Consider the following 118,971-nt stretch of genomic DNA (forward strand, 5'->3'; position numbering starts at 1 on the left):
CTGCTCACCCAGGTGGCCACCTACGTCCATGAAATGAGTGGACGTGGCGGGGACAGGCTGCATTGCAGAGATGGACTCAATCTAGACATAGTCCTGTTGCACCGTCTGAGAAACTAAATGCCAGTAAGAGCTGTTCGCCAACCAAAGAGATAAAAGATGGCTCCCTGGCAGATTCCATGGAGTGGGGGGCCCTGAACATAGCTGGCCAGTCAGGCTAATGCCAGCAGGCCCAGGAGGCTACTACTGGATCTTGAGAGAAATAGACACTGACTCTGGACTGGGTTTTGCTTACCCAGTGATAGATACAAATATGCTTAGAGTGCTATAAAAGAATCGGAAGAACTGAGTGTGATGGCTTATGCCTGCAATCCCAGCACTTTGGGAGGCCGAGGCAGGTAGATCACCAGGTCAAGAGATCAAGACCATCCCAACATGGTGAAACCCCATCTCTACTCAAAATATAAAAATTAGCCAGGTGTGGTGGCATGAGCCTGTAGTCCCAGCGACTTGGGAGGCTAAGCCAAGATCGTGCCACTGCACTCCAGCCTGGTGACAGAGCGAGACTCTGTCTCATAAAACAAAAAAGAACCGGAAGATACTGCACCCATTCCAGACCAAGGGACACGCTTTGCAGCCCACTACATCCTCCAGTGCAAATGGGCACATTATGCTACATATTATCCTCAGATAAATGGCTTAATAGAGAATTGGAACAGGCACTTGAAATATGTACTGTCTAAAATAGGGAGAGATAAAGGCCAGAAGGGCTGGCTTCCATGCCTTCACAAGTGTGTACTTACATAAAAAAACGGGGCCTAAGGGAGTGTCCCCACTGGAGAGAGTCCTGTTTTTCTGGTGAACCTGGGGAAGAGGGGTTGGGAAAAGATGCTGGTATGATCGCCATTCTTCCTAAGGAAAAGATGCTGGTATGATCATACTTCTTTTCTCCTTCCCTACATCATCTCACACCACCAGCAAGAAAGTGGAACTGTGTTTCTAAACCTTTATGTCAGAATTCCTAAGGTCCTGATGGGGCAGGTTAGGCCTTCATCCTGTTTGGCAAAATTGGGGTTACAAGTGAGTGCAGTTCTATTGCCTAGTGGCAGAAATAGCCCACTAGCTCTATACCGACGTAATCCTACCCTATCTGAAGGGACTGGACTGAAGGGGAGGGGTTTGTTAGACTAGTATTGCTGTCTGGAACCTAGACCAGTGCAGAGGTGGAACCTAATTTCTCTTCCAAAGGTGAAGAAAGTTAGGGGGTTAATGGAGAGGAGAAATAGCAGCTGAGGGCAAAGGAATGCGTAAATGAATTACATAATAGGGGAAATCCAGTATCGTACTGCCATCTTGAAAAAGGCTCAGAACAAGAGATGATATTGTCTCTTAGCTCAATTATACCAGAGGCCTGAAAGGGTGAGGACGTTTTGCCTAGATTGCTTTCGCCTGTGGAACCTGACAAGATCAACTGGAAGCCTGCATGCCTGAGTGGCCTCAGCTAGGGAGGCATTTTCATGCAATAGGATGATAGACTGGATTAATTATCAGTGACTACATGGGAAGTTAGAAATGTGCCAGTAAACATAATCCTTTTTTAGAAGAAATCTGTGGTCAGAGACCAGAGGGTGTCCTTTACTATCACGGAAAGATATTTGGTCATTGTCCTCAGTTCCTGGCCTACAGCTCCTAAAACCTTTTCCTAAGTGATAAAGGTGACAGAAGTCTTTTTTGTTCCAATGCGGCAACTCCTGGTGGGCCTTTAGATAGCTTCAGGATGAGGAGTAACCTCCGGGAAGACCAAGCCTTGACTAGAGGTTTGTAATGTTCAGCCTCAACTTCCCAACCTGTGGGGAAGATAGAAGGGCTGGAGACTGATTTAATCATCATTGGCCAATGATTTCATTCAATGACTAATGATCCTTTATGTCATTAAAGGATTGGTGATTTAAAACCCCGACAATGGGGTCTGGAGGGCTTCCGAGTTGGTGAACACATCCATGTGCCAGGAAGGCGTCACATCCATTCCATGAGGATGGAAGCTCCTGTGCTCTGGACCCTTCCAGACCTTGCCCTATGTACCTTTCATTTGCCAGTTTGCTGGTATCCTTTATAATAAACCAGTAATAGGAAGTAAAATGTTTTCCGGACTTTGATAAGCCTTTCTAGCAAATTATCGAACATGAAGGGGAGGGGACTGTGGGAACCCCCTGACATTGTGGCCAAGTCAGATAGAAACTGGATAACCTGGGAGTCAGGCAAGGTGGTTCATGCCTGTAATTCCAGCACTTTAAAAAGCTGAGGTGGGAGGATGTCTTTAGGCCACGAGTTTGAGACCAGCCTGGGCAAGACAGCAAGACTCCATCTCTAAAAACACAGAAAATTATGCCAGTGCACTCCAGCCTGGGTGACAGAGTAAGATCCTTCCAACGGGCATCTGAAGTGAGTCTCGTGGGATGGAGTGTTTAAACCTATGAAGTCTGACGCTAACTCCAGGGCAGTATCAGAATAGAACTGAATTGTAGGACACACAGTTGGTGTCCAAAGAGTTAGAGAATAGCTGGTGTGAGATAAAACCTCAAACATTTGGTGTCAGAAAATGTGCTAAAAATGGTTCAGCCATGAATGTCAATTCACCGAAGAAATAATTCCCAAATGAAAAAGTCCAATCTCACTAATATATATGAAACAAAACATCTCAAACATCAGATTGCCAAAAACATTTTAATGATAATACAATGTTATGAGGGAGAGAAAAGCAAATACTATTATTATTATTGAGATGGAGTCTTGCTCTGTCACCAGGCCAGAGTGCAGTAGCACGATCCTGGCTTACTACAGTCTCTGCCTTCCAGGTTCAAGGGATTCTCCTGCCTCAGCCTCCCAAGTAGCTGGGATTACAGGCACGCGCCACCATGCCCAGCTAATTTTTGTATTTTTAGTAGAGACAGGGTTTCACCATGTTGGCCAGGATGGTCTCCATCTCCTGACCTCATGATCTCAGCCTCCCAAAGTGCTGGGATTACAGGAGTGAGCCACCACGGCTGGCCACAAATACTATTATATCTTCTTGATATCTGATGCAGCTTTTTTTTTACAAAAGAAAATGTGGCAATATTTATTCAAATTCTAAAAATGTTCCCACTATTGGATCTTAAAGTTACACTTCTAGTAGGAATCTATTCCCCAAAATGCTACCACATGACAGAGTTTTATGTTTTTATATTTTAGACCATTCACTGTGGCATCACTTGTAATAGCAGCAAACTGGGAAAAACCTCATGTCCGTAAATAGAAGTACTGAGTCCACGATGACATGCATCCAATGCAATATTCTGCCTCTAAATAGAATGAGGCAAATCTGTAAGTGCTGGAATGCAAAGAGATTCATTTTGTTGATTCAGAGAAGCAGGTTACAAAATCCCATGTCAGCAGTATCCTGTCTTTGTTCTTCTAGATCTAAATCTCTTTATACAGATACATCATCCAGGAATGAAAAGATCTGGAACCACATAAAGCAAACTGTTTATAGCAGGTAGTTGCATGCAGTGGGACTGGTGAGGAACAAAGTTTACTTTTTTCGTATACATTTCTATTACTTGAGTTTATTGAGAAAGGATTACTTTTGCAAATCTTACAAAACCTGTGGCAATGGTAGGCCAAGCCTATTTTAGGTTTTGTTACAGAATATACAGTAAATGAGCATTCTTAAAACACTAAGTTCCACTGATCTGGGACCATGCCTTACTCTTCTCTTTGCACCTACAGAGCTATTCAGAGCATTTTGCATAGATAGTACCAGGTGTTCAATAAATGTCTTGCTGTTCTACACAGGACAAGAGAATGCATCCTGTCTGCTAAATCCCACTGTGTGCAGTAAACTGCGTGTGAAAGAGGGGCATGTGTGTGAAGATGCGGGTGCGTGTAGATGAGGAGGGGAGGAAAATGGACCAGATTTACAGCTGTTCTGTTTTCAGACCATGACTATGAAAGGTAATTGATGTGTAAATTTCAACAGGCTTTACTTATTAACCAGTGGGGAAGTTCCTCTCTTTGGACTACAAGACACTTTTTCTAAGTAACACCCCTGCACTCAGGAATGTGTGCTGGGTCCTTCTGTGCAATGGTTGCTAACAAACAACTCCCCAGGTTGCTGCCATCGAGGCTGTGGGGCTGTGGAAAGCTGGATTCCTGTTGTCTGTGCGTGCAGAGATCCGTGTTTACTCAACAACACAGGGTTGGTTGGTAAGGGAAAAAATTTTTTTCCTTCCCAAGCATACCCTGGAGTCTTTCCAAAACAGGAGAATACTGCACAGAACAATCAACAGAATGAGAGATGGCGAATCTGCCTTCAGACAGATGGGGACATAAAAGCCAAGAAAGCAACGCACGCTCCAAGCACCTTTCCACACGGAAGGAATACCAGGCACCAGAGAACAGATTTGAATCTCTCGCCTGCCGGAGGGCACTCGGGTTACTTGACTGTTCTCCACCACAGATACTTTTCTTTCCTTCTTGTACCTTTTCTCTTTCTTCCTGTTTTCTTCCTCCACAGCCACAGTCCCGTGAAAGCAACTGCGGAATAAACAGACTGCCCAACCCCAGTCGCAGGGAGCAGACTTGAGCTTGCTGAATTGTGGATAGCAGGTGTCACTCCACTCCGAGACTGGGCTCCCACCACCACTGAGGAATCCTCCCCACAGATGGAAGAAAAAACACGCCTCGAATACTGGTATCTCTTTTATTTTCTTTCATCGTTCAAGTTTGTTCAGAACATTACAAGAGGCATGAAGGGAAAAATAATTGGATCTTCAAAACTCGGTCTGTCCAAAGGAAATGAAACCATGCCATTATCTCTTGGAAACATAAGCATTCAAAATTGATTTGATATTAACATTCAAGATTAAGCTAATCTCAAAGTATGGCATGTGCATTGTTTAAGTGCAAGAAGTATTTTCATTCCAATTATTTTACAGAAATGCTGGAGTGATGTGTGCGATTTGCAATATTCAAGTCCTTTAAGGTTTCTGAACTAAGTATTTAAATGAAAACTGAAATGCTGTATAGTTTCAGTGGCTCTCAATTTCCTGTTTGATCTCGGAAATATATGGATGATCTTTGCCGTGAGCTACTTCCATGATTGCAATGGCCTAGGAAAGAGCGAGACAAATAAACAGTGAGAGCCTGGGAGCCAATCCCCTCACACCTCCACCGGGGTAACTTTTAAGTTGGATCTCTCTGCTTTCAGTCATGGGATGCAAACTGGCTATTAGAGCCTCTGTTCTCCTCCAGGACCAGGCTTTTTATAAAAAGGAGACAAGACCATCTGGTAGCCAGCTCATCCAGCGTCTACTGCTAGGTCAAACATTCTGCGAAAATAATTCAGGTAGCAGCTGGAGAAACGATGTTGTGAACTGATTTCATGATATTCTCTTGCCCCAAGAGTCTAGATATTTCAGTAAAAAATGCTTTAAGGACTAAATTTGTTGATTATGTTCAACCCAGAAATAGGTGATGCTGGCACAGAAAGTCCATAGTGAATTTTATATCACAACTATTTTTATTTTTAGCTGACGACATTACTGATCGGCAAGACACAGTTAAACCATTTTTCCCTTTAGAGTATTCTAAAAGTTTAAAGAAAGGTAGCAGGTTTCACTGGGGGATGCTAGAGATAATGTACTTAATAAGGTTTCTTTACAGTGGGGCAATGTAAAGTGGTCAAGTTTCCAATGGTTTAATCATTTCCCAGCTGTGTGGCCTTAGGTAATTTACTTAACCACTCTGTGCCTCATTTTCCCCAACTGTAAAGCTGGAAATAATACTTACCTCTTAGGGTTGTTAATTCAGATACAGTGCCTGGCATAGAGAAAGTGTGTATCAAATGTCATCTCTAAGAACGTATTGCTCTTTTGTATTCAGCCAAATTACTCAGAGAAGAAAATATTTCCCCCAGAGAATTTCTGATGACCTGTGACTGTGACAGGCACTCCTCTCTATTACATATGCTCCTCCTAGACTCAAGCCAAGAGGAGGCAGGCCAGGTAATAGTGCAAGCCTTCAGAAATCACCTGTTTCAGGTACTGCCCCTGCCCCTGCCTTCATTTCAAGACTCACATTCCTTGATCCGATCTATTACTTAATCACCTGACACACTTTGCAACTGTGACCTAAATGGCTAATTATCCCTCCACCTCACTAAGACAATACATGTTATCTCAGAAGACAAATTCCATGGTTTAAAACAAAATATTGTTTCGCGCTCCCTTCCAGCCTGGCTGTGCCCTGACCCTTCTCTTTGGAATGTGGTCCTCACTCCATCTTCCCAAATAGTCTGTTGGGAAGCTTTGGAGAATGTGAAGGATTAGGTCTGCAGGCCTTGTCCACGGCCCCAACATTTTATAAAGTCCCTTACAGGAGTAAATGGACTATCCCCCAAATTACACTGTGTTGACTGTTAATTCCACATTACAAACAATGGGAATCAAGACTCAGGATAATGACTCTGAGCCCCTGTGATGTGAGGGCCAGGGCCTGGCCACCGGGCAGCACACGGCAGCCATCAAACCAAAGGCGAATGCTGCCCGGGGGCCTGGCACCCACCAGTTTCCTCACAGCTTGAGTGGGAGAAACTGAAGCTTTACAACTTAGAAAGACCCTCATTTGAACAGGCTATTACTCACTTAACCTGCTTGAACTTCACTTTCTTCACTAGGAAAGCCTCTCGTTTTTGTGAGAATTCAAAGAAAAAGCACACAACAGTCTGCGTATGTAACTGGTCCTCAGTGAACCAAGAAGAGGAGGAAGTGCATTTTCGAAACAGCCAATGTGCGGTCCTAACACCCTAACCCTAACTCCATATCCTACCTCCGTGATTCCACCACAGTTAAGGATCATCGTTCTGAAAACCCTGGTAATTTCTGAAAACGGAGAATTCCTCAAGGCACAGGCTGGGCCTGTGATCACAGCCAGCCCTCTGGATGTGTGCACCCCTTCCCTCCAAGGATGGCCTGGGCGCAAACACAGCAGAGGTGTACTTGCTCACTCCACCCTCACCTGCAGGACTCACCCTGGCTGCTCCAGCGGCCAGAGGGTGGGTGAGAGCTGGTCACCCTCCACTCCCTCAGCCCCTCAGCTTGGTGAGGCACGAAGGAGGTGCGCTGAGGCCGTCCGGCCACTGGGAATCCTAAGGCTGAGTTACAGACATACCTTCTTCAGGGCTTTCTCCCCGGCGGCTTTGTGTTCCAGGCCCATGTAGAGTCTCCCTAGCTTCAACCACATGGAGGCCACGTTGAGGGAGTACAAAGGATAGTGCTTACTGCAACAAGAGAAGGCAACAGGCCACCGTGTCAGAGGCTGCTGAGCTGCCCCACAGGCTAGGCGCGTTAGCCAGAGGCTGCCGTGCTCAGGGCCAACCTCTCCCCACCAGGAGCCTCTCCAGCCCCGCCAGGGTTTGGGTGGAGTGTGTGGATGCTGCAATCCTGCCCCAGTCATTGCAGACACTGTTCATTATCTGCAGTTTGCATTTTCTGAAAAGCTATATGACAACTGCAGGAGAAATCCCTATTCAAAAGCATCTGTAAATACAACCTTCAATCCCAGTCCGGAGTTTTCTCTTTCAGATAGACCCAGAGGAAGACCCTGGGAAAACAGCTTGTAAATAAATGCCCCATTTATGAAGGAGCATTTACTTAAAAGCTGTTTTTATGATAGGTCTATCACCTCACATTAGGACAGTGAACTCAGACAGACAAGACACACACACACACACACACCCTGATGTGTCTTCAGACCCCAGCTTTCTGTGACACCATGATATGGGTTGCTTTAGCAAAACTGTGAGTGCTCTGCAGTCAGCACACTTCCTATGTCTTCTGGATTTTCTTTCCCTTTTGTCCAGCAGGGGCTTTAGATACAGCAGGTGTTCTTTCTGGTTGTACCTGAAGGCTGACTGATGGGGTCTGCCTGGGAAACAGCCATTTCCCTCAGAACAGGGCCCAGAGGCAGCTGGTGGGTGAGCCTGTGTGTGTGTTTACATGTGTGTAAGAGGTGTTTATTTAAAGGCTAGCCTGTTCCACTCTCTCTCCCCTAAAAGTCAGTCCAAAAAAGACATGTTCTGGCTGCATTCCTGGGCAGGAGGCAGTTCTGGGACCGATGGCCCCACAGAAGACCAGAGCTGGGCCTCTGGAAGGGGCTCGTGTAGGTAAAGATGGGGGTAGCACAGCAAGGCCCTGCAGGGAGAGCCCCAGGGCTGGGATGCTATCTGTGTGTCTGCCTCTCTCTCCCTACAGATCTCACAGAGACAACAGTGCATGAGGCCAGTGGACCTCCTCCCCCAACTCCAGGAGAAATGGAAAGATTGAGTTTATCCCCAATTTAACAATGCGTTTCCAAGAGCAGATTTGAGGAGCTGGCTTCCTTTGGGCTCCCCCTGCTGGCTAATGAGGGCACAGTGGGGTAAGTAGAGGGTGGAGTGGGCAGTGGACATTCAAACCAGACACAACCTTCAGAGACCCCAATCTCAGAACTGGAAGGGGACTGAGGGCTCCCCAAATGCCTGAGAAACACCTACGATGCTTCCAGAACACAAATTTCTGGGTCTAAGCCCAGTGACCGTGAATCATGTGGCCCACTTGGTGTTGGATGTACCCTGTAAATGCTAACATCAATGCCTTTACAAAGAGCTTCAGTGATGCCAGCTAGGCCATCCAGCCCTGAAGTGTCTAGCACAGCTAGACGACAAGCCCACAACTTCCGCCTGCCACCCACTTTTAGGTTTAGTTACCCTCCCAGGCAGAAAATCTCTCCATGGCAAATACTCACTATTACTACAAATTAAAAAGCAATTTGCTGTTTTTTCAAACCTGGGGTGGGGAGATTAGATAACCGAGGTCAACCCACTGGTCCCAGAGCTTCCCCATTTGCAAACTGGGACTGCAATTTTAAAAAGCAAAAGAAGGGGATGGTGTGAGTAATGATGAAAAGCAGGGTTTCTAAGACTACCACTTAGCAATTAAACTTGGCCATTAAACTTGGAAGTGGCGGGTAGGAAAAGCAGCAAACCAGTGGCTTCTCAAAATTAGCCTGAGTTGACTGCTATGGATACGGCCCTGGATGGACCTGAGAAGGATCTTGCCCCAGTACCCGCCATAGAACCTTAACCTGTCTCCTCGGGATGGTGGTGAGAAGAGGCCTGACTCGGGAGCAGTGCCCTGCACCAGCACCTCCAGATGTAGATGCAGAGAAGAGGAAGCTGTGCTAGTCAAGCCTCAGCAATGGGCAGGAAGACGACACTATTGTATACATTCTAAATGACCAAATCACCTGTAGGGCTTAATGATTTTCTGTCCGTATTGCAGGGCTCCTTCCCAGTCCTGCATGTACAAGCAGACACCCATGGCCTGGTACATCATGTGCAACATGTACACGTTACTGTCCTCAAACACGGAGCTCATCTTCTCCTGGCTGAGCTCGCAGATCTCCAGCAGCTCACTAGGGGGTGCTGTGGAGTCAAGGAAACAGCCGTTTGGGCCCATGCCGCCTGGAGACTTCCCCGGGGTTCAAGGAGTTCTTTCTCCCCTCCACTCTCACCCTCACCCCATGAAAGAGTAATTTAGGAAAAGCGAAGCAAAAGTGAAAGGAATTACATTTCTCTAGAAGAAACAAAGGAAGAAAACCTGAAGATCTGAACTGTTCAACAAAAAAAGAATTTTAGCGACAGGGTCCAGACCCTTAATTCTGATGTACACAATGTCGATTAGACTCACAAGTCTAATCAAATTCAAGTCCTCACCCAAGTTGGAACCCTGAGCACGACTCCCACTATGGCCAAGTTCTTTCTTATGCTGAGAAACAACATGCCCTTCTCTAATTTCCTCTCCCTGGTTTTAAATTCTACCCTTTAGGGTACAAATCTAATCCCTTTTCAACTCCCACGAAAATGCTACAATACAATGGTTAAGAATATGGATTCTGATAGTTAGAGTTGAGTCAAAATCCTAGATCAACCACCATCAGCTGTGTCCCTTGGGTAAATTACTTAATATCTATCAGTTGGCCTGTTTCCTTATCCGCTGCATGGGAATGAGGGAAGTCTCTGCTCAGAGTGGGCCTGTGAGGAGAGCTGAAATATGCGAGCCCCTTGCCCAAAGTAAAATACCCAGCGCACAAGGCCATCGAAACTGTCCTTCACGGTCCTCCACCACATACAGTGCCCAGCCAAACTAGCCAAATAAGGGGAAATAAGACCATACTACTCTGATAGGATGGACACCACATCATAGGTGGTCAGAACGTCTGTACACATTTACCAGGAGACATTCCTCCTCTGATTTTCAGAATCTGAGGCCCATCCTTCTCTTGCTCCCGCTTGCCAGCTTCCCACCCCGTCTTGCTGGGAGGGATCGTGAACTATCAGGCCGTTGTAAAGGATATATTTGTAGTGCTTGGCCCTACGGAACTCTTCGATGACGTTGCGTGCGTATCTGACCATGTCTCGGATGGCTTCCGCCTTTGGGGGATCACTGAGCTTACGGATTTCCACCTTGGCCTTATCCTGAAAGAAATGTCCACAAGGGCAAGGCATTACCTCCCATGGAAACCACACAGATGGAGAGACCTCTCATATAATACACGTTCCCATACAGAGGTAGATACTGGCCCATTCCAAGGTTACAAAAGAATGAGAGGAAATCAGGCAGTGCATCTAAAGAAATTCAGTATTCCATTACCTTTTAACAGAAACAAAACTAATAGATTATTTTCTAGACACTTCTTATCTAGAATGTGTTGGCTATGGGTAGATATAAGTGTTCACACATCTACAAGAGATTAGACTAAGGCAGGCAGACATTGACGGAACGGGCTGGAACTTCCACCTATTCTGGTGAACGGGCTGGAAAGCCTAAAGATGATACTCATGTGCTTTTCTCTTTCCTCCCATGAGCAGTTGTTTCTTTTCAAGAAAGAGCAGTTTGGCAGATCCTTCACTTATGTATACAGCGTAATGGAAATGTTTTCTTTCACTACGAGGAGCAGGTATGAATGGAGACCCGGTCTAACTGGATTCCCTCTGGCTGGCTTTGTAAAGAGGGTTTAAAGGGTCAAAAAGATCCTAGAGGAGACCCACCAAGTCAGACAAGCTCTTCCGCAGAGAGGTCCTGAGATCAGGGTGCAGTCAGTGCTCTTGCCCCATGAACGGCCTTACCTTGTCCTTGGTGGTACACTCCTGGCACTCACAGGTAAAGAAATAAGAATCTCTTAGCCGGTCATTCCTATCTTCTGTTGGGTACAGGAGATCAATATAGCTGGTAAAAACCTATGGGGTCCAAAAAGGTAAAGCTTCAGTCTGCCACAGGTAAACTCATTCCCATGCCTTTGCAGTCACCTGTGGTGGCATCCACGCAGGGATAGAGGATAAGGCGGGCTGCGGCGGCGGAGTGTGCTGTTTACTTTAAGGCACTGAATTCCTGCACTGAGCAGCCACCGGACGCTGGCTTTCTCTGGAAGGTGTTCACTAGTCCACAGATGAACTGGGAGCTGAAGCCAAGATGCAGATTAGTGGAAAGAGTCTGTAGAATCAAGAAACCCTTAAAACAGTGCCTGGAGGGTGCAGAGGATCCCTGCTCCCTTGGCTGCCTCTGCCTGGCCTTCATGTAGTCTCATATTTCACTACCTGGGATGGTTCGAATGCTGCGTTGCCACATCACTGGGTGTGTGCAGGGGAGGGCATGAGCATGCACACACTCATGCAGCTGAGTTCCCCTTCTCCTCACATCAGCTGGCAACGGAGCAGGAGGCTCCGCTTGGTGGGCTGAGACCCACAGCCCTGGGTGACCCGGAGACCAGTGGAGGGTGAACACAACTTCTAGGTCACCAGAATGCTGCAGCCTGGCCGGGCAGGCAGCTCCTTATCCTGCAAAGCAGGGAGCTTGGAAGGTTTTTACCTTCAGTTCATGGGGCTCCACTGTCCTTGCCTTTTCCTAATGGGGTCTGTAACTAAGACTTGGAGCATATGGAGGAGACCAGCATTTAGATGTCCATTATCTACTCACTGGGACAGCACTGCCTGCTCATCCCACACAATCAGGCAAATGTCTGACTGAACAGATGGATCTCACAAAGCTGCCAGCGTGCCAGTGACCGCGGGCACCGCCAAGCAGGCAGGGGAGGACACGCATGGGGCTGGGTGCCGCAGGGGCAGCCAAGCTCTCCCCAGCCCACAGGGCAGTTCTGGACATGTTGCAGGTCTCCCTGAAACCCTGGAGAATGGAGTTTCTCCTCTTAAGGGTAAGTAACCCCCAAAGCACTGACTTCACAAAAATGAAGTCACTGTGTTTGAGATCTGGGAGAACATGAGGGCAAAAGGAAACCGCAGCCAGCCCTGCCCTGCCTCACACGGCAAGAGTGCCCCATTATCTCTGAAATAACTGACACGCAGTGCAACACACGGAAGGTTCCAGAAGATGGCGACAAAGGCCACTCCAGTACCACTGCTCACGGTCAGACTGAGCCAGCCTAGGTGACAACCTGCTCATCTCTGCAGTCAGTCCACAGGCGGGCTGGAGCCGGGTGATTACGTTCTGGCTGGTTGCAACGATCTGTTTCAAGAAAGCCTTCAGGGCAGTCTCCACAAGACATTCAGAAACTCAAGACACCCCAGCCGAAAGGGACACACCCTCATGACAATGGATTTAGCTGAGGGTGGAAGGGCCAACCTGCGCCTTGGGCCTCAGCTCCCAGTACCCCTGTGGATGAGTGAGCGCCTTCCAGAGAAAGCAAAGCACTTCTCACTCAGCACACTGACAGTCACACTTCACACTTATACCAGATGTGCACCGTAAAATAGCATTACAAATTGCTAAACTGAAATTTAACCTAAGTGTGTGATTACAAGTGCCCAAGAAATCCTGTCTTGCTGGAGACTGACTTAAGAACAGAGCATACTACAGCGATCCAGCAGGCCAGCCCTCCTCCCCCAGGTGAGATGTCCCATGAGGTAGTCAGGAATCACACATGGGAGGGGGACAGGGAATCGTTGAGCAGGTGACGGGACAGCTGGCTGGTTCTCTCCACATCCCAAAGCTGAGGAGGGAAGCCAGTGTGCCTCACAGACTGCCTTGATTTCTCCTATGACTGCATGTATACCTGGGCATTTGAATCACGTTCCTAAAAAGGGAACTACGACCCGAAGTTCACATGTGGAACTGACAGAGCACATGACTGCATATATACCTGGGCATTTGAATCACGTTCCTAAAAAGGGAACTACGACCTGAAGTTCACATGTGGAACTGACAGAGCACAAAATGCTGCTGTGTCACTTGCAGGGCCAGTTCTTTAGCTACTGCTGTGTCACTTGCTTTCTTTCACTTCGGACCTTGGGGGGATGGTGGGCAACAAGCAAGAATTCACCAAAAATTAATAAGGCTCAAACTCCATTGTTTGGCAACAGGGTTAGAGAGACTCTAAAGAAAATCAAGTTTCACTGTGGTCATTTTGATAGTCAAAGTCTTCTTTCTCTGTAACTCTCCATAAAGCTTTGTGAGGAATTTAACTCAAATTGATTATTTTTTGTTTTTCTTAACCACTGATGTAAAAGGTAAACACGAAACAGAAGCCCCAAAGTGTGGGAATCTAAGCTACAGGTCACAAATCTGATCACTGACTCAGGGGGAGCCTGAGGACGGACTTGGCTGAACTGCTGGAAGCATTCACAGCTCATACTTCAAATGCATGGATCTGTCCATATTGCCTTTTAAAAGAGCAGTCTCCAGCCCCCTGCTGCGGCCACCCATGGCCATGAACTCACCTCCTCTCCTGGGCTGATTTCCTGTACAGCTCTGACTTCTGCCAGGGTCCCTTTGTAAGTCACAATGACATTGGGGCAACAGCTATGATTCATCAATGCAACACTGTCAATCGGAAGAGAAAACCCAGTTTTTAAAATGAGACGGGGAGGCTGTTTAGTCTTTGACTACTTACTTGCTAAGTCAAAGGAACTGAATCTTTACAAGACATTGTTAAAAAATCTGCTAGTTGGCTATCCTATTCTAAGAAGTTGTTCTGCATGCATTGATAATCCTATCTACCATCTAAGACTTTCACCATATTAAAAACTGAAATTCACAATTCATGTAGTATCTAAGCCAAAACCAAAAAACACACAACAACAAAAACAACAAATGCCACAAATATTCCTTCCTAATAGAATGCGGCGCTCCGAACCCAATACCCACAGCTAATTGCTACTCCACTACACACTGTCAAAGACTGAGGCATTGTCGTTTTCAAGCAGCTTTTTGTATTAGTGGATTATTTCTCATATGTTTTTTTCAGATGTTGAGAAATGCCAGCTTCCTAAGGAGGGAAGGGTGTGTGATCCCCCGAGAGACCTGGAGACACCCATCTGAGTTTCTCTGCACCTCAATTTCCTCATCTGGAAAATTGGGACATTACTGCTCCTGCTGCTCACTGTCTGCTTTTCAGGGACAGCGAGAAGGAGAGAGAGATTCGCTATGCGAGGTGCTTTGAGCTTTCTGATTATATCAAGGTCAAAGTTCTGAGAACAGAAATTTCTAAACTACAGGGAAAAAGTGCTTGATCTCTGAAAATGCCGCCTTTGAAATCACAATGCCGATATGATTTCAGCCCAAAGGGATTTTTTTCCCCCAATTAAAACTGCCCAGAAACTGGGGCTCATGCTCCTATGGGCACTCACAGCCATGTGTGTCATTGCTCTGGTGGCCAATGTCACCTCCCTGACCCTTCAGAGACACAGCCCCCTCTCCTGCTTGCTCCGAGAATACAGAAAGGGAAAGGGGTTTCGAAGCCTGATGAGGTTGAGCTGCCCCAGGCTGGCCATGGCCAAGTGCACTCCCCCACCTCCGGTTGCTAAAGGCCTAAGCAAAGTGTGTGGTTGGCCTGGTGCCTGGGACAAACATGTAGCACCTTCCTGGTCCTGACCTTGGGGAGAGCCACCTCTGCTCTACACCAAGGCCCACCTGGCTTCCTGGAAGGTGATGCCCAAGGAATCCGGCTCTAGAAAACCTGATAAACAAATGCATCGAACGAGTAGTTGTTTTAAAATAAAAGCACATTTCTAAAACCACCTTGCAGAACTATTAAATAGTTCAAGACAGACCTGGTATCTTTTTAATGAAGGCGGGGGAAATGAATGAAGGCGGGGGAAATGTATGAAGGCAAAGACCCTGAAACAACTCATATTCCAGGTATCACAATTCTCCTGGCAACCACTGAAAGGTGTGAATCCTCAAAGTACTTCATTTTTTTTTTTTTTTTTTATGGAGAGCCCAGGTTGGAGTGCAGTGGTGTGATCTCGGTTCATTGCTCGGCTCACTGCAACCTCTGCCTCCTGGGTTCAAGCGATTCTCCTGTCTCAGCCTCCTGAGTAGCTGGGATTACAGGTGCATGCCATCATGCCCAGCTAATCTTTGTACTTTACTTAGTAGAGACAGGGTTTCACCATGTTGGTCAGGCTGGTCTTGAACTCCTGACTTCGTGATCCACCCGCCTTGGCCTGCCAAAGTGCTGAGATTAGAGGCGTGAACCACTGTGCCTGGGAGCACCTCACTCTTAATCTTTTGGTCTTTAAGATATTGAGAACAGAGATGTTCCATAGTTCATTTCAGTTTTAAAGGTGTCAATACACACCTTCTTCAGTGAGTCCAATACCCTCTTTTTCTTCTGCCTTTCCCAGGGGCCAAAGTTAGGGGAAAAAATGCTTCTTTCTTCACTACCAGAATTGCAACTACAGATGACACCATTTTGGCCCACGGACAGTAATATTAGGTGAATAAACTTTTTAGTCTGTCTGGTTCAAGTAAGCCTGTGATAGGCGCTCATGAGACACAGGCCTGTATGGATTCTTCTCTTTCTGACCTACACAATGCACAGTGTGTGGCAGTGATGTTCACAGCTAAGGGCAGGCACATCATTCATGGCAAATGCATGAGTGCTAAGGGTTTCCTACGTATGTGGCAACCTACAGCCAAAGGCCCCTGTAGTATATGTTAAGCAACCTCCCTCTAGATGGAACTCGTCAACAAGGTGGATTGATTTGGAGCAGGGAGATGCACGATGAATTCCGTGGCTCTATCTGTGAAGCAGGGTTTAATTTCAGGGACTGAGGCATTTTGGAAATACTCATTCCATGAGACAGACAAAGGCAAAATCATTCTTGGCAATCCATTAAAGTCAGATCTATAAAGATCTCCATTTGTCAACTGGCTATCCTTTGTTGAATTACTCAAGTATTCTTCAAGTCCAGAGAAAATCCTATAGTTCTTTGAAATTTTTCTCCGGCTCACACTTCAGCATATTCTCCCTCCAAATTGTGCTGTTTCTGTACTGGTATTTATCAAAAGGGACAGATGGAGAAGAAGCTCATATATTCTGTACTCAAGCCTGTGGCCAACTCTTGGCTGGCAATTAATGTTTTTCACTTTGAGCATAAGAAATTCAAAGATTTCCAGAACCACAGATAGGCAGAAAGCTAATTTCTCAGCAGGGCATGGGCTGTTCCTTCTATGCACACTATAAAATATTCTTTAATAGCAGCTCTCTGCTTAGCAGGACTTAACAAGCAACTGTTCTCTTAACTACTACCTTTGCAGCCTTAAGTGTAGGGGAAATATTTTGAAACTAGCAGATTAAAAAGCTGTTTTAATTCACATGCAGTTTCATGTCTGCCACATGCAGTTAGGTGGGTTATTTAAAAAAAAAATCAAATTAATGTTAAGTAAGTAAAAAGAAAGGGAAAGAAGTCAAACTCAGCTTACTCAGGAAATATCGCTGATCCCAAATGAGAAAGTTCTTCATCTTCAATTGTGAAGCCATTGCAGTTAACCTGCAGGAAGAAAGAAAAAAAATGGGATGAAGCTTCTCTCTGGGTAGAGATCATTCTTTAAAATTGTGACCTTTAACAAATTAGGAAGATGTTTTGGGTTAGTGGTTTTAAAAACCTTTCTTTTGGCCATGTTATCATTCAAAAAAAGTTTGCTTATCAGTTCTATGCGATAACAAATAAGCAGAACTGTGATGCCTCCCTTAGTGTAGCCTGCCTACCATCTAAATACAGTGGCCCAAGCATGCCCAAGAACCCTGAGGCTCCGAGGATGATGTCTGCACACTTGCATGGGCGTGAAGATACCTGGTGTCTAATCTCAATTACGCTACAGCTTTGTAGTATGATTGTGAGCCTGTCACTGAGTCACTGTGTCTTTAAAGAAAGGAATCAATCCAATGCCCATCTCATAAGGTGAGGTGGTAAATATGAAGCCCTTATTCATCTAATCTAATTGCCATCCCCGTCTCTGTGTGAAAGGCAGAGGGATTGAGGGCTTGAAGCTAAGGGACTGAGACATTGCTTTTCAAGTCTCGGCCAAATCAACTATGGGCCACTTTCTCATCCTTTAAAAGAAATGTTGTACAGGGCACGGTAGCTCACACCTGTAATCCCAGCACTTTGGGAGGCCAAGGCGGGCAGATCACCTGAGGTCAGGAGTTCAAGACCAGTCTGGGCAAGATGGTGAAACCCTGTCTCTACTAAAAATACAAAAATCAGCTGGGCCTGGTGGTGCGCACCTGTAATCCCAGCTACCCCACCTACTCGGGAGGCTGAAGCAGGAAGATCACTTGAACCCGGGAGGCGGAGGTTGCAGTGAGCTGAGATTACACCACTGCACTCCACCCTGGGTGACAGCATGAGACTCCATCTCGAAAAAAAAATGTTGCATAGAAAAGTACCAAGGGCAACTTTGACTATTCTGGAAGCCTAACTTAGAACAAGCAGGCTAAAAACGAGGACTACACATGGCGAATTTCTGTACTGTTCTAATTCTTTCCACGGATATGTACTGAGAGCCCTTACGTGCTGGGCACTGTACACAGAAAGACAAACAGGCTGACAATCTGTGCCCTCTAAGAACACCAGAGTATTGGAGACAATTCAGTGGGTATTCTTCATGTTTCTAAAATTTCAGTGCTGGAAGAAAACTCAGACTCTACTTTTTAGAGGACGCACCAAAGTCAGAGATGAACACTGACTTGTCCACAGTTACAAAGGTACTTGGTAACAAAGTCCTTGCTTGTCCCATGCTGCTATGAAGGCTCTGTCTGTGAGGCATGCACACTGAACGATTCCACCCCACTCTCTTCCGCGCTTAGAAACACTGCACTGCTATGACTCAGGCCACCAGATGAGCTTTGTGAAACTAGCATCTTCTGAGCACTCACACTGGGCCAGGCACTGTGCTAGGAACTGCAGATTTACCGTCTCATAAATATGCAATATCACTATAGCATTAGTACAGCAACTCATTTTACAGATGTGAAAATTGAGGCTCAGGAAGGTTCAGTGATTACATGACTTGCTCAAGGACATGTAAGTGGTAAGTGGCAGAACAAGAGTCAGAATGCAGACTAGGCATTCTGACAGTGACTCTGGTTTCTTCACACTGTACCACGTTCCTTCTAAAAATGATCCAATCTATTAAATGTTAATGTGGTTATTTTACTTAACATGAAAGGGCCAAATGCAGGGGCTTGGAATCTTGGTATACAAAGCAGTAAGAACTATGATGAGTTTGACTGGCAGTATTTACAATTCAACATAAAAAGCAGAAAAAGGGAGGGAACTGTGGATTAGTAACATAATACACAGCCTTTGAAATCCTGAGGGGTTGGGCAACTGTAAGTAAAAAACTCTATTTTGGGCCAACTCCAAGTACCCTCGCCAATTCTGTCATACAGACATTGACTAACAACCATTAACAAATGACCATCAACCAACATTAGGTTAGAGTAAATTAGGCTGGGTGCGGTGGCTCACGCCTATAATCCCAGAACTTTGGGAGGCCGAGGCGGGTGGATGACCTGAGGTCAGAATTTTGAGACCACCTTGGCCAACATGGCGAAACCCCATCTCTACTAAAAATGCAAAACTTAGCAGGGTGTGGTGGCAGGCGCCTGTAATCCCAGCTACTCGGGAGGTTGAGGTAGGATAATTGCTTGAACCCAGGAGATGGAGGTTGCAGTGAGCTGAGATCATGCCACTGCACTCCGGCCTGAGAGACAGAGCGAGACTTAGTCTTAAAAAAAAAAAAAAAAGAGGCCGGGCGCGGTGGGTCAAGCCTGTAATCCCAGCACTTTGGGAGGCCGAGGCAGATGGATCATGATGTCAAGAGATCGAGACCATCCTGGTCAACATGGTGAAACCCCGTCTCTACTAAAATACAAAAAAAAAAAGTAAAGTTTTCAGTCATTCAACAAAATTACTGGCGCATGACCTGTATCCTGTATTATACTGGGTTCTAAATGATCTATGTATCATCTCGGACTGAATACTAACAGCCTCAGCAGTGTCTAGTGCAAATGTTTTCAGAATGAAACAATGAATCAGACAAGTTTGCAACGGTTTTCAAAACTGATCTAGGGACAGATAGCTTCTGACTACTTTGGGAGATGGGATTCTTGTTTCTTTTGCTTTTTCAGTCCCTCATCTGCAGCAAGCCAAATTAGTCCAGTCTACGACTCAGATTTCTCCAGACTCGGTCACTTTATGACCATCAGTCCGTCCCTTTATTCCCTCCCCGCTCCTCTTACTGTGGAAGAATGCGTGTGTTTCTTCATGAGCTAAGGCTCCCATGAGCCTAAGTCATTACTGTTCCTTTCGTGATTGTGTTTAAGCCTACATACACAGCAATTTTCCTGCCAGCTTTCCCTTCCTTCTGAAATATCCCTAGAGAAGAAAAGTGAACTTGCATGTTAAGAAAAATGCAGGGTCCATAGTCCTTTTTCTGAACTCAAATCAGTCATAAGAACCTTGCTAACGCTATTCTCATAATTAGCATTTAGACTAGATGTAGGCTGCACACCAAAAATACACTTCCCAATCATGCATTTGTTCCCAGTGATTAGAACACACCTCGATGCTGTCAAAGATGTGCGGTCACCTTCTGCTGCCAGCCGCTGCTAGGTCTTGAGGTAACCCACAACAGCTTCCCACGGACCAGATGGTGGAAAGGGCTCAGGGGCTGGAACAGCAGACACGTAGCTGCTGGCTGAGAGGAGGGACCGGTGGCATGTGGCTGCAGCAGCACTCTGCATTTCTGCTTTAGAATTTTCTTTGGGGATAGTAAATATCCCCCTTTCAAATTTACATATGAAAAAAGTGTATGTGTGTGTATTTGTGTGAACACACATAATCTCAAAATGTATACTTACCTGATAAAGTCTATAAAGGAATTAATTCTCTATACTTACATATATATGTGTATGTATGTGTATAGATATACATTTTTTAAGGTATACGAATGTCCTGAATTTTCTGAGTCAGTCCATAATTCAAAGAGTCAGTCACTTTCACCACAAATATACTTCTACTTGTGAGATCAAGTGCATTGATCTTTGGTTATGAAAATATGGTCCTGTATCTACTGTGTCCACATTGAGAAATGTTATCAGTATCAGCATGCATCACTGCATTAGAGGAAAAGCTCTCTTTTTGCATAGCCAGAAGAGTAGATACTTCGTTTATTTCATCTCTCTGCTTTCTCATATACCCATACCTCATTTAATCCAGAAAAAAATGAGAAAGGTTTTTGATTCCTTCTACCTTAACACTCGAAACTTGAAGCCACTTTTTCACCTACAAGGAATAGCATATTTTTCTGATTATGACAGTCATATAGTTGAAATAGATCTAAATAAACAAAGCTTATAAAAGAATTCAATAAATTGTTAATAGCGGTTCACAGTGTGGAGAAGCTGAAGCAGGCAGAAGTGATGAATGACTCAGTTTTTTCTTTATAGACAGGGTCTCACTCTGTTGCCATGGCTGAAGTGCAGTGGTGCAGTCATAGCTTACTGCAGCCTCAAACCCTTGAGTTCAAGTGATCCTCCTGCCTCAGCTTCCTGAGTAGCTGGGACTACAGACACATACCATGGTGTCTGGCCACTTCTTTCTGTGTGTAATTTCTAACGTGTGTGCTTTCTGCCTTTTCTCTTTCTTAGTATGTCTTAGTGTGCTCTTTGTAAGTTATACATCCTCACTGTAGAAAATCCAGAAAGTCACCCAGTAAAAAGCCTAAATTTCTCCACAACTCAGAAGACAACTGTGACCTTCCACTTAATCTTTCTTTAAGTTATGTATGTGTGTTTTCATATTATACCCTTTGGTTATACTGTTTTGATACTTAATGTTATGTCATCAGCATTTTCCCACGTTTAGACAGCCTTTGAAACTTAATTTATAAAAGTTATGTAACCTTCCATCACATGGAGATGCCATAATTTATTTAACCAAACTCCCACTACTGGCCATTTATAATATTTTCTTTTCCTCTTTCCCTTTCTCCCTCCCTTCCTCTCCTCCTTCCTTCTTTCCTTTCTGACTTTGGCTTTTAAAAGAATCCTACAATAAACAACATGTATGTGAAATCTCTGCCCATGATTTCTGATTATATCCTTAGGACAGATCCCTGCAAACAGAGTTACTGGCCAAAGGGTACATTACATAATGCTTATTCTATTCTAAGAGAAAACATGGAAGCATCCACTTCATCTCTTTTACACATCTGGAGATTGATGTACTTCCTGCTCCCACGGAGCAGAATTCTAGCATTTCCCTATCTGGGAAGGTCACTTTCAACTAGATGCCCAGTTTGTAGAGAAAATCGCAAGGGCATACGAAAGAGAGAAATCCAATCTAGTAAGTCAGGCCAGGAAGAGCCATCCTCACGATTACAGGAAGGCTGAGCATTCCCCGAAGCATGGCTGCTGTACCCTTTCTTCTCTCGTCCTAACAATGCCCAGTGGCCTAGTTTCCAAAGCTTTAATCACTTTCAAATTGCTCTTGCTTAGAAGCCTCTCTAAGTTTTCGTTAGGTCTGAGTTTAGTAACCTAGGCTTCTCTAAACAAGCTTTCTTAGCCACCATCAGGAAAGACTTCTGGTACCTAGACCCACTTGGGCACCTCTCGGCGGTGACTGCCCTTCCTCAGGCCATCAGAAAGGGCCCCCCTCCCTGTCTATGCCTCTGCTCTATCAGTGCAGCCTCAGTTACAGTGAAAAAACATTACAGATAGAACAGAAGGTTTAAGAGAGTAAAAGTAAAATTTAATGTAGGAACTTCAAATGGTCTTTTCTTTGCAAAGAGCTTAAAGTATGCCAGAGTACCAGAGTGCTGACAACTCTTTGTTTTCATGAACTCTTTGTGAGGCAGAAGTGGAGGCGAATTTCCTACACTCCACCCATCAATGAGGGCCAGCAGAGAGGACCTTGATCTGCTCAAGGTCACCGAGCAAGGCTATGGCAACACAGGGTCCAGTTGGCTCAGAGCCTAGTTGTCAGGAAGATGCCATCGTTCTATTTGCATTTATCTTCACTGAGTGCGTGCTGGGGAGAGAGCCTTGGAGAGGGAAAGGCCAGACAGTGTTACCTGCTGCCGGCATCCTTACCTGTGCAAAGAGTACTACGAGGCTATCATTGTCGGGGAATTCAAGATGCTTGGAGTAAAAGTGATGGAGAGCAGCAATGTCACTCTGAATCAAATCCTTCTTCTCATTGTCTAACTTATCCAGATCTGTGGATAAACAATCCATTACTCACCCAGTAGAAAACTCAGGATTTCTAGCTACATCCTATTTTTTCTGTAAACAGTATAAAGGAAAGCAGGGGGAACCTCAAAACTAACATGTTGAACCTCCAGAGAACATTCTTCCCCATCACTTGGTCTAACTGACAAACCCTAGGGAAAGAGAGCAAGCCATTTCTTCCTTCTCTTCCTCTGATGACTAGAAGTTGCTCAAGACGTGGGATTTCGACTGTTAGAAATGAGGTCAGGGAGGAGTAGCAAGACTCAGAGCCAGCCTCAGCCTACTCCAGGGCCCCACAACTGGCCCGGGAGTCTGGGCTATAGTCAAACAACTAGACAAGCCCAGTTTCACGGCTTTCAGTAAGAACGTGAGCTATTTACAGGACTGCAATTCAGCAAAGATCCAAAAATATTCTGCATGCCAAGAAGGCGAGCAGGAGGTAGCTCTGGGTGCAATAATTCATCTTGGGAGCTCCTACCTCCCTTAACTATTCCCTAATAATACTGTCAACTCAGAAGAAAAAAGTAAAAAGTGTTTTTCAAAACAGCACACGAGTCAAAATGCAAACTAATAACTAAAGAAATCACTACTCCTCTGAGCACAAGTTAGCCTGTCCTCGCTTCGATCCTTCCTAACCCGTGTTAAATTTGTGGGGAAAAGAACTGCGCAGCTGATCACAGAAAGACTTACGTGATTCAAACTCCTTCACAGCTAACAATTTTTCTGAAGGTGTTCTCTCTGGGTGGATTTTCTAGCAATTGGGGAAGAAATCACACAGATACAGATTTTTTTTAAACGAGTGTAGCAAGTGGCACTTTGAGTTTTACATCAACATAAAGAAAAAGTAACAATTCTTAAGAAGTAAAACGCACTACCCAAGGAGCCCGGCACCAGGCTCTCCAACAACCAAATCCAAGCCGCCTCCAAAACGCTTTGTAAATGTCCACCGTGGACCTGACACCCTGATAATACTATGCACACAGTAGGCTCGGCAATGCCTGTGATGGGAAAGAACAGGACTGGAAAACAACTTTTTAGGCTCCTCACTTAAAAGGACTGGGTCTACAGACAAACCATCCTATTTATTATTTCTCCTTCTAAAAAGGAACAAAATCAAACCCCCATCCATTTTACACTTTCTTTAAGCATAGGCTAAAATGATCTCAAATTCTGTGTTTCAAAAAGAACACTTTCGGTTGTATCTGTGAGCCCAGATTCACTTTAAACGCGTTTCTGGCTTTATTCTAGACACCCCAAGAGGAGCTAACAATAGTAAACCCGCTAGGCTTTGAGAACATGAATAAACTTGGTGTTGACAAGAGTTCAAAGGCAGAGCTCAGGAGCTGGCCCAAGGCCGTGTCTTTGTAATCTGGCTATTCAATTTGGGGATACAGGTGGTCTAGCAGGGCACACTCACCTCCCTAGTTAACATGTTAAGCCTCCCCTTGGTAGTTTGGTAGCCTGTCTCCCCTAATCCTTTGCAAGCTACTAGAATACAAATGGTCTGTTTTTTTAATCATCAAGTCCTATAGAGATGAAAAGCTGGGCAGGTAACTTTCATTTAATACACTATTAGTAGTAGCAGTAATTATAATAAAAGTTGAATGAAGCTTGTATAAACTCATCTTTGCATTCAGACTACCCTCCTGGTGCCAGGATACTTCAATAGCTTTTTCAGAGCAGAAATCTTCCATTCGTGGGATGCATTTTTATAAGATTTACAAGTCATCTCGCTTGGGAAAGCTTTTCATTCAGGAAAGTCTACCAGCCTCTTCTGAATTCTTAACACATCACTATAAATAACATCAAGAATTCAGGGGAACAAAATAACAAACCACCAGAGTGGCCGCCCAATCCTCCCAAGATGTGCAGAGATCCCATCTGATGACTTATCGACTGACACCTCGCCCGGTCATCCTATGCCCTCTGACTCATTTGGCCCAAATACTCTGCACCAATTTAAAGACAACTGTTATTAAGGATCCGAAAGTTAACCTCCTGCAAGGAAAATAATTCCAATGTTTTGGTCTCACTCTACAGGCAACCCATGAATGGCTTTGGTTACTCTCGGCATTTCAGCAAGCACCCAACCTAAGCTGAACACAGTGGAAAGATGACCTCAGAGAAATGTTCCACTTCTGTTTACACAGCCCAGGACCCTAACTTGGCATGGGGACAGATACTTGCTAATCATTTCCATCACATTTGGCTTAGATTAAAAAATAGAAAAACTTTAAGGGTAGAGGAGGGCTGGAAGGTATATGGAAGAAGGAAATGAAATGTCAGCTTTTTTTTTTTTTTTAGTCACAGGGTCTCATTTACTCTGCTGTGCAGGCTGGAGTGCAGTGACATAATTACAGCTCACTGCAGCCTTGAGTTCCGGGTTCAAGCAATTCTCCTGCCTCAGCCTCCAGAGTAGCTGGGACCACCGGTGTGTAGCGCCACACCTGGGTAGTTTTTTTAATTTTTAAAATTTATTATAGAGACGGGGTCTCGCTTTCTTGTCAAGGCTGGTCTCCAACTGCTGGATTCAAATAATCCTTCTGCCTTGGTTTCCCAAAGTGCTAATATTATGGTTATGAGCCACTGTGCCCGGCCAAATTTCAGCTTTAAAAGATTTATAGTCCAGAGGCCCTGCCACCAACTTCTCTGACAACATTGAGGAGCAAGACCTCCACAGCCTGGACATATGACTTCCAAGTTCCATGCTGCCTATTTCACGGGGTCACAAGGAAAAGTCCTATGGCATTTTCCTGTCCTCTTAGTTTAGGCCTTCCAAGGCTGGGTGTCTAATTATCATGCAATCAGCAAGAAATGACCAGACCAGGGGAGAAGTCAGTGTGGTGGCTAAAACAATTTCATCTTGGATGTTGATGTACCATGTTGATTCCTGGTTAACTCCTGTTCTGGGAATGCCTCTAAGATTTCTACTTTATCTACAGCTACCTTAAATCCTGCCCTACTTCAAAACAATCTTGAGCACAAATCTTGCTCTCAGGCAGATTCACAAAGCATCCCTGCCTTTCCTATAAGCCCTGGGTCTGGTGGGTAACGGCACTGGGATCCACCATCTTGTCTTGCTGCCGCCCAAGACATAGGCATGGCTTCAGTTCGTAAGTCCTAGTAAATGTTTCTAAGAAACAATTTGTCAGCTTCTTTCTTCTGTATCTCAGCTTCCTTGGATTTGAGGGTAAGTTTGCATAGGCCTACCCACCACGGAATAGTCAGTGTTGGCATCATTTTTGGAGAAAACCATTGATGACTATCATCTGTTTCCGTCAAGGGCACCTCTTTCTTTCCTTCTTCACTTTGTTTTCAACTCTCGTCCCCTCCACTTTGCCTCTATTTCTACACACTCTTTCTCTTCTTTGCACATGGTCATAGTCATGGCTGTTGCATCCAATTCTTTGCCTGCTTATGCACTGGCAAGAAAGTAAGGGGCTAGGGAAGAGCAGAATATTGCACAGGATAGGGGAACAGAGTACATTCTTCAAGTCAGAAAGGAAAGAGGGGAAAATCTGAAAGCTGCTCAGACCAATCTGGTTCCCTAGGAAGCTAATTATTTGGGGTCAGGCTTTTCATGTCATGTTTTCTACGTAAACCTGTCACGAAAAAATCTCAGAACTTCAGAGCTGTGGCTATGCTCCTGGTCTAGGGTAAGCAACATCCTAATTTCACAGGCACACAACAAACCAGATTATGCCTGGGTTCCTCCCTATGGTCAGGGTGGTATTTTCCCTGCCTTGTCCACGTGGATATGATAGGAGATGGAGTCTAAGGATGTTCAACGAGAGATGGTCACCACAGATTAGTTACTCATCTTTCTGACCTTTAAACAAAAAATAAAATAAAATGCACTTGAACATTATCCCATTTCCTCACCTGTTTGGCCAGAATCCTTGCTGTGAGTCTTACAGTCTCCGAGGGATTCCAGTTTTCCCCAAAAACAACCATGGGAGAACATTCCAGCTTGTGCATGGGCCAATCTTCTTTCTGGGAAGATTGAAAAACATTATTAAAAAAAACAGCACATACACTGGAATAAAGTGTCAGAGGAGAGGATGCAATGAGTCCCCCTAGTTAAGGTCAAGTAAAATATGTTTCCTTTTGGAAAACACGAGGATGCTCACAAAAGCTAGAAATAAAAACATCCTTTAAGACAGACAGGATTGTATGACCTTGACTCAGGCCTGGTCAAGGTTGTTGGGATGAAAAGATCTACTGTGATTTTTCATCAAGCTCCTCATGGCTTTCTGCAGCCCCTCATTATTCCAAACAACACATGCACCTTTCCATCATCTGTGCAAGCTGTCAAATTGCAGGGGGAGGGGTTTGGGTGTCAGCCATTGATTTGGCTCTCCTGCCTCACAGGTCCACTCTGGCTTTGTTTTCATGTCAGGGCAAATAATGGAGAGCTGACTTACACAGCAATGAGTCCCTTTTACAGGTGATTTTTTTAAAAAGCACAAATGAGAATTTCATCAAGGGCAACTACTGGAAATATTTAGGAATATTTAGGACTTCCCAAAGATTCACTGGATAAAACAGTAGTATTCTTTCTATCATATGCCTCGAAGCTTTCCTGCCCCAGGTAGAGGGATGAAGGATACACCCTTGCTACTGAAGGGTGGGGGCATCATCCCTTGAGATTGAAAAGGCACTCAGAGAAGGACACCATGGTGCTTTGGAGGCCGAGGGAGGAAAGTTCTTTTAGGACTGGGGAGTAAATGATGATGCCAGGGCTGGAGATGGGCTTAGTGTGAGATGACGGAGAATGTGATTTGGAATCATAGAGGTTTGCTGATTTTCATAAAAACCAGGTTTGATGGGATGATGGGTAAGAAACAACTAGGAGCAGATTCAAGAGAGAATGAAAGGAGACATGGCTTAGAGTAGTGAAGAGCTGCAGGGGATTTTTTTTTTTAGATGGGAAATATCAGAGCATGTTGTATACTGATGGGAGCCCTCAGACACTGTCACTTTCACAATGGAATTGGGTACTGTCCTGCTCTGTCCTTGGCCTTCCCTAGCTCAGAAAATGGTCATAAATACTCAGGCTAGGGAGGCTGAGGTGGGCAGATCACCTGAGGTCAAGAGATCGAGACCATCCTGGCCAACATTGGTGAAACCCCATCTCTACTAAAAAATACAAAAATTATCTGGGCATGGTGGCGTGTGCCCGTAGTCCCAGCTATCTGGGAAGCTGAGGCAGGAGAATCACTTGAACCCAGGAGGCAGAGGTTGCAGTGAGCTGAGATGGCCCCACTATACTCCAGCCTGGGCAACAGTGTGAGACTCTGTCTCAAAAATAAAAATAAATGCTCAGGCCAGAAAGCTAGAGTCATCCCTAATTCTGCTCCCTCACTCACACTCCACATTCAGTCAGCTCTGGCAAATCCTGTCTCTGCCTTGAATCTGATCACTCCTCAGCTCCCCGATCTTTCTGCCCGACTGCAGCCCCAACATCTATCATGACTACTGCCCCACCACTGCCTTCTGACTGGATGCCCGCTTCTGTCCTTGACCCCATGCACTAGGCTCCGGAGAGCAGCCTGAGGGATCCTGTGGACACAACTCAGATCAGACCAGTTCTCAGCTCAGAACATAATGGCTTCTCATCCAGACAAAAGGCCAAGTGCTAAAGGTGACCTAGGAGGCCACCCGTGATGGGAGCTCCCCTGCACCACTCCTAGCCTGTCATCTCCCACTGCACTCTCCCCTGCCTCACTGTACCTGGCCACAGCACATCCTGGCCACTCCTGGAGCCATGCACTTGCCTCAAGGCCCTTTGCACTTGCTCTGTTTTGTGGCTAGTGCTCTCCTCCCCTGCACATCCATGTGGCTCCCTCCCTCCCTCCTCTCCAGCACGGCTGGAATGTCTCCTTCTCAAGATACTTGCCACAATCACCCGGAACAGCACTTCCCCATCACTCTCCCTTTCCTTGCTTTCTGCTGCTTCCTGGTATTTCTCACCACCTGAGCATATTACATATTTATTAGTTGTTTGGTTTAGTATCTGTCTCTCTCCAGTAAAATAAAGAAACTTTGTTTTGTTCATAGCTGTAACCCCAGAACTGACAACAGTGCCTGGCATTTACTAAGCACTCAATATAGTTGTTGAAGGAATAAAGATGTCTCCCTACCTGTTTCCCTTCACCCTGATCCCTGAAGAAGGAAGCACATAATGCCACTTAATGATTTAATGCAGGATGTGGTACAGCCCCTTAGCTCAAGTTCTGGGCCAAGATGTTCTGCAGAGTTAAATAACGCCGCACCGAATATAACTAAGAGCAAGGAGGGAAAGAAATGACAAGATATGCACAAGGGAGAAGAGGATCTGTTTTTAGCCAAAGCTGAAAATAAGAGCATGGTGATGAGGCGAAGAGGTAGCAACAGGTGGGGCTGGCTCACTGCAGACTAATCAGCTTCCTCCTCAGCTGCAGAGCAAAGAGCAAAGGACAGAGATGACCCTCAGGATACATGAGGGGAAATGGGGACCCACCAGCTGGGGACAGATGGATCATTAACAACTAGAGACAAATGCCCACTATGACTCCAGGAACTCCAAGAAAACATCAATTTAAGACATAACCTCTGTCCCTAATGGGCCTGTAAGCTGTTGTTTTCTGAACTGAAGGTGGTGCTTTGGTGTTTAGCAACTACAATGAATTCCTGGGAAGTTAAATAGGAACACTTGTTAGTTAATATAATTAATTATTTATTAATCAATTTATCAATGTAATTGATTTAAAATTAATGTTACTGTAAATATTATGAAATGGTGACATTTATTGATATAAATGTCCTCAAAAGAAGGGAATTAAACTACAAGGAACGCTCTGGGAGGAAAGCAGAGTGCTGTGAAGCAGGAGGGCTACCAACCTGGGACTCACGGATCCTGCATTTTTTTTATCCCCACTCTGCAGTGAAGCAGCTGTGGGACTACACAAGTCTCTTAATCCCTTTGCGCCTGTCTCCTTGGCTGTAAATAACATGATCCCTAAGTTACTTACCAAGTCCAGTATTCTGAGTCTATGAGTTTACACCTTCCAACAGTGATAATCAGTTATGAAGCTTGAAGACGACCAACAAATGGGGGCCAAATAGAGATAATCAAGCATTCATACAAACACAAAGGATCCCATCAGTGGATCCACAAGAAGCACTCAGAACAGTGCCTGGCACATGCTGCACTCTGAAACATGGGTAATTGTTCATTCATTCATTCAACAAGTTCTACAGCTGACCCTACAGACAGGGGTGGGAGATGAAGTCTTTGACTTCAAGCAGTTTATGACCATGTCAGCACCAGGGAGAAGTAAGAGCACCTACAATCAGACACGGTCCCACTCATAGCACTTACATCACGTAGCTGGATAAATCCAAGAAAATGCAGAATCAGGTTAAGTTTCATCAAGGAAAATTTACCATAGTAATGTTTCACTTTCTGTTTTGAAGGTGGATTAAGGGAGGAATGGTAGAGATGTACCACAATGGCACTGCACAGCTTTAATTCTTAAAAAAGGAAGTTTTGATAGTATCTAGTAGAAATGGCAGGTTTTAAGCATATTTTGATACATTCTCTTCTACCATAGAGATGGTCCACTTATTTTAGAGAACCTGACAGAATCAACTACCCTAATTTTCTCCATAAGAAATTATAAGCAACCAGACTGAACAAAATTGAAAAAAAATTAGGCTAACCTGATGAATAGGAATGAATGTTATAAATTACTTTGTTTTATTTTTGTATACTGGCAGTACTGATATATACAGAGTGATTTTGCAACTCTTCATGCTTTTTAAAATGTAACCAATTTTTCTAAAACCGTTCCTACTATTATTCTTCAAAATTCAAGTTAGTGCTCCTGCCCTGATCGCAATCCTTATAAAATTTTCTGTAAACTAGGATCTCATTTTCCAATAAAATAAAATAAATTAAAATACATACACAGGTACAGAAGGGATTCAGAAAGATATAGACCAAAGTACATGTTACTAGTGGTTTTCTCTCAGGGGATAAGATTGTGAATACTTGTTCTGTTCTTTTCATCTTTACTTTCTGATTTTCCCATAATGAGCACAGATTGTGTAACTTAATCAACTCTATTAAAAAGGTGAGATATGGAATTTTTCATACTGATGGTCCTCTTTTAAAACTTCTAATTCTTTTTTTTTTTTTTTTAGACAGACTCTTGCTGTCGCCAGGCTGGACTGCAGTGGCACGATCTGGGCTCACTGCAACCTCTGACTCCCTGGTTCAAGTGATTCTCCTGCCTTAGCCTCCCCAGTAGCTGGGATTACAGGCATGCACCACCATACCCAGCTAATTTTTGTGTTTTTAGTAGAGATGGAGTTTCACCATGTTGGCCAGGATGGCCTTGAAAGCCTGACCTTGTGATCCTCCTGCCTCGGCCTCCCAAAGTGCTGGGATTGTAAGTGTGAGTCACTGCACCTAGCCAATTCATTTTCAACGAAGATAATAACTACTGTGCATGACTCTCACTTTTGTGCACAGTCAAAAATGCTTAAAGATGCATAAAGAGTTACAAAATTGTCTCATGGTGCACTAGCATTTGCAGCACTGGAAGAAAAGAGTGATTATTATGGCATCCAGTTTTCTGCTGAGAAATATGTTGCCTTCCTGGATAAGGAGACTGGATTTTCATCACGAAGACCCCTTTCTGCCTCTAGTATTTGGTTTCTATTGTTCTAACAACAAACACAGTCTACTTGTACACATTCGCATGTAATTTCTCAAAATGTGGAACAGGAGAAAAGTCACAGGATTTCCGCTTTCCACTAGCATGATCCTTAAGAAGAAGAGTGGAAAAGTGATCAGGTGGAACTTGACCAGCTTATACAAAGATGGCCCATGCAGCTTCACCACCATCACTAGACATATGCTTTGTTCTTATAGTATTCCCAAAGTAAGTGATGACACATACTCATTCGCACACATTTTCTTCCTACTGGTGATGTTAAATATTTAGAAAAAAAAGATGGCCCCAATTTAAAATGCTTCCTATGGCTGACAGGAGTGAACTGAACCAAGATTGAACCTACTACTCTGGCCCCATTACACTAATCACCCATAAGAACCGCATTTATTAGACAGTTTCTATACTTTGGTTATTTTCTAGTCAATAGGCGTACTATTTTCACATGCTCCTCATACCCACTTTAAAAAAATCCCTTCCTAGTTTCAAAGCTTACACATAACCCCCTCAGCTCCAAAACACAAAGGTTTTCTTCTTTATATTCGTTACAGTTAAGAAATGTACCCTAGAATGATCTACTGCACAATAATTATTCTATACGATAACTTTCTAAAACTCTTCCCTTGAAAATATCCTAGTATATATTTCATATTTTATACTTAAAAAAATTTCATAATTTATGGGTGAATGGGTGAATAATATATTTTGCTTCTCAGACATATTTAGAAAAATAAATACAGTTCATTAAAACACACAGGTTACAAAATAACACGCCCAACTAAAAAGGAATTTCTGTTTCTTTTATACTTTTTCCCATTACCCTTTCATGCATTAGCAATTAAAATCTTTCCTCTGGCACCATCACACTGAGTCTAGTGAACTAACAGGGAAGTAGCGGGACAAGACAGAACCAAATGGTATCAAATAAAGCAAAATCCTAAAGCACTAAAGACAGAAGAGGACTTGGGGAGAACATACATCATGGCCAGGATCCCCTAAGAAGCCTTACTCCGTGTAAAGAGGAAACTCCCAGGAAGCAATGCGAGCCTTTAGCACTCTTGGGAGAGGTTTCCGGACAAGGCAACAATGGACGCAGCTCTTCCCTTTCACATCCACTGAAGGCCACTTCACTTTCTCTGACATTCCCACAGCACCTCCTTTCCTAGAGGGCCCTCACTTCTCCCGAGCACACTACTGTAAAGGGGTGAAAGCCCTCCCCAAGCAATGGGTAAAGTCTCGTCTCCGTTCTGCTGCTGTTTGATCTTGGGTCACCCAACCACTTGGGACTCTGCTTTCTTATCTACTGACATGCTGAACTCGATAACCTCCACCCCAACTCCACCACTGCTGTGTGGCACTGACCACCTGATGACTCCAGGAGGGCAGGGTCTACCTTTGAGGAAGGACCAGTTAATTACTAGCAGCTGAGGGCCATGCTTTTATAGGTGGAGAATCAATTATCTTCCTCATCGCTGCTCTTGTTTTGTGCCATGTTTTATCCTTTAAGCAGAGCCTCTACTTTGATCCCATGCAAGCACTCCCTTAAGCCGAACCCTGAACACATTTTCATCTGGAGCAAATGCCCCAGATTCCTCCCTAATGATTTCCTTTACGAAGCCCTTGCACTACCCTTTATTTCTAGGCACTTACTTTTATTAAACCTTTATGCCTGCTCTATCTCTTTATAATACACTGCCCACACTTATTTAGTTCTTCGGTACTAAAGGATGAAAAACCTTAATGGTCATTAGCCTGTTCCTTCAGCAATGGGAGACAGATGAAACAAAAAGGAAACTTACAGGTCAGATCCAGCCTGCCACCTCTAGAAACAAGAGGCTTCAGGAGCTGTGGCACTGCTCATCTCCTAGGAGGGTACTTTGGTCACCAGTTACTTAACAGAAGCATAGGAAAGGAGAATTGCAGAAGTAATCCCCAGTGCTCAGGATGCCCCTGCCTGGAAACTGAGTGAGCAGCAGGGGAAACTCCATCATGAGCCTGGACACAGCAGGCTCTCTTGGCCTGCAGCCTTGAAACAGTAGAATCCCCTAACTGTTTACTCCTGGGGTTCCTTCCCCGCCCAGGTAACTGTCTTATTACGAAGTGACCACCTGTACAGTTTTGTCTTCAAGGGCAGGATGTCAACTTCTTGTTGTAATCAACTAGCATTGTGGTACATACAGTTTGGGATACTGGTTAATGTGAGCCTCCCCCAAGGGAGGACACCCCCTTATTGTATGCTTATAAATGAGGTCTCTAGGAATCTGGGATTCTAGGTCCTGGGGCAGGGAAACCATTAAAGGGCATCTCAAATCCCAACTTGGGCCATGACGATTCATCAAAATACTGCCACCTCATAAGGCCTTACAGAAGACAGACTCGGAGCTAACTCCGCATGCCACACACTCTGATGGTACCTATTAATACACTGTTCACAGCTACTTAGTTAAGACTCATTTTGTAATAAGCATTATTTACACAATGTACACCATCAGCACCCTCAGGTTCTTAGAATCCAGCCATTCTCTCAGGCTGAAAAACCAAGCCCCTTAAATCAAAACGATGCTGTTTATTTCTTTGCATAAAGCTAAGCTTTAGTCTAGCCTGAATTACACAAATTCAATTTTCTGGTGGATGGTAATATGATTATTTACACAAACTGCTCACACCTGTAAACAGGGTTACAGCTTATATAAAACTTTAATATCTATCACATTACGTGGTCCCTACTCCCTAACTCACCAAGGTGGGCACCATTGTCCTCAGTTCAGATTTAAAGAAACTGAGCCTCAGAGATGTTTTGTAACTTGGCAATTTCATAGAGCTAGTAAGTAGCAGAGCCAGGACCTGCTCCTGGGACCATGGCCTCCTGCCACTCCATGCTATTTGATCTGAACTACATGTGACTCCCTATGCTTACTTCGCTACAGAACCAGAATGGAATGAGTTAATTTTTCTAGAAGTGTTTAACTTACATATAGAAACAGCTAACTCATCTGGGAGGCCTAGAATCAAACCGTGTATTTTGCAGGGCCTGCTGATCTCTACAATGCCATTGCACTACTCTGTCTACAATGGGTAGGAGCAAAGTATGATCTTTCCTCTTCAAAAGAAGGCACCCTCCCCGAAAACTCAACTACAAGCTCCATCTATATTCTCCCTGCCGCACAGGCCGACAGCCTCCGGGAGCCTGCTGTGGGAAACACAGGGAAGGGGACTGTGCATATGGTCTTCAGAGCCAAGGCAGAGTCTGAGCTTCCCAAGCCAAGGTCTCAGCCTGTGCTTTACTCTGGGGAGGGGCCGCTGTCCCTGGAGAGCTACAGTCAGAGCAGACACCCGGGCTTAGCCATCTCTCCCACTGCTAAATAATGCTCTTCGAGGCCTTTCAGAGACCAACAGTGGAGGGAGGTGAGAAAGACAAAAAATGAAATAGTGGGTAATCCGAAGTGGACCCGGGATGGGGCTGCAGGGTGGGAAGGGAGAAGGATGACACAAGGTATGGAAAGCACAACAGAAAGAGATGCAGATATGGAGAAAATCTTCCCTGTCCCACAGAGCCACCCTTTAATAGCATCAGCATTTCCCAAGGTGTATTAATAGGTTCCCTTTAAAAATAAATGCCAGGGGGAGGTACAGAGAGACGGAAGAAGGCAGCTTAGAAATTCACAATGCCATACTAGCAAATTCAAGACTACAACAGGTTCTTGAAGTGAAGAGACCACATTCCCCTAAGTTGTTTGAACATGAAATGCATTTTCTGTGGAACACCTACAAACATTTTGTGGAACAAGTGTTTACTACAACAGTTTGGGAAGTATCACTCTTAGGCCCTCACAGAGTCACCAAGAATTCCTTCAACATCCTCCTCATTAACCTTCCCATTTCTACATTTCAGGATTCATTTGAGACTCATTCATCCTAAAGCCCTCAGCCCTGGCTGCTCCTGAGGTACTGGCTCCAGTTACAGAATTCAGAAAAGCCCCCCTCTGGCTATGCAGAGGCTGGATCAGAGGCTCACCGGAGTCTAGCTGCAAGCAGGTTGGATTCAAACAGCCCGAGGGTAAGATGTAGCCTGCTATGGAGGGATTTATAAAAATACAACAATAAAAAATTTAAAAACTTAAAGATAGCTTTTTTTTTGAGATGGAGTCTCGCTCTGCCACCCAGGCTGGAGGCTGGAGTACAAGCTCAGCTCATTGCAACCTCCGCCTTGCAGGTTCAAGTGATTCTCTTGCCTCAACCTCCTGAGTAGCTGGGATTACAGGTGCAAGCCACCAAGCCCAGCTAACTTTATTTGTATTTTTAGTAGAGACGGGTTTCACCATGTTGGTCAGGCTGGTCTCAAACTCCTAACCTTGTGATCTGCCCACCTCAGCCTCCCAAAGTGCTGGGATTACAGGCGTGAGCCACCGCATTCAGCATTTTAACATTGTTTGTCATCTCGGCATTTTCCATCTGTTGCTGCGGTCCTTGGGACAGACTCTCAAACTTGCTGGCATACCTGCCTGTATCTAACATGGTCTCCTCCTGCAACTTGATTTTGGTCCTGCATGCAGCCTCGAACTGTTACTGCCTATCACTGGCTGCCTGTGAGGTCAGGGTCAGCACACAACCAAGGATATTCAGCCACATCCTACGCTTTCCAGCTCTGACTACAGGAGGGTGCTGAGGAATGCCATGACAAGGAAGAGGAGGACTTCAGAGGAAATTAGGCCCTCCCTGACAGCTGGCCCAGCACCTACCTGACACTCCACATTGCAGTAAAATGCCTGCTTGCATCTTCCACATTTGGACAATCCTTCTTTCCTTAAAAACAGAAAGGGCACTGTAGTGGCGAGAGGCACAGAAACGTGAAGCTGCACATTTTATCATGCAATAGCAAAAGCCACCTGGTTGGAAAGCAGAGCCAAGGTTCACCTTACCTTACTCTCCCACCGAGAAGGCACATGTTCCTTAATGAGTTTGACCAGATTCAGCCCTTGAGGAGTGAGTGAGTCAAACAGTACACTCACATTTACTGAGCCCACCAGTATGAAGAGCGCTATCCAAAGAGATGAGGGACCGTGGCTCTTACTGACCAGTGACCTGGCCAAAGACACCAAGGCCATGAATGTCATCTGTACTACTGGTCAGTAGTTCAGGGCAAGTCAAGGTTCTTATGTCCTTATTTTCCCGTCTGCTAAAGAGGCACAGACATAAACAAACCATGTTGTAGGTTTGATCCCATGAAGATGGAGCGTTGGGCTGCACCTACTCTGCTGAAAATACCATGTGAGTGACAACTCTCATTATTTACAAATTGCACGTAATGCAAAGATAGAATTTAGTATGCTAGGACTACTCAGTGTTGTCCAGAAAGCTAAGTTTAAAAGTGCAACCTAGCAAGTGGAGAGAGATTCTTTTTTTGAGACAGGGTCTCACTGTGTCACCCAGGCTGGAGGGCAGTGGCATGATCCTGGCTCACTACAGCCTCGACTTCCCAGGGTTATTCCATTCTCCCCCAGCAACTCCCAAGAAACTGGGACTACAGGCGTGTGCCACCACACCTGGATAATTTTTGTATTTTTTGTAGAGCTAGGGTTTCACCATGTTGCCCGGATTGATCCCCAACTCCTGGGCTCAAGCCATGTACCCACCTCAGCCTCCCAAAGTGCTGGTATCATAGGCATGAGCCACCGTGCCCCTGCCAAGACAGACTCTTGAATACGGTATTATGGGATCTGACTGCTCCACACACCCATTTGGTCAGTGTACTATTTAGCTGTTCTGCTTCTTCATAATGGGGTCAATTCAACTTATTCATAGTTATTTTATTTTCCTGCTTCCCACAAAGGACAGAGACATTGTTGCTTCCCAACTGTTCGGTGCTAGTATGTATTGTGTGAGATGAACCAAAGCTTTTCAAAAGCTGAAAAGCCACTGAATTAAGCCACATACTACAAAACTCTTTACATTTTTTCCGAAGTCAGGAACAATTGCATTGTTTAAGTCAGAGCGCCATCGGTCAAACGTGCTGTCTAACTCTTGCCCACCACGGTGAAGCCGTGGAGACACGACACCATGAAGCGGCCTTGTGGAGACACGACACCATGAAGCGGCTGCACTGCCACAGAGCCACCCTGTACCACCTCGCCCCACCTCCTCTGCAGCCCAGCAGAGCTGATGGGGACGGGGGCGTGCGTGGTGGGGCTGGCATCTTAGAATACAGATCTACATATTGTCACGCTGCAGAATCCTCCGCGGCTTCTCGTCAGCAAGTGGTAGTCACCACACTCCTCCTACAGAATCAAGGAAGTTTTCCAAAAATTCTCCTGTTGGAACTAAACAGACTGCCTTGCAGCTTTCCTGACAGCACTTGGATTCCAAGAAGCAGACCGAAGAATGTGGGAGAAAAACATATCTTGGGGTTGAGGCATAAATAAATATTCCAAGTTTGCACATCTCAATAGTTCAAAAAGGAACCTGCTAATTTAGCTGACGTATTCTCTAGCCTAAAATACTCCCCCTATCCCCCAGGGTATATCTGAAGGGATTCAACTCTGACTTTGCATTTTGGAATATAAAAGAAGTAAGATGCACAGACCCTTGCTCTCTCGGGAAATGCACTAAAAAGTCATGGTAAAGTGATTCGTCAGCAAGTGTTGGATGATGCGGACTGTGCAGAAATGCCCAGGGGAGGAAAAGCAAGACAGCAGAGCCAGGGAGGAAGCTTGCAAACCAGGAAATAGACAATGGGTGGGAGATGCTCCCCCTTAAAAACGTCCATCTGAAAGTCATCTTTAACGTTTGTTTTTATAGGGGGCAGGTTATCGACCTCCGAGAATCTGGTTGAAGCTTTTAACTTTCTCCAATAACCCACCTTCTCCCCCAACCTGAATGAAACAAAAGAAGTCTGTAAAATTTCAAGGGCTTTGCTGAGATGTTAAATGCTGAACCACAACAAAAAAATTAAAGGGCGACCAAGCATGGTGGCTCACGCCAGTAATCCCAGCACTTTGGCAGTGGTGGGCAGGTGGATCGCCTGAGGTCAGGAGTTCGACACCAGCCTGGCCAACATGGTAAAACCCCGTCTCTATTAAAAATACCAAAAAATTAGCCAGGTGTGGTGGCACATGCCTGTAATCCCAGCTACTTGGGAGGCTGAGGCGGGAGAATGGCTTGAACCTGGGAGGCGGAGGTTGCAGTGAGCTGAGATCGTGCTATTGCACTCCGGCCTGGGCAACAATAGTGAAACTTTGTATAAAAAAAAAAAATTAAAGGGCTCAGGGGCCACCTAAAAGTCCACATGCAGGACTATCAAAGAGCCTCTGATACCACCATTAAGACCCTATAATGTAAAAGATGAGGAAATTATCATAGTTAAAAAGATATTAGCTCCACAACATACCAAAAAAAAAAAAAAAAAAGCGAGGATTAATGCAGGTTTTTCCTGCACAGAAACCAGTAGTAAAGTTAACCTGAAACCAATACTTGTTTTGAGCCTCCACGTACCATCCCAGGAGAAAGTAGGCACTGGGCTCTAGGGAACTAAGAAAGAACTCTAAGTGAGATTGCATCAAAATAACACCTCTCCCAAAAGCCGGCCTTCATTCGAACCAGCTGGTCACCAAGTCCACAGCCACAAACAATAAAGAGCAGGAAGAAAAGGCTAACTTTTCAGTGTTGGCAATAGGATGTGTCATTTCTACTATCTATCTCAGTGCTTCTCAAAGAGGTCTGCAGACTGCTGGGGTCCTGGAGACCCTTTCAGGGAGCTAGTGAGAGACAGGATTCATTTTCTTTCTTCACTGTCTTAACATTTGTAATGCAGAAGGTGTAAGACATAAAGGTGCCTGGAGGGTAGTAAACCTTCAGATGCCTGAGCATAAATCAAAGCCCAGGAAACACTGTATTCTTTTTTTTTTTTTGAGACGAGTCTGGCTCTGTCGCCCAGGCTGAAGTGCAGTGGCGCAATCTTGGATCACTGCAACCTCTGCCTCCTGGGTTTAAGCAATTCTCCTCCCTCAGCCTCCCGAGTAGCTGGGATTACAGGCGTGTGTGAAGATGCCCAGCTAATTTTTGTATTAATAGAGACAGGGTTTCACCATGTTGATCAGGATGGTCTCGAACTCCTGACCTCAGGTGATGCACCTGCCTCAGCCACCCAAAGTGGTGTGAGCCATCGCACATGGCATAAACACTGTATTCTTTACTACCATACTGGCAGTAAGAGGGAGAAAGCCAGTCTCATGAATGTCCCTGATGATGCACTAATGAATATTAACTTTACTAAATCTTGATTCTTAAGTACGTATCTTTTTTGGCATTGTATAGTGAAGTGGGAAGAATTTCCCACTTTTGGCATTGCATAGTGAAGTGGGAAGAAAAAGTACTTTTGCTTCGTACTGAAGGGCAATGGCTATCTCATGGAAGAGCACTGGTGTGATCCCTGGTGTTGTAAACTGAACTAGCCACTTTCTTCTTGGAAAAGTTCCTGCCCCGCCCCCCTGTTTTTCCTCACTTGTAACAACAGCTTTAGATAAACTGTGGTTATTCAGACTTGAGCACTTGGCAGATATATTACTGAAATGAATGAAGTGAGCCTGTCACTTCCAAGAAAACAATACTTGTTGCCAATGATAAAATTTGAGTTTTCAAGGAAAAATTAGAATTTTGGAAAACACAGATCTGCCATCCTGAGCTTGACAGCTTCTCAATACTGAAGACTTGTCTGATGAGACTAGTGGTGATACTAGGTATTATGATTTTTTAAAATGTGGTTTGATGAAATGAGTCAACTTTCAGGAGATCTGTATAATCTACAAAACTAATATTTTCCAAATGGCCAATGACACTGTTTTAAAAATTATGCAAAAAAGTCATTCCAAGTGTACGGTAAACCAGTGGATTTTATGTCAGTGAGTACATAAAGGTTCATAATATGGCTTCTGATTGCACTTCACAACTTTTAAGACAACATGAATTATCAAAGTTCAGTGATTAATCAAATAACAACATCCACATTTAACTGAGAAGGCCATCAAAATACCATTCTCTTGCCCATTACATATCTATGTGAAGCTTTATTTTTGCTACATACTCCAACTAAAACATAACATGACAGAATGAATTCAGAAGCATATTTGAGACTCTGGTTGTTTTCTATAAATCCAGACGTTAAAGAGACTTACAAAACTTTAAAACAAAAACACGATTCTCTAATTCTTTTGTTTTGTAAGATATTTCTCACAGAAAAATGTTAGCATTAATAGTTGTCATTTTAAAATGAATAAACACTTTATAATTTTCTCCATTTAACTTGAAATATGATACATAATGATAGTTATAACTCACATGAACAAAAGCTCTCTGGGGTTCTCAATAATTTTTAAGAGTACAGAGGGACCCTGAAACCAAAAAGTTTGAAAATTGCTCATCTATTTTAGTAATCTCATCAGGTCTAAGAAGAAGCTATTAGTATCCCTATTTTTCAAATGAAGATAATAAGGACCTTAGACATGAAACAACTAATCCAACATGGTGAGAGGTCTCACTTCAGCCTGGGCAATGGAGTGAGACCCTATCTTCAGAAAAATAAAAAAATAACAAATGCTGGTGAGGCTGTGGAGAAAAAGGAACACTTATACGCTGTTGGTGGGAACATAAATTAGTTCAGCCACTGTCAAAGGCAGTTCAAAGATTTCTCAAAGAACTTAAAAGTAGGTGGCAGAATCGGAATTCACCAGAATTCACACGTTTGTTTCCATCATGCCGGGGCATCCTTCCTTGAGTACTGTGCACAGGTCCAGGAGGGTAGACTCCATGCAACAAAAATAGTCTACGTGAGTGGATAAGCCAACAGTAACAACAACACACAGGAGAGGCAAGATTTACCCTGGTCTGCATGATGTGCTGGCTCCAGTAGCATCCCATTAATGTCTTAGATTGAAAGATGCAATCGGGGAGGGGATCTAGGATCATTTTTCAAAATGAGATATGGGGCGGGAACATCCGCACAAAAGAGCCTCTCTCAACCCACTGTGCCCCAGGAACCATTTCACTTGAAACAGAGTGTAAGAAAACAAGGATTGATGTATTCATGTTGCATACAGAGGGTCCCTCCTCTCATTCAGTATGGTAGGCCTACATGTTTCTCCAACAGACCCTGGGAGAGTCCAAGCTGGATTGTGTCCTCTAGGAACCTGGTGAGAGAATACTGCACTGTTCACCAAAAACTGGAAAGCTTTGCCCGGCTCTAGGGAAGATTTTACTACATGTATGCTCATTGAACCAACTACCTGGTTATATGTGAATTTTACTTTTTAAAAATAATAATTTCAACTTGTATTTTAAATTCAGGGGTATGCGTTCAGGTTTGCTGCATAGGGATTTTGCATGGTGCTGAGGTTTGGAATATGAATGATCCCAGTGGCGAGGTAGTGAGCCTAGTAACCAATATGTAGTTTTTCAGCCCTTGGTCTCTTCCCTTCTCCTTCCTAGTCATCTCAGTGTCTAATGTTGCCATCTTTACATCCATGAATACCCAATGTTTAGCTCCCACTTGAAAGTGAAAACATGGCTGGGTGCAGTGGCTCAAGCCTGCAATTCCAGCACGTTGGGAAGTCGAGGTGGGCAGATCACAATGTCAGAAGATTGAGACCATCCTGGCTAACACGGTAAAACCCCAGCTCTACTAAAAATACACCGTCTCTACTAAAAATACAAAAAAATTAGCTGGGTGTGGTAGCACGTGCCTGTAGTCCCAGCTACTTGGGAGGCTGAGGCAGAAGAATCTCTTGAACATCGGAAGTGGAGGTTACAGTGAGCTGAGATTGTGCCACTGTACTACTGCCTGGGTGACATCACAAGACTCTGTCTCAAAAAAAAAAAAAAGAGTGAGAACATGAGGTATTTGGTTTTCCATTTCTGCATTAATTTGCTTAGGATAAGAGCCTCCAGCTGTAACCATGTTGCTGCAAATGACATATTTCATTCTTTTTTATGACTGCATAGTATTCTATGGTGTATACGTACCACATTTTCTTTATCCAATTCACTGTTGATGGGCACCTACGTTGATTCTGTGTCTTTGCTATTGTGAACACTGCTGCATTCAACATTCAAGTGCATGTGTCTTTTCAGTAGAACAATTTATTTTTGTTGGGTATAAACCGGGTAAAGGGACTGCTGCATTGAAAGGTAGTTCGGTTTTAAGTTCGAGAGATCTCCAAACTGCCTTCAACAGTGGCTGATCTAATTTACATTCCCATCAACAGTGTATAAGCATTCCTTTTCCTCCACAGCTTCACCAGCATTTGTTATTTCTTTATTTTTCTGGAGATAGGGTCTCACTCTGCTGTCCCGGCTGGAGTGCAGTGGTATGATCATAGCTCTTGATTATGGCTGCAGCCTCAAACTCCTAGGCTCAAGTGATCCTCTCACCTCAGCCTCCCGACTAGCTGAGACTACAGGGACATACTACCATGTCTGGCTAATTTGTTGTCTGTTTTGTAGAGATGGGGGCCTTGCTGTGTTGCCCAGACTGGTCTCAAACTCCTAGCCTCAAGTGATCCTCCTGCCTCAGCTTCCCAAAGTGCTAGGATTACAGATGTGGGCCATGATGCCCAGCCACATCTGTTATTTTTTGACTGTTTAACAATAGCCATTCTAACTGATGTGAGATAGTCTCTCATCGTGGTTTTGATGTGCATTTCTCTGATGATTAGTGATGATGAGTTTTTTTTTCATGTTTACTGGCTACTTGTATGTCTTCTCTTGAGATACCACTTGTATGTCTTCTTTGCCCACTTTTTAATAGGGTTGTTTTTTGCTTGTTAAATTAACTTCCTCATAGGTTCTGAATATTAGACCTTTGTCAGATGCACAGTTTGTGAATATTTTCTTTTCTACTCTGTAGGGTGTCTATTTACTCTGTTGATAGCTTCTTTTGCTGTGCAGAAGCTCTTTAGCTTAATTAGGTCCCACTTGTCAATTACTGTTTCCACTGCTTTTGAGGACTTAGCCATGAGTCCTTTGTCAAGGCCAATGTCCAGAATGATATTCCCTAGGTGTCCTAGAATTTTTATAGTTTAAGGCCTTACATTTAAATCTTCAATCCATCTTGAGTTAATTTTTGATATGATAAAATGTAGGAGTCTAGTTTCTTTATTCTGCATATGGCTAGCCAGTCATCTCAGCACCATTTATTGAATAGGAAGTCCTTTCCCCATTGCTTACTTCTGTTGACTTTGTCAAAGCTCAGATGATTTTAAGTATGCAGCTTTACTTCTGGGTTCTCTATTCTGTTGTTGGTCTATGTTTCTGTTTTGTACCCATACCATGCTGTTTTGGTCACCATAGCCTTACAGTATAATTTGAAGTTGGGTAATGTGATACCTCTCACTTTGTTCTTTTTGCCTAGGATTGCTTTGGCTATTTGGCTCTTTTTTGGTACCACATGAATTTTAGAAAAGTTTTTTCTTATTCTGTGAAAAATGACTTTGGTAGTTTGGTAGAAACAGTGTTGAATCTGTAGATTGCTTTGGGCAGTATGGACATTTTAACAATATTGATTCTTCCAATCCATGAGCATGGAATGCTTTTCCATTTGTTTGTGTCATCTCCAATTTCCTTCAGCAGTATGAATTTTCTTAACATAAGTCCTCTTGGGCCAGCTTGCCTTCAGAGTAGCGAAGAAAAGCTAACAGTTTTTGATAGCTACTGGTATTGATAGTGAACAACATAAGAAACTGGCTTTGATCTATTTTGGTTTGAGTGATTCTAGATGAGGTGGGGTGGGGGGCGGGGAGGAAGCCCTGTTTAAATTATTCAGACATGTGCTTCAGTTCTTTCCACAGCTAGCAAGAGATTTAAACTCTGTTAAGTCTCATGGCTGAAATTCGAGCTAAAACTTGCTGAGCCGGTACCTGCACTGTGTGTGTACGGTATATGTGCTCTAGAGAGGAGAGATATCCTGCAAGTGTCTGACTATTGCTGACTGAGGAGTTACAGCCAGAGAGAAACTTCATATGGGCTATCCATTTTCGCTGTAGGAATATACAAAGCATTTGGAATAAACTCTGTTCCTACAAAAGACACAGTCATAAATCTATCATTTGCAATGTAATCTGATCTAAATTATCCAGGAGGCAAAATAAAGAAAAAATTTCCCTAAAAAAAAAAAAAAAGAACTGAAATAACCCCAAAGGAATGGAGCTAAAAGGAAAGTGAAGAGTGAACCACGAATCATCTCTCACAGTGGTTCTCAACCTTTACTGTCTGGGGCAGGGCTCATCAGGTTTCATTCAACTGGTATGTGTTGAGCCCAGGCACTAGGACCTTTAGAAAGCTCCCAGGAGACTCCAATGTGCTTCCAGAATGCAGAGCCACGGGCCTAGGGTAACACATTGGGGTGGAGTGGCTTTTTTGTGAGGAAACATTCTGCAAGCAGATTCTTTAAATTTTTCTGAGATTCTTAAGAATGAATCACCGGATGAATCAGGTTGTTTAACTACCTTGATGATGAATGCTTACATTAAGAATAAAGTGGCTGACCCTGTCCGTTCTAATCTATGATAAAGTATGCTAGAAGCAGGTGCAAGTTTTAAGAAAGAAAAGCCCCAGTTTTCGTTCTGCTGCTTCTTGATTCCTGTCTCACAATTTAGCATGAATTTCCCACTTTCCTATCTCAATCCTTTTTTCTTTCTGGTACTCGATGTGCCATGTGATCCTGGGCAAGTTATTAATCCTTTCTGAACCTCAGCTTACTTCACTGTCAAATAAAGATACCATTTCCACCTTATAGGTTTGCTATGATAGTTAAATGAGAAATTACAAGCAAAACATTTAATACATTGCTTAGAACACTGTAAACCTTCAATAAATGTTGGGTACTACTACATTTTTAATTAGTCTTTGTGCTTTTTTTTTTAGGTGATGTCAACTACTGAAATACCATCAGCACAGTCTCAGACTCATAGCTAGAGGATCTATGTTTCTAAAGCCTTTGTTTTATGGGCAAATATCTACCCTGCTGTGAATAAAAAGGCTCTTTGAACTTAAGAAATAGTTCTATCCACAAAGGAAGAAAAGAAATGTTACAGGAAAATGCAAGTATTTGATTATTACTGATTGGAACGGAACTTAGAAGACACGCTCCTGTCATTTCCTAGTGGAGGAGACACAGACAGTGATTAATTTCCTTGCTTTTAAAAATTGGAAACCATGAAGATCAACAAGTTAGAAATGTAATTAACAACTCCCGCTAGTTAATGCATTGCCGCAGGTGCTGTTGGTCTAGATAAAAAGGATTTGATTCTGTAAGCTCCCTACTTTCTGCTACTGAAATGAATGCTTAGTGGGTTTCACCATGAAAGAAAATGATACTGGCATAGAGGGGGTTTGCAATAACAATTACTTTTAACTAATGGTGACAGAAGAAGTGACAAGTATGCTCTGTTGAACAGAGGCAGCCCCAGCCAAAATGAAAAAGAGAAAAGGAAAAAAGCCCAGCAGCACAATATAACTTCACCATAGGTTGAAATAAGACAATCAGAAACAAAGTTAGCCTCCCACCCAGCGAGGGTGGTTGTGCTAGCGAGGCCGCCAATCTTGTTTAAGAGAAATAAAAATTGGAGGAATTGTGGCAGAACCCTATTATAACCCTGGTCAGGGGACAAGGATAATACTCAGGCTACAGGTTTTTGTGTAATAGTGAAAGGTGCTCCAGACATCACTTTAATCCACAATGTAACAGTGAACGGGACCCACGTGCAGCGGGGGGCTTCTTCCCAGAGCTGTGCTGAACCTTCGCTCAGCACCAGGCTTTGTTCTGAGGCTTGTTAAAAGTTAGAGCCTGCATCCTCTTGGGGAGGCAGGAAATATTTAGGGCAGTAAGGTAGCAACTAATAGGTTTTCCCAACTATTGGAACTGGAGCTGTGATTTACAAGGAGGAAGCTGGGCTTGGTGGTTGGGGTAATGGCTGACCTAGTTATAAAATGATAACACGGATTTGTTTGCATGCAGGCTCTGGCCCAGACAAAATTTACCTTTGCCTTAGAAAGAAAAAAAAAAATTCACAGAGCTTATGAATATAGGAGAGAAATATTTAGCCTTATGAAACAGTGAACATTAAATTTTCTTTTCAGCCCCTGGACAACACCTATACCAGAAGCTTCTCTTATAGGCCCTGCACAATCTCTAACAGTTCAAGATCACCCAAAGAATGAACGTACACATTTTTTAAATTTCACGTTTTCTTCTGGAAATGCTCTGCCTTAACTTTTGTGCAAGGTCAGAGTGACATTTCCTTGCTACTTTTATCCTTCCTTCTCTAATGCCTTCTGATTGAGAAGTCAAAAGCAAAGAAACAATGAATGCCTTTCTTTCTAACTCAGTTCTCTCATAAAGGAACTGACAATAAAATAATATCCACTGCTTCTTCCAGTGGTATAATAAATGACAGATGTTACTATTAGTGCTTTGTAACAAATACCAATATTATTAGATTCCCCTATGCTTGCTGTTACACAAAACTCACATGACTAAATATCAAAGAAAACAATAAAACCAAAGTAATATAAACTTAACGACTTTAAAACTTAAAATACTCCTAACAGTATTCGTTGCTTCTACATTCTGTCTATAAAACAGAAATAAACCATGGTAAAAACTCCTTTACAGTCTAATGCAAAATGTGTGTTCCCAGAACATGGTCAGGTCTACTGCAGCAAAACCTGAGTGTTAACCTGCCCAGACAGACCTGTTCTGAATCTTACTTACGGGAAAATGTGTTTTTTTGTTGTTGCTTTGTTTTGTTTTCTGAGAGCGGGTCTTGCTCTGTTGCCTAGGCTAGAAAGCTAATCTTGGCTCACTGCAACCTCTGCCTCCTAGGTTCAAGAGATTCTCCTGTCTCAGCCTCCCAAGTAGCTGGAGTTAAAAACATGAACCACCACACCCAGATAATTTTTGTATTTTTAGTAGAGACAGGGTTTTACCATGTTGGCCAGGCTGGTCTCAAACTCCTGACCTCAAGCCATCCGCCCGTCTTGATATCCCAAGTGCTGGGATTACAGGTATGAGCCACTGCACTTGACCTGGAAAATGCTATCTTTTTAATTGCCTAGAGAAGAATTTTAACAGTTGACATTCTCTCATCCCCTCAGTTTTATTTTCCTGCAAACAAAATATAAAAAATGGAATTACCAATTTGTTCAGGCGAATTACCCCCAACTGTGAACTTCACCTTGAAAACTCAAACTGATCAGATACCGTTTGAACAGATTTGGCAGACATTTTTCTTTCCATCCTTATTGATTTCATTTGTATTTCTCTGAATAAAGAACATTTTTCATACTATAAAACTGCACACAAGGCAGTAAGAAGACATGTTTATCTACCACAGCTAAGTAATTTCTACTAACAAGGGTTATTTTGTAGGTACAAAAGTACTATGCTACGGCCATACTGGGAAATAATATTTTTGTTAAAAAAAAAAAAAGAGAGAGAGAGCTATTTGGGTAAATCAGCCCTGTCTACACAAGAGTGGGTAAATATAAATATCAGGCAAAATGATTCAGCATCCAAGTGGTCTACACGACCCGGAATTGAGAGCAGAAAGCTACCCCTAGGGCTGAGCTCTTTGAAGACACAGAAGTCAGGGAAATAGCACTTACTGAGCATGTTGTCTTATTCATCTCTGAAACTCCACAGTGAGAGCACCATGCTTTGAATAGTAGGATGGTCAATAAATGTAAATTATTGTAAAATAAATACAAACCAGTCGATAAATAAAATGAACAGATGTGTGGGCTGAAGCAGTTACAAGAAAAAGCTTCGGACTGGGCATGGTGGCTTGTGCCTACAATCCCAGCACTTTGAGGGGGCCAAGGTGGGTGGATCACCTAGGGTCAGAAATTTAAGACCGGTCTGGCCAACACGGTGAAACCCCGTCTCTATGAAAAAATACAAAAATCAGCCAGTCGTGGTGGCGCATGCCTGTAATCCCAGCTACTTGGGAGGCTGAGGCAGGAGAATCGCTTGGACCGGGGAGGCAAAGGTTGCAATAAGCCGAGACTGTGCTACTTGCATTCCAGGCTGGGTGAAAGAGTGAGACTGTCTCAACAAACAAACAAACAAACAAAGGGAAAACAAAACAAAAACCCAGAAAAAGAAAAATCTGTGAAAGAGATGCAATTTGAGCTGGATCTTTCTTGAATATAAACAAACTTATGCTATAAGGCCTTAACTAGATAGAGGCGGAGGATAAGGAAGGAAATATTACAGAGAAAAGCATTCTAGGTGACAAATGGACAACAGGAAGAATGATGAATGACGTTCTTCACCTTTGCAAAGACCACCCAAATTGAACTTAGGGTCTAAGTCAAAATGCGGTGAGGGACAATGCTGGATACAATGGGAGGGGCACTTAGTAGGGAATTTGTTCTGAAGAAAACAGGGAGTCAGTGAAGAGTTCTGAGAGTATTTACAAGATTCATTTCCAAGAACGAGCAGTTGCATATTAAGAGAGGTGATGAGGCCTATGCAAAGGGCCACTAGTCAGATAAGATGCAGAAATGAGACTACTACATTCCACAAACATTTACTGCAGTAAGAGGCTGGTCTTCTTGCTAAATGCTGGGGTTACGAAGATGAGTAAGAAGTTCATGCGTTCAAGGAGCAAGTGTGACAAAGGAAGTCCGTATGAGGTACTGTAGGAGCAAAGAGGAAGGGAACTAATCCAGCCTGCAGAAATCACAACAGACTTCTCAGAACCAAAGGAGTGAACCAGGCAAAGAGGGACATAGAGAGGAGAATCAGCAAGGTGTATATTTGTGTGTGCATGTGTGTATACATTTGCATTCATTACAATAAGCAATTTAGGATGACCAGAGTGAAACTAACACAGCAGAGCAAGCTAGACTAGGCTCCTGAGGCTTGGCTTGAGAAGCCCCAGCTCTGCCATGGAGTTCCATCAGGGGCATCCTCAGATTCACAGAGAGAAGGTCGAGAGAGGTGGGCTTCTTTCTCTCTCTCTCTCTCTCTCTCTCTCTATCAGGGACATTCTCAGATTCACAGAGAGGTCAAGGGAGGTGGGCTTTTCTCTCTCTCTCTCTCTCTCTGCACCTAGAAAATATTTAGTAGCTGAGTCCTTGTAAAGCTGGAACATGTGCAGAAATCAATTAAATATTGGATGAAACAAACAGATTGTTCCTAAATCCCTACTTCCTTGTTAACCTGAATGTTTTAAAGTTAAAAAAAAAAAAACCCTAAAGGTGTTTTTTTAGAGTGTTATTTAAAATATTTACTCAGGTGTATGGGTAGTCCGTATTTCATTAACTTCTAAAACATGTCTACCCACAGCTTCTGCTATTTTAACCAACACAGGGATGTTGCCATTTCATTGGACTTAAGTATTATCTGATCAAAGCTCTCCCTTAGTATGTGTAAATCATGAGACAGGGTGTCCTAATTGTAGGGGTGGAATGATGTGACGCTTTCCTCATCCATCATAAGGGTCATGGCCAACACCCCTGGAAGAAAAGAGGGATTAACAAGAGAAAAACATAAGAAATGTATTTAGTCCAAGTTTTTATGTGACACAAGAGCCTTCAGAAAGAGCCCAATAACTCACGGAAAACTATTTTTATGCTTAGGTTAAATGAAGAATGCACGAAAGGGTATGAGCTAATAATGGGAACAGACTGAGAGGCAGGGAAGGTCACAGTGTCCTTGCTCCTGAAGCCCTTCCAATCCCCTTCAGTGGAAAGTACTCTGCATGCCAAAGGGCCAAACTTTGGGGTATCATTTTCTGAGTCCCAACACAGTTAAACATTCTGGTTAACATAATGTTCTTCATGACACACGTGGATGACCAGAAGAAAAAGAACGTAACCCCCAAACCTTCCTGCCGTTTATATAGCACCTGCTGAAGCCTTACAAAGTTCAAGGAAATGGGCAATAAAATAAAAATTAATAAAAGCTGCTGGAAAATAAGTTCGGTGGTGGCAGGGATTCTTGTTCCTTTTCTTTGGAGTTGTTTTTCAGAACTACAGAACCCACTAAGTGCTCCATAAACACAAATGTTTTTGAATAAGTTAAAAAATAGAATTCCTACCCGTAAGGAGTATACTATTGGCTCATAATTAAATGTCTCTTACTGTTGAGGTTTTGAGAACATATGAGGCTATTACTGTGAACAGCAAGTGTCACTGTACCACAGATTCAAGGAATTGACACAGAAGAGATTTTTCAGTGGCAATTGAGCAGGTGTTTCCTATCCAAACATCACCAGAGTAAGAAAATTCACCATCTCATCAAAAATATGGGCCAGTACCTACATCCCTGAAGAGTCTTTCTTGGTACTCACAGATTAAAGAGAACACAGATTTCAACATAACTCTTTCCAAGTGCCAAGACCTGAAATCCTTGAGGTTTTTACTTGGCTCCAATAAAAACCTGTATCTTTTTGGACAGCCAGATTATCTTACCATGTCCCTCCCCCAAGATACGCTCAGGTCTTCAAGCCCTGTGTGAATTTCACTTCTCTAGCAAGTTGTCCTTGTTTTTCTCGTCTTCCATGGTGACTCCGTGTCCCCTGGGCACCAACACACCCTGTGCATCACAGTGCACTTGCTAAGACACAACTGTCTTTGTCATTATAGCAAGCACTCATTTTCATCTCTAGGGACTATAACCTGGCCAAAAATAAGCACTTATGAATTCTCAGATCCACTTTTTCTATAAAAGCTTAGTCCAATCCATTTTAATCATACACATGCAATATTTCTACTTAGTCATCTGAAACCTTCCACTTCATGTACAAGAGTCGCTAGATTTTATGCTAATAAATTGACACAAGGAATCCCATACTATTTTTAAATTTTTGATTGAAGAAGAATCTGAGAGACACAGCTGGATTCTCAGCCAATGTATGGACTAGAAAGATAACTTGTTTCCTGAACCTTCAAGACTTTTTTGTATTATTTTCCTGCTAAATTGCATATTTCTGTCCTTCAGAGAAGTCTTGAAGAGATCTGATTTCCTTCTGTTCTATTGTGTTGGTGTGAACGCCTTTGCAATTGAATAGGAAGCCGCAGAGGGTGGCAGGAACAAGTCAGCAGAAGTTACACAAAGTGAGGTGTGTGCTTTGTGACTGGTTAGAGCTCTAATGAGGCCAAGGTCATGGGTTCAACCCCTGAAAAGGCAGGTACTTCAGTTAATTCCCTGCCAAAGGACTGCACCCCTAAACTACTGCAGATTTCCTAGAAATCCAAAGAAGTGCAGGCTAGGGATGTGGGTGGGCTAACAATGCGAGTTCCTGAGAGGGAAAGGAGACCTCCAAATGCCCTCCCTCCCACAAGTGTCAGAACAGGCCACTCATCGGGGGAAGGGGCCAGTGCAGGGGCCCCTGCCCTGAGACAGCTATAGAAACATGCTGAGTGGGCAGGAGGATCAGAAGAGAACTCGAGGTCTGAATGTGCCATGTACAATCAGGGTGTCTTGTTCTAGGTGTATCTAGTTCCCTAGTGATAATCAGGACACATATACACATGCATTCAAGGATTCATAACCAAACCCATAGAGGAGCTGTCTGTGAGAAGAGAAGGAAAAGAGAGGGAACATTCTGAAAAATCAAACTCGCCTGGCACATATCAGATAAAAGCATACCTTGAACTCAGAGGTATGATAACCTCAACTGTACATCTGAGGTCCAAAAAAAAAAAAAGTGTGTGGATGAGGGGAGGAAGATAGAGCATACCTATAATTATTGACTGTTTCCTTAAGGACAGAAAGCAAGTGACATAAAATAGTCATTATTTCATACTTTTATACTGACAGGGAAAAGAGGAGGAATACTAACCTAAATTCAAAGCAGTAAACCTGGCCGGGCCTGGTGGCTCATGTCTGTAATCCCAGCACTTTGGGAAGCCGAGGTGGGTGAATCACGAAGTCAGGAGTTCAAGACCAGCCCGGCCAACATGGTGAAACCCTGTCTCTACCAAAAATACAAAAAATTAGCCGGATGTGGTGGTGTATGCCTGTAATCCCAGCTACTCAAGAGGCTGAGGCAGGAGAATTGTTTGAACCTGGGAGACGGAGGTTGCAGTAAGCTGCACGCCAGCCTGGGCAACAGAGCAAGATTGTCTCAAAAAACAAAAACCAAAGCAGTAAAGCCTAAAATACCCAAATACAGGTAGAAACTTTCTTTGCAATTCTCTAACTGTATCAAATCCTAAGAGACAATTTTGCTGTCCTGAGTTCTCCCAAAGACCAGGTTCCTGCCAAACTATCACATTGAGTCGTGGATCTTCTCAGAGAAATTTGACATATGTTTACAAGAACCTTCTCACAGGTGATCTGCATCGTGTCTGTCGTACAGGTACACCAACCTGGGCCTCCCCTACAGCTGCACCATAAATTCCATTTCCAGAACTCAGCGATTCAACTTCCGCTGAGAGAGATGCTGAAGAATGGATTTGGTTAAGCAAAAAAAAAAAAAAAAAAGACAATGAGCTGATGTTGCCCTATCACACAGCACAAAAACGAACTCTTTATATGCAGGTATAAAGGCTGAGATGACTAACTCTGGTTTAGTCCTAGCGTAATATTAAAAATATTCCCAGCCCACAAAAGGACCAAAGCCTCCTATTCTTTTTATGTTTTATTATATATTTCATACATATAAAAGAATATGTGTAGCTCGTATGCAAATTTCAAAGCACTATAATAAAACCAACATGTCTAAGTCCCTATCAGCGTAAGATAGAGATCTAAGACGGCTGAATCAATCATTCTTCAAAACTTTAAACAATTCTTTAAACAATGCATTTGTTTGCCAAATTACCTGTTGGGCAATTATCAATTGTTTTCAATCAAGGAGATATCAGAGACGGATGAAGTCCCCAGTCTCTAGGGAACCACACAGTAAATGAGGGTTAAGGGCCCGGGTGAAGAGCACTGTTGGTTCAGGCCACAGAGGGTACAGGAAGATCACATGGGAACAGAAGATTTGGTTCCATACCTGAAGGTCATAAACTCTGGCCCTTAAGAGGCACTCAATAAATATTTGACAAAAAAGGTGTGAAATTCAGAGAAACCGCTTAACTTCTCTAACATTTAGTTTCTTTCTATGTAAAATGGAATAAGGCCCTGTGTATATCAGCCATCCTTGGAAGGATCAAAATAAGAATGTATCTGGAAATGCTTTATGGGCTGCAAAGAGCAATATGATTTAAAGAAATGTCACTTCATACAGGATCTTCGGATTTTTTTTGATTGAGAGGATTCTGTGCAATTGCTTTAGGGAGGGAAAGGTGTTAGATGGTGGTTTTAACTCGCCAGGGTTTGAATTTCACTTCAGGATATCCTGCTGTTATTCTGTCTCTTTCATCTGAAATCGGTTCCAAACGTGCGGCCTGGTCACTGAGCCCCTATAAGCTATAACAGAAATTATGTTCCCCGCATATGAAAAATACGTGAGTTACAGCACCTGGCACATTTGAAGTCTTAAAGCATGGCTCCTTGCTGCAGCTGAAACAATTATGCTGAATGTAAAAGGCAGAAAGGAGCCCCGATATCCTTGCAGTGCAGAAAATTCTGTTTTATTCCATTTCTCTCTATAACTATTTGTTTAATCTTATTAAAAGTATATTAAAGGGTCTAAGCACTTTGGAGTGAGAAAAGGCTCTTTTCTGAAGAAGGTTTACCTGTGCAGGTATGTTATATTATTTCCATTAGGCTTTGCAAAATACTGAAAACTGATCCCAGACACCCATTATTATTCTGGCGAACCCAAGGTTGAGAACTGCTGGTTGCGACTATGGGACAATAGGCCATTTTAATGGTGACTCCACTGGTCAACAATTTCCAGTGTTTTCTTCCCAGTATCCACCCCTCCCTCCAACATCCCTAAAATTATGGCATTTCATCACACAATTTAATTAAGTTAGAAACACTAAGCCAGCGGAGTTCACCAAACAAGTATAAGTAAGAGAGCAGGCCAAGTGTGGGGATTCATGCCTGTAGTCCCAGCACGTTGGGAGGACGAGGCAGGCAGATCACCAAATCAGGAGTTCAAGACCAGCCTGGCCAACATGATGAAACACTGTCTCTACTAAAAATACAAAAATCAGTCAGGCACGAGGGTGCCTGCCTGCAATCCCAGCTACGCAGGAGACTGAGGCAGGAGAATCAATAGAACCTGGGAGGCGGAGGTTGCAGTGAGCCAAGATAGTGCCATTGCACTCTAGCCTAGGCAACAGAGTGAAACTCCATCTCAAAAAAAAAAAAAAAAAAAAAAAACTCCAAAATAAAAAAAGAGATCAGGATGATTTTGATGGCTCACTATGTGCTAGGGTTGTACTGATTACCTGACTTTCTTCACTATCTCATTTAATTCTCAAGCCTAGCTTGGTAGGGTGGGTATTAGTATGCATACTCTTTTTTTGAGATGGAGGCTAGAGTGCAGTGGCATAATCTCGGCTCACTGCAACCTCTGCCTCCTGGGCTTCTAGGTTCAAGCAATTCTCTTGCCTCAGCCTCCCAAGTAGTTGAGACTACAGGTGCATGCCACCACACAGGGCTATTTTTTGTATTTTTAGTGGACACGAGGTTTCACTGAGTTGGCCAGGCTGGTCTCAAACTTCTGACCTCAAGTGATCCACCCGCCTCGGCCTCCCAAAGTGCTGGGATTACAGGAGTGAGCCACCATGCCCAGCCTGCACTTTTTTATTTTTATTTTTTATGTGTTTAAGAGACAGGGTCTTACCTTGTCTCCCAAGCTGTAGTAAGCAATTTGGCTCACCGCAGCATCAACCTCCTGACTCAAGGGATGTTCCCACGTCAGCCTACCGAAGTGTAGCTAGGACTACATGTCTGGGCTACCACGGCTGGCTAATTAAATAAAATTTTTTTTTGTAGAGATGGGAGTCTTACTATGTTGTCCAGGCAGGTCTCAAAATCCCGGCCTCAAGCGATCCTCCCACCTCAGCCTACCAAAGTGCTGGGATTAATGGCACTGGCAGCAGTACGCACGTTTTACATATAAGGGAACCTGGGAGTTCACAGAGATTAAGTGATAACTGACCTAAAGACAAACCATCGGGAAGGAACGAACCAGAATTCAAACCCAGTCCACCTGCCACAAAGTCCCTGCTTTGCGGTTTCTACTGACTTAAGGTCATGCATCGTCTAACATTTCAGTCAACCGCAGACCATGTGAACAAAGGTGGTCCCATAAGATTATAATGCTATTCTCACTGTGCCTTTTCTATGTTTACATGTGTCTGGATACACAAATACTTGCCATTGTGTTACAACTGCTTACAGTATGCAGGTACAGTAACACGCTGTACAGGTTTGTAGCCTAGGAGCAATAGGCTCTACCATACAGCCTAGGTGTGTAGTGGGCGCTCTCGTGTAGCTTTGTTTAAGTATACTCCAGCCTGCTGGCACAAGCTACCAAACTGCTTTACTAAGGAAATTCTTTGAACATATCCCTGTCATTAAGCTATGCATTAATGTCCATGAAAACCTTGAAATACTGAAATGCAAAAAGTGAAAACAGTTATTTCCTTACCTAACATACAGATAGCTGAATTTTGTATTAGTTAATGGAACTTTTTACAGGAAACATTTTATGTATGTTTTAATCTTATTACCTGTTTTATAAAAATACATCTAAAAGGCCGGGCGCGGCGGCTCACACCTGTAATCCCAGCACTTTGGGAGGCCAGGGCGGGTGGATCACGAGGTCAGAAGATGGAGACCATCTGGCCAACATGGTAAAACCCCATCTCTACTAAAATACAAAAAAGTACCCGGGCGTGGTGGCAAACCCTGTAGTCCCAGCTATTTGAGAGGCTGAGGCAGGGGAATCGCTTGAACCCAGGAGGCAGAGGTTGCAGTGAGCCAGAATCATGCCACTGCACTCCAGCCTGGTGACAGAGCAAGACTCTGTCTCAAAAAAGAAAAAAAAATACATCTAAAATAGAAGGGGAAACTCTTTATTAGAGCATATATTCAATTTTTTATTCAGAAAACATGATGATTTAAATACATCTGAAGCCATTTCTCCCCTGAGACAATTCTTAGCACTCCGGGGATACTCAAGAGTCGTAGCAGCCCTGGGGACAAGGTCCCCTTCTCATGTATAGCTTCAGGCAGCCAGAACCATGGCTAGTTCAGAGAATTTCAAGAAAACAGCATCCCAATTTCATGGCCCTTAATACTGATGAAGATCAGCTAAAGATTATTCTGCTGGTTTGATAAAACAAGAAGAAAGCTAAGATGAATATGCTAAGAGAATAAATCTGGGGGACATTAGGAAAAACGCCTTTATAATGGAGGCTGCGGTGGGCAGATCACGAGATCAAGAGAGTGAGACCATCCTGGCCAACATGGTGAAACCCTGTCTCTACTAAAAATACAAAAATTAGCCGAGTATGGTGGTGCATCTGTGATCCCAGCTACTTGAGAGGCTGAGGCAGGAGAATCGCCTGAACTTGGGAGGTAGAGGTTGCAGTGAGCTGAGATGGCGCTACTCACTCAAGCTTGGATGACAGAGCGAGACTCCATCACCAAAAAAAAAAAAAGTCTAAAACTCAGTTTCAAATATAACACACCTGGCCAGGTGCAGTGGCTCATGCCTGCAATCTTCAGGAGGCCCAGGCTAGCAGATCAGCTGAGGTCCGGGAGTTCCAGCCTAGCCTGACCAACATGGAGAAACCCCATCTCTACTAAAAATACAAAATTAGCCGGGCGTGGTGGTGCATGCCTTTGATCCCAGCTACTCAAGATGCTGAGACAGAAGAATCACTCGAATCCAGGAGGCAGAGGCTGCAGTGAGTTGAGATTGCACCACTGCATTCTAGCCTAGGCAACAAGAGTGAAACTCCATCTCAAATATATATATATATATATAAAATCTGGAAAAAACCTTCCATATCTGGAAAAAAAACTTGTCAAAAAACAGTGATAAATGGTGAAACTGTGAATGTGTGTGTTGATGTGTGTATAAAGTACATGTGAGAGGTCTGATAGGGACATCTCCGAAGTGGAAGACATTTATATAATATTATTAGGAGCTGCCTTCCAGTAGCTCAAACAAGATACACAACTTCTCCAGTGGCACCCACCAGACTGAGAAATGTGACACAAATTAAAAATTCCCCAAAACAAACCTTTGTCTGAATTGTCCTAACTACAAGAATCCTATTTTGTTGAAACTTAAGACATTTTCCATTATATCTCAATTTATAGAATATACATATTCCTAAAGAAATCACTTTTCTTTCCTTCAAAGTAAGTTAAATCCTGATATAATTAATATGACATTGAGCTGGGAATGGTGGCTCACGCCCATAATCCCACCACTTTGGTAGGCCAAGGCGGGCGGATCAACCGAGGTCAGGAGTTCAAGACCAGCCTGACTAACATCGTGAAATCCCACCTGTACTAGAAATACAAAAATTAGCCAGGCGTAGTGGTAGGCACCTGTATGTATCTCAGCTACTTGGGAGGCTGAAGCAGGGGAATTGCTTGAACCTGGGAGGCAGAGGTTGCAGTGAACTGAAATCACGCCACTGCACTCCAGCCTGGGCAACAGAGTGAGACCCTGTATCAAAAAAAAAAAGACATGGAAATTCTTGGGTAGTTCATCTTAAGCAGTATTGTTTACATTAAACTTCTGGCACAAGAAAGGATAAGGGTTTTCTTTTGGGTGTGTGGGGCCGGGGGAGGTAGCAGATTTTGACCTATATGTACGAACATTTGCAGAATTCTACTCTTATACTTTGAGGCCTTAAGGAGGAAAATACACATACCCCTAGTACATCTGGACAGACTGATTTGTCCTAGGTCATATGCAAATTGTTGACAGAGGAACTGATGCTGAATCTATCAGATGATCTCACCACTAATTCTAAACAATTCAGATTTAACAGAAATCATAAAGTGGAGTACAAAGATATTTCTAATTGCATATGTATCATGAATATTATTTCTTTTGCATTATTTTAGTTGATTTCAAATAACTCTTTGGGGAGAGAGAGGAAATAAACTATGGGTATTGACAGAAATTCAGAGAAGTCAAAGAAGGGGTTTGCAAGTCGTAACATCACCCCATTGAAAGTTGCAGCCCTGGTGAGGGACCCAAGGCAATAGTGAGTAACACTAATAAATGTCAATCAGAAAAATGAAACAACAAAAAGTCAGCAAACTCTGTCACATATGAGTGACAAAGGCTGAATGCTTTGTGAAGTTGCATCTGACCATCCATTAATGTTCTAAGGTTGGGGGTATGTGTAGTAGAAACAATTAGGAGACTTACAGCTAAAGAGAAGCATCTCTCTGTTCTTCTCTTCCCTTCTAAACCCAGAGGGATTTGATCTTTAATTCACTGGGGGTGAGGACTGGCAACTACCCATATAAAGTAAGCACCTACTATGTGCCTGGCATTTACTGTCTTAGGCGATGGCTTCCAGGAATTGTCAGGATCCCCGATGGAGGCTCCTTCTGTGCTGCCTGACCTGCTTTGCTCCTGCCACTGCAGACACCCACGCTGCTGCAGACTCCGAGCCACAGCAAGGCTCAGAAGATCAAGGGACCAGTCACAGCAGCCTTTTTAACTTTGGGAAAACCCAATGCTCACTTCACTCAAACGTTGCAAAGTGGTGCCATGACCCTTTAGCTCTTGGCTCACCAATTCAAAGAGCCACATCACATACAGCCCTTAAGCTGCCCACGGCATGATTCCGTGTCTAGTTCCTTTCCAGGTCCCCCCAAGCGGAAGACAGTTCTGGCAGGGAGTCTGGGCAAGATTACTATAATATTTAGCCTTTGTCCCTTCTTTTGCTACGTCTTATTGTAGAATAAGGCACACAGGTCTGAGAGATTGAATATGCTGGACTTGAGACCTGTCCTCAAAAGGTCCCTGCAGGACCGCAGGTCAGCTTAATCCAGCCTAGGAATCTCCATTTCAAAGACGAAGAAACTGAGGTTCAAAGAAAGCAAAGCACGGTCTCTACTCAGTACTGGAAGGCCTGATGTAAACTTAACCCCAATGCCATGCCTCCTGCCTTAGTAAATTTACTGAGCACCTAACCAGTGAGAAATGGGTGGAAGTGAATGAGGCCAGATCTCACTCTCTTCGCCACTGGTGTGAATGGATATAGATAACGCCACTTCCTTTCTGGGCTTTAGTTTTCTCATTCATTAAATGAAAGACAGGATTGAATTGGTGATTTCTAATGTGCATTTCAACTCTGAAACTCTCACAAAAGTTGAGGATATAATTAGGTGTTCGTATGTGCAATTATGTATTTATCATATATACATACGGTATATTACAATGAAATAACATTACCAACCACACATCTTGCCCAGTCCCTCCCTGCATGTTTTCCTAATCCCAAACCAAAACTTGACACTTCTTATCCTTCCAGCCCCTCAGAATCCAGGCGGTGTGGTCAGTGCCGGCTGGCGTCCCTCCAAACACCTATGACCTCGTACTTTACACGTATACGTACTTTACAAGACAAATACTAAGTCATTAAATTCCTTGCGAGAAAAGGCCAATCTGAGGCAGAGCTTGACTGTGGGGAAGAGAACACACCGCAGGAAGCATAAGTTAAAGGTGACAGCCCGTGGCTGCCCAAATTTGGGGATGTGCTACCAATGCACAGAGAGGGCAGTGTGTGCCCAGGCTTGGAATAAGCCTGGCTCGGAGCCCACATCTGAGGGCAAGAAACTGCACTCCCGGGTTTGCGCATCCTGCGTGAGTAACTCTGAAAACGTGCAGTGCAGGGCATGCGGCGGGCAGCGGTCCAGCTTCCTCTAGCACGTGGCGCCGGGCGTGAAGCTGCAGCAAGGGGCCTCCCTCCCCCCGCCCCCTCTCACGGCCGCCGGCGCTAGGACCCCGCGAGCCGCGTGCACTTCCTGGCGCCGCGGTCCAAGAGTCCCGCGCCGCGCCCCGGGCTCCCGCCCGCCGCTACCCTACCTGGCGAAGCAGTATTCGCAGTGGTTGCCCCGCTCGTTGACTGTGAGCACGTAGGCGTAGGCCGGGCAGGAGAACAGCAAATCCCCCACCTGGAAGGGCTCCAGAGCCCGCAGCCCCCGGCCCTTGCCCGGGCTGCAGAAGCGCTCCAGGCCGCCGAGGCCCTCGGCCCACATAGTGGTGGCGGGGCGCGGGCGCCGGCTGTGCCCGAGCGGCGGCTCGCGGCGAGCTGTTCTGGGAGACGCGTCACCCAAAGCTGCGGGGGGCGGGGTGGGAGCCGCCCGGCGGACGCGGCGGCAGCTTCCCGCTCCCCGCTCCCCGGAAGGGACGGCGGCCCCGCCCGGGCCTCGCGCGCCCCCGTGGGGAGAGGGACGGGCCCGGCAGCCCCGCCCCGCGCCGGGACCCTCGGCGCCCGCCCTGCGCGCGCTCCGGGCCGTTTCCGGTGTGGCCGCTGCAAAGAGCCGCAGCCTTTGCAGCTTCGGCGAGGAGGGTTTGAGGCGTGTGCGCCTTCGTGGCGTCTCCACGGAACAAGCGGGACGCGCCCTCCTCCCCAGTGGGCGGAAGGGGGTCACCTGCGGGGGTCAGGTATCCAAGGACCACCCCTTAGACGGTCGGCCTGGCCCGAAGGATGACCCGCCCCCGGTAAATAGAAGGGGGAGAAGCCGGCTCTTAACCCTACATTCTCTTGCCCTTATAAAGACCCTAGAGGGAGTGAACGGGGAACACCAAGGAGAAAGGGGCAGAGGGAAGCCACGATAGAGAGGTTTGCTGTGCCGAGGGTTGAAGTGTGCTTTTCCAAGGTTAGAGGTTTTTAAACCTTCTGGCTTTAATGGGAACGTAGTTTGCTCTCTGCTCCTCTAGAGGAATTACTTGGACGGAAGAGGAAATGCACCGGCCAGCCCAGCTCTCCGAGTTGCCTTCAAGGAATTTAGGCTGTTGGGGGATAATGCGATGCTGTGGACAGTGTCCAGGACACTGCGCTACATTTGCAGTGGTTCTCATGTGCTTGGCCACCCACCAACTGTGATCTTAGAAGAGTCACTTGGGTTAGGAGTCACTTAGAGGTTTTAAAGCCCACAAAACCTGAAACGTAAATCCTATATCCATGCATGCTATTCCTTTTCATATGAGGAAGGAAAATAGAATTTGTATTCCACATAAAATATGCGAAGACTGGAATTGATGTACATGCAGTAAAGACTAAAATTGTGACGAGATCATTTAGCAGAAATCACTACTTCAGACTAGGACCTCAGTTACCTGTGTAAGTTCAGGACTTGTTTAGCAAAGGTAAGGGATGAATTTGATTTGGAGATGTAAGATCAGTGGAATTTTTGGTATTTCAGTAAAATGTCTTTATCAGCTGGGTGTGGTGGCTCAGCCCTGTAATCCCAACACTGGGAGGCTAATCCCAACATTGTGGGAGGATCACTTGAGCCCAGAAACTGGAGACTTGGAGACCAGCTTGGGCAACTTAGAGACACTGGCTCTTGGGGGAGGGAGTGGAAATTAACCACCTCTCAAGTGGTGCTGATGGCTTGAGCATGGGAAGTCAAGGCTGCAGTGAGCTGTGATGACTCCACTGTCCTCCAGCCTGGGTGACAGAGGAAGGACTTTGTCTCAAAAGAAACAAAAAAAGTCTTTATTAGTGGCAAACTGAATAAGACTCTAACCCCTCTTCAAGGAAAGGACCTTAAAATAGTATTTTCATTTATGCATTTTAAGAAACCGACTATGTGGCCAGGCACCGGGGTACAAAGATGGGCAAAAGGTAGTCCTAGGTCCTTGCATTTGGCACACTCAAGTTTGATAATACCGTTAGTTATTATGTACTGTGGACCAGGCATTATACTCCATCATTAAACACATTATCTCATTTAATCTTTACAACAACCTAATGAATAGGTATTATGCCCTTCATTCCCGACATTAGGAAGGAAACTACGACCCAGAAGGAATGATTTCTTAGGCCACATGATACATTGCAGAATTTGGTTTCCAAGTCCATGCTCCTAACCATAGTGTTTTGCTGCAGAAACACAGTTCACTTGGATAAGCACAGTTACAGTGGCTTGTACACAATGTTTTGTGGGAGTACAGGCAGGGAGTGACATATTTAGCCTGGGAAACAGTCAAGACAGGCATCAGATTCAAGTAACATTAGAGCTGAGCCTGGAGGATGGACAGGATTTTGCAAGTGGAGGTGGGGAGAAGAGTTTTCTGGGCAGAGAACTCCATGCAAAGAAGACCCAGAAAGAATAGAGCTTGTAGTTGGGTCCTCTTGAGCATCTGGAGGAGAGGTCAGGAAATGGGGCAGGAACAGCTGAAGAGCATCTTCTCCAGAGGTGAGTTTTGTCCCAGAGGCCATGGGAAAGCCAGTGGAAGTGTTTAAGCAGAGGGGTGCCACACTGAGTCCAGTGTTTTAGATTGATGTGCTGGCAGGATTGTGGATGGACTGGCTGGGTTGGGGAATAGAGAGAAACTGAACTTGACCACCCCTTAAGGGCATTTGCAATTTTTTAAATGAGAGGTAAAGAAAGTCAGAATCAAGGCAGTGGCATTAGGGAAGGAGTAGATATCAAGGGTAACTCCGGTTTCTTGCTTAGGCATATAGTTTTTCTTGATGAGGCGATGTAAGACAGGCAGATTGCAGATAGTGTTGATTTTCTAACTTTAGCCTGATCAATCCCGTAGGTTCAACATGGGAGCCATAAATACCGTAGAATTTCTGAATGGAAGAGACATTTTCTCACTAACGAGGAAGGTAAGGCCCCATGAAGTTAAATACCTTGCCTAGCAATGCAGGGGCAGAACGAGCATGAGATTGCATGTCATTTATTCAGCCTTTAAATATTTTTTACATTCTCCCTGTGTTCCTGGAGTAGTAGTAACAGCTGGTGATATAAGGGTAACAAAAACGGGCTCATTCTCTGCTCTCATGGTACTTGTACAGTCTGGTGGAAAAGGTAAACACTTAGCAAATCATCACACAGATAAATGCAAACTGTCAGTGGTCTGACGTGCCAAGACTGTGCTTAGGGGATTTGACCTCGTCTGGGAAAGCTTTTTGGAGAGGGTAATGCTTGACCTAAGATCTAACGGATTAATAGTATTTAACCAAGAAAAGAAGAGAAAGGACTAGCATTCAAAGCAGGGGAACAGCAAGTGCAAACTTCCATTGGTTGGAGGAGGTATGTATGAAAAGTAAAAGAAATCACTGCACAGAGCTGGAAGGAAAATGTTGCTCAGGACGACTTAGGAAGTAAATAGTTCTTGGCCAGGCTACCAGAGTTTACTCAAGCAATAGAAAACCTCTATCAGGGCTGGACGCGGTGGCTCACGCCTGTAATCCCAGTACTTTGGGAGGCCGAGGCAGGTGGATCACAAGGTCAAGGGATCGAGACCATCCTGGTCAACATGGTGAAACCCCGTCTACTAAAAATACAAAAAATTAGCTGGGCATGGTGGCGTGTGCCTGTAATCCCAGCTACTCAGGAGGCTGAGGCAGCAGAGTTGCCTGAACCCAGGAGGCGGAGGTTGCGGTGAGCCGAGATCGCGCCATTGCTCTCCAGCCTGGGTAACAAGAGCAAAACTCCGTCTCAAAAAAAAAAGAAAAAAAGCCTCTATCAGGTTCCAGACTACTGTGTTAGATAAGCTTTGCTCTAGTCACGCTTCCTAAACCGATCCCAACAATTTTATTTTATTACAAGAGGATAGTATGTATATGTAAAGGAAAGAATTTTCTCAAACCTTAGAAGTTTCTGAGTATAAACCTACATAGGCAAATCTTAGATACATTTTTAGATTTTAGGTTTTCTAAATCATTCTGATTTCTGGGGGTTCTAACCAACAAAAAGATGAAAAGACTGACATGGAAGTGAACAATTATAATACAGTTTCGAGGATTAATTGTGCAAAGTAGTCTACCTGTTTAGTTTTTTATTGCAAGTAACTTTTTCCACTTTCAGTGGGAAATATTTCCACAGCTGAGAAAAAAGCAATTACACAGAATTGTACGTCTAAAAGACTTCTGAATTGTCTTTCAGAATTGTACTTTCTGAAAAACTACTGAATTCAGACTACTGGTTTGTCTTTCCAGATGAGTACTGGCTTACTCTTGAGGGTGGAGGTGTCTGTGATTTCAGAACACTGGAAAGGAAACTGCCTCATTTCAGAAAAATCCTTGTGATCAACTTAAATGACTTGAGATGGGGAAATGGTCAGTGAGGCAGTAGCCATGAATTTAGGAGATTAAATTACGAAGAAAACCGTGTTTAAAATAAACAGCCAAAGAATGCCAATAAACCAGCCCAGGGATACTGATGACAGCACTCTTCATGAAGCCCATACTTGTCACTCTGCCACTCTGGAATCTCACATTTCATGAAATAAGTCTCTGAGCGGCCAGGACCCATCCACCTTTCTTACTACCTCTGCTCCTTAATGTAGGAGGTATGGAGTTTGAAAGGAGTTTTCGGTTACTTTGCCTCACTGAAACTCAGGAAAAGTGGTACAAGGATGAAAACCCCTTTGCTTAATTTCTCTGACGTAGAAGTTGATCTAATTTGTGAGTAAGAGATCCTTCCAAACACAGATTAGTACATGAAAGAAATAGCTCTGGCCTAGGGAAATGAAACCTTAGCAAAGAAGGTATCCCAATGACAGGAGCAAAGACCCAGATGCTGTATAACATACTTCTACATCTATGTGTCACTTATTGAGGACATATTATGTGCTTACACTATGATGGCCCCTAGTCATACCCAGTGTCAAGACCAACATGAGTGTAAACAGTTATGAGTGAGGCACTCATAGATTAGGTTTCAATCCCTAGAATCTATGAGTGAGGCACTCATAGATTAGGTTCCAATCCCTAGAATCTGTAAATGTTCACTTATATGGCTTCAAAGGGTCTTACAAATGTGTTTTCAGGATCTTGAGAGAGTGAGTGTGTCCTGGAATATCCAGGTGGGCCTTCTATGCAGTCACAAGTTTTCTTATGAGAGAGGCAGGAGGAAATTGGACACAGACAGGAGAGTAGGTAGCAGTATGACCATGAAGGCAGTGAGGATAGCGATATGGGGATGGGCCAAGGAGCGCTGGCAGCCGCTAGAAGCTGGAAGAGGCAAGGAGCACCTTTCCTCTAGAGCCTTGAGAGGGAGTGTGGCCCTGCCATACCCTCATTTCAGCCTGTTCACCTAATTTCAACTTCTGGCCTCTAGAACTATAAGAGAATAAATTTCTGTTGTTTTAAGCCACCTGGTTTATGGTAATTTGTCATAGCAGCCACAGGGGGCTAATAAAATTATAATCCAATAAAATTTTAATAGGGAACTGAACAAAGTGCAGTATGAAGGCTTCACAGGTAACCTGACATTTTAGTTTCTAGAAGGAAGAGGAAAGATTGACCAAGGGAAAGCAAGGCTCCCAAAATGGGTTTAAGACTAACAGTGCAGGCCTGGGCATGCCTGTAATCCCAGCACTTTAGGAGGCCAAGGTGAGTAGATCACTTGAGCCCAGGAGTTTGAGAGCAGCCTGGGCAACATGATGAAACCCCATCTCTACAACAACAACAGTAGCATATTAGCTGGGCATGGTGGCATGCTCCAATAGTCCCAGCGAATCAGGAGGCTGAGGCAGGAGGATCGCCTGAGCCTGGGAGATGGAGGCTTCAATGAGCTTTGATCATGCCACTGCACTCCAGCTTGGGCGATGGAGCTAAGCCTTGTCTCAAAAATAAAAAATAAAGACCAACAGACCAAATTTACTGAGGTAGGAGAGACTTTGACAGTCCAGTGGACAGCTTTTCTTTTACATAACAAATTTTTCCATAGCTCTTGCTATGTACCAGGTGCAACTTTAAAACATATTCTCATATAATCCTCCTAATGGCATTTCATAGAGGAGGACACCGAGTCACAGAAGTAACACATGTGAATAAGCTGTCTAGCACTGAGTCCAGGCTTGGAACCACTCCACCATGCTGCCTCTGTGTTCAGCCAGAGCTATAACTTTCATTGGAGTACTTGGGGTGAAAGTGGACGGGCAGGAGTGGGCCCCATGACGAAAACCATAAGCCTAGGAGCTAGATGGCACTGTGTAGGCACTGTGAGAGAAGAATTCTGGCTGACATGATCAGAGTGTTGCTGTAGAAAGGTCATTTTATAGCTAAATAGAGAATACACTAGAAGGGGCTGAGGAAACAGGCAGAACTGAGGTGCCCAATGTAATACAGGGCCCAGAGGGGAGATGTTACTGGCATGAACAAGGCCAGTGACAGGGGCAATGGGAAGGAGAGACATGGATTTGAAGAACTTTTAATAAACAGAACCCAGTAATTGGGGCAAATGAAGATAAAGTAGAAGACTGTGGAATATTAGCCATAGAAAATATGTCCAGCTGGGTGCAGCGGCTCACACCTGTGATCCCAGCACTTTGGGAGACCAAGGCAGGTGGATCATGAGGTCAGGAGTTTGAGACCAGCCTGGCTAACATGGTGAAACCCATCTCTACTAAAAATCCAAAAAAACTTAGCAGGCAAAGTGGTGGTTGCCTGTAATCCCAGCTATTCAGGAGGCTGAGGCAGGAGAATGGCTTGAACCCAGGAGGTGGAGGTTGCAGTAGGCCGAAATCACACCACTGCACTCCAACCTGGGTAACAAGGGCAAAACTCCATCTCAATTTATAAAAGAAGAAAAAAGAAAAGACGTCCAAGGCCAACTGCTGTCATGACGTCATCACCTCCATCCAGTCCCTCCAGTTCATTTCCTCCCCACTTCAGCCTCGTGTTTGTTCCCCAAGCAAGATCTTGTTATTCCTTCATTAGAATTCTTGTCTAATCTTTTATTTCCATTCTTAATGCCACTCAGCCCTTACGGCTTCATATCTGGTTTTGTGGCATAGCCTCACAACAGCAGAGTGGGTTAAAATTTTGAGATATTATCCAGGGATCATACATTTCAACTCTGTGTTTCCTTTTACCCCTTACCATTAACTTCCCAGTCAGTGGCATTGACTTAGAGAAGAAATAATATTGCAGAATAGGAGTGAAAAGGCCCCTGGGTTTATATTCAAAAGCCTAGGGTTTTGGATTGCAAAAACCTAAGGAGCTGGGGGACTCAGGGCTCCAGTCCTAGGAAATTCAGGATGATGCAGGAGCCAGGACTCCCTCTGCCAGAAAAGATTCTCCAGGCCTATGATAAGGTGGAATCGGAAGGAAAGCCAGAGGGAAGTTGGGATACTTCTCTGAGAAAGAGGCCTGCACCATAGTCTCCTTCCAGACTGAAACTTGGATGAGTGAGGCAACATAACTAACCCCTCCATGGGTTTGAAGGGATTCAGAACAAGGCTGACCTATGTCCTAGTCTTACGTTAACCCCCAGCCTCCCTGTGTAATAGAAATTCAGTGTGTAGGAGAAATGACTGAAATACTTCATGAGAAATAGGAGAGTGATTTCCCATGCACCCAAGAGGAGCACCAGAGTAGACAAGTTAGCCATCTGTGACCTGAAATGTTTGTGCCACTCCCCACGTAGCACCTCTTCCCCACCAAATTCCTGTGTTGAAATCCTAACCTCCAACATGTGCTGTTAAGAATTGGGGCCTTTGGGAGGTGATTAGACCATAAGGGCATGGCCCTCATGAATGGAATTAGTGCCCTTATATAAATGGCCCAAGGGAGCTTGTTCGGGCCTCACAATGTGAGGCAAGAAGGCACTATGTGTTAGGAAAAGGCCCTTGCCAGACACTGAAGCTGCTGGCACCTTGATCTCTCTTTTCCAAACTGAGAAATGGCTGTGGCATTTTGTTATAGCAACCAGAATGGACCAAGACACCATCCAAGAGCACCGTTGTGGATGAGAGCAAGGGATGACCCAGAGATCTGTGTGGTCTGATGACCAAGGACCAGATGTTCCCACCCCTGCCAAGCACTCACTGCCTTAGCATCACTGTGCCAGTCAAATACAGGAGGCGACTCCAGGAAACTGACCAAGATGACATTTCTACCACCCAGGGAAGATGAACGTTCATAATGAAAATTACCAGTTTCTTAAATATAGAAGTTTGCAGATGAGCTTTATCATTAAGGTCTCTCCCTATTCCGTATGCCTTTGCTACTGCTGTCAAACACATTGTCTTAAAATAACTGCTTTAATAATGACACTTGATTGAAGAACTCCCAGTTGCCCTTTATTTTGTGCCTCATCAAGGCCAAGCTGTCTTTTTGGCTTTAAAAACCCAACCCTGGCCAGGCGTGGTGGCCCACGCCTGTAATCTCAGCACTTTATGAGGCTGAGGCAGGTGGACCATGAGGTCAGGAGTTCAAGACCAGCCTGGCCAAGATGGTGAAACCTTGTGTCTACTAAAAATACAAAAATTAGCCAGGCATGGTGGTGGGTGCCTGTATTTCCAGCTACTCAAGAGGTTGAGAAAGGAGAATTGCTTGACCCGGGAGGCAGAGGTAGCAGTGAGCCAAGATCATGCCACTGCACTCCAGCCTGGGAGACAGAACAAGACTCCATCTCAAAAAAAAAAAAAAAAAAAAAAAAAAAAACTAAACTAAAAAACAAAAACCCCAAACCTTAACTATTGTACACATCTTGAGTTCTATGAATTCTGAGAAACCTTCTTCAAACGTTTCTTCCGTAACAATCTCTACTTCCTAAAATCAGTCTTATCTGTGCCTTATTGGCATATAATCATCAAGCCCTCCCACCCACATCTTTATCTATATTCCCATGTAAGTTAAAAGGTCTTCAGAGGGAAATACTGTATATTCTATTTATTTCATACTCTCCTTAGTGGATATCTTGATACTTGTTATGTTAGATTTGGAAACATGTTCTGAGTGACTGGAGGACTGAAAGAGCTGACCAGGTTTTGATGGGAGGTGACACTTGGATTTTAACAGTATGTTACACTGCTAATGATTTTGAACTAGCTCCTAGACTTTATGACACCATATCCAAAGAATGAATGCATAATTCTGCTTAGTGAATCTGTAAAGTGTTTAATGAGATCAGTAGCTTTATTGATCAGAATCTCCATTCTGAAGTAGTTAAAAAACAATTATATTAATAAAAGTGATGAAAGTTTCCTAGTCATGGAATTAGTGTTACCTTGGGGTGCCTGTGGATCCAGATGGCTGCCATCTCACTGGCAAGCAAAGGTTGTGGACTGAACAGAAAGAAAACCTTTGCTTTTCAGGCTGAAGTGCAGCAAAAGCAAAATTCCCGAGTCCTCACACCAGCATCTCAACTGCATTGCAGCATTTTTACTAGAGGCAGTTACCCCAGAAGAAGAAACTGGACGAGTAAGAAAGCCAGAGAAGTCATCTTAAATAACTATTTGAGGGTCAGATTTGATGAATTCTTAAACTACCAGCCATGTCTTCTTTTATTTGAGGGGGGTTGGTGGGAGAAAAGCTTAAGCTAACTTCGTATTCATGATTCTGGCAATGTAATAGCTCTGACCAGATACTAAAAATTGAATAGAAAGTCAAAAAAGAGCCCAGAAGGGCTACATTATAACAGATTTGGTCCTGAACCAGATATATAAGCTTTTAAGATTTTTATCTCTAGAAAGTCTTATGCTTTTTCCCCATCTCCCCGCTCCACCCCCATCCACCCCAAAAAGTCCCAAAGGTAACAAATTTCAGAAGTCTTGCATATTTCTCTCTTGGTGAGAACTGCTAATAACTTTCTTATCTGGGGGGAGGCAGTGTCATCTAAGTGGCTGAGGGAGGGGGCTGGGCACAGAACTTGACTTCACTGCTGAAGGCTCCTGAGCTTCAGCATCTCACATGAAGCCAGATTTTTCAGTGCTTCTGTGGAATTCCAACTGATTTTATGTGAGGGCAGGGAAATTCCACAAAAAAGATGAGAGATGTGATATTTAAAATCTTAAAACCTTATTCTACTGGTTTTATTGGTTTAATCTTGACATGATTTGAATATATCAGTCTAGTTTTTCTTCTACGTGAGGGAATAAAAATACAGGAGGAAAAAGTTCATAGCTTTGAGTTGAGGAAGCTGACGTGGTCAAATGTTATCTTAATTGGAAGCTATTTCAACAATGCAAAAACAAATTTGTCTCAAAAAAAGTTGGGGGGGCTTAGTTTTTTTTCCTAACAAGGGTTGAAATTGGTAACGTTAAATGTTTGTTTGGGAAATGATTAAAATTAAAGGTAGATATGACATATTTTCTTAAACCAAAAAAAAAAAAAAAAAACCCAGGATTTTTTGTTTGCTTGATAACAAATGAATTTATACAACTTTATCTTTAAATACAGCTGAATTTAATGCTCAAGTATTAATTATTTTAAATGTTTTAGAAAGTACATAGAAGTCAAGCAGATATCTTATCTGAATATATTCCAAATGCTACTTTTTATGAAATTTTAACAATTCAGGCTTTTATTTCACTGGCTTGTATTTCTGAAATATAGCACTTTGAATACAGCAGATGAAATGTTTATTTTCTTCTTACATCCATTGTTAGTTTCCCTTTACTACAGACTACATCTCTGTCTTATCTCTATAAAGTGAAATCAGAATCATTGAATACTGAGGAGAAAAAATAGATTACGTGGAAAGATGAGAAAATGATTAGCAGAAAACCAAATACTGCATGTTCTCACTTGTATGTGGGAGCTAAATGATAAGAACTTATGAACACAAAGAAGGAAACAACAGATACTGGGGTCTACTTGAGGATGGAGGAAGGGAGGAGGGATGGGAGCAGAAAAGATCACTATTGGGTACTGGGCTTAATAACTGGCCGATGAAATAGTCTGTACAACAAGCCCCCATGACACGAGTTTACCTATGTAACAAACCTTCACATATATCCCTGAACCTAAAATACAAGTTAAAAAAAAAAAGAAAATGATTAGTAAGTATAGCTTTCAGGGTCAAATGATAAACCAATAGAAGAACTTTTGCATCCTTTCCTTATTTAGTCATTTATTGATTTAACTGCAAAATGCTCTCTTGGGTGCTGTGGAGGAGCCAAAATTAAATTGGAACCAGATCTAGTCCTCCAAGAATTTAGATTCTACAAGAAGAAACAAGACATATACTTAGAAAGCTATAAAAGTCTACTAGAATGAAAACCTCATGAGGTCAAGGATGTTTGTCTATTTTGACATTGCTGTAGCCCCAGTTGGAGCCTGACACAAAGTAGCTGCTCAGTAAGTATTTGTTGGATTAATGGATAATACAAGACAGAGTGTTGAGCCATGTTAAGAATTGAAAAACAAAACAAAGAATCAGTAATAGGAGGGACAGGTAACTTTTAACATCTTTGAAGTTATAGGTGTAATTTATAGGTAATGAATCTGACAGTTGGGCCATAAACAGAATCTCCTGTGTTTTGCTATTGTTTTTAAATCCATCAGCTGCTCTGCCATCCTCTTCACGTGAGATGAGAAACACATTGCTTAATATGCTTAACACATTTCTTCAATGAAATGAGGAAGTTAGAGTAGCTTTGTGTTTGTGGGGTCCTTTTAGGTGGCACAGTGATTAAATGTGGACAGCTAGTCCTCCAAACCCCTGATTTCATAGATGTTATCGCTTCGGAGAGAGACTTAAAGGAACTGAATAAATAATAGTGCAGGTGTTATGCAAACATGCCAAAAATTGTGAAGACAAAACATGAATTACTGAAGTTTGGGAATCCTGGGAAGGAAGATCATTAAGGTTATGTGCGTTTTAATGTTTTATTATTTAAATTAACTTCAACCCAAAAATTGCCTTTGCCTTGCCTAAGTAATGTTAAACCCAGCTTACTTTCTTATATTCTCTGAATTGTTTTTCAACAACCTTCTGGATGCTGGACTAAATATACATTATGTCTGTTTGTCTTGGGGTGTTTTCTTACAGGGACCGCTTTAACTAGATAACTGTGCTTCCTAAGAGGCAGAGCCAATCTTTGCTATGGTTTCTGCCTGTCTGCAGCAAAATGAGAAAAGCACAGTGTGCTACTTATAAGGCTAAACTGACTCATTTTTAAGGACTTAAAAAAAAAATCTCAGATTAGGACATTTTCAAGGTTAGAATATCTTTTCCTTCTGAACAATGGAGGTTGTAGATGGTATTATTTTTATTTGATTATTATTATTTTTGAGACAGAGTTTTGCTCTTGTTGCCCAGGCTGGAGTGCACTGGCATGATCTTAGCTCACTGCAACCTCTGCCTTCCAGGTTCAAGCGATTCTCCTGCCTCAGCCTCCCGAGTAACTAGGATTACTAGCTACATGTGCCACCATGCCCGGCTAAGTTTTCTATTTTTAGTAGAGATGAGGTTTCACCATGTTGGCCAGGGTGTTCCCAAGCTCCTGACCTTACATGATCCACCTGCCTGGGCCTCCCAAAGTGCTGGGATTACAGGTGTGAGCCACCATGCCCGGCTGTATTCTTTTTAATGTTCTAGGCAAAATAAAAATTGTCAACATCCTGCCAATCCCACCTCCTTTTAAAAAACATTTTACTAGTCTCTGAAGGGTAGAGGCATGAATGTTATGAATAGTATTACAGTGTCATTGCAGAGACTACTCTGGAATTATTTCTTAACCCAGGTTGTTGAGTCTTCAAATACATTTATGCTAAATGCTCGGAATCATGACACCTTGATTTATTTTAGGTCTTGGTCATGGACATGGGTACATGTCTACACCATTTAATATATAAGGCTGCTGTGGATCAAGAAGTATAAGGCCACATGTAATTAAATAGAAAACTATCATTTATTTAAAGGCATTTAAAAAATTCATTTCTTTCCTTAACACAATTACATTATTTTTGGAAGAAAGATTAGGCACTTTGATGCCAGTGTTATTAACACTACCATATTAAGCAAGCATTTACTGATAGAGTTTTATTGAATTCTATTTTTTCTTTGACCATAAATGATTTACGTTACCCAGCGTACTTAGGAAACACACAATGGAAAAATTACAAGGCCACTGATTTTATTGCTTTATAAGCATTGTATGTTAGTTATACACAGTTTAGAAAACATAGTTCAACCCAGTGATTACTAGTGTGAAGTTTTTGTTATAGATCTTTTCATATATTTCCTTATGCACATATACATATAACAAAAAGGGGATTATATTGTACATGCTGTTTTATAACCTAGTTGTAAATCTCTTTCCAGTAAATAGTTCTCAGCATCATTTTAGTGGCTTCATATTGTGATATTCTGTAATATTCTGTCATCTGCTTAACTAGCTCCTTGTTAAATACTGTTGATGTCCATTTTTTTCTATTATAAGGTTGAAATAAGCTTCTTTGTCAAATAAAATGTTGATTTACATTCCGGAATAATTTATTAGGCTAAATCTTAAAAGTAGAATTGCTGGGTAATGTGTATACAAATTTATAAGATCTAGTACATTACATGGAACTGCTGATATAAAAGTAAATATGTGTATTTATTTGCATACTTATTATAATGTTTACAGCCCATAGAGAGGATAGAAAAAATAATTTAACACATTGAGTCTGCATTTCATTTAATTTTCAAAAAATTCATCATAGCTTATATTAAACATTTTAGATGAAATCATCCAACTTTGGATTAAAGGATTCCATATATCATTAGTCCAAAAGCTTTACTAGAGTCAAGGAAACTGAGGCTGAAGTTGTTACTTATTCTATTCACAGATATAGCTAACAAGGAGCAGTGCCAATCCAGTCTTGGACCCCAGTGCTCTTTTTACTCCAAGATGCTCAGGGAAGTTCAAGTTGTTCTTCTTTGGATAGCCGAGTAACACTTGAGAATTTAAATGCAAAGAAGTGAAATAGACTCTAATATCTAGGTTTCACCATTAATTTTGAGGTTGGTGTTATTAACAAGATAGAACATTTAAAAAATCATTTTGTGATTAAAATGTTTAACTCTGAAAAGTTTTCTTAAAAAGTTGATTTATTATCTGTAGTTTTATAGGAATGGCCACCAAATGTATAAGTCTAGTCAAGACTACTTTTTTCTATTTAATATTTATTTATTTTTTGAGACAGAGTCCCACTTTGTTGCCCAGGCTCAAGTGCAGTGGCATGATCTCAGCTCACTGCAGCCTCTGCCTCCTGGGTTCAAGCAGTTCTCCTGCCTCAGCCTCCCAGGTAGCTGGGATTACAGGTGTCCACCACCATGCCTGGCTAATTTTGTATTTTTAGTAGAGACGGAGTTTCACTATGTTGGCTAGGCTGCTCTCAAATTCCTGACCTCGGGTGATCCACCCACCTTGGCCTCCCAAAGTGATGGGATTACAGGTGTGAGCCACTGCACCCAGCCTATTTATTTGTTAAAAGTGGAAATAGCTTTATTGCTTTTTCTAACTAAGACATATTTATTGTGAGATTAATAATAAAAATATAAAATACAGCATGAAAATTGTATATAATCTCAGCACCAAAGATGATTACTATTAGCTTTTTGGTTATATCCATGCCATCTTTTACATATATGTACTTTATGTGACCTATCTCTCTATAGAGAGATAGCATGCAGAATTTTATACTGTTCTGTGATCTACTTTTTCTCAAATGTCACTGACATCTCTTAATGTTGATAAATATTGACCTGGCCAGGCAGGGTGGCTCATGCCTGTAGTCTCAACACTTTGGGAGGCCGAGGCAGGCAGATCACAAGGTCAGTAGATCAAGACCATCCTGGAAAATATGGTGAAACCTCGTTTCTACTAAAAATACAAAAATTAGCTGGGCATGGTGGTGCTTGCCTGTAATCCCAGCTACTCAGGAGGCTGAGGCAGGAGAATTGCTTGAACCAGGAAGTCGGAGGTTGCAGTGAGCCGAGATCCTGCCATAGCACTCCAGCCTGGCAACAGAGCCTTGAGACAGACTGCCTTTAAATAAATAAATAAATAAATAAAGATTGACCTGTATTATAATGTGCAATGGCTACGTGCTCTTTTATTGTACGGTTGTAGCTTCTTTAACCAACCCTTGAATTATAGACATCAGGATTGTTGAGGGGTTTTAAGTAGTCTGAACAATACTGCAACAAACAATCTTTTAAGTAGTTGTTTAAATATCTTTAATAAATAAATTGTTTTTCTTTTGGGAAATGTTACAGGCAGTATTATTTCTGGACATTTATAATTCACATTCATGTCATAAGCAAATATTTACTAAATGCCATTATGCTACGTGCTGAGATTAATATTTTAATGGCTCTGAGAATTCTTTTTTTCTTTCTTTTACAATAGAGACCGGGTCTCCCTACATTGCCAGTTGGTCTCAAACTCCAGGGCTCAAGGGATCCTCCTGCCTTTGACTCCGGAAGTGCTCGAGTTACAGATGAGAGCCCTTGTGCCTGTCTGCTCTGAGAATTGTTACACTAGAGAAACCTTTTTAGTTTTGCGTAATTTAAGGTTTGATGGAACCACCTTTTAAAAAGTAGAATTTCTACTAGTATTTCACTAGTCTTATCTGTAAAGAATTTGGAAAACACTAATCTAGTATCAATCTCGTTGAAAGCGACTAATGGGTAGATAGATAAGTACTTGGCATCTACCTGTTACTTTTCTAGGAACTTTGAAAAAATCTTCAGAATCATTTAGAGGAAAGATGTCGAATGTCGAATGTCATTGACATCGTTTAATGTTTAAATGCTTTAGGCATTTCAAAGGAATACATTTTTTTTTGAGACGGAGTTTCTCGTTACCCAGGCTGGAGTGTAATGGCGTGATCTCGGCTCACCGCAACCTCCGCCTCCTGGGTTCAGGCAATTCTCCTGCCTCAGCCTCCTGAGGAATACATTTTTTTATCTAAATTTCCAGATTAACTTCCAGAGTAAGTAGTATTTTGGCATGAATGTTTTGATGAGCACACTGGAGTTGTTTTGTTCTTTAAATGGTATCCATGTCATTAGAACAAAAGGGATACTTGAATGTAAAAGGAGAACGTGGAGTATAAAGTTTTTGGCTCATCAGTGGATTAGCTGGCATGGGGATAGAGTGCAGAGAAGTGAATTCCTATGGGGAAACGGAATCGATCAGGAGGAGAAAGTCAAAGAGAGATAGGAAAGTATTAAGAGGAATTAAGGAGAGAGGTTATGAGGACTTTTATAGGAACGTGAAATAACTTTTGAAAATTTGGTGGAAGTCAAGGATACAAAATCCTATTCATAGTACATAAAAACCAATAAGAAAAAATCAGAGGAAAAATACAATAAAATAGTAGTGTTTGGATTGACTTCTTTTTTCCTCTTCTCTAATTACCGTTTTCATTTTTTATTTTTAAAATATACAATAAAATTGAAAAGAAAAGAAATACTAAAGGATCAGACAAAATTAGGAGAAGAGAGGCTTATGGAGGAGGAGGAAGATAGTGGTTGAGTCGAACAAAGGCAGCAAATGGATTAAAGTGAGTAAGGGTAGAAGAGAACATTCAGTTTGGCTTGGAGGAGATCATTAATGGCTCAAGTGCTGTGAAGTGGACAAAAGCCAGTCTGTAGTGGGGTCAGATGACAGAACCAGGGAAGAATACCTTTTTAGCACGTAGGATCATAATAATTCACTTAGTGGTTCCCCCCCAGCCACTATTACTTTCGTTCTGGTTTTATCATGTTGGGATTTTGCCTATATCATTTTTTTTTCCAGGCACTGATAAATGAAAACGTTAAAAAAAGAAATCCTATGAGTAAGTTTCTTTGCCCTTATTTTTAACTGAAAAATCAAGAAATAATAGGTTCTTTTTCTGAGCTGTTCTATGTGCTAGCAATGCTCCCATATAGAAATCTTAATATTACACTATGCATGCCATTTAAAAACAGAAGAACTTGATCGCCCAAGGTCATTTCATATGCCTTTTTTCCTAAGTGGTTTGTGTATATTTTATCCATAAAAGACAAATTATTATGAAAGGATGTGAAATATAGGTTTAAGAAACTAAAAGAACAAAGTGCATTCTTTGCTCTTTGAATTTCTTAAAATTAAGTTCTTAAGACTCCTGCTGCTTACCTTCAAACAAGCAACCTTGAAACTGCTCTATGAAACTCGGTTAAAGGACGAACCAAAGAGTTTCACTTATTAAAAAAAAAAAGCGCATGGGAGAGAGAACATTCAAGTCTTCCAGTATCCATACTTATTAACTCAATTGAATGCCTGTGGTGGGTCTCATGGGAGCACACAGCAGCAGCCTCTTTGTATTACAACTCAGCCAGAAGCATTTATTCCCTTGTAATTAAGGCCAAGGGTGCAACCAGTGATGCGAATGGAAGCAATTAGATGGATTATCCAGTTCCCTCAACATTTCTCAAGAGTTTGTGTGTTTTATGTTTGCTTGAAGTCCCCGTATAGCTCCCTCGTTTCTCTTTGATACTGTAGGACAATAACAATAACTAATATTGAAACAGCACTTATATGCCAGGTGCTGTTTTAGGGGCTTTAGATATATTAGAATCCATCGCTTAAGAACGTAGGAGGGCTAAGTGTTAAGCCCTAGGTTCCCAGGAGCCGACACTGAGAGGTTTAAATGCATGGGATGTATCCCTGAGGTGGTTCCAGGAGGGACCTGTAATGGATTGGCAAAAGTAAGATAGGGGAAAGGAGGCTGTTAGGCAAGGCTCTATCTCAGGCCAGGATCCCTCAGAGGGTAGCTTTAGCCTGGTCCCATAGCATGACTCTGGGGTACAGGCTAGGAAAGGGAGCCTGGCATCCATCCTGCTGCAGTCGTTGGTTGACAACTTCCATGGATGGCCCAGAAGTTGTAAATGTGTGATCTGTGAAGGAATGTGTGAGGTGCACACTAAGAGGAGTACAACAGAAACACCTACTTTATCTGCTACAGGTAGGCATTATCACTACCCCACCATGTGACAGCCAGGCCATGGAGTCTTGCCCAAGATCTCAAAGCTTGCCAGTGGAAGAACTGGGATTTAAAAACCTGCTGTTTGGTTCCAAAAGCCATGTGCTTAACCACTATGCTATTTTGGGTGAGATCTGATCTTTACCATGTGCTATGGGGTTATCAGTAAATTTCTACAATTTTCACAGTGGATTATGTAGCATATAACTATTCTGATTTTATTGGATTTCTAAAAATGCTGTAAGTATGTCTGAGATGAAATTCGTTAATGCTTTGTTGGACTAAGCTTCAGATACCCAAGCCCCCAAGCCTAAGGTGAGTTCAGACAGCAAAGTATACCAATTGTCAGAAATATTAGACAATTGGTATACTTTGAAAAATGTAGTGCTCCCAACCTGCTTTGACAGAATCTGCCCAGTTCTGATAGAATTATGTAAAAAGTGATTCCATAAGTCTTTTTTTAACAAGACATATTTATACACAGCCTATTTTTACATTAAGATGACAGTTTAGAATGCTCTGCTGACTCTCTATGTAACCATTATCCTCTTAAACCTCACCCCCACCTTTTTTTTAGTTTTGGTGTAATGCTATATCTGATTTCTGAAAGTTTAAAAAATTTCTTTGTTTTAACTTCAGAAGAGTTTGCTTTACTTTCACTAAAAGAAGTCTCTTTATTTTTCTGTTCTAAAAACAGGAATATGAATGATAACTTGTCTATCGCTTTTGCTAGATAAAAAGTGGAAAGGTTTGTGCATAGCGGTGGGTAACCAATTTAGTAATCTCCTCCAGATTCTTAGATTGGTGGTGCCGGAGAGCAAGTGACCAGGACAGAAACAGTGGTAACCCAATCTGCATTCAGAAAATTCATTAGAACCTTGCTGGTGTAGAGAAGATAGTGCAAAGAAGAATGAGAACACTTTTAGGAAAGGCTTAGGAGAGTGGAAGTTGTCCAGTTTTCTTCCTATGTGTTTAGAATGAAGGGGGAAATGCTCCTTTTTTGCATATATCTGTGGAAGGTAACACTGTGTGGGAGCATTTAGCCCTAATCTCTGCTGTGGATCAGGGTTGTTGATTGTGGAGGAGAGAAGACAAGATAGAAAGGCTTGAATGGTTGCAAAAGAATTTGAAAGGCTAAATGAAAGCGAGCACTCTACAATGCTTACTAAGTGCAAGAAACTGTTGTAAGAGTTTTTCATACGTTAACTCCTTTGATTCAATTCTAATGACCCTGTGAGGTAGGTGCGATTATTATCTCCATTGTACAGAAAAGGAAACTGAGACACAGATTAAATAACTTGATCAAGATCACACAGCTATAATAGTTGTGAAACTGGGATTCAAGCTCCGGTGTCTGCTTTCCTATTCATACTCTGTTACCCTGTACTATCCATTTGGAATGTGGAGGACATGCTGATAACATTGCTAATAATCATTTGTCCTTTATTTCTGACTGCTCTCCAATTTTTTAAAGAGACCTCTATCTAACCCTTGGTAATAACTAAACTGTAGGAGAAAACTTTGGTTCTGATGGTAAGAAACATTTACAAAATGGTCTGAAAGTTGATATGAAGTCGAAACCCTTACATGTGTTTGGAAATTCTGGAGAAGAGGTGGCAGCCAGGCAGATGAGCTCTCTGTTCTGTGCAGAGCTGGTGGTACTCCCTGGCCTGGGGAGCTGGCACTGGCTGCGATTACATGGCTAAGTCCCCTTCCATACTTAGCTGCTTGCTAAGAATTAAATTGCTGCAACCAGATCTGGTGACCCTCATGTTACCATGGCTTCTTTGTGGTGAGCACATTAGAGTGATATATTTAGTCTTCAGAAACAGTTAAATTTAAGATCAGCTTTATTACCAAAAAGATAGTGTATGCTGCTATTACTCCTGGTTATTTGGTTCAGCGGCTCGAGTGAACAATCTACACCTATTTAGTCTATTGAGTCAAGCTGACTTCCTTTCCCAGTTCCAGGTTTGTGGACAGGAGTGACTCAGGCAGGTTCACTTGCAAAGGAGCCAGAGAGCCGCTCGGGCGTCTGCTGCCCTCTAGAGGCGTGTCAGGCTAAGGCGGCTCACCTCTGAGCCTTGCCTGCGGATTGCACCAGCAGTCCACCCTTTGTCTCCCTTTTGAATCTCCGCTAAATACCATTTGTTAAAAGGGTTGAGGCAAAACCACTCTGAGCTTCCAAAACAAGAATAAGACTTAATTCGAATTCCCTGCTAAGCCACTGAGAGTTGCTGTTTATATCGGGGAAGATATAAAACTCCAGTCCTGTGTTTTTCAACTTCCACACCCCATCTCAACCACCAAAGAGAAATGAGTCAAGGTTGTTTTAAAACTATAAATAGAGCTAACACTTACAAAGCATTTGCCACATGCCAGGTACTATTCTAAGCGCCTCGCATATGATGACCTATTTAATGAAGTGGGTGGTATAATCATCTCAATCTTATAAACAGGGGAACTGAGGCAAGGGACTGCTAAGTATTTCTCACAGTTCATGAATGGTAGAACTGGTTTTGAACCCAGGTAACTCTGGCTCCGTGGACTAGGCTTATAATTACTTTACTGTACTGCCTCTTTCATAGCTATCAAGGCACGCATTGCAAGCCCAATTTTTAGGTAGAGGTTTTGCTAAAAATCTTTAACCTTAATCTGGTAATGAGGAAACGATTGTCCTGGACCCTTTAAATATGTCAATGATATAAATAAAGAAGACGAAGGAGGAGGAGGAGGAAGAGGGGAACTCTTTTAGGGATATGACAACTAAATATAATTCATTGTCCATGGTTAGACCCTGGATATAAAGAGACAAAGCTATGAACAATATTGGGAAATTAGGAAAATATGATTATGGACTATATTTTGGATAATCATATTAATGTTGCATTTCTTGAGTGTGATCCTTTTATTGTTGTTATATAGCACTATGTCCATGTTGTTAAGTGATACTTGAACTATTTAGGGGTAAAATATGATATCAGCAAATCACTATCAAACAATTCAGGAAAAATAGCAGAGAAAGAAAGAAAGAGAAAGAAAATGTGGCAAAATGTTAAAAATTAGGAAACTAGGTAAAGTGTATATAATGTTCATTATTATACTATTTTTAAAACTTTTTTCCAGGTTTGACAATTTTAGCATAAAAATAGAGGCAAAATAGTTACCTATTTCAAAATAAAGAGGTAGCCGTGGCTGCAGCCAAGGTATCTGCCTGGACACCCCAAGTGGTACAAATAAGCAAAGTGTGTTGAGTTGGGAAACCACAGACATGCTTTGAAATCTGTAGACATGTTATATGAGAGTGTATGAGATATTACATCTTATTTATTCATGTTTTTCCATGAGTACTAGGAAGTTCCTATACAATAGAAAATAAATAGTGCAAATTATAAAGCCTTGTATGAAACCAAATAAGGTCTAATTGTAGATTATTGGGATTATTCTGTTTTGTCGTCAACAAATAAGGCATTTGTAGGAAACTGCCTGCCCCAGTTATTCAGCACTGTTTTCCAGGTACTGATTTAGTGCTGGAGTTACACCAGCGAGCAAACCAAGATCTCTGAACTCATGGCGCTTGCCTTCTGGTGGGACAGAGAGACAAACATTATAGCTTGGTAAACTGCAGAGAATGTTAGAAAGCGATTATTGCCAAAGAAAAGTAGAAAAATAGAGCGGCGTAGTGGGAAATTGGGACAGGCAGTTGCAGAGAAGAGGGTTTTGGTTTTAAAGAGGATCCCCAGGGTAGGTTTCATCAAATATGACCTCATGGCACCTGGAAGGAAAGTAGAAGAGAACAGAGAAGAACAACCCTAAGGTGACAGCATGCCCAGAGTATGGCTGGAGCTGAGTGAGCAAGGGGGAAAGAGGAGAAGGATATGAAGTCAGAGAGGAAATAGAGGATGAGTTCACAGAGGTCACCATGAAGGCTTTGGTTTTCATGCTGAGTAAAATAGGAAGCCACTGGATGATTTTGAGCAGAGGAGTGAGGTGATCTGACTTAACACTTAAAAGGATCAATCTCGTAGGGGGACAAAGGTGGAAGCAGCATCTCCCATTAGGAGCCTATTGCAACAATCCAAGCAAGAGAGGAGAGTGACTCAGCACAGGCTAGTAGAATTGGAGGTGGAGAGATGTGATCAGTGCTGGGTATTTTGTTGGTAGAGGCAGCAGGAAGGATTTGCTGATAAATTAGATGTGGTGTTTGACAGAAAAAGACAAGTAAAGGGTGACTCGATATTTTTGTCCAGAGCAACTGGAAAAATGAAGCTGTCATCCCCGTGGATAGGGAAGACTAAGTAGAGCAGCTTTTGAGGGAGAAGATCAGGAGTTCAGTTTTGGACATGCTAAGTTGGAGATGTCATAAAGGTAGCTGGATATGGAAGTTTTAAGATTGCAGCGAGGTCAGGGGTAGAGATTTAAAACTGGGCACATTTGGTGTTCTGATGCTATGTATAGCCATGTGCCTGGATAGGATGACCAGGACAGTGAGTGTGGCTAGAGAAGAGTGTTGAGGAATGCACCCTTGAATTATTCTGTTTTATTGTTTATTTATACTTGTATGTTTCTCATTTTGTTTAGAAAATTATTACTCTGTGTAAAATAAAAAGAGTTGACAATTGTTTAAATTACTGAAGATAGCCAATCAAATAATTAAATTTGTAAAGTATATTAATTTTCCTTAATTATGTGGTTTGATTTTCTAAAAATGTCTACATTATTCAGATACTATGACAGCTACATCTGGAGCTGCTAGTGTTATGTAATCAATAACATACTCATCTTTAGGGACAGTAAAGTTCAAAAATGCTTTCAAGCAATTCTCTGGAATAGAATTCTCTGGAGGAATAGACTGCATCTGTGTTTATTTTCTTACATTAAGTGTTGTGTTGGAATACGAAAATCCTTTCCTCTTTTTCTTATGCTTATGACTTGACAGTCCTCATTTTGGTGATGTAGTAAATGGTTTTTAAAGGTTATGCCCAAGCATAGCTACTGTTAGCAAGGACTGAGAAGAAAGGACATGCCGTCTTGCGGGGAGGGGATAATACACACACACACACACACACATTTGTTATTTTTGTCAAATAAAAATAACTGATGAAATAAGGAATTTACTCAACTGCAAATAAGTCCCTGTGTTGAATGTATTAGTAAATTTTGAATTTTAATGTCAGACCCATTTTGACACTCTTATGCTGGGTAACTGTTATAACTGGTTAACTGGGTAAATGTAGGCAAGCTCCCAGAACATATTTTCCCACCACAACAAACTGTATAATGGTGGTAGACAAGCTAGATAATAAAGGCGTGTGATGAGGTTTGTCAGTAGAGGAAAGACTAATTTAATCTAAGTTTAGAAACATGGGAGTGCATTGATTCGTATGTTGGAAAATACAGAGGTAGACCAGGCTTTTGTATTTTTGATTAAAAATCTAGTTGTTTTGCTTATTTCTTTGTTTTTTTCTTGCTTCTCATCTCTGCCATCCAAATTGTTGTCTTCCACAGAAAGCTGGCTTTCTTCGCAGGTCTAGAGAGGCTGCCAAAAGTAAGCTGGGCTATTTGCGTTCTTGAAAATGCCCAAGGAGAAGAAATGCCTTTCTTTAATTTATGAGGCAAGTGATCTGAGTTTAGTGCCGATTCTTGTGGCCGGTAGAATGCCATGTGTTGGCGATCTTATGGCCTTAGTCACCTGAGCCCTGTGACAAGCTCAAAGGGATTCCCCTGACTTGCATTTTTGGAGATGTCAGTGAAGCACTGGCTGCTGTGAGCAGGGGCCGGGTGGCGTGGCTGTCGGGGTGATTAGTGTCATGGTGCTCCATGTGGCCTGAATCACCCACATAATCCAAACTCAATTAATGTTCCACTTGGATTTATGGTGGAGACTCAGCTTCCTAACTTTGGTTGATATTTCTCTCTCTCAGAGGCTTTCTTCCTTAAGTAGTGATAGAAAACCAAGTATATCTAGTTATGACAAAATCTGAACTAAAAGTCAGCAGACGTGGATAAGAGGAAGCTCTTTTGCTTTTTTCTTAGCTACTAGTCAATATAAACACATGCCTTTTTACATCCATAGAGAATATCTTTTTTTCTTTTACTTAGAGCAGATATAGAACAACATATACATAAATATCATTTTTATGTGAACACTTCTCTGTCACTGATACTGTTTGAACAAATTTTTATGATAGAAGCTTATTTCCAACACTTTCAAATTCCATTATATGGATGACTCCAAGAGAGGCATTATATTTATGTCACAGTTTAATGGGGGCTTTTCAACTAAAGTTGATGAATTGGACATATGTGATTACCACAGCTTCCTCACTGAAACCATACTAAAATGAAAGTAAAGGTGTTTTCATAGGTATAAATTCTCAAGGACAAAGAGAACGTCGGGGGAGACAACAGCAACAAAATATTGGAAGCTGAAAGGCAATGGACAAATTCCAGATCATGAAAACTGAAAGCTTACAGTGGAAAAAATTCAGAAACAGTCCGATTTGAGCCTCCAAACCACCAAAGGCCCTGGAACTGGCATACGGTGTAGACAGGGTGGAGACAAAATTGTTGATGAGATTGTTAAAGAATCAGTTAAGCTCCATGTCAGTATTCTCCTGCTGCTGTGAAGGTGGGCAATCGCTCCCCTTCTCGTTCCTCCACTCCATAATATAAAGAGATCTATTTTCTGGAAAGGTGAACCAGAGGATCTCTGGACAGAGGGACACCTCCTAAAAACAGGATGATCAGGTGGAAGTCTATACAATAAGAGGATGAATGCCCTCTTCAGACTCCCAAAATGCCAGAAACCATGCAGCAGATTGGAAGTCCCTTCTTTGAGGAATTCAACTAACCCATAGACCTGAAAGTACAGGAAGCCAAACAAAAATCCAGTAATGAAAAGACCAAGCAAGGCCAGGCATGGTGGCTCATATCTGTAATCCAGCATTTTGGGAGCCTGAGGCAGGTGGATCATGAGCTCAGGAGTTTCAGACCAGCCTGGCCAGCATAGTGAAACCCTGTCTCCACTAAAAATACAAAAAATTAGCCAAGCATGGTGGCACATGCCTGTAATCCCAGCTACTCGGGAGGCTGAGATAGGAGAATCGCTTGAACCCAGGAGGTGGAGGTTGCAGTGAGCTGAGATTGCACCATTGCACTCACTCCAACCCCGGGCAACAGCGCGAGACTCCCATCTCAAAAAAATAAATAAATAAAAAGCATCTTAGAGTGAAGTCCGTTACTTACGAAGCCTCAGTCCCTTGCAACTTCCCATCAGCTCTTTAGTTCTCCATTTTAGAATATGGACAGATTACCATACATTTGAGGGAAATCTCTATCAGAAAAGACAGAGACCAAACAAGAGAAAAAGAAATTTGGAGAAAACAGAGACCACGTGGAGAGAAAACTGTGAGGGGAAAAACTAGCCTGAGAAATATAAGAGAAGTCGTTATGTCTGTGAAACAAGAACATGATGCTATAAAAAAAAGAACAGTCAGAGAATATTAAAGAACGCTTGAAATTAAAATTATGTTTGCACCAGACTAGGCAACATGGTGAGACCCCAATCTCTACAAACAATTAAAAAATTAGCTGAGCATGGTGGCATGCATTTACATTATTTGGGAGGCTGAGATAGGAGGATCACTTGAGCCTGGGAGGTCAGGGCTGCAGTGAGCTGTGATTGTGCCACTGGACTTCAGCTCAGGCAAAAGAGTGATACATCCATCTCAAAAAATATATATGATTGCAGAAATGAAAAAGTAGCAGAAGAAGTTGAAATGGTGGAAATTTCCAATAAAGTAGAATAATTTGACAAAATTAGAAGATAGAAAAGATTTAAAATTTCAGAGGATCAGTCCAGGATTTCCTACATTTTAATAATAGGAGTTCCAGGAAAAGAAAATAGACCAACAGAAGAGGTGGAAATAATCAGAGAAACAATTTATAAAATTTCTCATTACCACTCATTACTAATTGAATGGGCCCACCAAGAGCCTAGCATAATGGATGAAAACAGATACACATTACAACATATCACCATAGAATTTTAGCATATGGGAGAGAAAGAGAAAATCATGAAGCTTCCAGAGGGAGCAGGGGGTGGTTACTAAGTCACATACATAGAATATCAGAATAGCATTTGAGTTAGCCACAGCTATACTGGAAGTTAGAAGACAGTAGAATAATGGCTTAAAAATTCTGAAGGTAAATGACTTCCAACCTGGAATTTTATATTCTTCAAAAATATTATTCAGAGTAAATGTATTTTCTGACATGCAAGTTCTCAAAAAATATGACATCCATGGTTCCTTTTCTCAGAAGGAACTAGGGTATATGGCATATCAAACAAGGAAACAAGTCAAGATGAATGACATGGTATCTCAGACGCATATGATAGGGAGAAACAGTATCCTGGGATGCTGGTGAAGGAAGAACCTAGGAAATCAGTTGTATAGTAGAACTACAGAGCTCCCACTGCAGATTGGAACCAATCTGATAAAAGTGGGAATATTGCTGATCCTTGCCTTCTTTGAGAAAATATTTATATTTTTAGAGAAAAATTTGTGGATGAATTTGATAAGCATTTAGAAAACAACACAAATGAAAAATATAAAATAATAGCCCTAGGAAAACAAAATGTCTGAAACAATAAAGATAATCATAGTATATTATATTCCATTGCTTCTCAGCCTTTTGGCTAAGAGCACTTGTGTTATATTCCATATTTTGTTGATTCTAACATACCATTGATTATATATGCACCAATGTTTTATGTTCCACTAAGAAAAATCTCTGCAATCAAATAATGACAGACTGACAATGTTAGTTCTTTATAATATATTAATCAGTCACATCTGTCTTTCCTGCTTTGAAATTTATTGCACCTCTACTGAGGGTTTTGGTGTATTTTCCTGTCTTCAGTTGTGTTTGCTGTGATAGGAAATCTTTTCTGTATTCTCATGAACGAACATAATATAGTTTCATCTATTCATGGATATCTTCTTCTTTTAGATTTTTAAAGTGCTCGATTATGCTTTGCAAGAGAATATTGAGTTGCTGTCATTCCTGCAATATCAAACATTTGTTACTAATAAATTCGTGCTCTATTATTTTTGTTTTCTTTCCATGTCCACAATCACTTTTTGTTTTAATGCCAATTCTTCTTGAAGATATTTTACGTGGCATTTAAACTCAACGGATGCACAAACTCACCTGAAACGATAACATTATCAGCAGCTTTGACCAAACTTTTACGTATGCAATGACAACTATATTACAGTGACTCTCTGGCTAAAAGCAATGGAAAGACACACCCCAGTTTTCAGAGATGTTATAATATAGGGAAAAAAAGAGTCTTAGAATCAACTTAAAAGTTGCTCATCTGTTATTATGATAAACATAGTAATAATACTATGAACACATAATGTGAACCAAAAGTTAAGATGTAATTATACTGGGAGGATAGAAGGAAAGAAATATACATATATATGATGGTGATGAGTTAAGCAAGTATATGTATGATTATACACACACACTAGTCTCGATATCTGCAGGGGATTGGTTCCAGGATTTCTGTGAATACCAAAATCTATTAAGTCCCTTATATAAAATGGTGTAGTATTTGCATATAACCCAGCCATATCCTCCTATATAATTTAAGTAATCTCTAGATTACATGTAATCCCTAATGCAATGTAAATGCTATGTAAATAGTTGTTATACTGTATTTTTTAAAATTTGTGTAATTTTTATTGTTGTCTTGTTATTTTTTCATTGTTGTTTTTTCTGAATATTTTCAATCCATGGTTGGTTGAATCTGCAGACACAGAGGGCCAGCTATATGCAAAAATCATATGTATATGTGATAGTAAAGAGTGCAGTGATGGTGAAGAAAAGCTAAATCTTTAATTTCTAAGGTGAGAATTCCATTGTTCATGCCTAATTTTGGACACTCATCCTATACAAGTAATCATGTTATCGAAAGGTAATATTAACATAAACAGCTAAAATAATTGAGATTGCCTCTGGACAGTATTTTTGGGTCAGATTTTTTTTTTTTTACATAAGCCTTTGAATTGTTTGAAACTTTAGACTATGCATCTATAACATGGATAAATATAGTATTTAAATTTCAAATAAGGCAGTGGCAACACAAAGATTGCTAGCATAATTTTTTGTTCTTAATAAGCTATATTGAAATTTACTAGTCTTAGTTGACATTCAAAACATTTCTGGAAAATTTTCTTATGGCAAACAATACACATAATGTGATTTAAGGCGTGGCATGATAGATCTCTTGCTCTTACGGAGTTATATTGAACTAAGAAAGATAGCTCCTGCATTGTTACGGAAGGTAAATTTTTGTGTTTTGGTTCAGATCTAATCTTATCTGAGATATATAGAAACGAAAAATGTTCTCTCTTTAAGTATCTTATTAATGAAGACATTTATAGCTAAAATAATTTTTATGTTTTTGCATGTTAATAATTATGACTAGCTGGGCTTCTAACCAGCCCCAGAGAAGCAGCCCCCACACTCCTCTATATAGTGTACAGATAAACCTCCTTCCCTTGCAATTTATTACATTTTTGTGGCTTCTCTTTCCTCTGCTCACATCTTAGGTGGGTTGTAAACTGGTGGGTGGGTCAGATTTCTTCGTCAAGAGTTAGTATCTCCCGTCATTTAATTAATCTGAACCCTGTTAATTAGTGACTATCAGGGCAGTGTAATTTAAGGAGATAAGTACTGGACCATGAGTCAGGAAACTTGATTTTTTTCCCAGCTGGGCCATCTGTATCTCACCTCTCTGTGCCTTAGTTTTCTCACTTGTTAATGGAAGGTTTAGTATAAGTGCTCTCTAAGGCATTTTACAGTTACAATATTGTATGAAAGCATATCCATTTATTTAAATGCCCTAATACTAGATTATGTCACAGTGTAAACTTATTGAGACCTTTTGTAAAGCTCTGGATATTGGTGTGTGCAATAGGTTGACAAATAATAGAAAGAACTACATAGACTTAAGTTACTGGGCAAAAGAAAAAAAAAACCTGGATAGAGCACAAACAATTTTTTAAGGTTAAAAAACATTATTAATGGTGCTTTCTATGCTAGTAACTTATCTATAGCATGATATTCTAGGGATGAGTGCTTCTTAACTGGTCACAGCACATTTGTAAGGAAATGGGGCATATATTTCTAAATGTTGCTTCTAAGCAAATTAACTACCTTAAATATTAATCCATTTTATTTTATGCTGCTGCAACTCTCATTTCTTGTTGTATCATCCTGTGATGTCAACCAAGGCAGAAACTGACTTTGCAAAATCAGATGAATAGCTACATTGAAGACGTGAATCATCTGTACTCAGTTAAAGAATTACAAACTACCCTAAAAAAATCCCAGCCTCTAACATAAAAATGCTCAGTAGGTATACATTATGTACCATCTAAGAAAAAAGATCTTCAATTTAGTTACAGTACTTAATGAAAATAGTAATAGACACTGCCTTTAATAATAATGATGCCAAACCCAGGCAGGCTACAGTGTACTCACGTTGTGATTGACAAGGACAGGTACCATGGAGTGTGGACCTACAGCTCGAAGACAATTAGCTTTTCTTTCTCAGTTCCACCCTCTCTGGCAATTGCCATGCCATAAAGGGGAACCAAGTAAACAACGTAGATTCATTCTTGTTTCTAGAAAGCGGAATATAGAATAAGGCTTTGTTCAAATAATCACATATTACTTGTTACTTAAAGCCCATAGAATGTATGGGCCAAGTTACTATTTCAGTGGTTTTCAACTTGTAATACATATTAGAACTGTATGAGGATTTTTATTTTTTTCAAATTCAAGTGCCTAGACCCTCAATATTTTGTTCAATCTGTCTATAATCTAATTTTTTTGAAAAACTACAGTAAATGCCAATTCAAATATCAACCAAAGGTTGAAAAAGATTGTTCTGTGTGACAACTAACCCTTCAATGAGACAGACATATCTGACACAATCCATTATCCTACAATTCATTTGAATTCTAGACCTTTAGATTTGAACTTTGGGTGGGAAATGTCAGTGATACGTCCTCTTAGCTTACGATGCTATGGCCTATTTGTTTTGACAGTATTTTATTGCTTGAATGGAAATAATTAGTTATATTCTACCTTAATCATCTTTACTTTTTTTCCTTTTTATAAGGTTTTACTGACTTATTTATTCTATATTTCTCAAAGCCTGGGGAGCAGGGAGACCTGTAAGTCTTAGGACACGGCAAATGAAAAAGTAGGCACAAAATAATGTTACCACCACGTTTCAGTATCTCCTTTCCTCTTTTGGTTTTCCCTTGTTTCTATATAGGATCAATACCCATGACATGTGACTGTTTTCTGATAACAAATAATTTCAGAACCTCACATTGTTGGTAGGTTCTTATGTTTCTTGATCCCCTCAACTCATTTCTTCTCTGGTTCTTATCTAGTATGGTAGGTAAAGAAAAGTCCAAAGGAAATACAAGTTACAGGCAGAGTTCTCCTTTGCCCACGCCACCCCACCCCACCTCAATTCTGTCTCCTATTATTCATGAGAAAAGATAATAGAATTATGAGAGATGGGAGCAGGGGTGAGGGAGCAAAGATTGGAAAATTTTGACATACCTTGTTCTGTAGAAAATTAATTTCCTTAATGAAATCTCCTCAGTAGAGCTTGGCAAATTGCATGTTTTGACATGGATAGGAGGCTACAAGATCAAACTAGTTCCACATGCAGCAAGGAGCTGCCGTGTGCCTTTAAAATGTGGCTGGGCTGACTTGGTACCTGTTGCCTTCATGGTGGAGCTACTCAGCGGGACCCTCCATGGCCTTCTGATTGGGAACCTGAAAGTCCTCTTTCTGTTTTCACTTCTGGGCATGGACAAAGCCCTAGAGTCCCAGGCCCAAACCACCTTCACAGGTTTTAGAAACCAAAGTCTTTCTTGGGCTAGATTTTATCCCATCTTTTCCTAGACATATTCTTTAATTCACACACACATGCACATACTTTACTTTCCAATGAACATGATGAAGGGGAGAGAAAGAAAGGTGAAGGATCCAAGAGAACAGACAGATCCTGTCTTTTATCTCAAGTCTCTTTGCTTCTATGGTTCATGGGACTTTGGTTTTGGAGTCTCAGCCCAATTTTAACGTTCAAGCTGCCTATTACTGGTGGAAAAGGGGGGGAAAAAAGAGCCGCTTCCCTGTCTCTTTGCCTTCATCTGCTGTTCACGTGGAAGTGTGTGCGGCTGACCCAAACCTCGCTGACATGTCAGCGTGCAGCCGCAGGACGAGGGGTGTTTGATTTATAAATGGAATGTATAATAGGCACGATGCCTTCTGAGCCGAACGTTCATGGAAAATCACATGCCGCTCACATGAGGGACCAAGATCTTTTTTTTATTATTTTAATGAATTGAGTTTTTTCAGTGCACCAGGGAGATAAGAAGATACCTGCCAATAACCCTCTGATTGTGTCCTCGGCCAATTGGTGGGCTTGAACATGGGTACTCCTCTCGTCAATTGAGTTTGTGTGTTAAGTCGAGGTTTAGCTTTGGATTTGAAGCTCTCGCTCAAACAAAGCCACAGACGCTCCGACAGTGGAAACCATCATATAATTCTCCTCTTTGTTTCTTTAAAGAGGACGAGGTTGGTAAAAAAATCCATTTTGGGAAGATTCAGTCTGAAGATAATGATAGTGAAGATGAGAAAAGACAGCAGGTTGTAAGTTCTGGTCTAAGTTCGGAAAGAGGAGGAAAAAAAAAGGTTGAAAAGGCAATAAACTACAGCAAGGCCAACAGATCAACCAACATGAGAAAAACCAACAGGTAACAAGGGACCTCTGGAGCTTCTGAAGAATAGAGATCAGTAGGAAAGCGTTTTGAATGAGAAATAAAATGCTCCTTCCTGTCAGGGAGGAAGGGAGGTGTATGGTGCTTGAGAAATGGAAAAAAAATGCAATTAAAAGCCAGATATGAATAAAGATCAGGTGAGAGAGGATGTCACCCTGTGGCCTTTGGAACTGTGTTTCTGCTGCCTCCAATTTTTTTTTTCCCTGGAACAAAGGAACAATGTTGTGGAAAACTGGGTGCCAGATACTTTAGGAAAATGAGACACAGTGAAGCGGATAAAGGAGACAAAGACAATTGCAGTCATATGCAGTAAACTGGAGGCAGCTGAGGCCTGAGACAAAAGGTGAAAATTCGGAGCCAGCAAGATGACTGAACCATGGGAAGGAAGGAGGGAAAGATGATTCACAATAACATTTGAAAGACATTGGCTTGAATATTTATTAGCGTGTTGCACACTGCTTGGCCTTGGGGGACTGCCTTTGTTCAGTGAACCATTTCCCAGTTTTAAGGCAATCAACAGGAAAAGAGCTTGAAAGATGGCCATGGATGCGTGATACATAGTGTTTGAGAGCAAACCTGAGATAAGACTTTGGCTCTGAGAAAGTGGTGGGTTGGAGGCATTGTCACCCAGGGGGATCATCTCCCTCCAGAATTAGACTCCAAGAGGAAATGCATGATTCAAATGCCTCGAAGGGATTCCTTGTCATGAGACTAAAGTTTCCAGCACATCCTAGTCTAGGGTAATTTCATTTAATTCATCCTGGATATAGATGAGAGTAAAGAAATGGGTAAGGCCAACTGTTGGAAAACGGAACATTATAAACCCATAACTAATTCTCCTTTGGGGACATCAAGCCTATATATACATCTGTGGTCTTTCTTAAAAACAAACACATCAGAGGCCATTTGAAGGGAGACTTATGATCCACCCATCTCAGGATTTTTTTTCCAGAAAATAGGACTGAAGGATAATTTGTAGAAAAGATGATTGTTATCCTTTAGGGTGCTGTTCTCAAAAAGTTGCTGATTCACTAAACCCTTAACCCTTTCTTATTGGCATTATGGCTCTGTCCACAAAGAATTTCCCTTTTATTATTTGTTCTTAATGAAATACATTTTTCCTAAGCCAGTCAAGGACCTACTTACATAACTAGTTAGTTGGTGTTTATTCTGGTAATGAAAAACCACTCAGAATTGTGGATTTGCTGTTTAAGCATTTATTAGTAAGATTCTGCCCAAAATGGGAGACAAGAGAATCTAAATATAAATGAAAAAAAATCCCAAAGTTAGTTTTCTATGGAGTTGAAACACTGCGCCAAATGGCACAAGAAAAGATATAGAAGAATGAAAAGCAAACTTGGAAAACAGAATTGTCTGAGGTATCGGTAAGCCCCTGAGTCGGCTCATGGTGTTTGTGTGCAGTTAGCGGAAAATGAATGTCCTTGCTAATCTTCTAGAGCACTCTATCAGGGAGTAAATGCACCAGTGCTAGCTAAGGGAATGGAAAAGGAATTAAGTCCTGTCCAGCTCAATACCCACAGTGGCATATGTTTTCACTGTGGGGCTTGCAGAGGGGCTCCTGCTTCATACTAGACACAAGGTTAGCAGAAGGGAGGCAAGTGAGAGGATAGCACTCAGCAAAAACATTGGCTTGTTGTTGGAAATGGAATAGATGTTCAGAATCTCAATACACCCAAAATAATTGTCATCTTATGTCTTCTGCAAAGGGGCAGCAGAACAGCCTGGAAAAGTCCAGAGCCTCTTACTTTGCCCGCTTCTCATATTGATGATTGTCTAGATATACATGAGAGTACATGTATATATACATGGGTCAATTGAGATAAGGCTGTGGGGGTTTCTGGTTGGTTAGTTCAGCTGATACACAGAAATTATGTTTCAGTCTTCTCAAATTAATGATGTGGAATCCTTGGGTTGCTCCATCATATATCAAACCATTTGCCCCTATTTCCTGAAAAGAAAAAAATGCAGGATTATTTACTTCACATAAAATTCCAGGTTTTAAATATAAGAAGCAATAATTACACATAAATATAACATTCGATAGTTTGCAAGTGCTTTTAATATGTATGAACTCATTTAATAATTTGGTGTTATTTGCTTTGACTAGATAAGATAATTGAGGACAAAGTCTTTGTCTTATTTGGCTTTATAGTATCATTGCCTAATACAGATTACAGCACGTAGTAGGCATGTGATAGAGTTTGCTGAGGAATAAAAAAAAATATTTTTATTTCAAAAGAGACTTAAGTGACTGTTTAAGAATTTACTTAGTCTCTATGGTTTCCAGTTTCTCCTGTAAAAAATAAGATGGTTGAACTAGATTTGCCCACATTGGACAGTTGGCAGAACAACTCTGGGGCTCCTTAAATGAATACATTCCCGGATTCCATCCCAGCCTATACAATCAGAATCTCTAGTTGTGGATCCAACAAAACCACATTTAAGAACCAATGCAATAGATGAACTCTGAAGTCTCTTTTCCCTTTAAGATTCTCTGAAATAAAGAAGGTTCTATAATGCTTTTAAGTGTCTGTTTATAATTAACTCCTTGACAGACAGATAAATAAAGAGAGGGAGTTTTGATTCAGGTCTTTAATAGAAATGAAGATGATACATCTTTGAAATTAACACATAAAGGAGAAAGAAGAAAGAAATTAAAAAAAAGAAAAAGGGAAGAAAGCATGCTTGTGATGGTTAATACTGAGTGTCAGTTTGATTGGATGGAAGGATGCAAAGTATTGATTCTGGGTGTGTCTGCGAGGGTGTTGCCAAAGGAGATGAACATTTGAGTCAGTGGGCTGGGGAAGGCAGACCCACCCTTAATCTGGTGGGCACCATCTAATCAGCTGCCAGTGACTATAAAGCAGGCAGAAAAACATGAAAATGCGAGACTGGCCTACCCTCCCAGCCTACATCTTTCTCCCGTGCTGGATGCTTCCGGCTCTCAAAACGTCGGACTCCCAAGTTCTTCAGTTTTGAGACTTGGACTGGCTCTCCTTTCTCCTCAAGCTTGCAGATAGCCTGTTCTGGGAACTTGTGATTGTGGAAGTTAATACTTAATAAACTCCCAATAAGGTATATATATCCTGTTAGTATATATGTATCCTATTAGTTCTGTCCCTCTAGGGAACCCTGACTATTACAAGGCTTGATTTACAATACTGTTTTATACACTTTCTAGAAGAAAGCCATGACTATTGTTGTAGTCTCTTGTATTTGTATAGCCTGTTGTCAACCACTTCATCTTATCATCTTGTGTGCTTATTCCACAATAATTCCCCCCCCATTATGTATGTGTCTCCAGAGACCCACACTGACAAGTCAGAGAGGAGAGGACAGAGAGAATAAAAGTACAGACAGCAGAGAACAATTGGAGGCAGCATGCTTGACTCTTCTGGTCATTATGGGATTTTTGCATTGTTACACTAGCTAATTGCAATTTGGAAAGTCCTAGTTTTCTCACTTACCTATGTGAGCTCCATTCACCCAGATGCTTTCTTGCCATGGCTGATAATTAGATTGTTACTACTGTCCTTCTTAAATAGACAAATTTGGAGCCACATTAGATTGTTTTCAGCAAAGGGACACTGCTGGGCCTTCTGGGCAGTTATGACAGCTCTGGGGCAAGATTCAAACCAAGACCTAGTAAAGGCCCCTGGGATGGAAGAACTATTAATGAAGATATTAAAAATACAGGCTAAAAATGTTTCTTTGCTGGTTTTTCTTCTCATTTTTAATAAATGTAGTGTAGATCATTTTGAATTTAAGACCACATTAGGTCAGGTATGATGTCTCACACCTGTAATCCCAGCACTTTTGGAGGCCGAGGCAGGCAGATCACTTGAGGTTAAGAGTTTGCAACCAGCCTGGCCAAAATGGTGAAACCCCGTCTTTACTAAAACTACAAAAATTAGCCAGGCATGGCAGTGCACGCCAGCTACTCAGAAGGCTGAGGCATGAGAATCGCTTGAACCCAGGAGGCCGAGGTTACAGTGACCTGAGATTGTATCACTGGACTCCAGCCTTGGCAAGAGTGAGACTCTGTCTCAGGAAACAAAAAACAACCAAAACACACGCATTAAATAAAAAACAAAGACTAGAAAGGGCCACAGCCAAGAAGATAGGAAACTTACTTTTCATGTCGCTGATGACAAAGTCGGTTAAGAATGTTTCTGAGAGGAAGATAAAGATTTGGGGACACTTCCAGAGACAATTAATTGAACTTTGTCTTAGGCAACAGTAGGGTGTGTGTGTGTGTGTGTGTGTGTGTGTGTGTGTGTGTGTGTGTGTGTTTGGGGGCAGGGGGTGAATTGAGGAGAGCGAGTTACCAGTCTTTCTTAAAACCCAAGTATCTTCAAAGGAGGAGGAAAGGGCTACAAAATCATTTTAGCTAAATTTACCCCAGAAACATTCTCACTCAGACAGATTTAAGGCAACTGAAATAATCTCTTTCCTCTTTGTTCCTGGAGCTGTGTTTTGATTTGTTTTGTTTTGTTTTAATTTTTTTTTTTGAGATGGAGTTTCGCTCTTGTTACCCAGGCTGGAGTGCAATGGCGCGATCTTGGCTCACCTCAACCTCCGCAGCCTGGGTTCAGGCAATTCTCCTGCCTCAGCCTCCTGAGTAGCTGGGATTACAGGCGCGCGCCACCGTGCCCAGCTAATTTTTTGTATTTTTAGTAGAGACGGGGTTTCACCATGTTGACCAGGATGGTCTCCATCTCTTGACCTCGTGATCCACCCGCCTCAGCCTCCCAAAGTGCTGGGATTACAGGCTTGAGCCACGGAGCTGTGGTTTTAATTGAGAAGCCTGGGAAAGCCACCCGCCGAGGGCAGGACAGGAGCTGGTTGCAGGTCTGAAGGAGAGTACTGTTTTGCAGTGCTGGAGGTGGGAGAGGCAGCACAGAGGGGAGAGAGGAATGAAGGGTCGCCTGGAGCTCACGGGGAACATTTTTGGAGGACAAATTCAGAATCATGAAACAACTTTTTTTTTTTTTTTGAGACGGAGTTTCGCTCTTATTACCCAGACTGGAGTGCAATGGCACGATCTCGGCTCACCGCAACCTCCGCCTTCTGGGTTCAAGCAATTCTCCTGCCTCAGCCTCCCGAGTAGCTGGGATTACAGGCACGCACCACCATGCCCAGCTAATTTTTGTATTTTTAGTAGAGATGGGGTTTCACCTCGTTGACCAGGATGGTCTCGATCTCTTGATCTCGTGATCCACCCGCCTTGGCCTCCCAAAGTGCTGGGATTATAGGCGTGAGCCACCGCGCCCGGCCTAATTCATGAAACAACTTTTGAATTCGATTACAACAATATGAAAACTACCATGTTTTTGCCAACAAAGATAAGGAGAACATTTAGGGTTCTATTTAAAAAGTCAAATTTTCTTTTTTTTGCAAAGATTTAAAAAGTTTAAATTCTTTATGTTAAAAGAACATTAACCAATAATGTATCAGGAAGTTAATTCATTCAACAAATATAGATTAAGAACCTACTGTGCTCCAGGAGCGTCGGAGCCTCTGGAAGACAGCAGTGTTTGCAATTCCTGTTCTTGTTCATCTGGGGAACAACCGCAGCTACTTCTCAAAAGTAAGCCCTCAATCTTGACCCCAAAGAGCCTCGAGACGCTGAAGCCAAGGAAATGCAGCCTGATATGTCAGCAGCCTCCTTCCCGCACTATTCCTGAAAGCTTACAGGAGTGAAGAGAATAGCAACAGCCTGATTTTATCGATAGCTTTCTTTTTTTCTGGCTGTCCTCAGAAAAACTCATTGTTTTGAACGAGTATCGACTTGTTCACCGTCAGGAAATAGAATAGACATAGCCATGATGTAACTTTGAACTATCAATGTGGTTCCATGCCGCAGCATGAGTACTTTAATTTCCCTCATATAGAGCCATCACTTTTGCAAGTGTATTTCTCGCGCAGTAACATCAGGGCGGACAGAGACCAGTCAAATTATGAGGTCACAGGAGGCCCAAGTTGAAGGCCCTCTGAATAGTTATCCTCTATATGAATGTCTGCACATGTACACACACACACAAACACACACACACACACACATACACACACTCACACACTTTCCTTGAAATTGATAAGAGGTTTTAGTGTCTATGGTAAAAGTTCTTATTTCCTAGGGTTAATACTTGGAAAAGCAGAAATGTGGCTAACATTAAAGAGATAGTATGACATTAAAAAAATACACGGGGCCTATAATCCCAGCACTTTGGGAGGCCTAGCAGGGGGATTGCTTGAGGTCAGGAGTTTGAAAGCAGCCCAGCCAACATGGTGAAACCCCATCTGTACTAAAAATACAAAAATTAGCCAGGTGTGGTAACACACACCAGCTACTCAGGAGACTGAGGCAGGAGAACTGCTTGAACCGCAGAGGCAGAGGTTGCAGTGAGTTAAGATCGCACCACTGCACTCCAGCCTAGGTGATAGAGGGAGACTCCATCTCAAAAACCAAACCAAACCAAACAGAAACCACTGGGCCTACCCCAGCAATATTTCTCTTAGTGTTTAGACCATCTGCATTAAAATCATCTGCAAGAACTGATTAATGTACAGATTCCTGAACCTACTCCAGACCTGAGGAATCAGTAGCTGTGGGGAAGGGGAGGTGAGAATTCCAAACAAAATTTTCAATATCAACAAGCAGACTGGGAAATTCTGATGCACACTACGTTTTGTGATCTAGTGCTTTAGAGGAGGCAACAAGAATGCTTTGATACCTCTGTTTCCAATTGAAAGGTTGGAGAAAATATAGTTTATCAGTCAAGAACCATGACATCTTCTGATGCTGCCTTTAAAACCGGCTTTGACGTCAATGTTGTCATCCACTGGAAAACCGCAGTTAACTCGGTTTGTGAGGTGGTGGTAGGGAAAGGGTTGGCAGTGTCTCAAGGTCAAAGGCATCCTGACTCTTTGTGGCTGAATAAGACTAGTGTTAATTTCAGGAAAGTCTGCATCCTGGCAGTTTGTCTGAACTGTTCTGTGCAGTCATCTGACTTAGGCTGGGAGGTTTATTAGCTTGTTCTCACACTAATATAAAGGAATAACCGAGACTGGGTAATTTATAAAGAAAACAGGTTTAATTTGCTCACGGTTCTGCTGGCTGTATAGGAAGTATCTGCATCTGGCAGCATCTGGTTCCGGGGAGGCCTCAGGGAGCTTTTACTCGTGGCTGAAGGCAAAGCAGGAGCAGGTGTCTCATACTGCAGGAGCAGGAGGAAGAAGGTGGCAGGAGGAGCCACACACTTTTAAATGACCAGATCTCACGAGAACTCATTCACTATCCTGAAAACAGCACCAACGGGGAAGTCTGCTTTTCTGATCCAATCACCTCCCACCAGGCCATACCTTCAACATTGGGGATTGCATTTCAACATGAGATTTGGGTGGGGACACAGATCCAAGCCACATCAGAGGTACACAGTGTGACTGAACTGGTTAGCCACATCAACAATTCCTAACTAAGTGGGCTTTTCATAACTGCAACTTCACTTTTATGAGTAGCAAATCAAAATCTCCAGACATTTTCTTATACAATTGTAGGTCCAGCTTCTATTTAAAATTATTTAAAAGTCTGTATGGGAGTGTTACAGGTCTAAAGGTTTCTAAAGGTGTGGTGTTATCATCTGCCACAGAATTCTCATTTTGAATAAATCAATCAACATGGAGACTCACAGACTATAGGAAAGCCTACAAGCTTACCTGTGTGATTTATGCCATTCATGTTTCCTCCCAAGAAGCTGCTGATCAGTCTCCAGGGCAGGCTCTGTCCCAGGTTCCCATCTAGACCTTTCCTCTTCTTCACCATCCTCCAATTTGTTCTTTCTTAGGATTCTCTTGCTCAAAGGGAGTGCACTCTGATTTGCAAAAAACTTTTTTCTATGTCTATACGTTTTCTCACTTTTCCTTCATCTTCTAGGCTTCTAACAGTTCTCCAAAGAGGAACTTTAAAGGGTGTTTCTAAAATCCATGGTGAAAAGCCTGTGAAGCCATCTTCTTCCACATGATCTTCTCCTTCCATGTCCTCCCTGAAAAGAGGAACACAAATAAGTGAAGCAGACATGAAGGTCATCTTGAAACAGTCCACCCAGGAGTTCCCAGATGATTATATTTGGTGAAAATGTTGATGACGATGATGGTGATGATGGTAAACATTAACTACCTCACTGTGCCTTGGCTAATGCCACAGGAACTTCTCTTTAAATGTTGTAGGTTGGATTCAGTTCTTTAGCTCTGCTACTCTACTATTAGAAATGGTAGCAATGAGTCAGCATTGGTTATTCCTTTCCCAATGTGCAGAACATTATTTTATTAGAGATGGGAGAGAGGAGATGATACAATAAAGACAATATAGTCCTTGCTGATTGTAGGCTTATAATTCAACTGGTAAGCAGGTACATACATATAAATTTATACTACACACATTTAAATCTATGTATATTCATATATAAAATGTATACTATAATTCAATATGTATACTAAATATATATACGTTGATACATATGTATTTTAACATCTTATTTGCCCTTACATTTTTGGACAGCATGGTAGAAAACTAGAATACAAATGTGCTGAAGAGCATTTATGAATGAATGAGCATGAATGCAATCTTTAACTGAGATGTGGAGAAAAAAACAAAATCATGATTAACACAATTTAGATTCGAGAGATTAACCAAAATGAATAAATTAGCTATTAATGTTGTAGCATTGTGAAGCAAAAAGTGCACATTATGATGACTGATTGAAAAGTTTGGCTTTGTTTTCCTCATTAAAAAGTGTGAATAAACAAAGTTAAAAATGTATTGGTCTCCATGTGGGAAAGCAGTGATCGCGGAAAATTAATCTGCTTCAAATATTTCCATGAGTTATCAGATACCCTTTAAGGATTCAAAGGATTGTTGACATTAACTAGGATTTCCAGGAAATCAAGATTTGATTTAAATTGAGAGATGTAAGATTTTATGAACCCAAAGATTGAAAAGGCATTATAATAAATGTTGACTAATCCCTTAGGGAAATCAGTCTAGGATTAGATTTTGTTGCTGGAATAAATTAGAAATACTCAAGAAAATGGGTGAAACACTATGCACACATTAAAATATGTGTTTTACCTGGAAAAAATGAAGAATGATACATTTATGTTAATATTTGCCTTTTAAATCTACTTGTAATTCTTGTTTGCAAAATTTACTCAATTTTATTTAAATATAATGTCATAGAATAATGCCATGGACATGTTGGATATATTGTTGCTTTTTCAGGGAGGAAATAATGCTTACATCTAAAAATATATAGTCATAGGGTGACACAGCTGCAAGGATCTTTATAAGGTGATGCCCTGTCCCTTCTCACGAGGGAAAAACGAGGCTCAGAGGAACATGATCTGCTCTAGGTCACACCCATAGTTCTCAGGAGAGATGGGTCTAAGAATGAGGTCCACAATTTATATCTTCTCCAGGATTGTCATCGATGGTTCCTCAACGGGAAGAAGCAACCATCCAAGCTGCCTCTAGAATTTTTTCTGATTATTTTAAGTCACTTTATGGCTAAAACTGGTAGAAGGGGAAGAATTAATAACTTGGCAAAGAAAAAATCAACTGTTCCCTGAAACCCGAATGGAATTTAGGGGGAAAAAATGAGACCACATCAAGGGGTCTAGTTACCATAAAATAATACTTAAAATGTATTGAGTGTTTACTATGTCCCAAGGGTTGTGTGCTAAGCATTTAAAATGATTTTTATTTCATTGGCTTTTGAGAAGCATTATCTCATTTAATCATCCTAATAACCCTATAATTATTATTAGCTGCATTATTATCAAGTTCAGAGAAGCTAAGTATAATTTGCCTATGGTTTCATAGGTGGAAAGCTAAGATTTGAAACCAGTCTGACTCTGAATCTTTAACCAAACTAGTAAGTTTTCTGCTATGTCCCATAAAGGGGGGATATTTCTATTGGACCTCAAGAGAATGTTGCAGGTGGAAGTGCTGATGTGGACAGTTTGGATGGACTTCGCCAGGATTCACGGGAAATCCCCTTTAAAACTGGGTCTGGGAACCAACCTATCACTTCTCTCCAATCTTGAAATAAAGAATTCCCTCCCTATAAAATATAACAAAAACCCTTTCTTTGTTTTATACTTTATTAACAAGGTTTTCTTTGTTCGATAAGTATATTTTATTGGACTACTAGAAACCTGAGGTTGGAATAGCATTATTCTACAGTAGCATATAGTGCTGTGTTTCTCAAACTCTAGTCTCAGGTCTGCGTTACACACTCTTAGACATTTTTGAGGACTGGCTGGGCATGGTGGCTCACACCTGTAATCCCAGCGCTTTAGGAGGCTGAGGTGGGGATCACTTGAGGTCAGGAGTTCAAGACCAGCCTGACCAACATGGTGAAACCCTATCTCTACCAAAAAATACCAAAATTAGCTGGATGTGGCAGGCATGCCTGTAGTTCCAGCTACTTGGGAGACTGTAGTGGGAGAATCTCTTGAACCCAGGGGGCAGAGGTAGCAGTGAACCAACATTGCATCACTGGACTCCAGCCTGAGTGATGGAGTGAGATCCTGTCTCAAAACAACAACAAAAAAATTACTGAGGACTGTAAAAAACAAAACATTAGTTTATGTGGGTTATCTCTTCCTTTTCTGTTTAAAAAATTTAATAAACTGGAACTTATTTTCTTACACCATGATAAAGCAACAGAACACAGAGGTGAGGAAGCACAGCATGACCCAGTGGGTTAGATCATGCTGTTGTTACCTGCTTTAGAGAGACTTGGGCGATTTAGATATATTTTAAGGCAAAGAAGAAGACATTTTCCTTAGACTTTTTTTTCCACAATGCAATTTTATTTTGCACATTTTTTTTACTTTACGTTCTTGGATACATGTGTAGAACATGCAAGTTTGCTACACAGGTATACATGTTGCACATCTCTTAAAAAATCAGTGTGTTGGTAAACTTTAAAATATATATTTTAACTTTTATTTTAGGTTCAGGGGTACAAGTCCAGGTTTATTATAAAGTAAACTTGTAACTTGAGGGTCTGGTGCAGAGATTATTTCATCACCCAGGTACTAAGTGTAGTACCTGATAGGTTTTCTTTTGTTCTTTCTTTTTTTTCTGAACCTCTGCCTTCTCCCACCCTCCACCCTCAAGTAGGCCCCAGTGTCTTTTGTTCCCTTCTTTCTGTCCACGTGGTTCTCATGATTTAGCTCCCACCTATCAGTAACAACACACAGTATTTGATTTTCTCTTCATGCATTAGTTTGCTAAGGATAATGGCCTCCAGTCCCATCCATGCTACTGCAAAGAACATGATCTCATTCTTTTTTATGACTGCATAGTATTCTATGGTGTATATGTTCCACATTTTCTTTATCCGATCTACCATGGATGCATTTAGATTAATTCCATGTCTTTAATATTGTGAATAGTGCTGCAATAAACATACACAGGCACGTGTCTTTATGGCAGAATGATTTGTATTCCTTTGGGTATATACCCAGTAGTGGGATTGTGAGGTCAAATGGTAGTTCTGTTTTTTTGTTGTTGTTTTTTTTAAGAGATGGGGTTTCACTATGTTAGCCAGACTAGTCTCAAACTCCTGACTTCGTGATCCACCTGCCTCTGCCTCCCAAAGTGCTTGAGATTACAGTCATGAGCCGCCACGCCTGGCCAGAGGTAGTTCTGTTTTTAGTTCTTTGCGGAATCGTCACACTGATTTCCACAATGGTTAAACTAATTTACACTCCCACCAGCAGTGAATAAGCATTCCCTTTTCTCTGCAACCTTGCTGGCATCTGTTATTTTTTAATAATAGCCATTCTGACTGGTATGAGATGGTATCTAATTGCGGTTTGCATTTGCATTTCTCTAATGATCAGTGATGTTGAGCATCTTTTCATATGCTTGTTGGTCACACATATGTCTTCCCCAGACTGAAAACTGGACCCCTTCCTTACACAATATCCAAAAATCAACTCAAACTGAATTAAAGATCTATATGTAAAACCTAAAACTATAAAGATCCTGGAAAATAAAGTAGGAAATACCATTTTGGTCTTAGAAATTGGCAAAGATTTCATGATGAAAACATCAAAACCAATTGCTACAAAAGCAAAAATGGACTCATGAAACCTATAATAATTAAACTCAAGGACTTTTGCACAGCAAAACAAAACAAAACAGAAAAACGACTATCAATATAGTAAACAGGCAACCTACAGAATGGGAGAAAATATTTGAAAACTATACATTTGACAAAGGTATAATATCCAGAATCTACAAGGAACTTAACCAAGTGTACAAGAAAAAAAAAACCCTATTAAAAAGTGGGCAGAGGATATGTGGGTAATTTCTAGAAATATTTACCATAACAGAAATGAAAATTGATAAATTTTTACAATATGAGAATACATAATCCCACCTTCTATTAGCTGTCAGAGTGCTGCTGTCAGCACACATCAGGTAGCTTCTGGAAAATTCAACTGTATACTCAGGAAAAACAAAGTGAAAAAAGACAAATAACTCTGTTTTATAAAAATAGTTTTGGCCTTGGAGATGTCCATCATTATAATGGGAACCTCTGCTATCATTTAGGTTCAAATTCTGGCTCTGTCATTTACTAATTAGCCACGTTGCTTAATCTCACTAGGCTTCAGCTTCCTCATCTTTTTTTTTTTTTTGAAACGGAGTTTCGCTCTTGTTACCCAGGCTGGAGTGCAATGGCCCGATCTCGGCTCACCGCAACCTCCGCCTCCTGGGTTCAGGCAATTCTCCTGCCTCAGCCTCCTGAGTAGCTGGGATTACAGGCACGTGCCACCATGCCCAGCTGATTTTTTGTATTTTTAGTAGAGACGGAGTTTCACCATGTTGACCAGGATGGTCTCGATCTCTTGACCTCGTGATCCACTGGCCTCAGCCTCCCAAAGTGCTGAGATTACTGGCATGAGCCACCGCGCCCGGCCAGCTTCCTCATCTTAAAACGTGTCTAGTAATGTCTCTTCATGGAATGAAATAACGTGTATAAATACCATACCTTGGTTCCAGGTAAGCCTTCAATAACAAGTAGCTGTTGTTAATATGTGTTGTGTATATAACTGAGAAATTTTACCTCACCAGCAGAATTAGGTAAGGGAACAGGGATTGTCTATACCCAGGGGGGTTTATATCATCAGTTCTAATGAGGTCGCACCCAGCTTGTTTCCCTCTATTGCTGAGTAAAGTATAATAGCTTTTATACTTTAGCATTTATACTTCTTGAGTATAAACTCCATTTCTAAAATGAATGTGGCTGACAGAGAAATAAAAAAAGTAATAGTTACTGAATACTTTTATAACTTCTGTGCATTTTGATCTATTAAAGAGGAAGATTTTTGTATTTTATTCACATCATTCAATTTTTGTTAAAAAATAAAATCTATTTTTACAGAATGATCTATTCTACAAAATCGTATTTGTCCAAAGGAAAAAGGCAATGAAAAGCTGTCACAACAAATATGACTAAAGTTAGCATCTCTGATATCCAAAACAGACTTTTTTTTTCTTTATTATCATTAGTTTTTTGAAATAGGGCCTTTCTATTTAGCCCATGCTAGAGTTCAACTCTTAGGCTCCAGTGGTCCTCTCACTTCAGCCTCCCAATCCCAAGTAGCTGGGATAACAGGCACATGCTATCACGCCTGGCCAAGTTTTCAAACATATGGTAATAGCCCACTTATTTCAGGGTCTCTTTTATATATAACATTGCAATGATATTGCAGAGTTGGAAATTTACTGACACCTGATTTGATTTGATAATTGGTGAATAGCAATTGTTTATGGGATAGGGTATTTTGTAGAAAAATGCTCTGAAAATATAATGGGAAAGAATGTATAGATATAAATTTCATCTTGGCTCCATGTATAATGAAGAATAATGGGATATTATTTTAAATTAAAATCCCTATAAACTTCTTTCTCTTATTCTTGCTATCAATAAAGTGTCTACTTACTCAACAAAGAGCTAACACGTGGACATGTTAGGATTGAAATGTCCACAGAAATCTGTAGCTGAGTTAGAGGGAAAAGATAAGGGTCACAAAAGTATCTAGATTTTTCATTTTTGAGAAAGTAAAAACAATGAGAAAGCAAAAGACATCTGAAATTTGTTCCCCAAAGCAATGTCTGTTGGATGTCAGCTAAACTTCTTGCTTCTTCAGAAGTGCTCCACAGTACCTGAGGGTTAGCATCAGAGCCCTGTCACCCTGCAAGACTCACGACCATTGTCTAGGTGAGGATGAAGTGGGCTGTCTCAGTTCAGAGGGCTTCAGGATTGAATGGATCCTGCTTGATTCTACTGCTTTAAACATCCATATTCCAAGACACGCAGAGGGATCTTGAGGACATCATGCTTAGGGTAACAACAGTCACAGAGGAGTACATATTGCATGATTCTACTTAGATGATGTATCTCAAATCGACTCATAGAATTGAATGGTGGTTGTCTAGGGCTGGCAGAGGAGGAAATGGGGAGTTACCAATCAATGTGCTTAGATTTGATACTAATCAAATGCAGTTAAGCAGAATGAACACGTTCTAGAGATCTGCTGTACAACGTTGTCCCATAGTCAACAAAACTGTTACATACTCTTGATTTGTTTACAGCGTAAATCTCATGTTAAGTGTTCTTACCACAATAAAACAATTAAAAAAAAAACTGCTTTCTCTGAACATTCTTGGTTAACGTTCTGTCCCATGAAAGTAAAAGGAAACAGACCTAGTTAGACCCAAGACACACAGCTGCAGGGCTTTTTCTGAGATTTGTGATCAGGCATGAGTGACTCAGGAAGATACTGACTATAGTTTTTCTGTGATGTGTTCTTCAAGTTAAGTGGTGTTTTGAAGAGCAGTCATGGCAAAAACCCCGATTAGTTGTGAAATTATTGAAGTAGGATCTGCGTGTGAGAGTTGAGAAGACATCTTGTGAACCTTAAAAGCAAATGGTAACGTTTGCTTTTATCCTATTTGTTTTTAGAGAAATCTGCAATGGCAGGAAAAACCAGATTATAGGCCAACAATGAAGAAGAGTCAGTAATGAGCCACTTCATGCGGGAAGCCTAAAACGACCCCTGCCAGGTGTTCCAGATGTTTCCTCTTGCCTTGCCTCATCTCTTCAATTTTATCTGTTTTGCACTCTTGCCAATTTCTTCTACCTAATTGCACCCCCCCCCCCACTAACCAATACTCCCTTTAATGTCTTTAAATAAGCTGCAGACTAAGAGTCGAGAAAGGACGTGTTGACAAGAGTGATGGTTATTCTCCAAGCAGTATCAACTTATCCGCAAGTGTAAAAACACATCCTTATCTCTTCTAAGCTCACTGACTGATATTTCCATGCCATCTCCAGAAGGTGTTTGGGTGCCTATGCCAACAGTTTTTCTGAAGCCATAGAGTGAAAAAAGAATTTTCCCCAGAGGACAGAAGATTATTTATCTTGGAGCTAACCAGATATTTTGCAGGATGCTGTACGATCATTTCAGCCAGTGATGAGCGGAAGTTAGCTTCTTCTGACACACAAAGAAGAAAAATGCGATGTTCTCCCTGCCCTGATGTCATCTCCGATTGTTATTTTTATTGTACTTCTGAATAATAGGATTTCTGACATGAAGATTTATCTCAGGATTCAGCACAGTGGTGTTCTGAGATCAGGGGCACTTGCAATGATGGATTTATACCGATTGTGATTCTCTGACTAATTTGCTTTGAATGAAATGAACACTTGGAAAAACCAAAACACCATTCCCAAGATTTTACCTCCTAACTAAAAATACAACAGGAAATATAATGCAAAAATTTATTTTTTCACCAAGAAATGACAAGATAAGCTTATTCACTTGTTATTTAAGTAATTAAAAAAATGCTGATAAACTCAGCGGGACTTCTTTCTTCTTTACACAAAAATTGGAAGACCCTACAGTACCGTTTTTCCTCTTTGCTAATGTGAATGATTTTGAACACTTGCCATGTTGCTGCAAGTATTGATTGTTTTCATGGCTTCCCCTCCATGTTCCATAGATATGTTCCATATGTATGTTCATGTTTTCACTTTGAACAACAGAGATGAGGAGGGGGTTCAGGTCGCAGGGGTCTGTATGAATCTGCTGGGGATGCCATAACAGAATGCCACAGATTGGGTGGCTTAAACAACTGATATTTATTTTCCCACAATTCTAGAGCCTAAAAGGCTAAGGTTAAGGTGCTGGCAGGGTTGATTTCTGTTGAGGGCCCTCTTCTTGGCTTGTAGAAGGCCACTTTCTCTCTATGTTACCACATAGCCTTTCCTCTGTGTGCCTGTGCTCCTGGTATCTCTTCCTTTTCTTATGAAGACACAAGTCTACAAAAAGCAGTTCTGCCCATCACTTGGCATATAAGTACTTGGACTGAACCTAATCATCTTTTCTTAAAGACCTGAGGAGTGTGGTGCTTGTGGTGATCAACCAATGTGTTTTAAGGCATCAGGTCATTAACTTGATTGTACTTTACAGATAATGTTGTACCCTTCTGGCTACTTGCATAAAATCTGAATTGTGTCAAAGGTTTATTTTAAATAAAAGTACATTATTTCATGGTTTGTGATCAATTTGATGAGGTGGAAAGAGGAGGTTTTATTTTTGTCATTGGGAAAAATGTACCATAGGGTGATTTTTTTTAAAGCTTACTTAAAATGAAAGCAGTGGAAGGAGAATGGATACTGGAATTACATCTCAGCTAGTCACTTGCCAAGTTACCTGTGTGACCTGCTTAACTACCTCTGCTGAAAAATGCGGTAGTTGTAACTAGGAGACAAAATGAATCTAGCTCTCAAGGAACACTTAATGAATGCATAATATCTAACAATATGTGCTGGATACTAACAAAAACATTTTTATTTTTAATTTTTACAATTATAAAAATAATACAAATTTGTGGCACTTAAAAATTCATTTTTAAGTACTTTCAAATTATTAATCTCATTTTATCAATAACTGAAGTGGGAAAAGCTGTTTTTTTTTTTTTTTTTAAATGAAAGAACCACTCCATCTTGTAAAATACAGGGCTAACAGGATTCTTAGGGATGATCTGATCTAAGAATCAGATCTTGTCTTAAATGAGGAACCTGATACCGGAACGAATCAAATGAATTGTTCAAGGTCACATAGTAAGTTGTGCAACTGGGTTTATCTGTCCAACAGTTTCAGAGTTTTTACTCTTTGCAAGCATCCTGTTAGGTATTGAACTTGCTCTTGGTGTGGACTGTGATGATGCACTACTCTGTGTGCTGAGATGAAGTTGGTCTTAAGGTACAATGAGAGCACGTAGGAGGCAGGCTGGGGTGACACGAGAAGCCTTCCTGGAGGAGGAGTTGCCTGACAGGAGTTCTGATGCATGAGTACATTAATTAGGAGAAGGAGCAGGGCAAAGACCATCTCTGACAAAGGAAACCGTGTGTGCAAAGCTATAGTGGCTTGACAAGGCCTAGTATGCCTAGGGAACTGCCAGTTGTTCAGGATGGCAGGAGCCCAGGGTGGTTATGGTGTGCAGAAAAGGAGAAGCTGGAGAGCAGGCTGGCCCTCATGGTGCCTTTCTAACCTGTGTGCCCTGCTGAACAGTATGGATTTTCACCAGAAGGCAATGCGGACTAGCTGAGGGATCTTAAGTAAGGATTGAGAGCTTATCCTTGAGGGGAAATAAAACATCTCTTCCATTGGAATGGGCAGAAAGGAAGTAAGAATTAGGTATTGGTGTTAAACTGAGAGACGATCCAGGTTTATCCCAGCACACTTCCTTCCACAGTACACTGCTTTAATTCTTGTTACTACATGTACATTCTAAAGCACCATATCTTGAAAAAAATTATGTAATTGGCTCACATTCTAATTCAGTCATCAAGGCTAGTATTTCTCCATAGATTTGTGGAATGGGAAATGTATACCTGAAATGTTACCTTGGTATATGAAACAGTAAATATAAATCAAATTCTGCTCCAAGTTAAGAGAAAAAGCTAGGAATATGCAGTTCAGGAATGTAAAGACACAGGATCTGGGAAAGAGCACTGGGTGACGAATCTGCAGAGTGGTTTAGCCATGGCTCTGCCACCAGCTCCCTCGGCGAACCCTGAGAAACTGAGTTTGCACCAAGAGCAAACACTTGCGTGGTGTGCATACAGTGTGCCAAGGCACCGTCCTAAAGACTGCATACTTTTTAATTCTTTTAAACCCTCCTCAAATTGGCATGGTAGTATTATCCCCATTTGAAAACTAACACGTCGTGGAGTTCACAACTTGCTTGAGTTTCTACATCTGGAAAAGTTGGGGTGATTGCGAAGGCTCACCCAGGGCTAAGAGAGTGCAATGTTTTACTTACACAGCTTCTGTAGGCTTTTCTCTCCAGACATTTTCTGGAGCTTCTCTGCACATTTCCCTTAAAGAGCCCAGGATACACCCTTTGCTGAAAGGAGGTCACACAGATATGATCACCTGGGAAAGCAGTCCCTGGGGTGGAACAGAGAGAGGAGCTACTGTTCCCTGAATACCTCCTGGTGCCTGGCCCTTTTCTCCCACACATCCCCCAAGGAGGATTCATGATCCCAGTTTTGCAGACAGGAAAACTTGGGCTTACAGTGGGTCAATTTTACGTCCAGTTTACAGAACCAGTTCATGTTGGAACCTGAATGGGAATTCGTGTCCTCCCAACTGCAGGAATAATTCATTGTGTCTTGTACTTCTGTGTAACTAGAGTGAGAGGTGCTGTGGAATGTTCTGAGGGGTAGAGGTAAATGTTGGTATGGGCATTTGGGTTACATTCAACAAAATGTTTTGAATCCTTTGGAGAGTTTCTGCAAGAAAATTATCTTTTTCTGGCAGGGTGCGGTGGCTCACGCCTATAATCCCAGCACTTGGGGAGGCTGAAGCAGGCGGATCACCTGAGGGTCAAGAGTTCGAGACCAGCCTGGCCAACATGGTGAAACCCCGTCTCTACTAAAATTACAAAAATTAGCCAGGCATGATGGTGCATGCCTGTAATCACAGCTATTTGGGAGGCTGAGCAGGAAAATCGCTTGAACCCAGGACACAGAGGTTGCAGTGAGCTGAGATCGTGCCATTACACTGCAGCCTGGGTGTTGCAGTGAGACTCTGTCTCAAAAAAAGAAAAAAAGAAAGACAGAACATTATATTTTTCTAACTCCTCAGCTGGAAAAGTTCCTAAGATAGGCCCCAATTCTGGGAGCTTGCCCTCTGGCGACTCTTTCAGGGATGATCCTTCAGCAAGGCAAAGGTGGAGCCACTCCCGGAGGCTCCTGCGTTCTGAGAGTGGACGCGGGTGGTCACTAGGTTGCTGCTGATTGAGACCCTCTGGTCTGTACATTACTCCCGCCACCAGGGCTGGCTACCGCCTTACACACTGTCACCTCCATCCTTTTCCCTTGGAGGGGTCCGTTTTTTCATTTAAGCCAGTTGTCTTATGTATCTGTGTGTTACTGAAAAGGAATAACAATATGTGATAAAAACGAAAAAAACTGGGTCACACACATCATGCAGCTTGCCTGATACGCTCACAGGAATTTTACACGATTTTCAAGAACTTCATTAGCTCTGTACTTGGAGACCATCTTTTACATACTCTTTCTCTTTAAGTGACATAAGTTTTGTATGAATAAGTCACACAAACTCTGCAGGCCTCACAGTTAACTAAACAATGAAACAAAGGGAGTGAAATAACAACACTCCAGGTGTTTACAATAAGGTTCGGCCACTCAACTGTGTGGTTATACATATACCTATTTTAAAGCAAGAATGTAGAAGCAACTTAATTGTGTAGATGGTAAACTCTTCAAGGGCAGGGACCACCTCTTTAATTTCTTTGATTCCCCCAATGCTTGGTGCTTAGCACTGAGCAGGTGTTTTTGTAAGTGCTTGTTGGCTGTCAAGCTAAGCGCTAAGATGCAGAAGCTTGATTTGTCTTCATGGATCTGTGTTGGGGCCATCCCTGCCAAAATAGGCCAGTGAATTAAATATTCTATAATTAGACGTACAGTGTTCCACCAGGCACTCTGTGTTCCTGCTTGTCAGTGTGTCTCCACGATGACGTAGTGACAGTTGCCAGTCTCTGAGGCCTGTGTTCAGCTGATGAGAACGTTAATTTCACTTTATTTTTGTTCCTGGCAGAGGAGAGACTCATCATTCAAGCGTGTCACAGAAGGGCTGTTATTTTATAATTCAAGAAGGGGATTTTCTTTCCCTTGAATTGCAAGTAATGGGTTGGGGGTTTAAATTAGAAAAGTGAAAAAAGGTCCGTCTGTAAAGTCAAACAAATGTAGTGTGAGTAGTCTGGAAAGGGAAATACGTATACAAGTTACTCCCATTTGTTGAGAACTTCTTATGTGTCAGGAATTTTGTGTATAATGTTATTATCCCACTTTATCTTAACAGAAACTCCCTGGCAAAGCTCTTAAATTATTTCCCCATTTTACAGATGAGGGGTGTGTTCAGAGAGAGAAAAAAGCTTGCTCAAGATCACATAAATGGTGTTAAATACAATTTGTAGGAGGTCACTGATTTGGCTAAGCTCTTGCACTAGGCTCCAATAAAGCAAACCAAAATGGAATCACTTGGGCTAAAAAAGTTCCACGTCACCTAAATGGTTTATCTAACCTTCTGAGAAATCAGGAGAAAGAAAATAGCCAAACATCCAAAGAGGTCAGTTTTAGCAGGCATGATAAGGGTTAAAGTCCCTCTGCTTTAACCCTTACCAGGAAAGTAACTTTGAAAAGACAAATCCTCTTGTGCTCTTCCTTTCTGCTTTCTTCAGACTTTTCCTGCCTGGGAGTACTCACTGCTCACAGTTTGGAGTAGAGTTCTCTGAACCTCTTCCGGTCCTGAGCACTGCCTCTTTGTGAATTGCTCTTTGCTCAAATAAAATTTAACAAATAAACTTTGTTAAATTTATTTTGACTAAAGTTTTTCTTTTTTCTTTTCTTTTTTTTTTTTTTGAGACGAAGTTTCACTCTGTTGCCAAAGCTGGAGTGCAGTGGCGTCAACTTAGCTCCCTGTACCCTCCATCTCCCAGGTGTAAACTCTTCTCCTGCCTCAGCCTCCTGAGTAGCTGGGACTACAGGCACGTGCCACTATGCCCGGCTAATTTTTTTGTATTTTTCAGTAGAGACGGGGTTTCACTATGTTGGCCAGGCTAGTCTTGAACTCCTGACCTTGTGATCCTCCCACCTCGGCCTCCCGAAGTGCTGGGATTACAGGTGTGAGCCACCACGGCTGGCCTAAAGTTTTTATCACTGGAGACTGGTGAGGGGGTCGCCAGCATGTCTGTCTCTCTCTGATCTCAAACTGCTGTGCTTCATTGCTTCCTGTCCTCTCCTCTACCTCCTGCTCCTCTCCTGCGCTCTCCATTCCTGCTTGGTAGTTAGCCAGTGAGCAGGCACTGGTCTGTGTTTGCAGTTGCCCTTCCTCCTTCTCCTAGCTATAGTTTGGATTAAATAAATAACCATGTGGTTTTCTTTAGAATTGTTCTGTGTGTAGGGATTTCTGTGTAGGGCTCTAGGAACTGCATATATTCCACAATTTTTTTCCTGTAAATTCTTCTTCCATTTCTATTACTTTAGCCAAGGAAAGAAAAGAAGCTAGGATTAGGAACCATAACCACCACAGACACATTGGTGTTTGCCACTGAGGTATGGTTTTACATGATCCTCACAACAAATCCTGGGAGGCATGGAGGGCAACATGGTGAATCCTCGATTTTTGCCAGAGGAAGAGGAACTTCACATTGTAAGTGCTGAAGATTACTCAGGTGGTAAGTAAGACACCACACTGGAATCCAGGTCATTGACTCTAAATGTGGGATTCTTGAAAATACAGTGGAGTGTGAATTTGCAAAGGTTTCTCAGGGATTTGGGGCAGATGGCAGCCTGACTCCATCCCACTCCCCCTCATTCCCAGCTCTAAACCTGTTTTCTGTCCCGAGCCCAGCAGCTGAGGGGCTGGCAGGCAGCTCAGAGCAATTAAGGACTTGGGCTCCATGGTGATTCCAACAAATGGGTGAGGCCTCTAAGAGCAGGCAAGGAACAGTAACAACACATACAAGGACACCCTTCAGCCAAAAAAGTGAAGATCAAGGAGAACAATCCGAAGAAAGTGGAGCAGCCTGGGAGATATTTGTCAACTTTAATTGAGGAAAGTAAGGTGACTGAAGGAAATTTAAGGATAGTTCAAAGAAGGCTTTGCAATTAAAGGCTATGATTTGAGAGATTCAAGTTAATAATTTGGAAAGCCAAGGAGAAAAAAAAAAATCTTTTTTTTTTTTTTTTTTTTTTTGAGACAGAGTCTCGCTCTGTTGCCCAGGCTGGAGTACAGTGGCGCGATCTTGGCTCACTGCAGCCTCCACCTCCCAGGTTCAAGCAATTATTCTGCCTCAGCCTCCTGAGTAGCTAGGACTATAGGCGCGCACCACCTCGCCTGGCTAATTTTTGTAGTAGAGACAGGGTTTCACCATATTGGCCAGGCTGGTCTCAAATGCCTGACCTCATGATCTGCCCACCTCGGCCTCCCAAAGTGCTGGGATTACAGGAGTGAGCCACCATGCCCATCAACCTACGATGGATTTATCAGGATGCAACCACATTGTTAATTGAGGAGAAGTTTTACATGTTTCTGTGAATTGAGCATTATGTGTATCTATATATACAGGTTTATAGTCTAAGGTTTGAAAAGACACATGTGAAGAGAAGAGATATATAAAATTTGTATTACTATATATGGGTGTATATGTATGTATGTATGAAGGTATTGCTTGCAAACCTGCCCCCCCAACTGTGTGTGAGTCTCTTTGTGCCTTAGATTGTAAGTTTTTTTGGTTTTATTTATTTATTTGTTTATTTTTTTTTTTTTGAGAGACAGGGTCTCACTCTGTCACCCAGGCTGGAGTGCAGTGGTACGATCATGGCTCACTGTAGCCTTGAACTACTAGGCTCAAGGGATCCTCCTGCCTCAACTTCTGAGTAGTTGGGACTACAGGCACATGCAACTATGCCCAGCTAATATTTTAAGTTTTGGTAGAGATAGGATCTCACTATATTGCTTAGGCTGGTCTTGAACTCCTGGGCTCAAGCAATCCTTCTACCATAGCCTCCCAAAGTACTGGGACTATAGGTGTGAATAACCGTGCCTGGCCATAGGGTATAAGTTTTTAAAGACAAGACCTGTATGTGTTCTTTGAGGGTCTTGTAGGTCCCTCCAGCTGGGGGGATAATTAGCAAATGCAAAATTTGAAGAAGCCACACTTCTGAAGCTATGTTTAGGCCATCATTACTTCTCTCTTAGACCGATGCTTTCCAGATGTTGATGTACATTCAGATCTCATGCAGATCTTATTAAATGCGGAGTTTGATGCAGTAGGTCTGGGGTGGGGCCCTAGGTTCATTTCTTTTCTTTTCTTTCTTTTTGAGATGGCTTATTGCTCTGTCGCCTAGGCTGGAGTGCAGCGGTGCAGTCTTGGCTCACTGCCGCCTCTGGCTCCTGGCTTCAAGGTGGCTTGTATTCTGAACTTAGAACTTATTTAAGATTGGTGGTGACTAATTTACTTTTATCTTTCTGTTCTACTTCTTTCTCTTTGTGCTCTGGCCAGAACTTTAGGCTCTTGATAAATATTTGTTGAATATTGGCTGCTTAGGGAGGGAAAGAAACCAGAAGAAGTGATCTTGGAAGGGGAAGGTGGCTAACATATTTTTCCTTCAAATCACAGCTGCTTCTAGGCAAAGTTGGGAAGACTCATGTAGTTCCCCCACCCCCGGACCCCAGGCTTAGGACTCTGTCTCAGTCTTGCTGTGAGCTATCCGTCCACAGAGTCCCCAATCCAAATGGGTACTAATAATCATTGCTTTAGTCTGCAAAACCTCTCAAAGTTGTTCGTGAAATTCTTCTTTTGGTTCAAACCTGAAAAAACACAGAGGATCAACTTTTGAAGAGGTGAAATATTAGATATTAGCAGGCGAGTTTGGCCCCTAGAAGAATCATCGAATAAGAAACGCTAGCAAGGCTGAGGGGCAGAATCATTCCGCCCAAGTGAGGAAGAGGCTGAGCCAGTGCTCTGCAGCTTCAAGCGGGCGGTGAGCGGATGGCAAAACAGCCAGGTTTCCACACAATCTGCCTCCTCCCCACTCCCCGTCTGAATTAGCCAGCTCTGGGGTGGCAAACCGTGTGTAAGATACTCAGGCTTCTTTTAAAGTGGATCCAAGACAGGGCTGACAGATGAGTGCACAGCCCGGACTAGGGAATATTCAACTGGGAGAAACTGAGCAGAAAGAAAAGTAAGCAAACAGCTGAGAGGGCTTCCCATTAGTATTAATTTAGGCATCAAAGAGAAACCTGACAACACAATGAAAGCAGCAGTCAAAGCCCTCGGTTGTAGGAACAGAGGATAATAAGGCAAAATTAAAGAGCTGTAAAACACACAGTGCCAGTGCCTCCGCAGAGCCAGGCGTCCCGCTCCTAACTAACGAGGAGGGTGAGGAGGAGGGAGGAAGGAGCCGGAGAACTGGAGAGACGATTTTGCTCCCTGTCAGCGTGGGAAAGCAGGAAGGATGGAGGAAGGGAGGGGCCTGCAGCATTGCATCATGTGGCCTGCTTGGGCCAAGCCACTGTCCCTTTCTCTCACTCCCATATGGTGCAGTGCCTGACCCAAAGAGGGTTGCTTGCATGAGGTTGGGTCCCTGTTTAGCCCAGACTTGGCTGATGGTAACTTCTCTGCTTCCTTATTCTTGAGACAGAGTCTGAAGCTGGGAAGAGGCACCAGTTATCTTTTAATAATCTGCAGAGAAAGCAAAAGCAGATAATTAAAATGAGACACCCAACAAATCCCTAGAAATGAAAGCATAACATTCACATGTAAGGGCATGTTTTACTCATCAGGGTACTGTAAGTTCCGTTTCTCTTTCCTTGGCACCCCTCCTCCTCCTCCTTCTTCTTCCTCTTTCCTTCTTTCCTCCTCCTCCTCCTCCTCCTCCTCCTCCTCCTCCTCCTCCTCCTCCTCCGTCTTTTTTGGTGTGTGTATGGGCAGCTGGGGGGATAATTAGTAAATGCAAAATTTGAAGAAGAATCCGCACTTCCCAAGCCGAGTTTAGGCCTTTATTACTTCTCTCTTAGACCAATGCTTTCCAAATTTTGATGTGCATTCAAATCTCTTAGAGATCTTGTTAAATGCAGGAGTTTGATGCAGTAGGCCTGGGGTGGGGCCCTCGGTTCTACTTTTCTTTTCTTTTTTCCTCTCTTTCTTTCTTTCTTTCTTTCTTTCTTTCTTTCTTTCTTTCTTTCTTTCTTTCTTTCTTTCCTTCTTTCTTCTTTCTCTCTCTCTTTCTTTCTTAGATAAAGTCTTGCTCTGTTGCCATGCTGGAGTGTAGTGGCACAATCTTGGCTCACTGCAGCCTCTGCCTCCTGGGTTCAAGCAATCCTCCTGCCTCAGCCTCCCCAGTAGCTGGGATTACAGATGACCACCACCACACCTGGCTAATTTTTGTATTTTTGGTAGAGACAGCCTTCACAATGTTGGTCAGGCTAATCTCGAACTCCTGACTTTAAGTGATCCACCCACCTTGGCCTCCCAAAGTGTTGATTACAGGTGTGAGCCACTGCGCCCAGCCCTCCATTTCTAACAAGCTCCCAGGAGATATCATTGCTTCTTGGATCAGGGTTCTTGGTTCCCTTTGAATCTCCTGGGAGATTTAAACAATACTAATGATGACTGCCCGATGTAGTGGCTCATGCCTGTAATCCCAGTACTTTGGGAGGCTGAGGTGGGAGGATTACTTGAGTCCAGGAGTTTGAGACCCCATCTCTACAAAAAAGTACGAAAATTAGCCCAGCATGATGGCACATGCCTGTAGTCCCAGATACTCAAGAGCTTGAGGCAGGAGGATTGATTGAGCCTGCGAGATCAGGACAGCAGTGAGCCGTGATTGTGCCACTGCACTCCTGAGAGACAGAGCAAGACCTTGTCTCAAAGAAAAACAAAAACAAAACTGAAGTCAGTGTCCCACTCCAAAGATTCTGATCTTTAATACTGGGTGTGAGAGTTTTCCAGCCCTCCAGGTGACTTACATGTGTAAGTGAGGGTTGAGAACAGCTGATATGGAGGGTGGAATGGTGGTGTGGAAGCCCATGGGCCGGCTGCAGATTCAACCTGGTTTGAATCTGGCCTTGTTGTTGACTGGCCAAGTAACCTTGGGTGTGCACTCCATTATATGAGCCTCAGTTTTCTCATCCATGAGAACACGGGATGATACTGCCTCCGTCTTAGGATTGTGAGGCTTAGCCTGTTTGTGCATGAGGTTGCAATTTTTTGAATTTTTGCAATCAGGCCTTGGCAATGATGGCGAGCAGTAGGCTATAAGTAACTCCCACGTGCTTAGCATTCCAATAATGGAACAATAGGCATAAATGCATCTTAAACATGTGTGTTCAGTTCCTAATACAGGGCAGGGTATACATGATTAATCCACATGAACATTTGTTGCCTTCTCTCGTTACTTTCTGGTCTAGAAACACATGGAGCAAGATTAAAACTCACGATTTGTGATTCAAATTTGGTCAGTAATGAGTTTTGATGGACTTGGATAGTATTTAAAAAATTTAAAAATCTATCATTTAAATATCCAAAGGTTACATACAAGTCTAGATTTTGGCTTCTTTGGAAGCATATCAAGATTTGGTAATAATGGGCACCATTTGGCCCGCCTGAAGCTGAGGAGCTCTTTCTTCCTTTAGAAAGGGCATTGCCTTTCCATCTGCTGAGCATCTCATCACTGTCTCCATCACGGCCTCAGTGTCTACATGTGCGCCTCCATTACCCCTCCAGCTTTTTCAGTTACAGTGCCTGCCTG

At 42.2% G+C, this 118,971-nt stretch overlaps 1 protein-coding gene and 2 long non-coding RNA genes across 5 annotated transcripts; 2 read left to right on the forward strand and 1 right to left on the reverse strand.

Moving 5' to 3' along the window:
- Positions 1 to 4,724: 4,724 nt before the first annotated feature.
- SMYD2 (SET and MYND domain containing 2) lies at positions 4,725 to 60,639 on the reverse strand. 3 transcript variants are annotated; one of them, XM_002760524.6, is made up of 12 exons: positions 60,305 to 60,639; positions 36,071 to 36,134; positions 26,494 to 26,604; positions 23,302 to 23,362; positions 22,474 to 22,598; positions 16,797 to 16,864; positions 13,808 to 13,910; positions 11,204 to 11,314; positions 10,432 to 10,552; positions 9,322 to 9,496; positions 7,207 to 7,315; positions 4,725 to 5,147 (listed from the first exon to the last, which is right to left on the reverse strand). In XM_002760524.6, the coding sequence occupies exons 1-12, from the start codon at positions 60,475 to 60,477 to the stop codon at positions 5,067 to 5,069; spliced, it is 1,302 nt and encodes a 433-aa protein (XP_002760570.3). In that variant the 5' UTR covers positions 60,478 to 60,639; the 3' UTR covers positions 4,725 to 5,066. The 3 variants fall into 3 exon arrangements, with proteins under 3 accessions (XP_002760570.3, XP_078212717.1, XP_078212718.1); XM_078356591.1 differs by lacking the exon at positions 36,071 to 36,134; XM_078356592.1 differs by lacking the exon at positions 23,302 to 23,362.
- LOC144580356 (uncharacterized) lies at positions 6,713 to 14,126 on the forward strand. Its single transcript, XR_013529731.1, has 2 exons — positions 6,713 to 6,910; positions 8,289 to 14,126. It is a non-coding gene; the product is annotated as an uncharacterized LOC144580356 (long non-coding RNA).
- A 1,847-nt stretch (positions 60,640 to 62,486) lies between the features above and the next one.
- On the forward strand, positions 62,487 to 100,111 carry LOC144580355 (uncharacterized). The gene is made up of 3 exons (XR_013529730.1): positions 62,487 to 62,646; positions 62,996 to 63,065; positions 99,975 to 100,111. It is a non-coding gene; the product is annotated as an uncharacterized LOC144580355 (long non-coding RNA).
- The last annotated feature ends 18,860 nt before the right edge of the window (positions 100,112 to 118,971 follow it).

The sequence above is a fragment of the Callithrix jacchus genome, chromosome 19 (genome assembly GCF_049354715.1).
Source record: "Callithrix jacchus isolate 240 chromosome 19, calJac240_pri, whole genome shotgun sequence".
Taxonomy (NCBI): Eukaryota; Metazoa; Chordata; class Mammalia; order Primates; family Cebidae; genus Callithrix; species Callithrix jacchus.

Coding starts and splice junctions, on each gene's coding strand:
- SMYD2 (XM_002760524.6), bottom strand. CDS start 60,477: ATGTGGGCCGAGGGCCTCGGCGGCCTGGAGCGCTTCTGCAGCCCGGGC. Junction 10,553..11,203: donor AGTGTACCACCAAGGACAAG/GTAAGGCCGTTC, acceptor CATTTCTTTCAG/GATAAGGCCAAGGTGGAAAT. Junction 7,316..9,321: donor AAAATCATTAAGCCCTACAG/GTGATTTGGTCA, acceptor CTCTTGTTGCAG/TAAGCACTATCCTTTGTACT.